We start from the raw sequence: 144,179 nt of genomic DNA, 5'->3' as shown, positions 1-144,179 counted from the left end.
TGTTTCATGTGTATTTGATTCCAGTCATAATGACACTCAATCTTATGTTGATTCTGACATTGAAACCTGTGGTGAAGAAGTATGTAACAACATCGATACAACTGAATTAGAAAGTGACTTGCTGGCAGAGAATGTGAATAGTGACCCAAATATTACCTTAGGTAGCCCTTATGTAGAAATGTTGTTGTTGTTGTTGTTGTTGTTGTGGTCTTCAGTCCTGAGACTGGTCTGATGCAGATCTCCATGTTACTCTATCCTGTGCAAGCTTCTTCATCTCCCAGTACCTACCGCAACCTACATCCTTCTGAATCTGCTTAGTGTATTCCTCTCTTGGTCTCCCTCTACGATTTTTACCATCCATGCTGCCATCCAATACTAAATTGGTGATCCCTTGATGCCTCAGAACATGTACTACCAACCGATCCCTTCTTCTAGTCAAGTTGTGCCTCAAACTTCTCTTCTCACCAATCCTATTCAATACTTCCTCATTAGTTATGTGATCTACCCATCTAATCTTCAGCATTCTTCTGTAGCACCACATTTCAAAAGCTTCTATTCTCTTCTTGTCCAAACTATTTATCGTGCATGTTTCACTTCCATACATGGCTACACTCCGTACAAACACTTTCAAAAATGACTTCCTGACACTCAAATCTATACTCGATGTTAACAAATTTCTCTTCATCAGAAACGCTTTCGTTGCCATAGCCAGTCTACATTTTATATCCTCTCTACTTCGACCATTATCAGTTATTTTGCTCCCCAAATAGCAAAACTCCTTTACTACTTTAAGTGTCTCATTTCCTAATCTAATTCCCTCAGCATCACCTGACTTAATTCGACTACATTCCATTATCCTCGTTTTGTTTTTGTTGATGTTCACCTTATACCCTCCTTTCAAGACACTATTCATTCCGTTCAACTGCTCTTCCGAGTCCTTTGCTGTTTCTGACAGAATTACAATGTCATTGGCGAACCTCATAGTTTTTATTTCTTCTCCATGGTTTTTAATACCTACTCCGAATTTTTCTTTTGTTTCCTTCAGTGCTTGCTCAATATACAGATTGAATAACAACGGGGAGAGACTACAACCCTGTCTCACTCCCTTCCCAACCACTGCTTCCATTTCATGTACCTCGACTCTTATAACTGCCATCTGGTTTCTGTACAAATTGTAAATAGCCTTTCGCTCCCTGTATTTTACCCCTGCCACCTTTAAAATTTGAAAGAGAGTATTCCAGTCAACATTGTCAAAAGTTTTCTCTAAGTCTACAAATCCTAGAAACGTAGGTTTGCCCTTCGTAATCTTTCTTCTAAGATAAGTCGTAGGGTCAGCACTGCCTCAGGTGTTCCAACATTTCTACGGAATCCACACTGATCTTCCCCGAGGTCGGCTTCTACTAGTTTTTCCATTCGTCTGTAAAGAATTCGCGTTAGTATTTTGCAGCTGTGACTTATTAAACTGATAGTTCGGTAATTTTCACATCTGTCAACAGCTGCTTTCTTTGGGATTGGAATTATTATATTCTTCTTGAAGCCTGAGGGTATTTCGCCTGTTTCATACATTTTGCTCACCAGATGGTAGAGTTTTGTCAGGGCTGGCTCTCCCAAGGCCAGCAGTAGTTCTAATGGAATGTTGTCTACTCCGGGGGCCTTGTTTCGACTCAGGTCTTCCAGTGCTCTGTCAAACTCTTCACACAGTATCGTATCTCCCATTTCATCTTCATCTACATCCTCTTACATTTCCATAATATTGTCCTCAAGTACATCGCCCTTGTATAGACCCTCTATATACTCCTTCCACCTTTCTGCTTTCCCTTCTTTGCTTAGAACTGGGTTTCTATCTGAGCTCTTGATGTTCATGCAAGTGGTTCTCTTATCTCCAAAGGTCTCTTTAATTTTCCAGTAGGCAGTATCTATCTTACCCCTAGTGATACCCGCTTCTACATCCTTACATTTGTCCTCTAGCCATCCCTGCTTAGCAATTTTGCACTTCCTGTCGATCTCATTTTTGAGATGTTTGTATTCCTTTTTGCCTGCTTCATTTACTGCATTTTTATATTTTCTCCGTTCATCAATTAAATTCAATATATCTTCTGTTACCCAAGGATTTCTACTAGCCCTCGTCTTTTTACCTACTTGATCCTCTGCTGCCTTCACTACTTCATCCCTCAGACCTACCCATTCTTCCTCTACTGTATTTCTTTCCCCCATTCCTGTCAATTGTTCCCTTATGCTCTCCCTGAAACTCTGTACAACCTCTGGTTCTTTCAGTTTATACAGGTCCCATCTCCTTAAATTCCCACCTTTTTGCATTTCCTTCTGTTGTAATCTACAGATCATAACCAATAGATTGTGGTCAGAGTCCACATCTGCTCCTGGAAATGTCTCACAATTTAAAACCTGGTTTCTAAATCTCTGTCTTACCATTATATAATCTATCTGATACCTTTTAGTATCTCCAGGATTCTTCCACGTATACAACTTTCTTTTATGATTCTTGAACCAAGTGTTAGCTATGATTAACTTATGCTCTGTGCAAAATTCTACCAGGCAGCTTCCTCTTTCATTTCTTAGCCCCAATCCATATTCACCTACTACATCTCCTTCTCTCCCTTTTCCTACTACCGAATTCCATTCACCCATGACTATTAAATTTTCGTCACCCTTCACTATCTGAATAATTTCTTTTATTTCATCATACATTTCTTCAATTCCTTCGTCATCTGCAGGGCTAGTTGGCATATAAACTTGTACTACTGTAGTAGGCATGGGCTTCGTGTTTATCTTGGCCATAATAATGCATTCACTATGCTGTTTGTAGTAGCTTACCCGCATTCCTATTTTCCTATTCATTATTAAACCTACTCCTGCATTACCTCTATTTGATTTTGTGTTTATAACCCTGTAGTCACCTGACCGGAAGTCTTGTTCCTCCTGCCACCGAACTTCACTAATTCCCACTATATCTAACTTTAACCTATCCATTTCCCTTTTTAAATTTTCTAACCTACCTGCCCGATTAAGGGATCTGACATTCCATGCTCCAATCCGTAGAACACCACTTTTCTTTCTCCTGATAAAGACATCCTCTTGAGTAGTCCCCGCCCGGAGATCCGAATTTGGGACTATTTTACCTCTGTAATATTTTACCCAAGAGGACGCCATCATCATTTAACCATAGAGTAAAGCTGCATGCCCTTGGGAAAAATTATGGCCGAAGTTTCCCCTTGCTTTCAGCCGTTCGCAGTACCAGCACAGCAAGGCTGTTTTGGTTAGTGTTACAAGGCCAGATCAGTCAATCATCCAGACTGTTGCCCTTGCAACTACTGAAAAGGCTGCTGCTACTCTTCAGGAACCACACGTTTGTCCGGCCTCTCAACAGATAGCCCTTCGTTGTGGTTGCACCTACAGTACAGCTATCTGTATCGCTGAGGCACGCAAGCCTCCCCACCAACGGCAAGGTCCATGGTTCATGGGGGGGGGGGGGTATGTAGAAATAAGCATTAACAATTGGTCAGGATTTTGTTTGATTGACACTGGCAGTCCCATTAGTAGTATCTCAGACAAGTTGAGGAACAGGATAAAAGACACTGAAAGTTACATCGAATTTCTCATCACAGGTGTGCGGATTAAAGGTGCCACTGGCAAGTTTAGTAAGTTAATAAGTAAACAAGCTTTAATTACATTTTCTGTTGGCAACATTAATTTTGAACATGGTTGTTTAGTTATTCCAAACCTCAATGAGCAAATGATCTTAGGGATGGACTGGATAGTTAAAGCAAAGGTGAGTTTTGATTGACAAAATTCAGAATTACTGTTCATTGAACCAAAGACCAGTATTCAAGGAAAAGTAGTGATCCAGTTAAATTCAAGTACAAACAGTAGTAACCATATTAGGGAAATAATTTATCCAGAGTGTAGCCATTACCTGGAGGAAGAGGAAAATAGGGATCACAATAACCAGAATTTGGTTGATGATAGTTACTCCCTAACCATATCAGAAAAGGTAAAATAAGCAAATGACTTGACTGAGTCTGAAAAGCAGGAAGTAGAAAATTTTCTGTGGGAAAACTGTAACATTTTTTGTGATCAACCTGGTAGGGTAAAAGATTATGAATGTCATTTGAAGTTAAAGCCACACGAACCCTTTTTCATTAAGCCTTATGGGGTACCCATCTGTAAAAGGAAAGAAGTGGAGAGGGAACTCCAGAAAATGCAAAAATGGAGAATAATAGAGAGAGGTCACAGTCTATATAACAGCCCGATGGTCTGTATTTCAAAAAAGGATGGTGGTGTTAGGCTGGTATTGGATTCACGTCACCTGAATAAGTTTATAGAAAGAGAAACAGATCATCCTGAATCCATGGAGGAACTCCTGTACAAATTCAATGACACAAAATATTTTTCTAGCCTGGATTTGACCTCAGGTTTTCATCAAATCACATTAGCACAGGATTCAAGGCAGTACACAGCCTTTTTATATAATGGTAAATGTTTCCAGTATTGTGTTGTTCCGTTTGGGCTGAATGTGGTGTCTGTAGCTGAGTTTATTCGAGCTTTGGATCATGTGATTGGAAGTGAACTACTATCTAAACTAATTATTTACGTGGGTGATACATTAATAACCAGCAAAACTTGGGAGGAACACCTTGATACTTTGTACAAATTAGCCAATAAGTTCAGACAAGGCGGTATGACCCTTAAATTAAGTAAATGCAAATTTGGAGTATCAGACTTGAAGTTTTTAGGCCATATAATTAGCAGAGAAGGCATTCTACCTGACAGTGATAAAATTTCTGCAATTGTCCAGTTTCCATGTCCAAAGAACAAGAAACAGCTGAGGTCATTTTATGATCTATGTAATTTTTATCGTAAGTATGTCAGCACCCAAGCTTTAAATGCACCGTGTTTGAGAGAGCTATTAGAAAAGAACACCATATGGGAATGGACAGATCAGTGTCAAGCAGCATTTGATGAGATCAAACAACAACTAAGTAACAGTCAATTACTCCACAGACCTGACCTTTCACTACCATTTTGCCTAATGACAGATAGTTCATATTACAGATTGGGTGTACATTTGTTTCAACAGAAGGAAATTGATAAAAAAGTAGAACATCTTTGAATCAGTTTTGCCAGCCGAGGTCTGCAGAAACATGAACATAATTACACAGTGACTGAGAAGGAACTACTTGCCATTGTATGGGGTTTCACTAAATACAGGAACTATCTAGCAGGCCATAAAGTCATAGTTTTCACGGATCACAAAACTCTATGTTATATTCAAGACTGTAAACATTCCAATAGTAGATTAACCAGGTGGGCCATATTTTTACAACAATTTGATTATAGCATTCAGTATATAAAAGAGGATCAGAATATAATTGCTGATACGTTGTCTAGATTACCTGTGGGGGGTGGTCAGGAAGAAGAACTATTGGATAACAAAGTGTTTAAAATAATGTACATGAAAGGGATTAAGGGTGAAAAGGAAATTACTAACATTTGCAGTCAGCTTAGGAGATACCAGAACCAGGATGACGATTTGAAACTTGTGAAAAGCCTTATTGGTAAAAAGGGTTATGAAAAGGTTGGCATGTATTATCAAAACTTTAAAGGTATTTTATTCAGGAGACATAACACTGACTCTGACATCTGGAAGGTTTGTTGGCCTATACAATGTGTTGATGTTTTAATTAAGTACACACATGAGAGCTATGGACACTGTGGAATTGTGAAATGCACTGACAAACTTAAGGAAAATGTCTATTTTCATAATATGTTTAGAAGAGTAAGACAGGTTATACAAAAATGTGATCGGTGTCAAAGAGTAAAAGTCACAAAATCAGAAATTTCAAGGTTATTTACAAAGTATTGTGCCAAAAGGCAAATTGGAACTGATAGGAATTGATTTGTTTGGTTAATTGCAGAGAACTAAAGAGGGTTATACATATTTGTTTGTAGTTGTTGACTTGTTCACTAAACTAGTAAAATTGTATCCACTAAAGAAGGTAACAAGCAGGAAAATTTTAAACTGTTTCTGTAACGGATTTGAAAACCAAAAGCCATACTTTCAGACAATGGGAGCCAATTTACATCTAACGTTTGGATAGATTTCATGAAAGATGAAGACATTAAGCACATTCTTATTTCCGTATATTCTCCGTCTTGCAACCCAACTGAGCGCTGTATGCGTGAAATAGGCAGGCTTTGTAGAACTTACTGCTCTAAAGATCATACAAATTGGTCAAGTTACATATGTGATTTTGAAGATGTTTTGAACACCTTACAACGTACATCAACTGGCTTTACGCCTTATGAAGTCCATTTTAACAAACACCCACCAAACATCTTGTATGAATTGATCAATTTCCCTGTCTGTAATGAGTTAACACCGGACGAGAGAATGGAAATAGTAAAGAAAAATATTGAAACACACTGTACCAAGAGAAAGCTTAAATATGATTCAAAAGGAAAGTTTACACAGTACAATGTAGGTGATCTAGTCTTAACCAAAAGCTATGAGAAATCCAAGGCAATCAATAGAGAGATCAATAAATTTTTCAATATTTACATTGGTCCATTTGAAGTTTATGAAAAACCACATCCAAACGCTTACCGACTTATCTATCCCAAATCAAAAAAGCTATTTGGTTTAAGAAATATCACTCAGTTGAAACCTTACGTGCAATAATTGCAATCCCTCAGGGGGGTACACGATCTTTGAGTACTATGTGTGTGGCTTATGCAAGGTGCCCCAGCTAATGTGACATTTTCTTCTCAAAAACACTGATGCCACCTTCTACGATACCTTTCTGACACACAAACTTCCGACAATACATATGTTAATTTTTTGTACCTATGTTTGCTTATATTTGTTATGTAAGATATTTTCATGTGATTTAATTTGTAGTATTAGATACATTTTGTTTTGATTGAGTAATCTGCATCATCAGATGTATTGATAATTTGACATTTACATCCTACCGATTGTGACTATTACTGATATGTGAGGACTATGATTTGCCAGGAAAAACCAATATGTATTTTCTAGTGAGGAAGAGTTACACATCTTTACAGACAACAGACCATATTGTATTTATATCAGCTTATGCAGAAATGAAAGGTGGATTGTGTGAAGATACACTAAGCTTATTGATATATACTTATAGATTTCATGGTACATTTGTGCAGATAAAAAGAACTATATACATCTTTCCACTGTTTTTATCTTATATATATTATTCACATGGAAGGAATTACTATGTTCTGCTTCTCATATCATTATACGATTGACAACTGAATTAATGTGTTACTATATATAAGACCACATGAATGTTGAAAGACATTATGATTTATGAAAGGTTTGAAGTGATTTATGCTGTTAAGAAGCGACCATCGCCATGATATACTATATACATGTTTCACACAGTTATGTACACATGAGAGAGATGTTGAAATTGATATGAATTGTTGAGGATTGTCTTGAAATAAGGTAAGAGATGTTGCGATTTGCATTTGTATTAAGGATTTGAGGTTGCAGACTCAGTTCAGTTTCTGATTCACATGAATTAATGTTTACGGTTTATTGATGGAAGATGATTGTGTTTTGGCTTGCATTTTCGCAGGGGTATTTGGATGGTGATGATGATGATGATAGGTTTAGGTTACATGATATGCAATGCTGCTGAGATAGTTGGTGGTATTCAACCCTCATTTATTAATGGTTTTGATGATTCGTTTAATTGAGAGGATTATGATGATGATGGTACTGTGCAGTCACACATAACGGAACTTATGAATGATTTGAATCACATGAAGTAGAACTCTTATACATTTTGATTGAAGGAAATGTTGATGTGAAATTAAACTTGAGAGTTATTTTGAACAACTATGACAACACATAGCACACATATCACATTGAAAAACTATTATTTTACATTAGTCACATCTCACAAGACACAATCCGGATACTAGTTTGGTATTGAGGGGTAGGAAATGACAACTTTAATAGACGGACTGAAGACTTTGATGAAATGAAATATAGGATGCAATGTGACAAGGTTCTGGATTTTTTTTCTTTTACAAAATCTCCTTACTGCAAGGTTGCTGACTGTAGAACAATTACATTTTCACTTGCTTAAGTGTATCTTGCTACTTTCAGGAATTTTATTGACCTAATACTTATTTTGTCACAATTTATAAAATCTTGAAGCTGTTTCGCAGTGTTAATTTGATCTGACTTTCTGGATGTCTGGTAAACATTTTGAAACGTTATTGCATTTGATGTACAAAGCCAAGAAATATTGACTATATGTAGTATATCCAGGTTCTCGTGAGGTGGAAGAACAAGCGGCCAAAGACACTGCTAGCTAGGGCATAGCCACCTATGGTAAACTAACATACGCAAACAGCGACAAACGTCGACAAGACCCTGCATAACAGCAACACTGACTGGCAACTACCAGCCGCTATTAGAGCCGACCAACAGGCCACAGCAGGGACACTGACGAGCTCGACAACAGACGCACAAATAATCTGCCAACATTCCCTCACACTGTGCCTCCGGTATATGACCTATCGGACACAAGATCGACAACAAACCTAACTGTTCCAGGTAGCTGACACTGAACGAGGACTCTGTACCAGCACCCAGCGCCAGCCGCCGAGCAGCACAAACACACAACGTCAAGGTATCGACATGCATGATACCCACTACTAACAAACCCTACCCTTGCACAACCTATCGCAGGCAGCTCTTACCGCCCGACCTAACTTTTGCAGAGGTTTTTTTCCCTTGGCTCTTGCCTTGGCACTTTTTTTCCTCTGCCCTTCAAACCGCTACCCTTCGTCAGATTTCGACCAATCTATCTCCAGATGAGCGTGTATTAATGGTTAATCCTAACCAGACGTACGCAAACATCGCAGTACCCACAGCCTGCAACACCTCACTTTAGTGAATACTAAACCTTATGAAGAGATGGCAGTAGACCTTTTGTGTTGGTCATCATGCCGGTGTGGGCGTGGAGGGGCTCCACCTCTTATATAAAATCGTGACAACAACCTGGATTGGATATAAATGAACAGTTTCTATACTGTCACAATATAAATATAAAAATATAATTTTGAATATTCATTTTTGATAAGATTTGTAAAATATTTTATGGTATTGCAAACTGTTAGGATAAATTTTATTCTTCTGTCTTTTATATGATAATATTATTCTAGAACATGTCATATGGAAACTTTAAAAGTGCAACATAATCAATCCAATCGAATTTGTGATTTGTTAGCTTAGTTGTGTTTATTGAGTATTTGAAGGAGGGAAAATTAATGGACGCTCTAGAAGTGACAAAAACAAGGACGCTTTAGAAGTGATAGTTTCAGAAAAAAATTCATTCAGAAAATTTGATGTAAATATTGATTTTGTAAAAGTTTGGAAATTTCTTTGTAATCTCATATTTCCAATTCTTGTTTACTTGATGTACATGTTTGTAGCTATTTGGGAAAATTTATCTGTATGTAAAGTTTCATGATTCAATTTTGTACCTTTTAAGATATATGCAGTTTGTGTTTTTTGTCCAACTAGTACTGTATTACATCAATCACACTAATATTTCTGTGAGAAGAGTTTCGTCTATCAGGCTAGACAAAACTCTTCGGGAGGTATTGAAATATTACTGTATGTCATTGCTACCGATTAGAACCCCTCAAAGAACATTAAAGATAAACACCAGTCCTAATTGCCTGATTGTAAAGTGACCTGTTTCCAAATTACATACAAAAATAACCACTATTTCAATATACATATAATTCGAAAATGATGCTTTGCTGATTAACATTGTTCTTATGTGAAAAACACAATATAAGTGTGAAATTAATACTGTAACTAATCGAAAGAAATGTAGCACATGGTCAGGGTGTACCAGTAAACCTATCATTATAAAATTACTACAGCAAATTAAATATAACATATAAATAAAGCATGTTAATTGAATCTCCGATATATGTTAGCACTAAAATTCAGGTTCTAGTTGATTTGTTATGAACAAATTTAGAAATGTAATTGTTACCTGTAACATAATTAGTCAGAAAATGTTATATTAACTCGTAACTAAGTTGAAAATAGCTTCACCTTGTTCAGCACTGAGATTGTAAATTTTTAGCAATGTGTATCTCATCTTTGGTTTAACTTTAAATTGTGATTTTACATAAAATTGTAATTTTCATTGTAGGTAATTGTTAACAAGAGTATGAATAGACGTCACGCAGGTGCCTTGGGGCACTCGTTTTTTGGCTAGGGTTGCGAGCAAATGTATTGTAGGCTCACTCGTTTCTTGATTGTTGTGAACTCTGTCGATTGATGTCAACTTTGGGTACATGTGATGTAACCGGTACAGTTCACCAGGCTTGGACACCAGAATCCTGGAAATATATTGGTGTTAAAACTGCATTGTAATTTGGAATTTATTTGGGAGTCTTCCACAATCCTTTTCATAGGCTGCACAGCGACGAGACGAATCCAGGAATTTTACAACACCCAGAGAACTAAACAACTCTCACTGTTGATAGAATTGACGTGAAAACAACAGCACATCGACTGGGCATTTCACTCAAAAGTCAAAACATTTGCAATGCGGAGGTGGGAAAATATAAACATCTCATGAGCTATGCAGATTGTGCAGTGTGTATAGAATAACGGCATGCCATGGCCAAACTGACGGTCTTGTCGAATGTTGGCACCACAGTCCTAAGACAGCACACACATGCCATTCTGCTTAGTGGGCAGAAGCATTTCCATGGTTGGTGGTTGGTTTACTTACAGCTGACAAGGAAGTTTTGCAGTGATCCTTGAAGATTATTTTGTATGGTGATTGTCTCGTATTTCCTGCAGATTTTTTGTCTCCAGATCAACTTCTGGCCAATATCGAATTCCATTATTGGTGAAAAAGGTAAAACAACACATTTCCCACGTCTGTACACCACTTCCTCAAACGCACAGAGTAAAGAAAGTCTTCATCCACAGTGTGTTGATGGATTGTGAGCAAGTCAAGCTTTGCTATGACACTATCTGTGTACGTCTGCAACCATCTCACTCCAGCACACGTAGGGTCCTACAGCACAGCGAATGGAGATTCAGGTTATTACTGAATGGGAAGGCCTACAAAATTTCGATCCAAATTTTAAACCTGGCATGAGTGCTACATGATCCACAGCAAGATGAGGGACTTCTATCTCTCAAGAAGTCTTCCTGCCAACAACAGAAACGCTATCTGATGGATTTCAGCACCGTTCTTCTGCAAAGATAGTTGACTACGCCATCTGATGAACTGAAGCACCATTCTTCTCCTGCAGAGATCATCAACTACGGCATCCCTGTGCCAACCAACTCCCAGCTCTCACCATGACAATACTTCAGGCACTTCCCTGTCTAAATGGGCACCTATGGGATTAAGAGCACTTTCGCCAATAGACAATGCAGAAACAGTTCAACTTTGCCACACTTGGCTTACTACATCTGCACGGCTGGTCATGATATAATGAATGGTCGGCGAGTATCACTGCCTCCATATTAACTACCACTGGTGCTCCACACTGGAAAGGGGGGGTAGGGGAGACTCTGTGGGGACAACACTTTCTAAAATGTCGACTGTGCACCTACAATATTAGTAAAAGAACCGTGAGTGTGTGTTTTTATTGTTGCTGCAGAGCTGTTGTCTCAGTCTCTTCCTTGTAGCTGGCTTATGCGAACATGTTTATTTTGATGTTGAGTATTGAGGTTAATAAAGTACTGTTATCTCATTCAGTTACTCTGCATACCCATTCACAATAATTATCCCACAAACCTTTTACTAAGTGTACTTTAGAGGAACATACTGGCTGATCAGTCTCATACCGGCCATCTTGAAAGAATTAAGAGAGAATACATGCCAAGCTAGTGAGCTGACAGATCACAGATCTGGGAAGCAGTTTGCTTTCAGGAGTTACATGCTACTCAACCACACAAACTTTATGTGCAGGGGGTATCAGTGTCACAATTATTCATTCTGCAACTATATCTCCCTAACAGATCTTTCGATGTCCGCGATGAAGGGGTGTGTCAAGAGATTCAAGCCAATCGGCCCTTTGTTGTGGTTCCTGTACATCTCTGACACACTGGGGAATCCCTGCACTGTTTGCAGTGGAGGAGAACATAAACATAGTTTCTGCATCTCCATCCGTATTCTGCAAATCACTGTGAATCACTTGGCCGTTGGCGCTGCACACTGTATCACATATTGGAGTTTCTTTGCATTCCATTAGGTTATAGGCCACAAAAGGAATTACTGTTCAATATCTATATTTGCATTGTAATTATTCTGACGTTGCCTTTTCAGTCCCTACAAGAGCGATGCATAAGGGGCTGCACTATATTCTTAGATCCCTCTCTTAGTACTGGACTACTGACTGGTTCTTGAAACTTTGTAACTAGGTTTTCGTGGTTTACTGTTTTTCTCTAAGCATGTACCCAATAAGAACTTTCAGCATTTTGTATTACTCTCTCCCGTAAGCCAAACAAATCTATGATCATTCATGCTGCCTTTCTTAGCATATGTTCAATGTCCATCTTTGTCTTATTTGATATGGATCCACAGGTCCTACTTCAGCAATATTGTAGGATGGGTTGCGCAAGTGTTTTGTAAGCGGTCTCGTTTGAGACTGACTGCATTTTTCCCGTGCCCCTTTTTAATATTCCTTTGAGTGCCCCTGCAACAGGACAGATAATACTTGGAAGTCGGCACAGGATCTTCGCTTTGCACGTGCTAAGATGCTCCTCTGACACCTTTGGACTGCTTGTCCATAGCTTTGTGCATGGGCTGCTAAGACAAGGATGAAACTTTCAACGCCTCAAAGAGCCAGATTTTGGGGTTTATCCGCAGAGAATAACAGACAGTTTGTATCATAGGAGGCCCAGAACTGAAAAATGTCGTTCGAGGTGAGACTGAATACATCACGGAAACCGCTTCTTTCTTACGTCATAATCATAGAGAATCCCTTGTCTTTCCTCATACGTGACATATTGCAAACAAGGTGAGCGGGAAGATCCTGCGCCAAATCATAGACTATTACCCAGGATAATATTGTACGAAATGCCATCGCAGTATGTGATTTGCTGGAGTAACATTTAACAGAACCCACTACGTTATAGTAGACAGAGAATGTTCCACAGAAACGAAAATGATGTCGGGTGTGCATCAAGGATGGCACATCTAATATTTTTAAGAGTAAAGACACTTCACCAGTCAGAATTTTATGAGTAAATTGTCGAAGAATTCGTAACAAAGTTTCCGCATTTACTGCCCTTCAGGGAAGTTCTCCTGGTCATGTTATTCTTGGGCCAAGAGCTGGCTGAAACCCAAAGTGGAAAGCTCTAAGGTATTTAGTATCTCGTGGAACGTATATAGGAAACACAAAGTAATGGGCATAGGAGCGGGAGAGTTCATTACAGTTGAGAAAATATTGTCTCTATAGAGATCGAATATGAGCACGGCAGTGATGTTATTGGGTCACATAAAACAAGTGTAGGTGAAACAAAGTTACATGTTGGATGTTTTTACCGGCCACCTAATTCCGCTCTGGCAGTTCTAGAGTAATTCAAAGAAAGTCTACGGTCAGTAACAGATAAATACCCAGGTCATGCAATACTACTTGGAGGTAACTTACCAAGTATAGACTGGGATATCTTTGGATTCATTGAGGGGGGGGGGGGTGGAGGGTGTACAAACAGACCGTTGTATGAAATACTTTTGATCATGTTTTCCAAAAACTGACTTGAGCAGCTAGTTCGGCACACACACACAATGGAAATATCTTAGACCTGGTAGCGTCAGTATAAATACGAAGATTAGTGATCATGATGTCATTATAGTGACTATGGTTACGAAAAGATTATAAATCAGTCAAGAAGGCTAGTAGAGTGTTTCCGCTAGAAAGAGAAGATAAGCAGTTATTAGCGTTTCACTTAGACAGTGAAATGACATCACTTAGTTCCAGTAAGATGGATGTAGAGGAATTATGGGTACGGTTTAAGCAGATTATAAATATTTGTCTAGATAGTTATGTGCCTAGTATGTGAATTAAAGATGGAAAGACCCACCATGGTTTAACAACGAAATTCGAAAAATGCGAGGAAGCAGAGGCTGTTGCTCTCACATTCAAAAGGGAATGCACAAATGACGACAAGCAAAAGTTAGTAGAGATTCGTATGTCTGTGAAAAGATCAGTGCACGAAGCATACAATAACTACCACCGTCATAACTTAACAAAAGATCTGGCAGAAAACCCGAGAAAATTCTCGTCTCATGCAAAATCGCTAGGCGCATCTAAGGCTTCCATACAGTCCCTTGTTGACCATTCTCGTGTGGCAGTTGAAGATAGCAAAACGAAAGCCGGAGTTTTTAAATTTCGCATTCAAGAAACCGTTCACGCAGGAGTATAGTACAAACACATCGTCATTCGACCACTGGATAGACTCCGGTTCGGACAATATAGTAATACGCATCCATAGTGTCTAGAAACAACTGAAAGATTTGAAAACAAATAAGTCACCAGGTCCAGATGAAATCCCGATTCGGTTTTACAAAGAGTACTCTACAACATGGACCCCTTACCTAGCTTGCAATTATCGCGAATTTTTCGCTCAGCATAGAGGTCCAAGCGACTGGAAAAAAGCACAGATGACTCCTTTATATAAGAAGTGTAAAAGGACAGACTCCCAATACTACAGACCAATATCCCCAACTTTGGTTTGCTGTAGAATCTTTGAACATATTCTGAGTTCGAATATAATAGATTTTTTTGAGACTGACAAGTTTATGTCCACGAATCAACATGGTTTTAGGAAGCATCCCTTGTGCCAAACTTAATTGCCGTTTTCTCACGAGGTATGCTGCTAACTATGGGTGAACGGCAACAGGTAGATTCCATCTTGCTAGATTTCCAGAATGAATTTGACATGATGTCCCATTGCAGGTTGTTAACGGAGGCATGAACATATATATTAGGTTGACAGATATATGAGTGACTCGAAGGCTTTTGAAGTTATAGAACCCAATACCTTGTCCTCGAAGACGAGTGTTCGTCAGACACTCTAGTATCGTCAGGAGTGCCCCAGAGAGGTGTGATAGGACCGTTGTTGTTCTCTGTATACATAAATGATTTGTTGCAAAGGCTGGGCAGCCATCTGCTCTTGTTTGTTGGTAATGCTGTGGTGGACAGTAAGATGTTAAAGATGAGTGGACTTTAGGAGGATACAAGATTACCTAAACAACATTTACAGTTGGTGTGATGAATGGCAGCTAGCTCTAAATGTAGAAAATGTAAGTTAATGTAGATGAGTAGAAAAAACAAACCTATAATGTTTGGATGCAGCATTAGTAGTGTCCTGCTTGACACAGTCACATTGTTGAAATGTCTGTGCATGAAGCTATAAAATTATATGGAATGGGCATGTGAGGATTGTGGTAGGGAAGGCGAATGGTCGACTTCGGTTTATTGAGAGAATTCTAGGAAAGTTTGGTTCATTTGTAAAGGAGACCGCACATAGGACGTTAGTGTGACCTATGCTTGAGTACTGCTTGAGCGTTTGGGATCCATAATAAGTGAGATTAAAGGAAGACATGGAAGCAATTCAGAGGTGGGCTGCTAGATTTGTTGTCAGTAAGTGTTACAAAGATGCATTGGGAACTCAAATGGGAATCCCTGGAAGGAAGACAACGTTCTTTTTGAGAAATGCTGTTGAGAGAATTTAGAAAACCGGCTTTTGAAGCTGACTGCTGAATCATTCTGCTGACACCAACATACATTGCGTATAAAGACCATGAAGATAAGACACTAGAAATTAGGGCTCATGAGGAGGAATACAGACAGTTGTTTTACCCTCACTCTGTCTGCCAGTGGAGCAAGAAAGGAAAAGACTGGTAGTTGTACAGGTACCCTCTGCCACACACCGTATTGTGGCTTGAGGATTATCTATGTAAATGCAGATATCTTATAAACGAAACTTCCTGGCAGATTAAAACTGCGTGCTGGACCGAGACTCAAGCTCGGGACATTTGCCTTTCACAGGCAAGTGCTCTACCATCTGAGCTACCAAAGCACAACTCACAACCCGTCCTCACAGCTTTAATTCCGCCAGTACCTGGTCTATTACCTTCCAGACTTCACAGAAGCTCTCCAGCATTTCATTCTGGAAACATCCCCTAAGCGTACACTTTGGTGCAGAGTGAAAATTTCATTCTAAACCGTATAAACCATGTATTATGTTGGTGCATGAGCTCGTCGCACTTTTATTTTGCATTTTGGTATTCCGGGAGCTATGGGTTTATTTATCGATTGTCATTTTGTATTTGTACTTCACTGTTGCTATTTGAGTTTTCATATTGTCATTTTGTTATTTCAAAATAATGAGTGGAGCTCTGGACACTAGAAAATGAAGTGCCATGTAGACAAATCGGAACATTACCGACATATCCATCTGTTTGAGTTCAATAGAGGGATGACAGCAGCATCGGCAGTCATAAACATTTGAGCCATGTATGGGGATAATGCCACTGTACAGAGCACAGCAATAAAACGGTTTTCTTGCTTTAAGGAGGATCGTTTTGACATTAGTGACTCTGTGCTTCCAGGAAGACCTTTGGGCTTGATGAAGATCGTTTAAATGTGTGGCGTGTCTGGTGCAGTGTGCCCCATCGTTGACTCTTATTTCTTTGGACTGCTTTGTGCTAGCTCTTACTTGGCACATAACTTGTTCTTCTGCCATGTTTGTTCGTTATGTCTTAGTGATTAATATATGCATGTTCGATACTTAGTGTGTGTTATTACCGACCAACCATACGTGATAACCACAGTGGTGACCCCAAAACCGTCATCGTCCAATCGCGAGTTATTTTGTGCTTATTTTCGCCATTTACGAACTTCTTGTGCCAGCCCATACTATTTCAACCACAATGGAACTACCAGTGTCTTTCGGTGAAAGTGTCACAGCTGCAAAATACTAACACGAATTCTTTACATACGAATTGAAAAACTGATAGAAGCCGACCTTGGGGAAGATCAGTTTGTATTCCATAGAAATGTTGGAACATGTGAGTCAATACTGACCCTACGACTTATCTTAGAAGACAGATTAAGGAAAGGCAAACCTACGTTTCTAGCTTTCGTAGACTTAGAGAAATCTTTTGACAATGTTGACTGGATTACTCTCTTTCAAATTCTGAAAGTGGCAGGGGTAAAATACAGGGAGCGAAAGGCTATTTTTCGATTTGTACAGAAACCAGGTGGCAGTTATAAGAGTCAAGGGACATGAATGGGAAGCAGTGGTTGGGAAGGGAGTGAGACAGGGCTGTAGCCTATCCCCGACGTAACTTTTTTTTTTTTTTTTATGGGACTCAACTGCTGTGGTCATAAGTCCCCTAGAACTTCTTAAACCTAACCAACCTAAGGACATCACACACATCCATGCCCGAGGCAGGATTCGAACCTGCGACTGTAGCGGTCGTGCGGTTCCAGACTGTAGCGCCTTTAACCGCTCGGCCACTTCGGCCGGCCCTGACGTTACTCAGTCTGTATATTGAGCAAGCAGTATAGGAAATAAAAGCAAAATTTGGAGTAGGAATTAAAATCCATGGGGAAGAAATAAAATCTTTGAGGTTTGTCGATGACATTGTAGTTCCGTCAGAGACAAGACTTGGAAGAGCAGTTGAATGGAATGGACAATGTCTTGAAAGGAGGATCTAAGATGAACATCAACAAGAGTAAAATGAGGGTAATAGAGTTCAGTCGAATTAACTCAGGTGATGCTGAGGGAATTGGATTAGAAAATGAGACCTTACGGTAGTAGATGAGTTTTGCTATTTGGAGCACAATAACGTATGATAGTCGAAGTAAAGAGGATATAAAATGTAGACTGGCAATGGCAAAGATAGCGTTTCTGAAGAAGAGAAATTTGTTAACATCGAGTGTGTAAAACTTTTAAGTAGAAATGGAAATTAATTTTGTGAAGCCAGATAGAAGAAACTTTCTAAAATTTCATGCATTTGCGGCTTACACCCGCATCATTCGTCAAAAAAGTCAACTTGCGTCGCTCTCGACTGGAAATATGTGGGGTAAAGTGCGTAGTGCATACGAGTTGTAGTAGCAAAGTGCATAAAGTAATGAACTGCAGGGTCAAAGGTCGTAGGATCACATACTGCTGGGTACGAAAATATTCTTTTTCCTCTTCATGTTTGTAACACATTCTGAGACTTCATTAATCATCAAAGTTAAGCATTTTTCTGAAATATTCGTTGTTATTTGCACGTAAGAGGAGCGCGCTTTCTCAATAATGAGTATCTTCGATTTCATGACTTCCATTCGTTTAAGAAATGAAAGATGAAATTGCTGTGTGTGGAACAACTGACAGTGACATTTATATTTTTTCTTGTCACAAATAATTCACCATTTTTTTTAATACTTAGTGATTTCCGAGTGTGTGACCAGACAGGAGTCAAAGAGCACAACTTAAATTACTGCTTATGAAACCAGTAGCAATCGTCTTTATATTCTTGTTTATCAGAAGTATTTATCTGCTATCGAATCCTTAACAATAGTAGACAGAGATGAAAGATACCCAGCATAATGTTTTTAGACTGTACCACCAAATATGAAACTTTTTTATTCATCAGATGCACGTTAAAACTACAAAAAACTTCAATAGCTGCACTTGCCACACGCTCTCGAAAAGGCGTTTTTTTAAATTTTGTTTTTAAGAACCAAATCGTTGATGTATCATGTAGAGAAGCAGGCTACTTCATCATTTCGATCTCTAGGAGCTAGTTACAACCACCTTCTATGTATCTTATTATTCTTCGACACTCTCTTAAACCATTTTTCGCTTTAATGGTGGTATGTTTCGTCTATGCAACAAAATTGAAGGCAGTTTTTTTATTGCCATACGCGATTCGCTTCTTTCATTTGTGAAGCATGTTTTATTTGTGAAGCATCTTCTCAAGTAAAAGAAGCGAAACGCGTATGGCAATAAACAAACTGTCTCCAATGAGTTCCATAGACAGAATGTACCTCCATGAATTCTGAAGCAACTATGGAACGACGGAAAAAAATAACGAAATTTTCGGGTGTTTCTATGCCGGCCTCTGGTGGCCGAGCGGTTCTAGGCGCTTCAGTCTGGAACCGCGCGACCGCTACGGTCGCAGGTTCGAATCCTGCCTCGGGCATGGATGTATGTGATGTCCTTAGGTTAGTTAGGTTTAAATAGTTCTATGTTCTAGGGGACTGATGACCTGAGATGTTAAGTCCCATAGTGCTCAGAGCCATTTTTGGTGTTTCTATAGACGTATTTGTACAATGTGGTACTACACTCCATTCCTAACATATTGAAAGGGTACAGTACCGCCCGACATTGAAAATAGGTACAACATTCTTCGTTATTCTTGTCAGTACAACATATTTTTTGTAAAAATAACTCAATTTCAATTAATACAGCTAAGCCGGATACCAGTGTGAGAAAGAATGACAATTTATTTATTTAATTGATCACATGTGTACTCCCACAAAATAAATCCCTACATCCAGTTTGGTGAGATCTGTGAAATGAATGAATGTATGGTCGTCTGCTAACCGCAGATAGTGAATGTGAATATATGATCATCTTTGAGACGATCCTTTGGCCACCTTTGGTGGAGCCAAAGAGATGATACTTACCGGAGCTTTGAGCGCCTGAAATGTGGCTGACCAATACGGTAGCATGGTCTTCCCCCACCTCGACAGAGGTGCGAGATGACCTGAAGAACGGCCATGTTTCGGCACTCTGCCGCTGGATCTAGTGTTGGTAAGACCTGTCTTAGGTGTGCTCCGTAAAGACAAAAGAGTGGAGACATGGTATGCATGTGAAATACTTAAGAGTAGTTTAGAATAATAATTTCTCTATTTCAGGAACTTTTGTGGGGAGAATTAAATGTCAGGCAGGTAATATTAATGGGATCATAGTAATCTTCGGAAGTGACCAATGGTCACAATGAAACCACGTGTAGCAATAAGTTGAAATACTTCCGAGTGCTTAAGTTAAGCTGAATTACTGGCGTGTGTACTATAAGTTGGAAATATTTAAGAAATGGCGTGTGCAGGACTTGAAATTAGGGACGAGTACTTCCACGTGGTGAGTACTGTGTGTGTCTCAATCTGTGTATGAGACAAAGGATAAAGAGAAGTACTCGTCATGGTATCAGTTGAGGGCTCGCGTGTGTGATGAATATGTTCTTAATATTACTTTGCGTGTTGTGCTTCCGTGTGACGCTTGATTCAAACTATAATACTCAGAGAGAAGCAGCCGTCTATCCAGCAACGCCACTTGGCTTGCATTGCACAGGAAGACGTGCATATAACGTCCAGAGTTCGTAGTAGGAAAGAAAAGTTACGAAGTGGGGCAGTGTCGTGTGGAACTGGGATGAATACTAATTGAAGTGGGTTCAAATGGCTCTGAGCACTATGGGACTTAACATCTATGGTCATCAGTCCCCTAGAACTTATAACTACTTAAACCTAACTAACCTAAGGACATCACACACATCCATGCCCGAGGCAGGATTCGAACCTGCGACCGTAGCAGTCGCGCGGCTCCGGACTGAGCGCCTAGAACCGCTAGACCACCGTGGCCAATTGAAGTGGGAAAGCTGAAAGTGATGTGATTATAATGTTGAGGCTATTCTTTGTGTTGTATTCCTTGTTGCAGTGTGGTGTATGTCATGTAATTTAAGCATGTGTGGTTTGCATGGGAGAGTAGCAAGGTAGCTTCAGAGGTAGTGGGTTATGCATGTTCCTTTTGTACCACTCGGTCTGGAGGAAAGTTTCGTGATGATGGTTGTGAGAGTCGAAGTGTGAGATACAGAAAAAGATCCACCATCCTATCCAGAAAGTGCACTGTAGCGTTAAATAATTACGAGACCATAAGGTAGAGAATCACCAATGTAAAGCCATGCCCACTGGGCGAAATTTCTCATGTGTTATTGTTGCAGGTTATAGAATCCGTGTGTTTAGGTTATAGAATTTATCGGAATAAATAAGATAGTGAAAAGAAAAAGATTGGTGGCCTTTTCCTTCGAATTGTATGAGTCAGATGTGCGTTTCCGTTGCGTAATATTCATACAGGAGGATAATTTGTAACTTAATTGTGAGTACGAGAGTTCATGTTACTCGATATATAAGAATGAATCCACTCGCTTGGCAGACCACTCATCTCGCAGGCCTGACTGCTTGATGCCACAGTATGAGCAAGGCATGTGTGTGCCTCTCAATATATTCCGAAACGTAAAATCCAAAACAAGATATCGATATGAACGAGAATAAAATGGCATAATGCGACATTTATGACAGTTTCCAGAACACAGTCAATATCCTATAGTTATCATGCATTCATGGAAGCACGTGGTCAGCGAAATTTGAATTGTATTACGTACTGTAACCACACTTTTCTGTACTGTGAAGAATAGTGTGCATGTGTCAACTGCTAGCCGCTTCGCGTTCGTGCGACTGTGGCGCTGCAGTACGCATGCGACATAACGTTAGCGACAGCCCCGGACGGTGAACAAGTCCCACCCAATCACCCCCCTCCACACCAATCCATATCCTAAGCTCCGCCCATGGTCTGCCACATGTTCCAACATCAAAGTTGTTTGTATCAGAGATATGCCAGTCATAACAAGGGAGAAAATCAGTAGTTAGTACGAAATACAGTTTTTCTGGTACCATTGTGAAAAGAATTAGAAATATATTCATTGAATATGCGAGTTGAAAAATCATCAATAAGAAAGAAAAATAAAAATGGTATCCACACTGTCTTTTTTATTTCATGAGCTTTCATGTGCACTATATAAAAAAATCTAATATTTGTTAACTGCAGTGAGCGCAAATTTCCGTCACCTTGCATAGTGTAAGAAATTCTGTTGGGAAATATTAATTGGTAGTATCGCCAAGGATGCTGTCCATTATCTCGATTGTCTAAAGTCAATGTTGTGCATAAACAAGGCAAAGTCGATGTCTTGGTTTGTTTCTGATTACCTCATTAAGACTCAAGAATATAATAGTGGGATAATGTAGAAATGCGTAATGCAAGCAGTCAGATATTTATACAGTGAGATTCTTCATTAATATTTGTCTGTGTAATGGGTGAAGTTTTACTTGTGAACTCTTATGACAGCTTGCTTATAGCAGACACAAGATTCCTTTGAGTTCTTCTTCAGTGTTTGAGAGCTTTAGAGCTGCCTATTGTTAAACATATGTACATGGTTGGTCTTTCTGAAGACATTGCTGAGTATTGCAATCAGCTTCTTCTCTTTTGTGTACTAAAGACGTTCGTCTATATAAAGTGATAGTTAACTTCATCAAGAGTAGTGGTCACAATCTGTAGGTTTCAATGGTGTACGTAAATTATAAATATGTCTTGCTGATTAAGATATTTCAGAATTGGTGTGAATTGTAAGCCAGGGCTCTTTCAATTATTTTCCAGTTCATTTCAATTCAATTTTTAAAACATTATGTACAAACCTGTAACAGTTAAGCTTTTTATTCTTGTAAATATGCATTTCTGTATTTGTTTATTCAATTATGTGTACATTGTCACTATGTGTTGCCGATGGCCAAATTGAGTACACATTCAAAGGCCAAAAAAATAAATAAATAAATTTCTTCAGTGTCATTCCAACACGTCTTATCGTACTTTAATGTCTGTTAGATATCAGTTTTGACAGCAGTTGGCCACAACAGTCAAGGTTAGGTACCTTGTGTATGATAACTTTATTGAGAGTGCATACCTATGTTTCATTTTGACACTATTACACAAACTGCTAACACTGCTAGTATGAACAACCGCGGTAAAACAAAAAACGACGAACCAAAACACGACAGTGACGAGGACTACCAAAGATCATATTGATGCGCTCTTCGTTGGTGTGACGGGGGGGGGGGGGGGTAGGTGTGGAGGGGGGTAAATGGGCGGGGCTTGTGCAAATGTCTGGGGCTGTCGCTAACGTTTCCTCGCATGCGCCGATCTGAGGCAGATTGCTTTTGATTGGTTGGTTTGAGGAGAACTGAAAACAGAATCTCGATTAGCTGGAACCGATCTACATCTACATCTACATTTATACTCCGCAAGCCACCCAACGGTGTGTGGCGGAGGGCACTTTACGTGCCACTGTCATTATCTCCCTTTCCTGTTCCAGTCGCGTATGGTTCGCGGGAAGAACGACTGTCTGAAAGCCTCTGTGCGCGCTCTAATCTCTCAAATTTTACATTCGTGATCTCCTCGGGAGGTATAAGTAGGGGGAAGCAATATATTCGATACCTCATCCAGAAACGCACCCTCTCGAAACCTGGCGAGCAAGCTACACCGCGATGCAGAGCGCCTCTCTTGCAGAGTCTGCCACTTGAGTTTGTTAAACATCTCCATAACGCTATCACGGTTACCAAATAACCCTGTGACGAAACGCGCCGCTCTTCTTTGGATCTTCTCTATCTCCTCCGTCAACCCGATCTGGTACGGATCCCACACTGATGAGCAATACTCAAGTATAGGTCGAACGAGTGTTTTGTAAGCCACCTCCTTTGTTGATGGACTACATTTTCTAAGGACTCTCCCAATGAATCTCAACCTGGTACCCGCCTTACCAACAATTAATTTTATATGATCATTCCACTTCAAATCGTTCCGCACGCATACTCCCAGATATTTTACAGAAGTAACTGCTACCAGTGTTTGTTCCGCTATCATATAATCATAAAATAAAGGATCCTTCTTTCTATGTATTCGCAATACATTACATTTGTCTATATTAAGGGTCAGTTGCCACTCCCTGCACCAAGTGCCTATCCGCTGCAGATCTTCCTGCATTACGCTACAATTTTCTAATGCTGCAACTTCTCTGTATACTACAGCATCATCCGCGAAAAGCTGCATGGAACTTCCGACACTATCTACTAGGTCATTTATATATATTGTGAAAAGCAATGGTCCCATAACACTCCCCTGTGGCACGCCAGAGGTTACTTTAATGTCTGTAGACGTCTCTCCGTTGATAACAACATGCTGTGTTCTGTTTGCTAAAAACTCTTCAATCCAGCCACACAGCTGGACTGATATTCCGTAGGCTCTTACTTTGTTTATCAGGCGACAGTGCGGAACTGTATCGAACGCCTTCCGGAAGTCAAGAAAAATAGCATCTACCTGGGAGCCCGTATCTAATATTTTCTGGGTCTCATGAACAAATAAAGCGAGTTGGGTTTCACACGATCGCTGTTTCCGGAATCCATGTTTATTCCTACATACTAGATTCTGAGTTTCCAAAAACGACATGATACTCGAGCAGAAAACATGGTCTAAAATTCTACAACAGATCGACGTCAGAGATATAGGTCTATAGTTTTGCGCATCTGCTCGACGACCCTTTTTGAAGACTGGGACTACCTGTGCTCTTTTCCAATCATTTGGAACCTTCTGTTCCTCTAGAGACTTGCGGTACACAGCTGTTAGAAGGGGGGCAAGTTCTTTCGCGTACTCTGTGTAGAATCGAATTGGTATCCCGTCAGGTCCAGTGGACTTTCCTCTGTTGAGTGATTCCAGTTGCTTTTCTATTCCTTGGACACTTATTTCGATGTCAGCCATTTTTGCGTTGGTGCGAGGATTTAGAGAAGGAACTGCAGTGCGGTCTTCCTCTGTGAAACAGCTTTGGAAAAAGGTGTTTAGTATTTCAGCTTTACGCTTGTCATCCTCTGTTTCAATGCCATCATCATCCCGGAGTGTCTGGACATGATGTTTCGAGCCACTTACTGATTTAACGTAAGACCAGAACTTCCTAGGATTTTCTGTCAAGTCGGTACCTAGTATTTTACTTTCGAATTCACTGAACGCTTCACGCATAGCCCTCCTTACGCTAACTTTGACATCGTTTAGCTTCTGTTTGTCTGAGAGGTTTTGGCTGCGTTTAAACTTGGAGTGAAGCTCTCTTTGCTTTCGCAGTAGTTTCCTAACTTTGTTGTTGTACCACGGTGGGTTTTTCCCGTCCCTCACAGTTTTACTCGGCACGTACCTGTCTGAAACGCATTTTACGATTGCCTTGAACTTTTTCCATAAACACTCAACATTGTCAGTGTCGGAACAGAAATTTTCGTTTTGATCTGTTAGGTAGTCTGAAATATGCCTTCTATTACTCTTGCTAAACAGATAAACCTTCCTCCCTTTTTTATATTCCTATTAACTTCCATATTCAGGGATGCTGCAACGGCCTTATGATCACTGATTCCCTGCTCTGCACTTACAGAATCGAAAAGTTCGGGTCTGTTTGTTATCAGTAGGTCCAAGATGTTATCTCCACGAGTCGGTTCTCTGTTGAATTGCTCGAGGTAATTTTCGGATAGTGCACTCAGTATAATGTCACTCGATGCTCTGTCCCTACCACCCATCCTAAACATCTGAGTGTCCCAGTCTATATCTGATAAATTGAAATCTCCACCTAAGACCATAACATGCTGAGAAAACTTATGTGAAATGTATTCCAAATTTTCTCTCAGTTGTTCTGCCACTAATGCTGCTGAGTCGGGGGGTCGGTAAAAGGAGCCAATTATTAACCTAGCTCGGTTGTTGAGTGTAACCTCCACCCATAATAATTCACAGGAACTATCCACTTCTACTTCACTACAGGATAAACTACTACTAACAGTGACGAACACTCCACCACCGGTTGCATGTAATCTATCCTTTCTAAACACCGTCTGTGCCTTTGTAAAAATTTCGGCAGAATTTATCTCTGGCTTCAGCCAGCTTTCTGTACCTATAACGATTTCAGCTTGGGTGCTTTCTATCAGCGCTTGAAGTTCCGGTACTTTACCAACGCAGCTTCGACAGTTTACAATTACAATACTGATTGCTGCTTGGTCCCCGCATGTCCTGACTTTGCCCCGCACCCGTTGAGGCTGTTGCCCTTTCTGCAGTTGCCCGAGGCCATCTAACCTAAAAAACCGCCCAGCCCACGCCACACAACCCCTGCTACCCGTGTAGCCGCTTGTTGCGTGTAGTGGACTCCTGACCTATCCAGCGGAACCCGAAACCCCACCACCCTATGGCGCAAGTCGAGGAATCTGCAGCCCACACGGTCGCAGAACCGTCTCAGCCTCTGATTCAGACCCTCCACTCGGCTCTGTACCAAAGGTCCGCAGTCAGTCCTGTCGACGATGCTGCAGATGGTGAGCTCTGCTTTCATCCCGCTAGGGAGACTGGCAGTCTTCACCAAATCAGATAGCCGCCGGAAGCCAGAGAGGATTTCCTCGGATCCATAGCGACACACATCATTGGTGCCGACATGAGCGACCACCTGTAGATGGGTGCACCCTGTACCCTTCATGGCATCCGGAAGGACCCTTTCCACATCTGGAATGACTCCCCCCGGTATGCACACGGAGTGCACTTTGGTTTTCTTCCCCTCCCTTGCTGCCATATCCCTAAGGGGCCCCATTACGCGCCTGACGTTGGAGCTCCCAACTACCAGTAAGCCCACCCTCTGCGACTGCCCGGATCTTGCAGACTGAGGGGCAACCTCTGGAACAGGACAAGCAGCGATGTCAGGCCGAAGATCAGTATCAGCCTGAGACAGAGCCTGAAACCGGTTCGTCAGACAAACTGGAGAGGCCTTCCGTTCAGCCCTCCGGAATGTCTTTCGCCCCCTGCCACACCTTGAGACGACCTCCCACTCTACCACAGGTGAGGGATCAGCCTCAATGCGGGCAGTATCCCGGGCAACCACAGTCGTAGCCCGATCGGGGGATGCGTGGGACGAGCTGGCCGTCCCCGACAAACCCCCATCCGGACCCCCACAGTGATGCCCATTGGCAACAGCCTCAAGCTGTGTGACCGAAGCCAACACTGCCCGAAGCTGGGAGCGAAGGGATGCCAACTCAGCCTGCATCCGAACACAGCAGTTGCAGTCCCTATCCATGCTAAAAACTGTTGTGCAAAGAACGTCTGAACTAATCTACAGAGAGCGCAAACAAAACGACCCAAAATTGAAACGGTTATTAAAATACAAGATTGCCTAGTAAATGCAGTAATGCTGCCACTTGTGCACTGCTGACACACTGCTCGGCGGCGGAAGGAGACTACGCGATTTAACACTATTCGAGTACTAAAATGCGATGCCACAACTCTCAAATACTATAATACGCCCGAAATTTATGAATTAAACTATGCAAGTACCAAAAACACGCAAAGAAATTAAGAATTAAACTATGTAACAAATGAGTGAGCTAGGAGTATACGACTTGCTGCTGCAGCTGCTTATCCAACGGCGGCAGGGAGCACACTGACTGTGACCAACCGACACTGGCCGTTCAAAACAAAAACAGATGACAGACGACTACGCGAATTTACACTATTCAGGTACTAAAACGCGATGCTACAACTCTCAAATACTATAATACGCCCGAAATTTATGAATTAAACGATGCAAGTACCAAAAACACGCAAAGAAATTAAGAATTAAACTATGTAACAAATGAGTGAGCTAGGAGTATACGACTTGCTGCTGCAGCTGCTTATCCAACGGCGGCAGGGAGCACACTGCCATCGAAATGCTTAAGGTGCGATTCCGAACACGGCGACAGCGACCGACCGCGGCTGCAGAAGACAGATGGCAACGCTGCCGCCTGCAGTCGGTGCGTTGCGGAACGCAGCGACAGACAAGCTATACGGTTGCCTATGTTCCTTGGTTGCCGGGAACATCTGCGCGAGGCGAGATGTCTGTTAACACCACCGCTGTTATTGCGCTGTTGTTGGAAGAGGAAGCCGATGATATTTTATTGTTGCATTCCAGGAAAAGATGAAAGCTGGTAATGCCTTTATATAAAAGTAGAACTGCAGAAGGCAGTTACACAGCACTGATAAAAAGACATTTGTTAGTTGATGAAAATATATTCAGGAGCTACTGTCATTTAAATAACAAAGACAGTTTAATTTCGTAATCAGTTTTATTAAAGATGACATAATGCCACAGTGCCTAAGAAACTCAGTAAGTGTAGAAGAAAAATAATATTTGACGCTGAGGTAAGTCCACAAAATGTTTTACATTATTAGATTGTACTGCAGTTCCAAGACTCTGTGAGAGAGTTGTGGAAGTTGAAGAGCTGCCGCTACCACTTGGCTGACGTGTTTTGCACTGTGCAGACATTATTTCATAATCAGAAACGATCATACTAATTTTTCTTTTGGCTTCTGCCGTATAAACTGGAGGTAAACTCCTTACAACTGTGCTGACGTGACGGAAAAATAAGTCAACATCATCATCTTTGTGTTCCATAAACGTTTTTCGTAAATTTTTCCTAATGTCGTCCCTTTCTTTCCACATTTGTAATATTGTATCATCATTACTACGAACTTTACTACGTTTTCTTTTCCGTGCTGGGACATAACGTTCATCGTTTGTTACCACTGATGTTTCACCACTATTTCCTATTGTATGTGTTTCTGCCGTATCTTCTTCCTGTGATGCCGAAAGGTCCAGTTGATGAGTTCGATCTCCACTGTCTTCTTGGCTTTCTTGTATTGTTGTCTGTGATGATGTCAATGTAATATTTGTTCCTCCAGATCTGTGTTGCGCAACACTGTCAAGGAACGATAGCTGTTTGTGACTTTTTGTTTTTGAATTTTTTGGGGCAGCAGAGCCCGTTCCTAATTTGCTTTTCTTCTTGAACATCTGGTAACTGTCCCTTAAAAATTTCCACTTCTTCTTACAGTCATAAACTGTAAATGGAAATTATATTAGCTGTATGTTTCCGTTTGTTTCAGATTCTTGGCCACAGGCGAAAGTTACCGGTCTTTATCATTTGCCTATCGTATATCACCATCTTACATATCAAGAGTTGTTGAAAATGTTTTGAAGATATTAAGAATAAGGCTGCTGCCCATGTTGATGCCACCTTCTACTGAATCAGATTTCAGACGTATTGAAGAAGAATTTTGGCTTAAATGCAGTATACCTAATTGTGTAGGCGCTATAGATGGAAAACATGTTCGCATAAGGGCACCAGAGAAAAGTGGATCTCTGTTTTTTAGTTACAAAGATTTTTTTCAATTGTTCTGCTGGCTATTGTGGACGCAAATTGTAAATTAATTAGCGTTGATGTCGGCGCTTACGGAAAACAGTCTGATAACGGTATATTTCAGAAATCGGCTACGGGCAAGAAAATAGACGCAAAAGAGTTTAATATACCTCCACCAAAATGTTTGTCAGGCACAAATGTGGGTATATTCGGCCAGTAAAAGCAGTCCCCGGTCGCTATGCGGTTCGGCGGCAGCGGCACTACTGGTCCCTGAGCGGAAGTGCGGTGGGTCTGCCGCCGAAGCAGGTATACGGCGGCAGACGACGCTGCCGCCGCGTTCAGCACGCCTCACATTGCAAACAATGGCAACCAGTGGTGCCGCCTGCAGCCGGTCGGTGCAGTCTGCGGTCGTGTTCGGAATCCTAAAGGTGGGGCACTCCTTCGAAAACAAGACTGTTCGGTGTGCTTGCGTACCGAACCGATCTGCAGAATGTCGGAAAGATACAGAATAGGGCTCGTGAAGATCGTCAGTAACTGGCCAAAACCGGGAAACACGAAAAGAAAGGTTTCTTGGGTTCTATACTGTTTATATTCATTTTAATACAAGGTTAACGTAATTATCCAGAATTTATAATTTATTTTTAAATTAGCAATTTGATAACGGTTATAGGAAAACCAAGTGTGTAACTTTTGAAAACAATAAGTGATGCTGTCATGATAACATTGGCAACAAATTCCAGATTCTAACTAATTGACAAATTAATCGCTAAAATTAGGTTAGTTCACATAAAACAAAATTAAGAGTTCTAAGTGTTTCATGACACGAGATGTAATTAAATTCATGTTGGATCTTAGGGAAACATATCGTTAAAGGTGCCAGACCCAGAATGCCTGTAATTAATTTTGTAATTAAACCTTCTAGAAATTACCTATATATACAATTGACCTTTCTGAGATTCTGACAAAACAAAGTTTTTGAATAAAATATGATGCTTGGAATCTTACTTTGCAGTCTGTAAAGCTCTCCAGTTTATATTAGCACAGGTTCCATCATTAACAAAAAAATTATAACTTTTTATTGAGTATTGTTAACCGCATTTCATCACTTTATTTTCATCTCAAAACCTATAAACCGATACATGAAACTATATCCATTATAAACGAATATTTGTTTACTTCAGGTATGTATTGACAGAATATTATTTAATGAAACTTTCTAATTGTAATTCGATAAATCTATTTTGTGAACGATTAGACCAAACGAGCTTCTATTGTCAAGAAAGTATATAAGCTGTGCTGCATGTTAAACAAAAGAAAAGAAGCAGCTCAGGTTGTACTGTTGTTATGTGATGGAAGGTCTGTGTAAATACACGATTGCAAAATGATGATTTTCTGATGCCCACTTTTATTTAAAATACCAGATCCTCTAATGTGAAGTTCTCAGGACTGTCTGCAAGTGGATTAAACACCCCAATGTACAGTTTCTGCAGAGTGGTGGAGATTTCCTTTATAAAACCTAAAATATATTTAAATTGACAGCAACTTATTATTCAGTTAGTAATTTTCTCAAGTGTAGTGAAGTTTAATTAATTCGTCAGAAGGGGGCTATTTTAGGCTAGAAAGGAAAGGCTGAAAGTGATAGTGTCTCATGTCCCTGTTATCACGCCAGAAAGTTAATTAGTTAGTCATTATAAGAACAGAACTTGGAAGGAAGCACAAATAGGAAGCAATTCTTAGAAGAATTAAAAGTCAGGTTCAAAACATGTCCACAAAAGAAGCTGACACTAAATTACGTGCTAGAGATAAATCCAAAAGTCAGAGCACAACTGCTTAGGCAGAAAAGAATGTCCATTGGATTTCGATCAAGCATTGTGAAGGACTACTTTGCAGTCATCAATTGCTATAACTGTCGCGAGTATGGACACATCGCAAAGTACTGCAAGAAAAAAAAGTTAAATGTTCCCGCTGTGGAGAATGTAGCCGTCTAAAAAGGGCTGTAAAAGTAGCAAGCAAGCTCCAGTGTGAATTTCCTGTGTGAAAAGCGAGAAATTGTGTAGCCTGTGAGGTAAATATTGTGCGTTATACCGAATCTTCTTGAAACGGGAAATAAAAGAACGGTATATGGATTTTGAATCATTGTGCAATTTGTTGACGAGCATCACAGGAAACCACAGAGTACATTCAAGTGCAAAAAATATCAGCTCGACAGTCGAATAATATGAAACACGGTTTCACCTGAGCCCATTGATCAAACGAATTACATAATTACTTATCTTCATAAGAAACAGAAAACTCCATCGAAAAGAAAGCGAGATACAGAAAGAACTTAAATATTCTGGTCCAGTGCGTAGGGTAGAACGAGAAGAGAGCTACACAAATAGAAAACGTGACTGAAAAAATAGACAAGGGCGATAACGAGATGGATAACAAAAACGCTAATAATAGGAATAATAGAGAGAAGGAGAGGAGTTTCTGGAAGCAGCTAAGAAGAAAGGAAAATAAGGAATTGATAGCAAACCTATGTCTAGACAAGGAGGACTTAAAGAAGAGCCGGCCATTGTGGCCAAGCGGTTCTAGGCGCTTCAGTCCGGAACCGCGCGACCGCTACGGTCGCAGTTTCGAATCCTGCCTCAGGCATGGATGTGTGATGTCCTTAGGTTAGTTAGGTTTAAGTAGTTCTAAGTTCTAGGGGACTGAAGACCTCAGATGCTAAGTCCCATAGTGCTCAGAGCCATTTGAACTTAAAGAAGAACATACTTTTAAGTTAAAAAAGAGTTGAAAGTGCAGTGAATGCAAAATGTGACAGCACACAGTACATTGTAGTAGGGGACTGTGATAGCATGCAACATCTAATTGAGGAAAATTATGAAAATACACAGATCATGGGCGAACGTACAGATATCAACAGAAATTACTACAAGCATACAAACAGTGATGGGTACGACATGAGAAACGGAAGAAGTTTATCGCCAGATCCGCGGCCTGCTTACAAGACGTGTAAAAACGCAATGAGACTATCTAAACTGGAGGATATGCACATGTTAACAATAGCGATAAGACAACTGGTTAGACACATTCATCCAAACGTGTGTACCATAAATTTTCCTGTCATGGCAGAAGTTGATCGTATTCAACTCAGTCAACAACTTGTCTAAAAATACAGAAGAATTGCAGACTCAACCTGACGTAGTCTTTCAGAGGAGGCAGAAGACACTTTCAGGCCCGTCCACACGCAACGATCTGTCCGTGCAAATGTCTGCGCACATAACATCTGCGCAGACAGATCGTTGCTTGTGGACAGAAGATTTGCACCAACCTGAGGTGTGTGCAAACCTGGAAGTTGGAGTTGGAGGTTTGAGCGAAACCTCTCAAATCTGTGGGTTCAAACAACATCTGCGCAGACAAGTTGGAGCGTATGGACAGGAGATCGCCGCAAACCTGGCGCGAAACAGCTGTTTGCTCAGTCTAGTGTTTGTATTTGTGCGCATAGGGCATTAAAATGGCTGATACTCGTCAGTGTTCTCGAGAGTTTGTAAGTGAATTCATTGAAATATACAGAAACCACCCATGTTTGTGGAAGATTAAAAGTAAAGAATATAGTGACCGAGACAAAAAGACAGCAGCATACAACGCTCTAATTGAAAAATTGCGGGCAGTTGACGCCTCGGCAAACAGAGAAACGGTAATAAAAAAATTATTTCGTTGCGAACTGGCGAAATAATTTGCGGATGGATGTCGAAAATTACAATTATCTCTTAAAGCTTGTAACCCCTCATATTATGAGAAAAATACTTGTATGAGAAGGGCAATTTCTTGTAGTTCGTTCTCTAGATTGTCGCACAGATGACAAAATGGTAGATATCGAAATAGACGACAGAGGGATAGAGAAACAATTAAAATCGCTCAAAAGAGGAAAGGCCTCTGGACCTGATGGGATACCAGTTCAATTTTACACAGAGTACGCGAAGGAACTTGCCCCCCTTCTTGCAGCGGTGTACCGTAGGTCTCTAGAAGAGCGTAGCGTTCCAAAGGATTGGAAAAGGGCACAGGTCATCCTCGTTTTCAAGAAGGGAGGTCGAACAGATGTGCAGAACTATAGACCTATATCTCTAACGTCGATCAGCTGTAGAATTTTGGAACACGTATTGTGTTCGAGTATAATGACTTTTCTGGAGACTAGAAATCTACTCTGTAGGAATCAGCATGGGTTTCGAAAAAGACGGTCATGTGAAACCCAGCTCGCGCTATTCGTCCACGAGACTCAGAGGGCCATAGACACGGGTTCATAGGTAGATGCCGTGTTTCTTGACTTCCGCAAGGTGTTCGATACAGTTCCCCACAGTCGTTTAATGAACAAAGTAAGAGCATATGGACTATCAGACCAATTGTGTGATTGGATTTAGGAGTTCCTAGATAACAGGATGCAGCGTGTTATTCTCAATGGAGAGAAGTCTTCCGAAGTAAGAGTGATTTCAGGTGTGCCGCAGGGGAGTGTCATAGGACCGTTGCTATTCACAATATACATAAATGACCTGGTGGATGACATCGGAAGTTCACTGAGGCTTTTTGCAGATGATGCTGTGGTGTATCGAGAGGTTGTAACAACGGAAAATTGTACTGAAATGCACGAGGATCTGCAGCGAATTGACGCATGGTGCAGGGAATGGCAACTGAATCTCAATGTAGACAAGTGTAATGTGCTGCGAATACACAGAAAGATAGATCCTTTATAATTTAGCTACAAAATAGCAGGTCTGCAACTGGAAGCATTTAATACCATAAATTATCTGGGAGTACGCATTAGGAGTGATTTAAAATGGAATGATCATATAATGTTGATTGTCGGTAAAGCAGATGCCAGACTGAGATTCATTGGAAGAATCCTAAGGAAATGCAATCCGAAAACAAAGGAAGTAGGTTACAGTATGCTTGTTCGCCCACTGCTTGAATACTGCTCAGCAGTGTGGGATCCGTACCAGATAGGGTTGATACAAGACATAGAGAAGATCCAACGGAGAGCAGCGCGCTTCGTTACAGGATCATTTAGTAATCGCGAAAGCGTTACGGAGATGATAAACTCCAGTGGAAGACTCTGCAGGAGAGACGCTCAGTAGCTCGGTACGGGCTTTTGTTGAAGTTTTGAGAACATACCTTCACCGAAGAGTCAAGCAGTATATTACTCCCTCCTACGTATATCTCGCGAAGAGACCATGAGGATAAAATCAGAGAGATTAGAGCCCACACAGAGGCTTACCGACAATCATTCTTTCCACGAACAATACGAGACTGGAATAGAAGGGAGAACCGATAAAGGTACTGAAGGTACCCTCCGCCACACACCGTCAGGTGGCATGCGGAGTATGGATGTAGATGTAGATGTAGGCAATTTCTCCTCATGAACGGCTGGCGGTAACATTAAAATTCTAGCAACAGGAAGGAGCTACAAGGATTTGGAATTTTCATCTGCAATATTGAAACAAGCATTGAGTGAAATAATACCCAATACATGTGAAGCTATTTACGCTTTCCTGAAGGATGAGTTCATGAAGCAAGTCAAGTAAGTTAAGTCTGTCAGTGATCTGTTTACCGAAAAGAGTTATCCAAAGTTCAGAAATCTAGAAGATCTGGTGTAGGAGTAGATCAAGTATACCAGCCAACGTTATGGTACTTTGATCTGCTTGGCTTTCTTAGTGATCAAAAAACGCCAAGACCAAACAGCAATACAATTGAAGGCGAAATTGGAGTATCAATGTGCGAGGAAATGAAACACGAGGTAATGTAAAACAAAACAGGTTCGCCCTGCAACTCTCGCAGTAAATTTACGTGAGAAAACTGCTTTCGCTTTAGCAGCCACCGTCTACACCATTTTGACCGCTTTCTCTGTTTCCTGCGGTTGGTCTGAATGTTTTTTGCAACACAAGTTGCGAACACAGACCACAACAGAACTTACTCCATTTCTGTATTTCAAAATAACTGAATTAAATTTTGACGGTTACTGTATATGACATCATGAATTTAACTGTCAGCCAATCAGCATCACGACCAGCGAGGCGCGAGACGCAGGTGGGTTTGTGTCGTGTGAACACACCACATTTGAAGTGATCTTTTGCATGTACAGACATCTGCGCCGATGTCTGCGCAGACAGATCGTTGCGTGTGGACCGGGCTTAAACACGCGTCACGTGGAGGTTAACCCCCTCCCCACTACAACTCGGACAACTCTGTGCAAGTGTGAATCTGGCAGCTAGGGAGCGTGAGAAAAATTTTTCTCTTTTGCATCTGGCTGCTTGCTACTGCTACAGACACAGCTAACAGCCAAACTTCAAGTAGAAGGAGAAGGTACTGCTTATACGCGAGTCAAATGCGCATGCGCAACAGACCGCTGGCAATTGGTCAAACAAACCTAATGTGAACAGTTGTGACGTCATGCTCATAGCAAGCAGTTTATTGTCACGAAGAATTACAGTCTGCGCCCTACGGCCTTTGACATATTTTTGCTATTTGCAAACGCTTGTGCGTGCACGGTTTTTTATTGTAAATTGCACATTTCCTTTGTCACTAAAGTTTTATTTTTTCCCCTCTCGTTTATATTTTATTGCTGCAGTATCATTCTCCAGTAGCAGGATACAATTACATTCTTTGCTAGAGAATCAATTCTGCAGCCAAAATTTAAAAAATTTAACTGAAAGCTAAAACAATGAAAAATTCCCGGGTTCTTCCCAGTTTTCTCCCGGATGAAAAAATTCCCGGGTTTTTCCCGGTTGTCCCGGGTCGTATACACCCTGTTGACAGAGTCAAAGATGTTGGAAAGAATTAAGAATATACCTGGCTGTTGATATACTTTCCGGGATGTGAGGTCGTGGTCCAAGAACTTTTCTGCTCCTTACGTTTCGTCCAGAACTGCGCTGGACTTCCTCAGAGTCGGCAAGACTCAGCGGAGCAGCGCCTCTGAGGAAGTCCAGCGCAGTTCTGGACGAAACGTAAGGAGCAGAAAAGTTCTTGGACCACGACCTCACATCCCGGAAAGTATATCAATAGCCATGTCACCCGGTCGTGAAAGCCTTCATTCTACAATAAGAATATACCTGTTGTCCTTATTCATTCATCTAGAAGGTTGCACATTTTATGCAAATTCAGTAACTGCAGTTGTGCAGCTATCTTTCCTAAAGCCATGCTGTGTCTCTGTTAAACTATTTGTTTTTTTTGTAAATTAACCAGAGAGCAGTGGAATGATAACCACTTCAAAAACTTTTCTAAAGGTAGGAATCAACGATATTTGGCAGAAATCTGAAGCCTCTTTTGTACTCCTTTCTTATGCACTAGATTTTAACAACACTTATTTTTCGACTACTAGGGCGTTTTATTTAATACTACAGCATTGATTTGGTTTGACTACTACTTTGGTACTTTTTTTTTAAACATAGCATTCGATACCATCCCATAAAGCTGAGTATTTGTTTTTTAATGTAAGGATTATCTTGCTCATTTCATATACATTAACCTCCTGATTCAAAATCCACTGTTTGAGTGAACTAATTCATTATCACTATTTCACATCACTCAAACAATAGATTATGAATCTGAGGAGGTTAAAGTAAATGAAATAAGCAAAATAATCCTCACATTAAAGAACAAACACAGCTGGATGGGATGGTATATCAAGTGCTATAGTTAAAAAATGTATAAAAGAAATAGTTAAATCACTAACTTACCTCAAACTGCAGCATTAAAGAAAACACCCTGGTAATCTAAAAATAAGACAATATCAATAATCTGTGATTGATTTTCTGCTGATATGAAATATTTATTAAAAAGGTTGCATACTGCATTTGGGTCTTTTATAATATTGTCATAATTTTTATAATATTATCATAATGCACAAGAGTCTGCTAACCCTAGCTGTGTAGGTTTTTAATACTTACTGATTAGTTTATTGGAGGCCTTGCTTACATTAGTGGACGGTGATATTTCATTACCATGGATCTGTTTTCTAAGGTTTGAAAGTTCTGCTTTAGTTTTTTTCTGTTCGGAAATATGCAGTTTTGTTCATCTGTACACGACATGTAGGTCATGAATATTCTAAGTTCATCAAAGATGGCTGGAAATCTTGGTTTTGTTATTTCTTTCACTTTGGGTGCATATGGGCCCTGCCTGCATTTCTAAATGGAGCAGCAGGAATCAAAGTGTCTCAGTAAAATAGTGTTATCTGACACTTCCACATGCTAGACTGGGTACATCTCTCCCCAGATTTTTTAATTTTAAGGGAGCTGAAGTTACTGTTATGTGGTTACTTCCCCAAGCATTTACTTAAGGTTAGTTTATTTGTACATGCAGATGAAAAACTTAATGACAATCAGTATAAAGGACACACTCCAAGGCACAGTCAATGAAAACACCGACAAATACACAGAAAACTGTACGCATGAACCTCCAATATGTGAGTATATTAGCCCTTGCTATGCACATATACATGTTGGCAGAAACAGCATTTTAAATCTACAGCATAACATATTTCCTGGCTTTCACTCACATAAAATTTTTATATTACTGGAACAAGCTATGAGAATAATAGCATCTAAGAAAGTTGAGCACCATAAACCACTATTCCAATCGTTAAAAATCCTGCCATCACCAAGCATTTATATACTACATTTAACAGAAAAGTGCTAGTAACCCTTTCACAAAAATGAAGACACTAGTAAAAAAATGTAATTATAAAACAAAACTACATGTCAATTGTGTCAAATGTATAGTAAAAAATACAACCACCTCTATGCAGATAAAAGAACACCCAATGGCCATTCAAAATAAGATATACACTGAAACAGTTGCTATAAAGTTATTGTTTCTATATTTCTAGAAACAAAACTGTACATATGTTATCTTTCTAGTCATACAACTATGGTATTTAATATGGTATACTTCTTAGTAAAGCTGATGTGTTGTAACTCACCATATAGTGGAGATGCTGAGTTGCAGATAAGGCACAACAAAGAGACCCTATAGCTTTCGGCCATTAACACACACACACACACACACACACACACACACACACACACACACACACACACACACAGTCTCAGGCAACTGAAACCACACTACGAACAGCAGCACCAGTGCATGACGGGAGTGATGACTGAGTGGGGGTAAGGAGAAGGCTGGGGTGGGGAGGGGGCGGTTAGTATGGTAGGGGTGGTGGACAGTGAAGTGCTGCAGGTTAGACGGAGGGCAGGGGAGAGGTGGGGAGGGGGATGGAGAAATAACGGAAAAGGAGAGAAATAATAATAAAAAAAAAAACTGGGTGTGTTAGTGAAATGATGGCTGTGTAGTGCTGGAATGGGAACAGGGAAGTGGCTGGATGGACGAGGACAGTGACTAACAGGGGTTGAGGCCAGGAGGGTTACTGGAACGTAGGATGTATTGCAGGGAAAGTTCCCACCTGCACAGTTCAGCAAAGCTGGTTTTGGTGGGCAGGATCCATATGGCACAGGCTACAAAGCTGTCATTGAAATGAAAGATATCATGTTTGGCAACTTGTTTAGCAACAGGGTAGTCCACTTGTTTCTTGGCCACAGTTTGTCAGTGGCCATTCGTGTGGACAGATAGCTTGTTGGTTGTCATGCCTACATAGAGTGCAGCACAGTGGTTGCAGCTTAGCTTGTAGACCACATTACTGGTTCCACAGGTAGCCCTGCCTTTGATAGGATAGGTGATGTTAGTGACCAGACTGGAGTAGGTGGTGGTGGGAGAATGTATGGGACAGGTATTATATCTCGGTATATTACAGGGGTATGAGCCATTGGGTTAGGGATTGGGAGCAGGGGTTGTGTAAGGACAGACAAGTATATTGTGTAGGTTCGGTGGATAGCAGAATACAACTGTGGGAGGGGTGGGGAAGATAGTGGGCAGGACATTTCTCACTTCAAGGCACGATGAGAGGTAATCGAAAGTTCGTTGCCGGGAATTCAGACATGTCCTGGGGTCCACACAAACACCATGGAATGGTGAGACTGTTCCAGTGCATAGGTGGACTCCTGAATTGACGTTACCGGAGGGTGGCGTGGGTAGCACTGGTCGATAGCTTGTAAGCTGCTCAATGAGTCAGTACACAGTAGAAATGACTTACCAGGCCATGAGCGGATGTACTCAAGAGCATGAGATATGGCCGCCAGCTCTGCAGTGAGAACACTGCAGCCAACTGGCAAGGAGTGCTGCTCAATACGTCCTCCATGAACATATGCGAAGCCTATGTGACCATCAGCCACTGAGCTGTCGGTGTAAGCCACTTCAGAGCCCCGGAACACGTCAAGAATTGAGGGGAAGTGACAGTGAAGAATGGCAGGGTTAACGGAGCCCTTAGGGCCATGAAAAAGGTCCAGACAAAGCTGCGGCTGAGGCATACACAATGTAGGCGTACGTGAATGGACCACAAGTAGAGGTGGTAAAGGGAAGGACTCCAGTTCGGAGAGAAGGGAGCGCACGTGAACCGCAATTGTTAGGCCAGATCTGGGCCGCTGATGCAGGAGATGGACTGCTGCAGGCGGGAAAAGTAGACGGTAATTCGGATGCTCAGAGGAACCATTAATGTCTGCTGCGTAACTGGCGAGCAGTTGTGCACATCCGATCTGGAATGGAGGGACACCAGCCTCCACCAGTACACTGGTCACCGGAACTCGTCCTAAAAGCTCCTGTTGCTAATCGAACTGTGCACAGGTGCACATGGTCGAGGAAGTGCAATGCTGAAGGCACTGTCGAACCATAAACCACACTCCCATAGTCAGTTCGGGTTGGGCAAGGGCTCTGTAGAGCTGCAGCAGTGTACAGTGATCTGCATCCCAATTGTTGTTGCTCAGGCAACGGAGGGCATTGAGGTGCTGCTAGCACTTCTGCTTAAGCTGATGAAGATGAGGGGGCCAAGTCAATTGAGCATCGAAAACAAGTCCTAGGAATTTATATGTCTCCACTATGGTGAGTGGATCATCATTCAGTAAAGTGTGAGTTCCGGATGAATGGTACGACGCCAACAGAAGTGCAGGAAACACGACTTTGTGGCTGAAAACTGGAATCTGTGGGCTAGAGCCCATGACTGTGCCTTGTGGATGGCTCCCTGGAGGCGCCACTCAGCAACAATAGTACTGGAGCAGCAGTACGAAATGCAGAAGTCATCTGCATACAGAGAATGTGAGACGGAGGGGCCGCTACACCATTAATGACCACTAAAAATAGAGAGACACTCAATACAGAGCCCTGCGGGACTCCATTCTCCTGGATATGGATGGAATTATGGGAGTCACCAACTTGGACACGGGAAGTACGGAGCAACAGGAAGTTTTGGATAAAAATCGAGAGTGGTCGCCAGAGATCCCACTCATACAATGTGGCAAGGATATGATGGTGCCAAGTCATGTTGTATGCTTTACCTAAGTCAAAAAAGACGGCAGTCAGGTGTTGGCATCTGGAAAAGGCTGTTCGGATGGCAGACTCGATGGACACAAGGTTATCAGTGGTAGAGCGACCCTGGTGGAAGCTGCCCTGACATGGAGCCAGCAAGCCACATGACTCCAGGACCCAACCCAACCGCTGACATACCATACGTTCCAACAGCTTACAAACAACATTGGTCAGGCTGAATGGCCGATAGCTATCCACATCAAGCGGGTTTTTACCGGGTTTGAGCACCAGAATGATGGTGCTCTCCCGCCATTGCGATGGAAAGACACCATCGCACCAGATACAGTTGAACATGACGAGAAGATGTCACTTGCAGTCAGATGAGAGATGGTTAATCATCTGGCTGTGGATGTGATCAAGGCCCAGGAGATCTGATGGGGCAATGTGCAATGGCACTGAGGAGCTCCCACTCTGTAAATAGGGCGTTATAGGATTCACTGCAGTGTGCAGTGAATGAGAGGACATTCCCTTCCAGCTGCCGTTTGAGTGTGCGAAAGGCTGGGGAGTAATTCTCCAATACAGAGGCGCGAGTATAGTGCTCAGCAAAGTGCTCGGCAATGGCATTTGCGTCGGTACAAAACTCGACATTTATGGTAACACTGGGGACGGCTGTTGGGGCCTGATACCCGAAAAGACGTTTGATATTTGCCCAGACTTGGGAAGGTGATGTGTGGCACCCAATGGTGGAGACGTATCTCTCCCAACACGCTTCCTTCCGTTGTTTGATAAGGTAGCGAACACAGGCATGGAGCTGTTTAAAGGCTATGAGGTGCTCCAGGGAAGGGTGCAGCTTATGCCACTGTAGAGCTCGCCGATGCTCCTTAATTGTTTCAGTGACTTACGGCGACCACCAAAGGACTGCCTTATGCCTCGGGCACCCTAAAGATCGAGGGATCGCATTTTCTGCCACAGAAACAATTGTGCTAGTCACCTACTCAACCATCACATCGACGTTACCGTGTGGGGGAGATTCAGCGGTGACAGCAGATGTGAAAGTTCCCCAGTCCGCCTTGTTAAAAGCTCATCTGGGCAGGCATTGTCGTGCCTGACGCTGGGGCAGTGACAGGAAGATGGGGAAGTGGTCACTATCATACAGGTCATCATGTGCTCTCCAGTGGATAGATGCGAGTAATTACCATGAGCCACACTGAAATGTGTGGCAGCCCTAGTAATTGAGAGGCAGAGGTCGAACTGCGACAGTAAAGTTTCGACATCTCTGCCTCGGACAATAAGCATGGAACCATCCCACAAGGGGTTATGGGTATTAAAATCTCCTAGAAGTAGGAAAGGTTTAGGGAGTTGATCAATCAGTGCAACTAATACATTCAGGGGTACTGCACTATCTCGAGGAAGATATACATTGCAGACAGTTATTTCCTGCGTCATACTTCTCTGACAGCCACAGCTTCAAGAGGGGTTTGAAGGGGCATATGTTCACTACAGAGCGAGTTAAGGACATAAACGCAAACTCCACCTGACACTCCACTATAGTCTTTACGGTTCCTGTAATATCCCTTATAGCCGCGGAGGGCAGGGGGTCAGCATTGCTGGGAGCCATGTTTCCTGAAGGGCATTGCAGATAGCAGGTGTAAAGCTTAACAGTTGCTGTAGCTCAACCAGGTGGTAGGAAAAACTGCCGCAATTCCACTGCATGATGACATCGTGAGACTGGGAAGGCATGGAACATTTAAGGAGGCAGTTTACGCCTCAGAGTCACCTGCTGCCACCGATTTATTGCCTGAGCAGCCTATATCCATTGTGTCTGTGGGTCTGGCGAGATCTAGGTCCTCAATGGATGCCAAAATCTCCACCCCATCCTCAGCCGCAGTGATTGTAGGTAGCTGTGGTGTGGGTGCCACCACAATTTCCTTGGTCTTAAGGGTTTTCTTTTTAGATTTCTCTCGTTGCTCTTTGGGTTTCCCTGGCTGGGAGGACTTCACTGGCTAAGTCTCCGGGACTGAGGATGAGCATGAAGCCCTACGACCAGCTGCTTTTGGGCTCTTCAGCCACTGGTGGGTGTCGTCTTTCCCACTATAAGAAACCTTAGAAGGGAGTGACCCACGGGACCCCTTCATAGCGAGAAAAACCTAAGAAGACTTAAGTTTCTCTGGCTTAGAAGTGGGGATGAATGTCCCCAATGGTTTGCAGGGGGGGGGGGGGGGCATTGCTCCCTAAGTAGGTTGTGCAGGAGAAACAGGGAGGGAAATGGCCCCCCACCGTAAAGGGGGCAGGTGTAGTCCTCTGGCTCTGAGAAGTGGCCTGGGTTGGAGGAGCTGATGGTGCCAGAACTGTTGTGGCGGTGGCATAATCTGAAGCTTCATCACCATGAAAGATTCCCCATCAGCTCTCGAACATACAAGGTACTGGGACAAATAAGATCCGCTGTTATCCTTAGCCTGATGTTCCTCCCTTTGTGTGACCAGGGAAGTGAATGATTTGGGGTTGTGCTTCTGTGTGTTGAATTGAGCTCGTGATCACTTAGAGACTGCTAGTGTTTCACCACCAGCAAGAGACGGTTGTCTACACTTCATCGCTTGTCATTCACCCTGATGCTACCCACTCTGACCAGGCGCCCTTCCCACAGGCGCTATCCATCCGCAGCAAAGGCCACCTGGCAGGATGGCCATTGCCGGGAGTCCCAATGCCCCAGGGGTTGGGCATCTACCCCTTGGCATACATGGGGAGTTAATGGCGCAGGTATCAGCAGAGTGATCTCTGTGTGGTCAGGGGGAAACAACCAACAGGGTACATGGTGGCCCCACCACAACTGACTGGCTACTGTGCTGGATATCAGGTGCATTGTCAACGCAGAAATCGACACCCAGGAAGGTGTCCTCGCCCAAGAGATGGAGAATGAACGGGACTGCAATGCGATGACAAGGAAGTGGGCTACAGATCTCAATGCACGATGGACACAATGCACCTTGTAAGGCGCCCTTCCCCAATTGGTTCGCTCTTTGGGAAAATTTTGAAGAATGGAGGTCAAACCCTACAGAGGACCATCACATAAAGGCCGAAACGTGTGAAACTCCTTTTAGTTGCCTTGTATGACAGGCAGGAATACATCAGGCCTATTCTAAGCCCCGGACCCGCAAGGGGGTGTACACCTGACTCTACTGATTTAATTCATGAGAAAAATTAAAATAAAATATATGGTAATCTTCCATGAGAAATAAAATCAAGAAATTGAATCTTTATCGGTAGAACACAGTTCCTGTTCTATTAAAGAATGTCTGGCAGTGTACTTCTAATTTTTGTATTCCTTAACAGTTTGCTGTTAAATTATTTCAGGAATATTTTATTGTACTGCTGTACTTTCATAGTATGTAAAAAAGTTGCTATAATGTAATGCACTTTGCAACCATACATTCCAGTAAAACTGCTTAAATCTTGGTTAATCAAATTACTGTATTAATAAGTCTATTTCAGCGAGGAAAATGCAGTTCACATATGTACTTATTGAAGTCTTTCACAAACCACCCACAATTACTTACTATAATGCCATATCACAAATCATATGTACACGCATCATGCATGCAAACACTTTTAATATAGTTTGTAAACTTAATATTACTTCATTAATATTCCCGATTTCTTTGAGCTTCACATCTGTGAATCATTAGACTTCAAGAGTGAATTTAGATAGGTTGGTTTGTGGGGGTTAAAGGGACCAGATGGCGATGGTCATCGGTCCTTTTTTCCAAAAAAACTAAAATCACCCACAGAGAATAAAAAAAAAACGAACAACAGATAAGACATCAGACGACACAGGACAAAAAAAGACTCAGACAGAGATAAGACAAAACAAATTAAAATCACACAGTGTGTGTGACGGTGGTTGGCCGACTATAGAGAAAAAAAGGAAAAGCCAACCTCCGACAACACATTAAAAACTCAGTTTAAAATCAGAGGCCAAATGCCAGAATCAACACTAAAAACATAAACACTCAGATTAAATGATAAAAAGCCCCCGCCCCAATAAAACGCAAAACTAAGTCCACCATGGCAGAGTCATCTATTAAAAGGGCAGGGAGCACGTCAGGCAGCGCAAACCTCTGCCTGAGCACACTTAAAAGTGGACAGTCCAACAAAATGTGGACCACTGTCAAAGCCGAGCCGCAGCGACATAGACGTGGGTCCTCACGGCGCAATAAGTGACTGAGGGTCATTCGTGTGTGCCCAATGCGCAGTCGGCAGGGGACGACAGACTCCTTGCGAGAGACTTGCAAGGAGGAGTGCCACACAGTCATCGTCTCCTTGACGGCACGGAGTTTGTTAGGGGTGGCCAGACCGCGCCATTCAGCGTCCCAAAGCGAGATAACTTTGCGGCATAAGACTGCCCTCAAATCAGTCTCCGGGAGGCCAATGTCCAGAGATGGTGTACTGGTGGCCTCTTTCGCCAGGCAGTCAACATTTTCATTGCCGGGTATCCCAACATGGCCTGGGGTCCACACAAAGACCACAGAGCGGCCGCAACAGGCAAGAGTATGCAGGGACTCCTGGATAGCCATCACCAGACGAGAACGAGGGAAACACTGGTCGAGAGCTCGTAAACCGCTCAGGGAATCGCTACAGATAACAAAGGACTCACCTGAGCAGGAGCGGATATACTCTAGGGCTCGAAAGATGGTGACCAGCTCAGCAGTGTAAACGCTGCAGCCAGCCGGCAAGGAACGTTGTTCGGAATGGTCCCCTAGAGTTAGCACATAACCGACACGACCAGCAACCATCGAGCCGTCAGGGTAAACAATGCCAGAGCCCTGATACGTTGCGAGGATGGAAAGAAAGCGGCGGCGGAAGGCCTCCGGAGGGACTGAGTCCTTCGGGCCCTGTGCCAATTCCAGCTGAAGGCGAGGGCGAGGCACACTCCACGGGGGTGTACGCAGAGGTGCCCGGAAAGGAGGCAGAAGAGGTAAGGCCCCAAGCATGGAGAGAAGCTCTCGGACACGGACTGCGATCGTACATCCAGCCCTGGGCTGACGTTCTGGAAGATGGACATGCGACTGTGGGAATAGTAGCCAATAGTTAGGATGCCCGGACAAGCTGAAAACATGGGCAGCATAAGCGGCCAGCAAATGTTGGCACCGTAACCACAGTGGAGGGACACCTGCCTCCACTAGTATGCTGTCCACAGGGCTGGTACGGAAAGCACCAGAGGCGAGGCATATCCCGCTGTGGAGGATTGGGTCCAGCACCCGCAACACAGATGGGGATGCTGAGCCATAAGCCAGGCTCCCATAATCCAGACGGGACTGGATTAACGCCTGGTAGAGCCGTAACAGGGTAGATCGGTCGGCGCCCCAGCGGGTGTGGCTCAAGCATCGCAGAGCATTTAGATGCCGCCAACACATCTGTTTAAGCTGCCGAATATGAGGCAGCCAAGTCAACCGAGCATCAAAGACCACCCCCAAATACCTATGTGACTCCACCACTGCAAGGAGTTCGCCGTCAAGATAAAGCCGCGGCTCCGGGTGGACAGTGCGTCGCCGGCAGAAATGCATAACGCAGGTCTTGGCTGCCGAAAACTGGAACCCACGAGCTACAGCCCAAGACTGCGCCTTACAGATAGTGCCCTGTAGCTGACGTTCAGCAGCTGCAATGCCAATAGAGCTGTAGTAAAGGCAGAAGTCGTCAGCATACAAGGACGCTGAGACAGGCGTTCCCACCGCCGCAGTGAGCCCGTTAATGGCTATTAAAAACAGGCAGACACTTGAAACAGAACCCTGTGGCACACCATTCTCCTGGACTTGGGAGGAACTATATGAGGCCGCGACTTGCACGCGGAAGATTCGATGCGACAGAAAATTTCGGATAAAAATAGGCAGTGGACCCCGAAGACCCCATCCATGAAGCATAGAAAGGATGTGATGACGCCATGTCGTATCGTACGCCTTCCGCATGTCGAAAAAGACAGCGACCAGGTGCTGACGGCGGGCAAAGGCAGTACGTACGGCTGACTCCAGGCTCACCAGATTGTCGGTGGCGGAGCGGCCTTTACGGAACCCACCCTGAGACGGAGCCAGAAGGCCCCGAGACTCCAGTACCCAATTCAACCGCCGGCTCACCATCCATTCAAGCAACTTGCAAAGAACGTTGGTGAGGCTAATGGGATGGTAGCTGTCCACCTCCAAAGGGTTCTTTCCAGGTTTCAAAATGGGGATAACAATACTTTCCCGCCATTGCGACGGAAACTCCCCCTCAACTCAAATACGGTTGTAAAGGTCAAGGAAGCATCGCTGGCAGTCCACTGAAAGGTGTTTCAGCACCTGACAGTAGATGCTATCTGGCCCAGGAGCGGTATCAGGACAAGCGACGAGGGGACTGTGAAATTCCCACTCACTGAAGGGAACATTGTAGGATTCAGGATGGTGGGTGCGAAAAGAAAGGCTCCGACATTCCATCTGCTCTTTAATGGAGAAATGGCTTCACTGATTCAGTCTCCGGGACTGAGGAGGATCGCGAAGCCCTACGACCAGCTGATTGTGGGCACTTACGCCACTGTCGGTCGTCAGCCTTCCCGCTGGTGGAAACATGGGAAGGGAGGGACCCAAGGGACCCCTTGCGAGCGTGAGAAGCCGAAGAAGTTGGACACTTCTCCGGCTGAGAAGCGGGGACGGATGACCCCGATGTGTGAGGGGGTGTTGCTCCCGAGGTAGGTGGCGTGGGAGCAACAGGGGGGATAGTGCCCCCCACGGGCAAGGGGGCATGTGGAGTTGTACGGCTCTGTGATGTGACTGGAGTATGCTGAACTGATGAGGCTAACATGGTTGTCGTTGCAGCAGCATAGGAGGAAGTCATCCATACCGGATGTACTCATTCATATTTCCGTTTGGCCTCAGTATAGGTAAGCCGGTCCAGGGTCTTATATTCCATGATTTTGCGTTCTTTCTGTAAGGTCCAGCAGTCTGGCGAGCAAGTTGAATGGTGCTCTCCGCAGTTGACACAGATGGGAGGCGGGGCACATGGAGTATCGGGATGTGATGGGCGTCCGCAATCTCGACATGTGAGGCTGGAAGCAACAGAGGGGATAGTGCCCCCCACGGGCAAGGGGGCATGTGGAGTTGTACGGCTCTGTGATGTGACTGGAGTATGCTGAACTGATGAGGCTAACATGGTTGTCGTTGCAGCAGCATAGGAGGAAGTCATCCATACCGGATGTACTCATTCATATTTCCGTTTGGCCTCAGTATAGGTAAGCCGGTCCAGGGTCTTATATTCCATGATTTTGCGTTCTTTCTGTAAGGTCCAGCAGTCTGGCGAGCAAGTTGAATGGTGCTCTCCGCAGTTGACACAGATGGGAGGCGGGGCACATGGAGTATCGGGATGTGATGGGTGTCTGCAATCTCGACATGTGAGGCTGGAAGCGCAGCGGGAAGACATGTGGCTGAACTTCCAGCACTTAAAGCACTGCATAGGTGGAGGGATATAAGGTAATGTATCACCTTCGAAGGCCAAGATGAAGGCACCGGTAGCTACCTGATTGTCCCTCGGACCCCGATGAACACGCCGGACGAAATGTACACCTCGGCGCTCTAAATTGGCGTGCAGCTCGTCATCAGACTGCAAATAAGGTCCCTATGGAAAATAATACCCTGGACCATATTTAAACTGTTATGTGGGGTGATGGTAACGTTAACATCCCCCAACTTGTCACAAGCAAGTAACCTGCGTGACTGGGCAGAGGATGCTGTTTTTATCAAGACTGACCCAGAGTGCATTTTGGACAAGCCCTCCACCTCCCCAAACTTGTCCTCTAAATGCTTGACGAAGAACTGAGGCTTTGTGGATAGAAAAGACTCCCCATCAGCTCTCGTAAAAACTAAGACTCGCGGCGAATTACTGTGACTGCCATCCTGAGACTTACGCTCCTCCCACGGTGTGGCCAGGGAGGGGAACGTTTTTGGATCGTACTTCTGAGCATTAAATTGAGCCCGAGAACGCTTAGAGACTGCTGGCGGCTGGCCACCAGCGAGAGATGATGTACCACGCTTCATTGCAGGTCATCCGTCCTGATGCCACCTACTCCGACCAAGGGCCCTCCCCACGGGCGCCACCCAGCCTCAGCAAGGGCCACCTGGCAGGATGGCCATTGCCGGGAGTCCCGATGCCCCAGGGAGATGGGCATCTACTCCTTGGCATACGTGGGGAGTTAACGGCGCAGGCATCAGTAGAGCGATCCCTGTGTTGTCAGGGGGCTACAACTAACAGGGTACATGGCAGCCCCACCACAATGGACTGGCTACTGTGTTGGATTTTAGGTGCCACGTAGTCCATGGTCGTCGTCTCCGCAAAAAGCAACACTACACAGTGCATAGTGAAAATTGCATCCATCAACACATCCTCGCCCAAGAGATGGAGAACGAGCGGGACGGCAATGCGACGACGAGAAAGCAAGCTAGAGGTCTTAATGCACAATGGACAAAATGCACCATGTAAGGCGCCCTTCCCCAATCGGCTCGCTCTTCGGAAGAATTTTGTGATATGGAGGTCAAACCTGACAGGGGACCATCACGTAAGGCGGAAACTTTTCAGACTCCCTTTAGTCGACAGGCAGGAATACCGCGGGCCTATTCTAACCCCCGAACCCGCAGGGGGAAGTGAATTTAGAGTCCAAAATATTTCATGAATGTACTAACAGAAGAAGATATTTCCAATGGCATATGTATGATGTCAGTGATTGTACAGTGTGCTCAGTGAAAATAGATGCAGATGGCATTTAACTATATTTTGATTGCTCTCTATAGACCACAATTAAATACTCTCGTCTTGGTTATTTTGTACTTATAATGCTGAATGTCACGCTAGTGTGGTGGTTTCTTTGTTAGTGTGGTGGTGAGTTTGACAGTGTCATTGACATGTGAATTGTATTCTGCAGGCTCTGTCTACATCTTGCATAGTACACCTGCAGGGTGTTTCACAATTCACGTTACACACTTCTAGAAGCTGTAGAGGGGACTTGTTAGATGAAGTTTTACACTGGAGCCTATGTCTGGAAACTTCATCCGACGATGATATAGAGTGTCAAAGTTTTAAGCGTTGGCACCTGAATTTGTATGTATATATATGGTGTGATTCTATGATGATGTTCCAGTCTTTCAAGGATGATGGAGAAGGATAAATGCATGAATCTGAGGAGAGGGTCCTTGTACAGGAAACAAATGGATCGAAAGTTATTAGTGAAAACTGTTCTGATACCTCCGACAGTGGAATACATGTACTAGTACCTTTTTTGCTGAGATAGTAGAACACGCAACTTTCAAAGATGGTAGTATGACCCAAAAAAAGGAAACAATATCCAGTAAATATGGGCCCTAACATGCAGACCTGAGGAGAGATGAACACTTTTACATCTTTGCTCCTGTGAAATACATCTCCTCTCCTAAACAAGTGCTCATAGCTCGTAAGGTATGTATTTTAGAGTACATATTTACTGCACATTTTTTCTTGCTTTGGTCCATGTTACCTCCTCTGAATGTTGCCTGCCCTACTATCTTAGCAGTAATAACACCAGTATATGTATTCCACCGTCAGATGTATCAGGACAGTTTTCACTTAAACTTTACACTCATTTGTTTCTGGTACAGGAACCCTTAACCTCAAATTAATACAATTATCCTTCTCCATCATCCTGGAAAGTTTGTAAAATAATCACAGAATCATGCTGTATATACACATTCAAATACAGGAGCTGGTGCCTATAGCTTAGATGCTCTGTAGCATCATCAGATGACATCTCGACATTGGTTCCTGTGTGAAACTTGATCTATTAAGTCCCCTCTACAACCTTTAGATGTGGGTAATATGATTTGTTAAACACCCTGTATGTATTATTGGCTGTTTAGCATATGTGCATGTTGTTGAGCACAACAATTTGACACAAATTTTATGTAATTTGTGGAAGTCTTAACAAATATACCGAAGTTAGTCTTAATTTCATTATTCCTTTGGCTTTAGTTGTAAGTGTATGGTGGTGAGAATACTACATGTAAGTCTATTTTGGTAAATTTTCTCGATAAATTATGTATTAGTATCTTCATGATATGGATGATAAATAAAGCTAAATTACTAGTGCTCCCCTTCTCCGGAAATAGCCCCCCCCCAAACACACACACACACACACACACACACACACACACACACACACACACACACACACACACACACAAAACACGGAAGATTACTTGCTGTTTGTGATTTAATCACCGTGTGCCTTGCCCACATGAATTTTTAATGGCTGATGGAACATTTGCTGAAGTTGTCCTTGCAGGAAGGAAGATCAGGGTTTCATATACCAGTGAAGATAAGGTAATTAGCAACGGAGCTTAAGCTCGCTTGGATCAGAGAACCAGTGTTCTTTTCACAGAACCATGTCTGTATCTACGTTGTTTAAGGTAACTATGTGAAAACTTCGCTCTGAATGCCTAGATGGAAATTTGAACTGCTGTTCCCTCATATGTTGGTCCATTGTGTTAATTTGTTCACAAACTTGCTTCATAAATTACCCTCGGACATGGCTCTGAAGACACACTGCACATCATGGCATCAGAACTTGTAAAATTCAATGTAGTGTGAGATGACAGCAGAAGCCACTGAAACAGGCCCTTTAACAAATTCTGTAAAAATAATCTTCATAATTTGTTAGCAGTTGTTCACATTACACTTCCTTCCATTCTTGCAGTTTCCTCTTTGAGACTACTACTACATAAACCTACTGCCTCCGCAAGTACTGAGTCATATTTAGCAGGTATTTTATAATGAGTGAGTGTCTCATCTCTTGTGGAAACTGGTAGATTTAGTCATGGACAAGTCTCCAAGTACAACTTATTTCAATTTCTTTCAGTGTCACATTATTAATGACCAGTTACTATGGAAACACTCCAGCCATGGCACAGAAATTCTAAAAATGTAAAGGATCATGCCACTGTTAGAATAATGTGCAAATGTGGTCCCAAGGGAGACTGTCAACTCTCTTTTATTAACATGAATATAGTAAGAACAATTCTAGAACGATGTTCTGATCAATCTACAGCCTTCAGCAACTTCAAAGTTACTGTTTATGACTGTTTACTGAAAGGGGGGGGGGGAGAGGGGAGTAAGAGTTCTATCAACTGAGTGAATTCCTTGATATGAGCAACACTGGTATTAGTGTTGAAGAATACTTGCATAAAAGTAATCCTACTTTTTATAAGAATTACGGAGTGAAACAAGAAACAAAAGCAATAGCTACTTTAATGATGAAGACTATTTCACTGTTTGTAGTCAACAGTAAATGAAGCATTGAGATGAATTAAACTCAAATCAGGCTATTTGTTATGACACCATTGTGATATGACTTTCAACATTTTATGCCACAATGTTATTGTCATGACTTGCCTCACCACTATTAACCTCTTCCAAATTTTTTGCATTCCACAATAGTTATAGTTTTATTAAATAAATTGGAAAATGTGCAAGTATTAGGCATAATGTAATTTAAAATTTTTGAATAAGATATTACTTTCCATCTGCCAGATATAGTGTAAGAATATCATTTTGGTCTGACAGCTCAATCTGTTTTCAGCTTATAAACTGCCTTTATTTTAACACACAAAGAAGATATTTATTCATTCACACATCCTTTCCCACAATCACCATCAAGGAGAGCCTTCAGGGATATTGAACAAGCAACGTTAAACATTTCCATGGAGAAGCAACCAGCAAGTTCTATAACGTATACTAACAGCCAATTAAAACTACAGTGAAATCCCTATTTTACATTTTCGTGCCGTCCAGACCTAAAAAACGCAAAACTGAGGAAAATGTTAACCCCCCCCCCCCGAATATGAATAAAAATACACGTAACTGGAATATATGATTAAAAATTACAATCCTCTCCCATACTTTGTATAAAATCTGTCTAAGTGAAGGAAATTAAAAGTACAATACAATTTTTAGAAAATTATTTGCAGTAATGAATTTCATCAGTTCTTAAAAAATTGCAGATGTATAACAGCAAGTAAAAACTCTTCAAAAAATTGATATTAGCGTCTGGGTAAAAGGTCATCGAGCTGTTTTCAGACACGCTATTACTACAAATTACACGTTCAAAACATGCATTTTTGAGAGATCATCCTTTGTGCTCACCCAGAGAAAAGGAAAAATTGATGAACATGTTGAATTAAACCAAAAACATCACAGCAGATAAATGGTTAAACCTCAAGCATAATTGTTGACACCTTCTTAAAGACATACTTCATCACCATTGCTGTTATAGTTAAATGCTCGCATTATGAGCTGCACTTTATACACTCACCAATGTTAAAGTGTTACAGTTTGTGGTGCATAGTACATACATGACTAGTGCACTTAGTTGGTGCAACTGCATCATGTCTGATGTGAACATGAAAGTCTTTAAAATGTGCTATCGCAATACCCTCCTCCTATTTCCTTCCGATATCTTTGTCACGGCACATCACCTGCACGCAAAGTATATTTTCAGCACTTCACAAAATGCTTTCATCCCTACCTGCAGTCCTGTTGCTGAAGGGCCACCCCCCTCTGCACACATCCAGTACGTGTTAGTGTGGTGGCTGCACTGGCTACTGAGCGACTTAACAAGTCGTCAGCAAATAAGAGTTCACTAACCGAAAATGAGTGAAGTTTCCTTGATTATGACTGAGCGTATTCTTTGAGACTCAGTGTTTGAATTTAAAAAGGTTGACGATTTGACATTGTTGCTGAATACAGTACATCAGAAACACATGCAAAAAGATGAGACTGAGTTATAAGTGGCACAAGAAAAGATGGTGGCTGGACCCATTCGTCACGTATTGGCTCAGTCCAGAACACTTCACATTTACTGTCATGTCTTTCCATTACCACTGCAACCTAGCAGTACTTATTTCATAATTATCTGGTGAAGCTAAATGTTTCAAGTTGTGCTGACAACACAGATTGCAGATTATGTCAGCATTTCCTCTCTCACATCTCCCCTCTCCACAATGGCCTAAAATATTCCCTTAATTTCACCACCACCCGTGGTGCAAACCATCTGTGTTTTGAGGTGCATATAACTTGTTCAGTCACATCAAATATCAACAGGAAGAAAACAGTGTGAAGTCAAGCGAGATGTCAAGTAAGAACTTAGAATCGAGGTAAATCTTACCGGGAAGAAATGTAAAACTGGGGAATTTTTAGCATTGATCTTATGGGTTTTGACAGGGGCTACAAATTAATTATGTAAAATCATGAAAAACGTAAAATCAGAGAATGTAAAATCAAAGTTCCACTGTAGTTCTAACCCAATCATATTGTCCGCCCCTGGTAGCCGAGTTGTCAGCGCGACGGAATGTCACACCTAAGGGCCCGGGTTCGATTCCCAGCTGGGTTGGAGATTTTCTCCGCTCAAGGACTGGGTGTTGTGTTGTCCTTATCATCATTTCATCCCCATTGACATGCAAATCGCCAAAGTGGTGTCAACTTGAAAGACTTGCACCAGGCGAACGGTCTACGTGACAGGAGGCCCTATCCACAGGGCATTTCCGTTTATCTAATCATATTGATATTTGCAGTAATCACTTGCATTCCTTCTGTCCAGACTCTGCAGCAAAAATCCTTAAATATGCAAGCCCCTCATTAGACTAATACCTCTTTCGACAGACCTCTTATCACCCCCTGATCCATACACCACCGCCTTCTACCTGCTTGCTAAAATTAACAAAAACAATCATCCTGGCTGTCGTACAGTAGCTGGCTTTCGAAGTCCTCAGAGAATGCACCTTGGCCCTGATTGAACAGCAACTCGAAGCTTTCATCCAGAGCCTCGCATCTTATATAAAAGACACCACCATCTTCTTGAATGTCTGCCAAATCCATTCCACACAGTAGTGTTTTTATTTAGAACAGGATGTAGCAGAAAGATCTGACAGTTCTCAAATAATAATACCCAATTTGTCACGCCTTTTAATATGTTTACTGATACAACATTTTGAGAGTATTTCACAGGGGGGGGGATCTATAAAATGAAGTCTTAGAACTTGAAACTGATGCCACCTCAGTGGTGTCCATTTTTTTGCTATGCACTCTTTGAGTCTCCTTTCGCCCCAACATTTGGTACAGCTTGATAGAGACTTTCTAGCGAATGGCCTCTTTTGGCTTTTACTATGTATTTAACCCTTGAATAATCAATCACAATGGTGACAAGTATAAGGTAGAAAACTATTGGCCAATATCACTCCTTCCAGCATTTACCAAAATATTAGAAAAATTGATGAAGCACAGAATCAACAAATAGCTAAATGACACTTTATTGCTAAACAGTACTCAGCACGCATTTCAGGCAGGTAAAAATATAGAAACAGCAGAAATGTACTTCATCGAAGGAATAATCAAAAATATAGAAAAAGACAATAGCGTAGTAGGAGTAAATTTACATCTCTCCAAGGCATTTGATATTGTCAGTCATGGCATTCTTTTAGAAAAATTGGATAGATTAGGTATTCAAGAGTCAGGGAAAAGTGTTTTGAGTCATAACTGTAAAAGAGAACACAGATTGTAGGATGATAGCTTGCTTCAACCACAAAATAAATTTTATATCATACAAAAAAAGTGGAAATAGAAGTACCACAAGACAGTATCCTAGGTCCCACATTGTTTCCTGTCTAACAAATGACATCCACACATCAGATGGTGTGTCACACAGCATTCTATTCACAGATGGTACTAGTGGGATAAGTGCACCAAAGCAACTGCTTAAAACAACTACTGATCAAGTCGTAAAGAACGTCCACACCTGGTTCAGTGCAAACAGGTTGCACTAAACACAAATAAAACAAATTACATCCAGTTCGAAAATATAAGCCAAAACATATATCTTCATCTGCTGTTGGGTAACAAAACCACAGACAGAGTGACGTCTACAAAATTTCTGGGGATTCTTGTTTATGAAAATTTAAATTTTAATGATCATGTACTGAAGCTTCCACAGAAACTAAATTCAGCCTGTTTTGCTCTTATAATTATTGTAAATGATAGTATCACAGAGGTTTTGAGGTTTCAGAACTTGCCACATAAAACACACACACACATATATATATATATATAGTTATAATAGAAGGAAACATTCCACGAAGGAAAAATATATCTAAAAACAAAGATGATGTGACTTACCAAATGAAAGTGCTGGCAGGTCGACAGACACACAAACGAACACAAACATACACACAAAATTCAAGCTTTCGCAACAAACTGTTGCCTCATCAGGAAAGAGGGAAGGAGAGGGAAAGACGAAAGGATGTGGGTTTTAAGGGAGAGGGTAAGGAGTCATTCCAGTCCCGGGAGCGGAAAGACTTACCTTAGGGGGAAAAAAGGACGGGTACACACTCGCACACACACACATATCCATCCACACATATACAGACACCCTAAGGTAAGTCTTTCCGCTCCCGGGACTGGAATGACTCCTTACCCTCTCCCTTAAAACCCACATCCTTTCGTCTTTCCCTCTCCTTCCCTCTTTCCTGATGAGGCAACAGTTTGTTGCGAAAGCTTGAATTTTGTGTGTATGTTTGTGTTCGTTTGTGTGTCTGTCGACCTGCCAGCACTTTCATATATATATATATATATATATATATGGTTATAATAGAAGGAAACAATCCATGAAGGAAAAATATACCTAAAAACAAAGATGATGTGACTTACCAAATGAAAGTGCTGGCAGGTTGATAGACACACAAACATACACACAAAATTCTAGCTTTCACAACCAACGGTTGCCTCGTCAGGAAAGAGGGAAGGAGAGGGAAAGACAAAAGGATTTGGGTTTTAAGGGAGAGGGTAAGGAGTCATTCCAATCCCGGGAGCGGAAAGACTTACCTTAGGGGGAAAAAAGGACGGGTATACACACACACACACACACACACACACACACACACACACACACACACACACACACATATCCATCCGCATATACACAGACACAAGCAGACATTTGTAAAGGCAAAGAGTTTGGGCAGAGATGTCAGTCGAGGCGGAAGTACAGAGGCAAAGATGATGTTGAAAGACAGGTGAGGTATGAGCGGCGGCAAATTGAAATTAGCGGAGATTGAGGCCTGGCGGATAGCGAGAAGAGAGGATATGCTGAAGGGCAAGTTCCCATCTCCGGAGTTCTGACAGGTTGGTGTTAGTGGGAAGTATCCAGATAACCCGGACGGTGTAACACTGTGCCAAGATGTGCTGGCCGTGCACCAAGGCATGTTTAGCCACAGGGTGATCCTCATTACCAACAAACACTGTCTGCCTGTGTCCATTCATGCGAATGGACAGTTTGTTGCTGGTCATTCCCACACCTCCCACCACCACCTATTCCAGTCCTGTAACCCGGAAGGTGTACACGATCAAAGGCAGAGCTACGTGTGAAAGCACCCACGTGATTTACAAACTGACCTGCCTACACTGTGAAGCTTTCTAGTGTTACACCGTCCGGGTTATCTGGATACTTCCCACTAACACCAACCTGTCAGAACTCCGGAGATGGGAACTTGCCCTTCAGCATATCCTCTCTTCTCGCTATCCGCCAGGCCTCAATCTCTGCTAATTTCTAATTTCAATTTGCCGCCGCTCATACCTCACCTGTCTTTCAACATCATCTTTGCCTCTGTACTTCCGCCTCGACTGACATCTCTGCCCAAACTCTTTGCCTTTACAAATGTCTGCTTGTGTCTGTGTATATGCGGATGGATGTGTGTGTGTGCGCGCTCGCGTGTATACCTGTCCTTTTTTCCCCCCCTAAGGTAAGTCTTTCCGCTCCCGGGATTGGAATGACTCCTTACCCTCTCCCTTAAAACCCAAATCCTTTCGTCTTTCCCTCTCCTTCCTTCTTTCCTGATGAGGCAACCGTTGGTTGCGAAAGCTTGAATTTTGTGTGTAGGTTTGTGTGTCTATCGACCTGCCAGCGCTTTTGTTTGATAAGTCTCATCATCTTTCTTTTTAGATATATTTTTCCCACGTGGGATGTTTTCCTCTATTTTTATATATATATATATATATATATATATATATATATATATATATATATATATATACATTTTTTTTCTCACAAAGTTTCAAATATATATATATATATATATATATATACATTTTTTTTCTCACAAAGTTTCAAATGCTAAAAATATTCATTACAGACATACAAATGTGTTGTATATGTCAGGACCCACCTTGTAGATTTTCAAACAAATGCCAACTTCCATAACAGCAATAACTGAAATAGCACAGAAGTCTATACTTTGCGAACTAAAAGAAGAAACACTCAAAGGCATGTGAGCCACGCTGGTCCAAACCTTTACAACAGACTGCCAGTCCACATTAGAAAGTTAGACATGAAAACAAATTTAACGCAGAATTTAAAAAAATTCTACCCTAACAATGTTTCTCCTTAGTAAATGACTATGTATACCAACAAACATTTTCTGAAATTATTTATATTAGGGCAAAACTGAAAATTCCATCTTTCACCCCTAAACCTCTTAAGTTATTAGGATATGTAACAGAAAGCTGTTGTGTGGAGTACCACAAGCATAAAGTTGTTGTACAATGTATTCTATGATTTTGCATTATTCTGTGTTATATTTTATGACCTTATTTGTTTGTGTCTGTACTTTTTTTATTTACCTATGTGTATGTTCTATTTGATTGAAATGGTTTCCCATAAATTACATGTACACTTGGCCAACATCCATAAAATATTTATTGTCTATGAATGGATACATACAATAAAAATAAATAAACAGTGTCAGCTGTGTGAGCAGCTACCCCATCTGGTTGGAACCACATTAATTTAAGATTTCAAAGCTGTCTTCTTAATTCAGCTACCGAAATGTTCAAGTAATGCTCTTCAGTTACCATAACTGTCTGCATATCTAAGGCTCACATGATGCAGTTCAAAACCAAACAGTCAAAATGTGAGCAGATTAAGATTGTGCACAACAATCAAGGTATAAAAGAAACTGACTCAGTCAAATTCTTAGGTTTAAATGTAGATAAAAATTTGAGCTGACAGGCACACATTGAACACCTGGCAAACAAACTGAGCAGCTTTGCATTTGCAGTGCAAATATTATCAACTGCAACTGACATGGACACACGAAAAGTAGCATATACGAGCTACTTCGAATCCATAATTAGGTACGGTATTGTTTTTTGGGATAACTTGCCAAACATGGTGTGGATACTAAAAATGCAGAGAAAAATAATACGAAATATGTGCACTGCAAACCACAAAGAACCATGTCGACCATTATTTAGAAAACTAAAAATATTAACTTTGCTGTCCTTATACATAAATGAGATTATTATATTTTTGTACACCAGACATTAAGCTCCCCACCTACCACCTCACACTGTATGCCCAGGGACCTCAATACATGAGAATGAAAATTTGAAGTAAATTAAAAGAGGAACAGTTGATGCAGATGAATTTAGGTTCACTTAAAAGAAACCTACATGAGGTACTAACACTGAAGTGTTATTACTCAGTGGATGAATTCATGCAGGACAAACTGGAAATTTGAGTTGGATACAATGTATTACATATTCCAAGAAATATCCTTGTTGTGTTATTATTTATTATAGTGCTATTATTTATTAATGTAAAAATCATGGTAACTGTTTTATAAATTATTGACACGTCTCCTGTACACAAACAAAATGGATTGCAAATGTACATCATGAGATGAATAAAACACAATTCACAATTCTGCCATCCTCCTCTAAGAACTATTGCCGAATGACATACAACTACTTACAAGTCACCATGTCACTGTTGAAGACATGTTATTGCAAGTCACCATGTCACTGTTGAAGACATGTTATTGCAAGTCTTTAGGGATTTTATTTAACAAACAGCATAAGTTAAATAGTGAACATAATCAGATAAATGGAAACGAGCTTTGTCATTCATCATGAGATCAATATCCCCAGCGAAGCATTTGTTCTTCAACTATTACATAGTCTGAGTGACCTTGGAATTCCATTGCTGAACCATGGCTATTTGTAATGATGAAAGTGTAAATTCTGATGAAGTATTCATATTACACTGTGGTCTGAGGCATGCATAGCAGAAGCATGCTTTCCAAACCGTATCATATAACTAATATTCACAACCTGTCTAACTTATTGGAGTTTTCTGGTGTTTGGGTTGATAAGGGACCTGCTAATTGTCATTTTAGAGCTGAAGCTGTTTTTTCTTTCATCCTCAATAAAATTGTTTTATGGAATAGAACCTGTCCTTTTTGATCATCCTGAAAGTCCTGGCGGAACTGATCCCCCGAGTTACAATGCAAGAATTGCTAATTCAAAACAATGTTTTCACAACAAATGCATAGTGCATATACATCCACATCTTCAGGGTTACTGAAATGAAATGACATAAGCAACAATGTGTTGGTGTGCAACAATGTTAGCTCCATTCACATAAAACAGGTCGTACCGTACACTTCGGTTTAACGGTAGAATGCTAGGGAAGTGCAACCAGTCTACAAAGGAGACTGCTTGCAAATCACTTGTTCCACTGGTTCTAGAGCATTGGTCAAGTGTGGGAGACCATACCAAATAGGACTAACAGCGGAAATTGAACATATACAGAGACAGGCAGCATGTTTGTTTAATCCATGGAAGAGTTTCACAGAGATAATGAAGGAACTTAACTGGAAGGCTCTTGAAGATAGCTGTAAACCATCCCAAAAAAAGGATATTAACAAAGTTTCAACAACCGGCTTTAAATGGTGGCTCTAGGAATATATTACAATTCCCAACATATTGCTCACATAGGGATTATGAGAATCAGATCAGAATAATTACTGCATGCACAAACGCATTCAGACCATCATCCTTCCCACACTCCATACCTGAATGGAACAGGAAGAAACCCTAAAAACTGGTACAGTGGGATGTACCCTCCCCCATGCACCTCACAGTGGTTTGCAAAGTATAGATGCAGAGGTAAATGAAAATGTTGTGATATATGTGAGTTACCTTGTCCTTCATAAAAAGAATTTAAAAAACTTTACTGTTCAGACAGCACTGTAGCTGATTATATACTGGAAGAGTTAAAAACCAGAGCAGTATGAATTTTAGAACTGCAAATCTTTTACGACTAGCAATGATCTTAGCTGGGGTTGGTGTAGGAGCTGCATAAATGGAAGGAAGTCAAGAAAATAAGAATTGACAAAGGAAAGAAAAAGGTGGGTGTACAGATGGCATGGTGGCAGTAATGAGGAAATGGTTGGGCAAAGGGGATGGACCAAGGACAACGATTAGCATATAGTATATCAATGTGTTTGCTAAACACATAATATGTTATAGAAGAATTCCATGCCTCTTACGCTATAGTTGGGGGGTGGCGGAAAGCTTGACAGCATGGTTTCAAGCATATCTGTTACAATCTGCAACATTAAACTGAGCAACATGTTCCACAATTTGATAGTTTGCAGTCATAAGCAAACTGCAAAGTTGATAGAGAATTCAACTGCATTACCTGGAGCAAATGGGAACTTACCCTGCTACCCACATAGTCTCAATAATCCCTATCCTTCATCTGTCCTATCTCTCATCCCCTTTCTTTCTCTAGTTCCTAAGACAGTCTCCCATTCCCCCTTGTCATTTTTTCATTCCACACTTGGGCTTCACTTATTATCGTTTTCTTATCTAATTCTCTTGACGTCTTCCTTTTTCTGTACTATTTTCCAAGTATTTCTTCTAACAGTTTCTACTCTGCCCATTAACAGTTAAATACTGTACAAAATTATTACTGTTTCACCACTCTATTGAAAATCGTAAACAATGTGAAGCTATACCAATAAATTGTCGACGTCAACAACCTGACAAGTCACAGGAGCCTCAATTAATAGTCAAGGATAACGTCGTAATACGAAAATATTACTACAAAACAACTGACAAATTAACAGGATCTGTATGGGAATTTGAAGTTTGGGCCAGGGTAAGAACACAGTCTGCGGGATGTAGGCATGTGTCCGTTGTTCAGTCTACAAGGAAATACTCTAGAAACGAAGAACACTCTTCTAGCGATACGCTTACACCTGCTATACGCACAATACACCATTAACATTATTTCACTTAATATGAGAACCATATGTCCTGATTAATAGCGTGTTTAAAATTGTTCAACGAAGTTGCCGATTCCACCTGGAAGCACATAATTTTCCAATCACGCCGAGAAAACCGGTGACTCACAAACTTTCTGATCTTTAATTGCGTCTCGTTTACTTACGTTTCATTAACTTTTAGCTAGTCGCAGGCGATTCTGGATTTAAATTAGTAATTTTGTTAATTTACATCATCAACCCACCTGCCACTCGCATTTAATAGCAACTTCATACCTTAAGTTTTTTAGTACGATGAACACGCAAAATATTTTTTTTTCACAAAAAGATGACAGCGTCCCACTTCGTATCTTGGTCTCTATCATGTGCTGTGTGATATCCGACTATCTGGTAACACTTCTGCCAAAACGAATATTAAATCGTATTTTCAACTACGCAAAGTATTACAAACAAAACTACATTAGTATATTTTCAGGCATTACATGTCTCGTCTATTAGGAGGTAAACCAAGCAAAATTGGGCTTTGTTACGATGATACTACGAACGGACAAGATGTAGTGGTACCCAAGCGTTCCCGCGCTTACTTCGTATTCCTCGACAGAAATGTTACTTCCTCTCTCACCCATAATACAAATTTAAGTTGCTCTTTCTATTTCTGCTTTTCATATTGGTATCACTGTCATCGTTACAGAGCTTAAAGATCACAGTACTGCTTATGGACTTCCTGAGCCGTAGGGGCGGAACACATGCACACAACTAAGTTCTTAGAAAAATGTGCAATGTAAGAAAGGCTTCTATGCAAATCCAAAATTGATATTCTTACTTTAAGAATCTATAATAGTATTTATAAGGAACAACTTACCAATATTGCCTTCATTTAACACTTAAAATGCTATTCATTCACATGTTTATTTCTCAGTAACAGGTCTAAGTCACTTTATGTTGTTTGAAAACATTATTAATCTTAAAAAAAATGTATATGAAGAATGTTTTAACTAACAATTAGGACTTTTGCTCTGAAAAATTTCTTTGCTATTTCATTTATCGAGAGCAAGGAAGTTCGGTGCAAAGAGCCACCAATGGAATGCACCCTACGTAATCCCGCCGACCAAGCGCTCGGAACAATAGAACGCCATCGTATCGCCATTTTGTAATCTGTCGAGAGGTTGGAGGCATTGAGCGTTTAGTTGTGTTGTGTAATATTTGATCATTTTTACCAACTTTTCTGCAAATTGCGGCAGTATGGCAGAACTTCAGGGGCCAGCAGTGTCGCAAGATGCGTTATCCGTAGCACAGTTGGAGTTAGGAGGTAATCCAAACGCATTTGCATTAAGGAGGCCTTTTGATCCTGTTGCACATGAGTTAGACGCTACTTTCCGTCTGACGCGTTTTGCTGATCTGAAAGGATGAGGGTGTAAAGCTCCTCAGGAGGTTCTGTGGAAACTCCTCGAGGGGCTCCAGCAAGACGATAACAATGCACAGGATGAACATGCACACTTCATGCATATGCATATTCCTCGTATTGGAATTGGTATGGATTCCTCCGTGACTCCACTGAGGCATGGAGGGCTGTGTCTTGTGCAAACAACAGATTTCTTTTATCCATTAGTTGATGATCCCTACATGATGGGTAAGATTGCTTGTGCCAATGTGTTGAGTGATCTTTACGCCATGGGTGTTACGGAATGCGACAACATGCTGATGTTACTTGGTGTGTCAACAAAAATGACTGAAAAGGAAAGGGATGTTGTTATTCCACTGATCATGAGAGGATTTAAGGATTCGGCGTGGGAGGCAGGCACCACCGTGACAGGAGGTCAAACTGTTGTGAATCCCTGGTGTACAATTGGAGGTGTAGCGACATCTGTGTGCCAACCAAATGAATATATTGTTCCTGATAATGCAGTTGTTGGAGATGTATTGGTTTTGACTAAGCCTTTAGGCACACAAGTAGCGGTTAATGCACATCAGTGGTTAGAGCAGCCAGAGAGATGGAACCGCATTAAACTTGTTGTGTCAGAGGATGATGTTAGAAAGGCCTATCAGAGATCGATGGATTCCATGGCAAGACTTAATCGTATAGCAGCTCGTTTGATGCACAAGTACAACGCACATGGTGCGACGGATGTTACAGGCTTTGGATTACTTGGTCACGCTCAAAATCTTGCTAGACATCAAAAGAATGAGGTGTCTTTTGTGATTCATAACTTACCAGTTATAGCAAAAATGGCAGCTGTTGCAAAAGCATGTGGTAATATGTTTCAACTTCTCCAAGGACATTCCCCTGAGACATCAGGGGGGTTGCTAATTTGCCTACCAAGAGAACAAGCAGCAGCATACTGTAAAGATATTGAGAAACAGGAAGGTTACCAGGCATGGATAATTGGCATAGTAGAGAAAGGGAACCGCTCTGCAAGAATAATTGATAAACCTCGTATCATTGAAGTTCCAGCAAAAGAAAAGGATGGAGAGTTGTGGTAATACAAGTAAGTTGTAATAATTTACTTTTCTGTATCTCATATTGAAGATGTTTAAGTTTCTGTATTGGCAGACTAAAATAGTGTTACTCATTCAGATATCTATTGTGTGAATTGGAGAACTTATTTTATTTGCTGTAATGAAATCCTGCTTTATTTGCGTAATGGTGACCTACTGGACGTAATAATGTTTTACTAAAACATGTATTTAAATGCACATTGTGGAATTACAGGATGTTTTTGACGTCAGCAGTAAGAGTTGTTTACTCCAAGATTTTGTAGTTGGTAAATGTTGCTTGACAGCTTGTTTACCACAAGTTCTTTATTTTGCCTTTTCTGTATCTAGGGAAACTCATTTAGCTTATTGCTGTTGTTGCCAGTGTTACTTGAGTGTTTAATAATTAACATCTGTTAGCATATGTCAAAATATTCAGCATTTTAAAATCAGTTTTCTTTTCTGTAAAGGAAACTTGAGATTTCATCTTCAAATTTGTTCCATTTTTACATTAAATCTCGCTTCAAAATATGGAGAAAACGTTGACTATTTGCAAATCAGTTCAGCATCAAAGCTGCAATTTTCTGGGGGGGGGGGGGAAGACTAGATTTCCTGGGCTAGGATCTGTGGTGTAGCCTGGACTGAAACTGATGATTGTACCAGATTGAACTGTCTTTTTATGATCACACTGTTTATTGCACTTTTGCTTTTAGAAACTAAAACTGCAAGGTAAATTCATATAACCTGTATTACATAGGTGACAAGTCTTGTATGGATATGTTGGCACATGTTATGTACTTTGTATTGTCTGTCTGTATACTGTGAAAAGTGAGAGGAATGGTCATGTATGTATATACTTGTTCCTATATGGGAGATATGAAGTTAAGGATGTTAGCTCAGTAACTTATCAGTAAAAATGTTCAATTTAAACTCAATCTTATATTTGTACAGGTGACTTGCTTTCAGTGTATTGAAAGTGATTCCAATATGAGTCAAAATATTTCTGTTCACTCACCAAGAGTTTCCCTGCAAAGCTAACAGTGCATCTAATTAACTCTCCCAACTCCTCATTCAGTATTTTCACGATTCTTGTGATGTCTGTATGTTGTAGTGTAGTAATGCTTAGAGCAGAATTAGATTAAGCTGTATAATATAATGGGGTCTAGTGTAGCAGGAGATACAACCCGTTGGCTTTGAACAATGACGTCACAAGGCGCCAGAGAGCATGTATTACAAAAATGAAAGAGCTGAAGAGAACGTTGAGAAACAAAGGAATGCGAGAGAGATAAACTTTATTTCACATATGTAAGGGCCAGTAGTATTTTCACGTTAACGATATCGCGTGTTTGTATCTTAGTATTTCTCTGCAAAATACAATGGAAAGAAATGAATGAAATTACTAGCAAAGAATACATCACGTTACATGTATGTCAGTTGTATCTCGAAAGTCTTTCGAACTGTATTGCTTAAGTGCAGTACGGGATACAAGTTCAGCGTAGTCGATTTCTTAGTTTCAACTAGCATTACTGTCCTGTTCTTCACCTGAACGATGTATCCTCCGCTTCAGTAAACCCTAAGTGGAACACGGGATACAAATTGTAGATGTGCTGTTTATTTCGTCTACGCCATTACTAACATAAAGTAGTATCAGTTTATTCTATCTTGTGAGTTTTTTTTTTTTTTAAGAAAAAAGCCAAAAAATACTTATCAGCTACTGAAGCATCTGTATCTTCTAATGGGTGCGGGAGTTCCGACTCCTGGGGAGGTGGGTGGGTGAGAGTCGGAACTCCCGCACCCATTAGAAGATACAGATGCTTCAGTAGCTGATAAGTGTTTTTTACTTAAAAAAAAAAAAAATCTCACGAGATAGAATAAACTGATCCTAAGATACAGATGCTTCAGTAGCTGATAAGCGTTTTTTGGCTTTTAAAAAAAAATCTCACGAGATAGAATAAACTGATTCTACTTACGAATAGGTGGAAATACACGTACGTTACATTTGCAACCTGTTTCATTTTATATGTTTTGATTGTTTATTTAACCTTTGTGTTTCACTTGTCTTTTGCTGTTATGTTTTAGTTTAGTTTTTTATTGATTGCGTAATAAAGTAGGATCAGTTTATTCTACCTCGTGAGATTTTTTTTTAAAAAAAGCCAAAAAACACTTATCAGCTACTGAAGCATCTGTATCTAATATCAAGCGATCACTTTTAGATTCACATTCAATTATTTTAATGATAGCACTTATTAGAACACAGAACTGCTTTATTATCTATGCCTCGAAGTGAAGACATTACTATCTATGACTAAGGAATGACGTCATTGTTCAAAGCCGACGGGTTGTATCCCCTGCTTCACTAGACCCTATAATGTGCAGCATGAAATGAAAAGTGATTCCTGACATTTAGTGTGGTAAAGGGGGGAGTGAGCATCATTGCAATATGTGTTGAGCAAACCAGGCGGAAGCCACTGATGCCCCAAACAGAGTACTGTTTCCAGACAAAAGTTCCAACAGTATGGTCTACCAGTGGAATTTCTGGTGACTCGGGGTTGGCCATAGTTATTCATCAGAACAACTATGCTATTACCCTCTTCTGAGTTACATATAAAGTCACTGGCTATTTGAACAATGTGACCTCCTACTTCGTAGCTAATTGACCTCTTTTTGAAATGCAGTACAGCAGTGTCTCTTTGTAACATGGATTCAACTACTTGACAGGTTTCTAATGGTAAGTGACACTGGATGTCGGTACACAGGTCATGCAATTTCAGTAAATTATGGGCATGTGGTTTGTGGGTGTGGAGCTGGCGGGTGATACTGTACCAAGTGGATTTCATTGTGTTCTGATCAGGTGAATTTGATGGCAAAACACGACTTCACTATTATGCCCCTTAAACCACTGTAGCTTGGTCCTGATTTAGATGTGGACAGTTATCCTGCTGGAAGATGCCATCACTGTTGAAGAAATAAGCATGAGGGAAAGCAGGCAGTCCACAAGGTAGACATGATCCACAGTGGCCATTGTGCATTAGATTCCTATCATTGGCCCTGTGGAAGCCCTGGTGAATGTGCACCATAGCATAATAGCGACCCCACTGAGCAACCATCTGTGGTACAGTAGGTATTTCAAGCTGCTGGTCACGTGGCGGACTGCAAATCCAGACATGACCATTAACCTGGTGTCATAAGAAACTTGTTTCATGCGACCAGGTGACCCATTTCCTTTGATCCATGGGTGAATTTCTATGCTCCTTTATTCACTACGATCACGAATGACAATGTCATCGGGTCAGGCTGGCAATATGTAAGGTTAGTCAGGCGTGGAGCCCCATGTTCAACATTGTGCATTCAATTGTCTTCACTGAAACGCTTCTGCCATCACAAACATTGTACTGTACAGATTGCTGTCTATCTTGCATTATGGTGTTGGCATACCTCTGAACTCCATGTTCTGTGATGTATGGAAGTGCAACACTTTGTCACCTACTCCTTGTTTCACTGTCCTAGAACCTCCTTCCATAAATGCTCATGACAGTATCGTGGAAACAGCCAACATCCAGCACCATTTCCAAGATGTCCTTTTGCTGGTGTGGGGCCACAACAGTCTGCCCATAATAAGTCACTTACATCAGTGGATTTCCCCATTTGCAGCCTGTATCATTGCTAAACTTATTCCTCATTCGTTGCTACTCCAGTTGTTACTTTCATCTCACCAATTGCTTTCAATGCCACCAAACTGCATGCAATCGTATTGTGGGTTGATGCTCATAATAGTTTGGTTCATCAGTATGTGTGATCACAATTTAAGGTCCAGTATGCGTAAACGACCTTCTTGAAACTAGTGGATGTGATCCAAATTCGAAGAGCTGTAACACTTTGAAATAAGTTAACCTTACAGTATAGAAAAGGAATAGTGTGTTAAATTGTACACAAGTTGGAACATATTTTCACTACAGTTTAATTTTAAACTTGTTATGCACAGTTTAGCATTTTTTTCTCATCAGTTATTGGAACTGAATTGTTGGGTGCAGCTATGCTTTAATGACTGAGGGCGAAACTGTGGGATTGAATTGGAATGTTTGAATTCTGCCCTTTCCAAACTAATTTTAAGGATTACTTGCTAAATAAGTAATTTGAAGTGTCGTTCACATGCATAAAAATATGTATGTAGTACCAGTAGGGTGGCATCTACAGGACATTTGATAGATTTTCTGCTAATGTGTATTTTGCAACAGCTATCAGTTGTTTAAATCACATTTATCTAGTGTTACAGTTTTGTTTATGCTGTGCTTGTAGATTAATAGAGCTACTGCTACTTAGTGGCAGCTCTGATTTCTTGCTGTTAAATTATTGCCTGTTCGATCATTTTTCTGTTAATATTGTTGTTCCACTCATAGCAGTGCCATAGTAGGGTGCTGGCGAGTTGAAAAACATTGCAGATGGATTTTCAGTTGGAATGATTCACTACAACCAGTATGTCTTAAAATATAATGGCAGTACCATAAATATAATGGCAGTACTGTATTTTAATCCAGGTATCCTCTACAGTTTGCTGATTACAGCACTGCTGTGGCTTTTACGCGGGTGCCGTAGTAGATGTCATCTGTTTTAATAATTTGATTTTACTGCTTACATTAATATTCCAGGCAATAATGAAGACTGCTCTAACTTGTATTTTGCTAATGACATAGTTGTCTGTGGTTTCAATTGGTATAGTGTAATTATTTGTCCATGAATCACTTTAAAAACCGTGTTGGACATACATTCTGAAAATATGTAATTTCATTGAAAATATAAATTTGCTGTAATGACATCAGATGATTTCTATATTTCATTCTATTTGCCATGAATGTGTGTAATGAGTGTCGTCTTGTATGCTGGTGCCTCCGCTCCTATCAGTTCATCCGTATCCAAGAAAATCTTGCTTGTGATGAAAAGCTGATCATTGGCATAGCGCAAGGTTTAGGTAGGAAGGTGACAGATTGTTTTGAAAGTCAGTGAAAGAATAGGGCTGCAAAATATTTGTTGTGCTGACAGTCAGATCTGTTGTGTAGCCGGAGGTCCAAGACATCAGTGACAGTAATCTTTCCATATTACATTCACATCAACTGGACATGTGAATCCTGCCTTGTGATTGATGCAGACATTTTTAATTTCACGCGGAATAACTGTTGCCAATGTTCGCTTTCTTTTATGGATATTGAAAATTGCCTAGTAAATTTACACGCATTGTGTTACTAAATGGGTAAATATCCAATGATTATTTTAGCCTGTATTATGTAAAATTGGTAAAAGCCAATTGCTTAAAGAAACTCTCATATAAAAAAAACTCTTTACAAATGAGTCCGTCACATATTTGTCGTTAAGTGTATAAGTGAGAAAAAGTTTAGAACAGGTTTTGAAATTATGCTTAAAGTTCGTTGGAAGTTAGTTGGTTTTGTGTTCCACAGATCATTTGCACAGTAAATCTTAGTGGTGTAGAATCAGACATTTGGTATTCACATCACAAATTGTAAAGGTTGAAATTACGTGTAAATTCTGTTAGAAGTTGCTAACACACTCATTCTGCACGGTCAGTTACCATGCCTCAAGACAAACACGCAGTTTCTAACGGTAATGCTTATTATATTAATCAGTATAACATAATACTATGTCTTAATTCAGTGAATAATTGTAAAATATCGAAAAAACATTTTATTTGCCCCTGGAAGTTGTTAGCTAAGCATCCTACAACTAGGTTTGGATTCCAGGATAGTCACCAAGTAATGTAGATGTCCTATATTATCTGTGTAAAATTTCAAAAGGCGGCGGGGGAGGTGTGTGTGTGTGTGTGTGTGTGTGTGTGTGTGTGTGTGTGTGTGTGTAGTGTAAATTTTATTGTCTTTCTGCTTGTATTCCTGTTGATGTAAAAATCATAACTGGTGATTGCCATGTCTGCTGCTATACCAACACTTCATGCTCCACCAAACATATGTTGCACATTTTTAAAAGCAGCATCACTGTTCTTGAACTTTGCTTGTCATTCATACTGTTGTTGATTTGTTCTGTTTTTCTGCGCCATTATACATTGTTTAACAATAAATTATGTAGATCACATGGAGATGGTGTTCTGCAAATTAATTCTGCCATTGAATAAAATCTTCTCGGTTTTCAAGCCACATGAATGCCAATAAAATTCGATGGCTAGCTCTGACGTCGTCGTCTGGAGTAAAACTACTCTGTCAGAACTGGCAATATTTCCTCCTTCTATACGTACCGTAACGACCGCTGGCACCAATCGGAGAGGGCCGAAATAATGTGTGAACAGGAAGCGAGTTGGGCAGTTAATAGCAGCTCCAGTCCACTGTGGGGCCGAGTGATGTCAGGTGGCGCAAGGGGCCGGCGCCACGTTTGAAACTGCCGTTCCCACCTCCCTACAAGCGTTAAGCAGCCACCGTTGCTTCCTTTCGACATCCAAAGTCCACCCCCCAGCTCCTGCTTAATGTGTACCCCTGGTCTCTGTTGAAATTGTTGCTGTTCATTCTAATATCGGCCACCTCTTTTATAACTGAGTCCCAGCACGTTGATGCATGGGCCAAGACTCTTGTTCTCACACCTTATTTTGTGATCGTTTTTGACGCAGTGCTCAGCTATGGTTAACTTGTTGAGCTCCCGTTGCTTAATATGTCTCTTGTGCTTCGTACAATGCTCTGCAAGTGGGTGAATTGTCTGGTCCATGTACACAAAACATATTAAGCAAAGGGAGCTCAACCCAAGTCGGCCATAGCTGAGCATTGCCTCGAAAATGGTCACAAAATACAGTTTGAAGACACAAGATTCTTGGCTCAACCGTCAACATACTGGGACTCAGTTATAAAAGAGGCAGTTGAGATTTGAATGAACAGCAACAATTTCAACAAAGACCAGGACTACACACTTAAGTGGGGGGTGGGCTTTGGATTTCGAAAGGAAGCAACAGCAGATGCTTAATGCTTGTAGGGATGCAGGAGCGGCAGTTTCAAATGTAGTGCTGGTCCATTGCGCCACCTGACGTCACTCGGTCCCACGTTGGGTTGGAGCTGCCACGAGCTGCCCTGCTCATCCTCCATGCACGTGTCATTTCAGCCCACTCTTCATTGGTGCCAGTGGCCATAATCATAGGTATATAAGTGAGGAATAGTGCCAATCCTGGCAGTCAGTAGTTTTACTCCTGATGACGATGGCAGAGCTAGCCATCGAAAGCTCGAGAATTTTATTGGAATTGATGCAGTTTACAAATTGAAGATTTTATCAAGTCATGCCCCCGCGAAAGACTTGGAAGACATTCTGCCATTGGTGAAGCAAAGCTGCTGTGCTGCCAACCTACACACTATAGAGGTAGTGACCTTGTTTTCACTGCTCCTGTCTTAACTTTGGGCCACAAGTGTCAAGAGAGAATTCAATTTTAAAACAGTGTACAGTAGTCCTTCAAGACAAAACTTGTATTTCTGCTGTGTAGTGTATGCAATAAAATTTGTTTTGTGAGATTTAGAGTGTACAGGGTGGAGAAAAATTGTCACGAAATTTTAACCTGGATAGCTGATGCACAACACGCTCCAGTTGACTGTGGGATTGCCCTGTTGCTGGATGCTCTGGACACTGCATGACCGCGAATGCTTTGCCTGCCGGAGATCATGATGTATCAAAGGCGAGGGACGTTTGTATGTGTGAACCGACACCATAGTGCTGCCCACCAACCAACGAATGGCAACAGAGCAATCCCACAGTCAACTAGGCTGTGTGGTGTCAAGTTTCTGTAGTTTAAATATGGTGCGTTGTCGACCTACACAACATTACTATTTTTGGTTCCTACTGGCTTCAGCTACCCAGGTTTAATGTTTTGTGACACAATTTTTCTCCACCCTGTATAATAGACTGAAATTAAGTAGACACTTTGTTGTAGAGATGGATTTGAATAAGTTCACTAAGGAATTAAATACAGTATTATGATGTAGAACTCCTGTTATCTGAAGAGTCAAAATATTTTTTCCTTCCCAAGAAGAATTTCCCTGTAGCGCATTAATAATTTTTTACTCCCTGTTTTGTAGTAAAAATGAGCATAGCATGTCTTTGGAGTCTCCTTTTCTTTAATATAAAATTTGTAACCCTTTTTCACTTGAATTGAGATGTTGTGTCGAGTTTGCAATCATCATTTGATCTTCTGATTAAATCGGGTGTAAAGATAAAGTTGTTCAATGTTTTGATCTAGCTCACACATTTCTATAAGCTCATCAAATGTCAGTTCCTGAGTGTGTGAATCCAGCAGTTCTTGAATGTTGTCACCAATCACTTCCAAATTTCTGGTAATATCGACCACTTCCTAATCACATTATCAATTTAATCAGGATGTAGGTTTCAGTCGTGGCAAAAAAATACAGAGATTTCTTCCAGGCACCATTTAAAGTACTGTGTTTGTGTGTTTGTGTTTGTGTGTGTGTGTGTGTTTGTGTTTTAAGTTTCATTCCAAAATTGCTCAGTAACTCTCATGGTATGTGAAACATTAAATTGCTTCCAAAAGTCTTCAACAGAGAGCTCATTTTGTCTCATAGTTCACAGAGATATGCAAATAACTGTCCTGTGTAGTAAACCTTAAAAATGTTTTAATGACACCTTGGTCCATCGATTGAAGCCAGCTGGTCGTATTCAGTGGCAAAAATGCTGCTTTTCACAAGCACGTCAAATTAATTGGAGTAAAAGGAGGATGACTTGGTGCATTGTCAGTTAGCATCGCTTTAAATGAGATTTGTTTTAATTGGCAATAATGTTAATCAGGTATGGAGTGATGACCAAACAAGTCAAAAATGGAATCTGTCACGGAAGCTCAAAATTTCTGTCAATCCAGCTTTAGATGTATTTTTAAAGCATTTAAATTTTCTGATCACAAACTGAGTGATTTTAATTTACAGTCACAAGCCGCATTTGCAACTCTCAGTTGATCTTGGGCAGCTTGAAAACCTGGAAAGATATTCTCTTCATGCACGATAAGTTCTTTTAGGCACCTTCTTGTGGAACAGACCCGTTTCATTTACATTGAATATTGTTTGGCTTGAATAACCACCTTCTTCTATCATTACCTTGAGTTCCTCTGGAGAGAGCCACAGTCTCTTAATCAACACTGGCCACATGTATTTTAAGTCTAAAGAAGTTTATTTTATAGGCTTAGAGTTTTGTGTGATTTTCAAAGTCTGTCTTTAGCTTTATCATTATTTGACATTAATGATATGAGATGCCAAGACCTTTTATACGTGTACTGTAATTTTTTCTACTGATATCTCTAGGTACATGCTGATTTATTTATTTTTAAAATCCTCATAGAATTACTGAGTGAGGTGGAGCAATGGCCTCGCATTTGGGAGGATAACAAGTTCACATCCACATTAGAATTGCCTAAAACTCTCTTTGTATTCAAAATGTGTAGGAAGTTAAATCATTTCATTATTATGTTAATGTTCACATCTCAACAAAAAATAATTTTTTGGAGCTGAGACTCCACCGCATTTTTTTTTATAGTAAGTGTCTATATCGTCATTAGGAGTGCATTACAAAAAATTGAGCTTTCTATAGATGTTCAGCTCGTCAGTTCAGTGGCTGACATTTCATTATCTACACAAGTTACAGTCGGAACTTTCCCATCTTTAATCCTTTTGTTGCTACTGACGTGCTATCTGCATTGAGGATTTTTTATATACCGGGTGATGCAGCTAAGTCATAACACCTCTTGTTTCTCCCCAACTGTAATAGATACAAAGATGCTGTTTGGACAGTGAATTGCAGGGACAGGGCTACTTGAATGCATCACATTTCATGTTTGTGCTGTTTTTTGTTACAGAGATATGAGGCCAACTTTGGTTTTTTAAATGGGATCCTATGTTAAATTTTAGCGTAACATGATGGGCTTAAAAATGGTTTCAAATATCTGTATATCATAATATTTAGGCAAATAGTTTTTGCGACCTTTCATGTTGTGTAGAGTATGAGAGTCATTCCTTACACACACACACACTTACCCGACAATAGTAATACATACTGTGATATTTTGTGCAAAAATTAACTGATGATGTCGCACAAATAATATTCAGTTGTTTGAAAACTGTGACACCAAAATAGTAGACAACGTACAGTATTAAAATACTACAAGATGTTAATATGTTTTAAGTAACAGAAATACAAATATAAATGAGGAGCAGCTTAATGGTCACAATTACTTCATACATATTTATTTTTTATTTGAAAATATTTACTATTGATCACAATACGAAGCAAATACACACAAAGATGCAAAATACATACTGTACATGATACAAAACTTTACTGAAGCATGTGCTCAAAATGTTTCCCCTCTGCTGCAATGCACATTTGTAGTTGCCGTTCGAACGATTTGTGAATGGCTGTGAGGGTGTCACTTGAGATATCAGCACACGCTTCGATGATACGTTGCTTCATGTCGTCAGGTGTAGTTGGTATTTGAGCATACAATTTGTTTGATTGCTCCCCACAGAAAAAAATCAAGACGGGTCAAATCAGGAGACTGGGCTGGCCACTGCACTTCAGCACGCCATCCTATCCAACAATCCAGGAACTTTTCATTTAACAGCTCTGTTGCCACACGAGAAGAATGAGCAGAACAGCTCTCATGTTGGAACCACATGCGCTGACATGTAGTGGTACCTCTTCCAGCAAAATGGGCAGATCCTCTCTCTGGAACTGTGCATAGCTATTTCTATTTAGTATACCCGGAATGACATACGGCCGCACGATGACTTTTCTGATGATGCTGCACCACACGTTAACACTCCATGGTTGCTGATGCTGTACCTGTCGAAGCCAATGAGGGTTCTCTATTGACCAGTAATGCATATTATGCAAATTCACATTACAGTGGCTGGTGAAAGTCTCTTCATCAATAAAAAAAAACCTCCCATTGAAAAAAATCTTTAAATCATCTTGTAGCAGAGGAAAGGCAAAATTCCTGGCGCCATTCTAAATCCACACTGGAGAGTGATTGATGTAATGAGAGGTGAAACCTATGCTGGTGCAATATGCGTAGAACACTTCTCTGACTTACACCACATTCCGAGGCGATACTTCGTGATGAAACAATAGTGTTGTTATGCGCCAATGCTAGAACGCTTTCTTCATGTACCTCGCCAGTTGTAGTTTTCTGCTTTGCCCTCTGTATGGCGTTCCATGATCCCAATTAAAATAGTTTCTTGCAAACATGTGCAAGAAGCTGGTGCGTAGAATGCTCACGATCAGGATACAGCTCTCCATATTGCTTTATTGCTCTAACAGCATTCCTTCTGCTTGTACCATACAGTAGAAGCATATCTAACTTTTCTTTGTTGGTGTACATGTCTGCCCCAAGAAACTGTGATGGAAATGCACTGTCTCATTACCACAGCAGCACATTTATACCCTTCTCTCCGGCTAACTTCTGTGTCACCTTGTGGAATTATCGAGAAGCAGGAAAACAACGCCTTCCCTGCTAAGTTCCGCAGTGGTCAACAGGAAAGGTCGCATTGGACAACGCTGCTTCGAAGGACGAGTACGATACAGGAACATATCTGTGTCTCAAAAACTATTTGCCAAAATATTGTGATATATACATATTTGAAACCGTCTTTTTAAGCCCATCATGTTACGCTAAAATTTAACATAGGGTTCCATTTAAAAAACCAAATAACACAAACATAAACTGTGATGTATTCAAGTAGCCCCTGTCCCTGCAATTCACTGTCCAAGCTGCATCTTTGTATCTATTACAATTCTGGAGATACAAGGAGTGTTATGACTTAGCTGTCTCACCCTGTATAATACTGCTTGCCAAATGCTGGTGCTTGTGTTGAGAAATGGCTTTATGAAATAATTACCTTCATATTTTTTGAAAATTAATAGGTGAAAAAATTTGAATTTTGTTCATCTTACGGTCTTATATCTTCGCTTGATAAGACTGAATTTCTTTCCATTATATGTAATAGTTACTATGCAGGATTAAATAAAGTAAAACATTGCGCGAAATTTTAAGATCTTGCAGAGGTAAAAATGCATTCCTTAGACTTTTCCTGTGGTTGATTTTAATTTGTACATTGCAGTGAATTAAATGTAGGTAAAAGATGGAATTTTTTTTTTTTTTAATTGAGAGCAGAATTGAAATCTTATTTTGTTCTTGATTTAAGGGTTTTTATATTTGAAGTGTGGTCGCGAACAATGCACCTATTCACTTAATTGCGCATAACAAATCGTGTCGTAACAATCGTCATATCTCATACATGATTAGGGGATTGATGACCATAGCTGTTAAGTCCCATAGTGCTCAGAGCCATTTCATACATGATTCAGGATATCAAAATTAGATATTTTTGCAAATGATAGCACACAATGAGGCACGTACATTGTATGAAAAATACTTGAAACTTTGTCGCTCTGTGGCAGCACTGAGTTTGTGGTTCAGGAAGCATGCAGACAGCTGTAGCACTGTAAGGAAAACCAAGTGGCACTCGTATATTTGTCCATAGCATCTGGGGGAATGATGTAGCAGGGCGTGTGACCATGTCTACAGAAGCCAAAGTGTTGAAAAGCCTCTTGGAGGCCTCAAGATTCTTTTGTGAGGCATATGTTTCGAGCAAGGGCTCCCAAGCTCTTGTGGAAACTATTTCCTTTCTTTGTGCTGCAGTCAACAGTCTTGAGTATACTTACTTCACTTCCATTCTTGTTTTGGCTGCCTTTGATGTTCACCATATTATCTCACTAGTTTCTGCTGTATTTCATCATCGTCGTCATTCATTTCCCCAATCGCTTTGTGGCTGAAACAGTTTTGGTCCTCCTCCTGGGTTTGACATCCATTTTAAAAAAAAATTTATGTAGTGTTGACCAACTGGAGAAGAATGCTTAAGACGTTTGAAAGCCAATGTGGCAGCCACTCCATTGTGGTGGGGTTGTTATGTATCGTTTTGGTAGAACCTCCTGATAACACAGGAGTCATACTCCTGATGACTGAGCTGCTAATGTCATACTTGGGTTAAAGAGTTAATGTCCATTTTATTGGGGAATCAGGACTCCCAGCAACAGCTCTCTTGCTGTATTATCTTTGCTGTGGCTAGGTGGTGAGCCTTTGCTGTGGCTAGGTGGTGAGCCTTTGCTGTGGCTAGGTGGTAACTGGGGAGAACCTTCGATCAGAGTAAGTGGCATCAGGACAGGCGTTTTGGGCTAAAACATATTGAATTGAACGAATGCAATTCTACTATCTCAACAAACATATCTAAGAAAGAAAAGAAAAGAAACACACAGTCCGAGGTATGTTGTGTGGGAAGGCACACACATCTGGAAACGCACGGCTCGGGCACTGGAGAGTGTCGAAGCCTGAGGCTGAACTGTAGTGACTGTGTGTTATGATTTGTTTGGGTTTCTGAATACAGAAGATATGCAACCCTTTTGCCATCTGTATATTGCAGATGGATGACCTGAGCCTGACAACATTCCTATGCATGTGCTACATTCCTCGACACAGTTCTTGTATGGTCTGCTGGAACAGTAATGTTGATGATAGCAGTGCAACATGTACCAGTTCACTGCAGAAATGTGTATGGCAAAGCAGATGGCAATGAGAGAGCTGTGGCAAGGTCATATGCAGAGTATTTTCCAGGCAGATGTAACCATCATTCCATGTCTGTGGCCATTCATAGATGCTTCAGAGGAGTGGGGAAGTTGCATGTAGGTGTTTTCTGCCTGAAGTTTGTCCATTGTACAGTATAGTAGTAGCACTTCATGCTTGGTACTTGCAAATACTATCCCCAGGCTACTGTTTGCCCTCTGTTAACTGCCAAAATGTCTTCCATGCTTACTACAGCTGGAGCAGGACGAGGAGAGGACCCAGCCACCAGCACTTGGGTGGTGACACAGGCACTGCATAAGGATAAAAGTTTCATGTGGTGTGTTGTCCATGAACACTGTATCCATCCATACCATCTGCAGAAAGTCCAGGCATTATGGTAGGACTACTACACCTGACGGGTGGAGTTTGCACTGAGGTACAATGCATACTCCAGCCACAGTTCCCGAGCTTGGTGGTATTTACAGATGAATGCACGTTTGCTAGAGATGACATATTAAGATGATTACCTGACGTTGCCAGCTGCATTGGAAATGCTCTCAGAATCTAAATACAGTTTCTACTACACAGTGTGTATTTTTGTGTGATCTGGGCAAATAAAGTTCTGTAATAAGGACAGCTGTGTTTATGGCATTTTAAACTTGGACAACGTGTTTGGGCAGACGCAAATTCTCATGTTCAGATGATTCAAAATTACCAACACAGGATTGGTATTAACGTTGGGGAAGGCATAATTGGTGACCATATCATTGGGCCATATCTACTGCTAGACGGACTAACCTCACATTTAGTAGAGATTTTTGCCTACACTAATGGATTTAGTGCCACTAGATGTTCTGAGAGACGTGAGGCTGCAACACGATGGATCTCCAGCGCACTTTGATGTCGATATCTGAAATCACCTCTATGTTGCATATCCCAGTCGGTGGTTTGGTAGAGGCGGACCACTTTCATGGCCAGCACGCTCGTCTGCTCTGACACCTCTCTCCTACTTTCTGTGGAATAGCATGAAGAGTGTTGCATATGGCACACTTGTAATGTCAGCAGAGGACCTTATTGTTTGTCTACAGAGTGATTGAAATGTTTCAGAGACAACTGCACATATTTGGTCATGTGTGTGAGGCTAAGACCACTGATATAGGCTTTGCATTGACGTAGGAGGCATGCTGTTTGAAGCCTGTTTGTAATGGAGACAGAGCGATAGGCTGATCATGTTGGTTTATCGACGTAATGTGGAATTCACATGCATCTCAGACTGCCACACTCTCCAGTGCCCTAGTTCTTTGTCTCTGGATATGGGTTCCTTCTTGAAAACTGGGCAGTGTGTGTTCCTGCACAGCATACTTAAGCATTGTCTGTATCGCCACATATAAAACTCACTTCGCTGATACCATTCCCCAACACTTTGTGGGTACCGTGCATTCTGTCGCAATCTTACTGGCCACAAGAGGATCATTGCTGGGGCTTGTATGTTGTTCCGTAAAGATGTCAGTGAGTGGATTCCCCTCCATACCATGTTGGAAGCAGTAGCAGTTAAAGTGCAAATTGCCACAGTGATCATCATTTGTGACATTTATTTATCTCCCTTGAAGTGACCAACTGCTCTCCCCCATTTCTCTCCTACTTGGGGATTTCAGAATGCACAATCCCTGTGGGGAAGTAATAGTTAATCTGGTAGGGGTCTTCTGATTGACCAGTTTCTTTCTGATATCTATCTGTGTCTCCTCAACGACTGTACTCGTACCCACTTTAGTGCCACTCATATGACCTTTTCAGTTATCGGCCTTTCAGTCTGTTCTCCCAGTCTCATGACTTAGCAACATTGGTTACTCCAGATGGTATTTGTGACAGAGGCCACTTTTCTGCCCACCAGGGGGCTCTGGTGGGTTTGTGCCTGGCTACCACGGGCCCCCAGCCTTTGCAGCATTTTTTCCCTTCCATGCTACATGTCAGTCCTCTTGCTATTCTTTTTCCCCTCTCTTAGGGAACATGTCTGGGATGTTATTGGGAATGTTCTGCATTGTGTGTTGCTGATGTAAGAACAGTCTCGCTTTGTTTTGTGCTCCCTTTTCCTTCCTTTGTTTCACGTTTCCTCTCGTTCCTCCGCTTCGGCTTTTGAGGTTCCTCTTTTTCTTCTTCCTCCCTGTGCGCTCCTGAAGGCCGGCCCATAGTGACTGGGTAATGCATAATTCCCAGCCCCGGGTTGACAGGTAGGGTTTGCATGTACCTCCTGGCACAGGCCAGGCTCAGGGAGAGGTGATTGCCTGAGCTGCAATCTCCCCAAATTGCTGATTGGTCCGTCAGTCAGGTGTTTGGGAGTTGTGACCTGAGGTGTGAACAGTCACCTAAGACGGGTGTGCCCCCTTGTGAAGGGAGCCTCCAGTTGGAAGGAGCACACTGTCGAAGATGCTGGCAATCATGTGAGATTTTCTCGCAATGAGTCAATCATCTTCCCAATCAACGTCCACGAAACGTAAACGTACTGAGGATAGTGATTCAAAGACACTTCCTGCTGCACTATGGTTCCTCATGGTCTCACGTACTGAAGACAGTCCTTCCCCACGGCCAATCCATTCATTATTCAAGAACATGTTGATGCAATTGTCGGCCCTATGAAATCCTGCTCTCATTTACAGAGTGGCACTTTGCTTTTGGATACTACTTCTGATTCTCAAGCACAACAACTGCTTGCTGCCTTACTTCTCCACAGCTACCATGTTTGTGTCGAGGCCTATAGAACTTTGAATTCTTCCTGTGGTGTAATTTACACCAGGCTGCTCGATGGTCTGAGGCCAAAATCCAATCTTACCTCTCTGATCAGGGTGTCATTGCTGTCCATCGTGTAATGAAAAATGTAGATTCCTCCTTAGTGCCCACTCACACTTTTTTCCGCAGCCAAATGTGTAACCTGTGGTAGGGATGCAAACGAGAGTGATTGTCTGCCTCCTTCTCCCCTCTGTATCAACTGCAATGTTGACCATGCCACCTCCTCTCAGGATTGTCCCGTGTATCTTGATGAGCAGGCTGTCCAAGAGTTCCGGGTGAAGGAAAAAGTGCTATACCCAGTCGCTCGCAAGTTACTGGCTAGTTGCAAACCCTGTGTTCTCCCGTCTGGCACCTATAGTTCTGTTCTTGTTACCCCTCGCTCCATGAAGGACATGGCCACACAGAGATGCAAACACAATTTCAGCTCTGAGGTTGTGAAATCGCCCAGTCAAGGTACCATCGTAGTCCGCCTTCCAGCTGTGCAACACACTGTCAAACTCTCACCTCTAGGGGCGAAGCCACCAGCTACACAACCAGTAGGCCGGAAAGGACAGGAGTAGTACTCTCGTGTAGACTTCCTGTGTCCCTCCAGCCAAACAACACCCGAGTCTTCCTCTGCTAACCGGAAAGGCTCGAAGAAGTCCACCAAAGGCAAACAATCTCTTTCGCCAACTCAATGATCCTCTTCTACGGTGTTGCCACGTGGTACCTTAGCCTGGCCGGCCTCCATATCGCCGGTGTGCACGACCAACCGATTTTCAGTGTTGGACTCCATAGACCGACCGCACATGCTATCTGATGCTTCTGTTCACCCTATGGAGCAGGATCCTGCTTCTGTGCCCTGTAGTAGCAACTCTACACTGGCTGTCACTCGGCAGCTGCCGAGTTGACACCCCTACATTTTTTCCTCATCATGACAGTCCTCCAATGGAACGTTCATGGCCTTCAGTCCCACAAAGATAATTTATGGCTGCTTTTAGCATCACAGCATCCCCTTCAAGAAATGAAATTGCACCCTCACGATTGCTTTGAGCTTTTACATTTTTTACTGATTCGCTTTGACATTCCCCCTAAGGTCGGCATTCCATCTCAAGGGGGCATCATGCCCCTCATACGGGATGACATACATAGTCAGCGAATCTCTCTGACTACCCATCTTTAAGCTGTTGCAGTTTGCCATTTCCTTCCCCCACCTGATTTTTCCCACTGTACCATTTATATCCCTCCATCATTTGATGCCACCAGGGCAAACTTCCTTCAGTTTATTGGGCAGCTACCTCCCCCATTTTTGCTACTCAGTGACTTCAATGCACATCATCCCCTTTGGGGTTCTCCCAGGACCTGTCAGAGAGGTGCCCTCTTGGCTGACCTTTTTAACCAAATAACCTCTTCTGCCTTAATACTGGAAAACCCACTTTCCTTTCTGACTCTTCGCACACCTATTCCCATTTGGACCTATCCTTTTGCACAGCCCAGCATGCCCATCGTCTCGAGTGGTACGTTCATTCTGACACCTACTAGAGTGTCCATTTCCCGTGTGCCAGCAGTAGCTGACTCCTACCCCATCCGCGTCCATGCCCAGATGGTATCTTACTAAGGCTGACTGGCAGATTTACTCCTCCCTGCCGACCTTCGAAGAACAAGATTTCCCCAGTTGAGGTGACCAGGTGGAATATCTCACAAACGTTATCCTTACTGCTGTAGAACGTTCCATTCCTTTCACTTCCCCTTTACCACGTCATGACCTAGTCACTTGGTGGACTGAGGCATGCTGCAATGCCATTCGCACAGGGAGATGTGCTATCCGTGTTTTCAACCATCATCTTACAATGGCGTACTCCATTCATTATTAACAGATGGCGTGCAAATTGTCGCTGTGTCCTTCGGGATAGCAAAAGAACTAGCTGCATTTCATTCACTAGTACTTTTAACAGTTCCATCCCTTCCTGTGTCATTTGGGCCAACCACTTACTGCTCTCTGGGTCCAAGATCCATTCCCCAATCAATTTCCAGTCTGACAGTAGCAGACGATGTTATCAAGGATGTTACTGCTATCTCAAACATCTTGGGCCACCATTTTGTGGAAGTTTCAAGGTCTTCTGACTATCGCCCTGCCGTCCTCCATCGGAAACGAGCGGAGGAGGCTCGGGCAAAACCCTTGTTCTCTGAATAGTGAGTACTACAATGCCGCCTTTACTATGAGGGAGCTAGATCATGCTCTCAGTCCATCCTGATCTTCTGGCCCAGTGCCAGACACCATCCATATTCAGATGTTCCAGCATCTTTCTCCTGTGGGCAAGCACTTTATGCGTAAAACGTGCAACCGCATCTGGGCAGAGGCCATATTTCCTGGCCACTGGCTTGAAGCCACTGTCATACCCGTACATAAGCCCGATAAGGTCAAAAACCTTCCTTCTAGCTACTGCCCCATCTTTCTTACCAGCTGTGTTTGCAAGGTCTTGGAATGTATGATTCATGCCCAGCTGGTCTGGTGGCTCGAGTTTTGCATTTTACTGATGAATGCACCGTGTGGATTTCGAGCGCAGCATTCTGTAGTTGACCATCTCATTACTTTGTCCACCCACGTCATGAATGGTTTTCTGCAGAAATCCCAGACTGTGGTTGTGTTTTTCGCTTTGGAGAGGTTGTGTTTTTCGATTTGGAGAAGGCCTCAGACACCAGCTGGAGAACTGGTATCCTCCGTACTCTTTACACATGAGGCGTCTATGGCCGCCTGTCTTTCAAATTTTAAATGTAAGAGTTTTCAAGATGAGTGTGGGTTCTGTCTTGTCAGACACCTTTATCCAGGAAAACGTTGTGCCTCAGGGTTCCGTCCTGAGTGATGTCCTCTTTGCTATCGCCATTAGCCTTTCAATGACCTGTCTCCTGCCGGGCATCTCTGGCTCCCTTTTTGTTGATGATTTTGCCATCTTTTGCAGTTCTCCAAAGACCTGTCTCACTGAGTGGTATCTTCAGCGATGTCTTGAGCTTCATTACTCCTTGAGCATAGACAGTGGCTTTCGCTTTTCCATTGATAAAACCGTCTGTATGAATTTCTGGCAACGCAGTTGGTTTATACCACCATCTCTCCATCTTGGGCCTGTTGCCCTTCCGTTCGTTGACACTATGAAATTCCTGGGGCTTATGCTCGATAGGAAACACTCTTGGTCCTTCCATATGTGCCTTACATGGCAGCCCACTGTACGCGGTTTCTCAGTGTCCTGTGTGTCCTCTGTTGTACTTCTTGGTTTGCCTCTGCCCCTCACCCTGCATGACTGGGGGTTAGAATAGGCTCGAGGTATTGCTGCCTGTCGTAAGAGGCAACTAAAAGGAGTCTCACATGTTTCGGCTTTTGTGATGGTCCCGTGTAGATTTTGAACTCCATTTTTCAAAATTTTTCTGAACAGCAAGCCAATTGAGGAAGGGCACCTTACATGGTGCAAAAAACTTCTCATAACTGGGATTCACAGTCGTGAAATTTCTTGAAAGACATCATGTTTACACCAGTGGCTGTTAAACTTTTTATTTCCACTATTGCAATTTCAGCCTTTACCATTATCAGTGGTAGATGTTTTGGCTTTAAGCCATGCCTACTGTATACAAGCTGATACATTTATATGTCGTCATTTGTTGTTATATACGTTCGTAACGTCGCTAAGTAGTGCGAGCATACATGTCCATGTATCATAAAACAGCACAGTCTGTATATACATGTGTTCTTTCCACCATCATTAGTAACTTTTGCACTAAACTTTTGAGTTTGCTGCTGTGGTTTAGTGCAAAAGTTGCTTAGCAGCGTTACAAATGTAAACAGCAAATGACAATGACATATAAATGTGTCAGCTTGTATGCAGTAGACATGGCTTAAAGCCAAAACATCTGCACTTGATAATGGTCTAAGGTTTAAATGGCAATAGTGGAAATAAAAAGTTCAACAGTCACTGGCGTAAAATTGATGTCTTTCAAGATGGTGTGAAGTGTTCATCATGCCCTGAGACCTCTTGCATCCTTCGAGCTGGATCAGCATTTAAGTTCATTCTCCAGCTGTTGGGCGAGGTCGCCCTCCTAGGTGCATTTTCCTCCATCCTCTGTGCAGTATTGCTTTCTGCGCTATCACTGATAATGGACTCTTAGCTCGTTTGCACATGATATGCAGCACGGTGGCCAGTCCATTGTGGTGTGGCTGCCATGTACCCTGTTGGTTGTAGCCCCCTGCCCACACAGGGATCGCTCTGCTGATGCCTGCACCATCAACTCCCCACCTATGCCAAGGAGTAGATGCCCATCACCCTGGGGCATCGGGACTCCCGGCAATGGCCATCCTACCAGGTGGCCTTTGGTGCGGCTGGGTGGTGCATGTGGGGAGGGCCCTTGGTCAGAGTGGGTGGTATCAGGGCAGATGACACGCTATGAAATGTAGTATGTCATCTCTTGCTGGTGGTAAAACACCAGCAGTCTCCATGTGGTCAAGGTCTAACTTCAATGCCAAGAAATACGACCCCAAATCGTTCCCACCCCTGGTCACACTATGGGAGGAACGCCAGGCTAAGGATGTCAGCGAAGCTTATTCACCTGAATACTTTGTATGTACAAAAGCTGATGGGGAATCTGTCTTGTCAGTGAAACCTCAGTTTTTTTGTGGAGCATTTAGAGGACACGTTTGGGGAGGGGGTGGGTCTGTCCAAAATGCTGTCAGGGTTGGTCTTGATCAAAACAGCATCCCCTGCCCAGCCATGGGCACTACTCACCTGTGACAAGCTGGGAGATGTTTCTGTTACCATCATGCCCCATAAGAGCTTAAATATGGTCTAGGGTGTCATATTTCACAGGGACCTTCTTTTGCAGTTTGACGATGAGCTGCACGCCAATTTAGAATGGCGACGTGTACATTTTGTCCAGTGTGTCCACCTGTCTTAGAGGGATAATCAGGTTGCCACTGGTGCCTTCATTTTGGCCTTCAAGGGTGATAAGTTGTCCGAGAAGGTCAAGGTGATGGTCTACCGCTGTGATGTTAATCTCTATATCCCTCACCCTGATGAGCAGCTTTTAAGTGCTGGAAGTTCGCCCGTATGTCGTCCCGCTGTACTTCCAGTGTCACGTGTCTAGTTTGTGGCGTTCTTCACATCCCAATACCAATACTCCCTGTGCCCCGCCTCCCATCTGTGTCAACTGCGGAGAGCACTATTCGCCTTGCTGGCCAGACTGCAGAATTCTCCCAATAGCCAAAAGAAACCAAAATAATGGAATACAAGACCCTGGCCCAACTGACGTGCACTGAGGCTAAGAAAAAATGAGAGGCTACATCCTGTGCATATGACGTCATTCTGCGCCACCGCTACAACAATGGTTCTACCATCTCCCGTTCCGCCGTGTACAGTTGGCTCTCAGAACCGTTAGACTCCACCTGTGCCTTTGGTGGGGCACTTCCTTCCCTGTTGCTCCTGCACAACCTTCTTCAGGAGCAGCAGCCCCCCCCCCCCCCCCTCCCCAATGATCGGGGACTTAAGTCCACACTTCTCAGCCGGAGAAGTGTAACGTCTTTTTTGCTCCACGAGCGTAGCAACACCAGTGTATGCGTGCTACGGCTTCTGACCAATCATCGTGTTTGTGTTTGTTTATTCTTATGATGAACGGATTAAAAGTGTGGTCTGAAGTGCAGTGCTGCTGCAAAAATCATGGCCTGGAGAATCGTCCGAAAAAGAGTGCCAGTAGTTCTTCAGCCATTGGGAGCATGGGAGGCCCCATCCCGTAGTCTTGCATTGCGAAGTATCTTTGGGTAACCCTAGATATGCACCTCACCTGGGAACACATTAGAGATGAGAGGCAGTCGTTTTATCCCATTCTGAATCCAGAGTCCACTCTGTCCTAACACTGCAGTACTACACTATATCTAACAGTGATGCAGCCAGGGTTATTCCATACCAAACGGTTCAGGAAAGAAATAATTGGGTGCTCGACCATCTCAGAAAATATTGATATTTGCTGGGTGAATTTTCTAATGTTTAGTGGGCTGAAAAACACTGTTAAAATTTTTTATTGTATATCATTTAGAAACAGTGGCAATTTCAGTTTCTGGGCTCAAATGGTCATTTTGCATGTAGAAGCACCTGTGGTTTTTTGAATTATCCACTAATGGGATGCCCCACACCTTTCAAATAAGAAGCGTTTAGTTCAGGGCATGCTCCTAGTCCACCACCAGCAATTGAGAGTGAAGCGTTGACAGTGTCACTACTCGTGCAGGCGACATGTCAGAAAAATTAAAGAAATTTCAGCCGAAGACCCGAGACAAGCCAACTGGCAGTTTGTCAAGACTGTGTGTTGTCTTCCCCTTTCCACCAACAACTGTTCACTTGTATTCAGTTAACAGTGAGCCCCTGAAGTGTGCTGTTTAACAGTAATTTAAGATTACAGTGAAGAAGAAAGTTTTGATTTACTTAAGAGTTGGCTCAGAGGTGAGCTGAACTTGCAAGTACCATGAAATTAAATACTTAAAGAAATTTCATTGAAGTTTTGTCCAGTCTTGCTTGGACCCTTTTAAGAAGCATAAAAAAAACCTATAACAAAAGGTCTGAGAGAAATGTTTGATCATTATTTTAAAAATAAAAGCCCTTGTATCAATATAATAACAGGAAAGTCATTGTGTCCAATGTGGTGTTCTAAAATATTTGTTATTAACAAAGAAAGAGTGAGTGATAGTTCAGATAAAGAATTTAGTGACTCATTTGAAACTATAAAGAAGTGGATTTAGCTTGTGAACTCCTCGATGTATCATCTGCTAGTAAAATTAGAAAATTAAGTGAAGAAAAAAGACCTTTTGCATTGAATGCAAAACTTGAGAAAGTAGCAACCACTGTCCAAAATAATTTGGAAGTTTCATTTCAAAAGAAAAGATGCAGTAACCTGGATGGAAGTTCTCAAAATTCCCTGACCAAATAAGATGATTTGATAGAAAAGCTAAAAACTAGATGTCATATTTCAAACAAAGAGGATAACGTTAAGTTTCCAAATTCTGGAAGTCTAGCAAAAGTTAGCCAACATTCTGACAAATTCATTGCTAACTAAAAAGGCGGTTCATAAAAGAGCAAGGAATTTTACCTCTAGTAGAAAGGAAAAATACAATATCATAGAAGCAAACATGTTCGAAAAGGTTATAAAATTTTATGAAGATTATGATAACAGCCATTTCATGCCTGGCAGAAAGGATCGTTTTTCTGTGAAAGAAAATGGTACTAAGAAGGTTAATACAATGTAATTTAAATGAAAGCTTCACTGACTTCAAAAAAGGAAATATTGACATTAAAATGATATGGTCAAAATTTTACGTATTGAGACCGAAATGCCGCATTGTTGAAGGGGCACCCGGCATCCATAATGTTTGTATCACCAGAATGTAAAGTGGATGATAGATGGGGTCAGTCATAGAGTTGATTACAAAGATCTTTTGGCTGTTCTGGTTTACAGTATTGACAATTAAAGTTGTGTGATCATAAGAAAATTTCAGTACTGTCCAGGCAAACAAGCTTACCTGACATCTTTGAAGAATCAGAAGACGATAATTTGATGCCTGACAGAACACAAACAATGGATGACACAATATAGAATGGTAATGGCAACAATTACAAAACTAAGTTTTTTGAAGTGTTGGTAGCTAATCTTGAAAACACATCATTTTATTGCCAAAGCTTGGTAAATTTCTGAAAGAAAAAGCAAACCTTGGCAGTTGACGAATGCTTCGTTCTTACTGACTTGTGTAAACTATTCTTTTGTTGTTCAAAGATGAAGTACAAGGACACCACTGGGCAAACAAACAGGCCACAGTTCATCCATTTGTGTTGCATTATATTGTAAGTGACTACTGTGAACACAGTGCTACTGTACATTTTTCAACTGCAGTTAACTACATAAAACTCTATTGCTCTTCCATAAACAAACTGATCAACTTCTCTGGTGGTGCTGCAAGCCAATGTAAAAACAAGACAAAAAAGTTATTAAGATCTCCTCTCACAAAGAAGACTGGGGACTTGACAGCCCTGGATCTAAGATGTTTGCGAACTAGGGTAAAAACTTGATAGTGGCACCCCCCTTCAACATTTGAGATAAAACATGTATGTTCGGGAAAATGTAAGACATGTTATTTGGTCTTGAGTGTGCCAAAGTGCTGTGCCACACCTCTTCATACAGCATTCTTATGTAGCATGTCATTGTATTTCGCTCTGTGGAACTTGTATATTTTGTAATGGCAGCCTTAGGAAATTAAAATGTCCTGTGGTGCCTCTCCTTCTCCCAGTCAGCTGGTTTGACACCCAACCTACATAAAAAAAATAAGAACTCTTCAGAAAATTTGCATGCTTTATTGCCTATTAGCTTATAACTTTCTCTTTTATACGACATAAAATTAAATATAGGAAACATAAACCAGTAAAAACCAGAGACAAGTAGGACAGTACACAGTTCTTCAGTTCTTAGGTCCCAGCATTTTTTTCTCTGTGATCTTGCTACAGCTTGACACAGTGTGCTTTCCTTTCTGCGGTATTCCTCCGGATCATGTTGTGCAAATTCCACAATATTTCCATGGAGCAACTATCTGACATCTTCAGGTGGTTTAACCTTGCTGGTGGCTGAGTATGACTGACACGGTATCTGCACATCGACGCACCTTTCCTAGAACATGTGCACGAAGAATGCGCAGGTGTGGAAATCACGCATGCGCAATGATCTGTAGATAGATGGTACCATACTCAAACGCCCTCTGCTGAAAATCACAGAGCGGCTCTCTGAGCGGGCACTGTATGCTGTGTTTACTAACAGTGCGGCCAGACATTACTCACTAAAGACCGTACTAGACCAATGTTCTGACAGGTCTGTTATCGAAAAATCTTGATTTTTGTTTCATGATTTAATAGAGCCAATGCAGGGTTTCAGCCTGTGCTCAGTTGAAATGCCACATCCCTGTTGATGAGATTAGTGGCTGTACAGATATGTATTGCTTCCTTAATGATACACTCCCAGGAAGATGATGCCGGGGATAAAATGTCTGTATTTCCATAAATCATGCAATGTTCTGTATTCAGAAAGTGTTGTGCAATTGCTGCCTTTTCCGGTTGACGAAGGCGTGTATGATGCCGATGTTCATCGCAGCATTGTTGTACTGTGCGACATGTCTGGCCTATATATACTGCCCCACATTGAAAAGGAATCTTGTACACACTGCATTTCCTCAGGCCAAGGTCATCCTTAACCGAACCCAACAGGTTCCTCAGTTTTGCAGACGGTTGAAACACACACTTAAAAATGCCATACATATCTTCCAAGGACTCTTCTCATTCTTAATGACATTGCAGCAAATAGGCCAAAGTGGTGGTGTCTCTGTATCTTCATTCTTCTCCATAGATCGAACATTCACTAGTTCGGGATTATATGACTCAGCTGTTACAGCCCCGTCTCCTTTTCTCTGCGGGAAAGTTTTTGTTTCTAGATGCAATGGGGATTCCCCTAGCAGAGATGACATGTAAACTATACTTGCATTTGAAAATCAACTTAATCATTCATTCAGAAATTGACTTAGAATGTGTTCAGAAATGTTCAAAAACTGCAAGGGATGCGTTTCAAAATCATATAAATAATTGATAGAGCAGCGTGCTTTGTGGAACAAGGTTTTTTTTCTTCAAGAATATGAATTTGGTGCCCCCTGAAATTTCTGCTCATTGCAGATACCTTGGTTTGCCCCCCCCCCCCCCCCCCCTCTAGATGTGGACCTGAGAGTGATCCAGAGTGGCACTTTTTCCATCGTGCCACGAGAAGAATGCATGTGATGGTGTCAGGGATACAAAAATGTGAGCTGTCGCAAAAGCCAGTCTGCAGTGGGCGAATGAGAACCACATCTTGACACCACAAGAGATCTTTAAATTCTGTAAAGAATAGGTAAAAGGGATTACCTATGGTTCTGTAAAATGTGAAAAATACAAAAACTCTGCGCCAGATTCAACACCTAATTAGATTAAAGGCACATGATCTCTTCATTGTCTTATGCTTAAGCCTCACATCTTGCTCCAGCGTAAGTTCCCACAAATATCCCCTGATAGTGAACTTAATCACTGTGGAAAATGTGTACCACTGACACTTCAAACTATGTGCATTGTGGCTTTTGTTTATGACTGACTATGGTAGATTGCTGAAGTTAATAATATTGATTATCAAGGCCAAGATTTGTGTGCTACATTTTACCACCCACCAGGACCAAGGACCTTGTTTTAAAAAGTTTAAAAGGATCAAGTCTTGATTCCTGTTAAAAATTTACTGAAGAAGCTGTCTCCTCAGGAATTCAGGATGTGACTAGGAAAACTTTTAACCTAATGCCCAAACTGAGTGAAGAAATTTCTCTGTTGTTCAGTGAATAATGTAACAAAAACAAATAAGGTGAAACAAGTTAATGTAATTAGATGGTTCATTAAAAAAAGGAAAAGATTATAGATATGTTTAAATTATGTAACTCGTACACTTTATCTGTTAGTCCTGATATTGCAGATATTAAAGAAATGTATGTATGACTCATATTGGTATTATTATTTATTTATTTTTGCAAATTCCCGTTAAATCTCAGAGTTTGAAATTTATACTGAAGTTTGAATTTGCGAGCAGTACCTTTGAGCCATTAAAAATATATTAAGGATTACATTCAGCAGCTAGATGATCATGGATTTAATTTATCGTTCAATGTGTGCTGAACTAAATGCTTCGTATTTGAAAGGGCTGGGACAACCCATTACTGAATAATTTAGTAAACCGCAGATACTTGCAACAAAAAAAAAAAAAAAAAACAGCTTGCAGCCTGAAACAAAAATGGCCACTGTTTCTAAGTGGTAACCAATGAAATTTTTTTAAAAATATTTTTGAGTCCACCAAACATGAGTAATTTACCAAGAGAATATCAATTTTTTTCCATCATGGTCAAGCAACCAGCACTGGACCACTTAAAATGGTTTGATCCACCAGTGCTAGAATTAGGGTTGAGAAGAACCCATGTATTTTTTAAAAAAATGCAAACCAGTAGGTTAAATTGTTTTTTTGTGAATTTTTCTTGTACTGACAAATAGTTCAGTTTAAGTAGTTGTGATTAAATTATTCAAAACTCTAACCAATTCTTACTACTACTACTACTACTACTACTACTACTTTATTCTAAATATGTTGAAATCGTAACAGAGCACTCTGGAGTAGTCCACGCTAACATTAGAAAAATCTTGGATAAAGTTGAAATTTATGAAGATGCCATTCAGCTACTCTGACAACTGTCAGAGTTTGCAGAGTCTTGGACCTTTAAGCAGACAGCACAAAGCTTGCACAGGTTGTCAAACTATGGATCGATCTTTCAGAAAGTGCTTACGTGGAACCATGGTTCGTTGAGGTTCTTCAGCCTGAAGACAGATCCAATGCAGCTCTCCATGCTACTCTATCTTGAGCAAACCTCTTCATCTCCAAATAATTACTGCAACCTACATCCTTCTGAGTGCTTACTGTATTTATCTCTTTGTCCTGCCCTGCAGTTTTTGCTCTAAACACACACACACACACACACACACACACACACACACACACACACACACACACACACACATTTATTAAATTGGTGATCCTTTGTTGTCTCAAAATAACCCTTCTTTTAGTCAAGTTGTGCCACAAATTTCCTTCCTTCCCAATTCTATCAGTACCTCCTTACTAGTTATGTTGATCTATCTATCTAATCTTCAGCATTCTTCTATAGCAACATATTTCAGAAGCTTCTATTCTCTTCTTGTCTGAACTGTTTGTTGTGCACATTTCACATTTGTACAGGGCTACACTCCACACGATACTTTCAGAAAAGAGGTCTTAGCACTTCAGAGTGTATATTCAATGTTAACTAATTTTTCTTCTTCAGGAGTGCTTTCGTGCCATTGCCAATTTGTGCTTTATATCTCTACTTCGGCCATCAGTTATTTTACTGCTCATCGGATTAATTCGGTTACGTTCCATTATCCTTGTCTTGCTTATGTTGATGTTCATTTTATATCCCCCTTTCAAGACACTGTCCATTCCATTCCAATGCTCTTCAAAGTCTTTCGCTGTATCTGACAGAATTACATGTCCTTGGCAAGCCTTAAAAAAAAAAAAAAAAACACTTATTTCTTTTCCCTGAACTTTAATTCCTACTCCAAATTTTTCTTTAGTTTCCCTTACTGCTTGTTCAGTGTATCGATTGAATATCGGGGATAGGCTACAACCTTGTCTCACTTCCTTCTACACCACTGCTTCACTTTCAGGCCCCTCAAGTCTCTTAACTGTTATCTGGTTTATGTACAAAACGTAAATAACCTACTGCTCCCCATACTTTACTCCTGCTACCTTCAGAATTCCAAAGATTATAGTCCAGTCGACTAGATCGAAAGCTTTCTACAAACACAGTTTTTCTGTTCTTCTTCTGTAAAGAATTAATGTCCCCTCCTGCGGGTCCGGGGGTAAGAATAGGCCTGAGGTATTCCTACCTGTCGTAAGAGGCAACTAAAAGGAGTTCACAGGTTACGGTCTTTACGTGATGGTCCTCTGTAGGGTTTGACCTCCATTCTTCAAAATTTTCCCGAAGAGTGAGCCAGTCGGGGAAGGGTGCCTCACATGCTCAGGGTGTATATGACCCGGGACAACCAGGAGATCTGGGAAAAACCTGGGAATTTTGTAATTTTGACTGGTAAGAACAGATACTCTAACAAAGGATATTATTGTATCCCGCTACTGCAGAATAATTCTTCAACAATAAAACATAAACGAGAGAAAAAAAGTGAGAATAACTTAAATTGCAAAGGAAATGCATCATATACGATGACACACAGTGCTCATGCAAGCGTCTGCCAACAGCAAAATGTGTCAAAGGCTTTAGGAAGACTATGCAATGCTTCATAACAACAAACTGCCTCCGATGAGTGTGAAGTCACAACTGTTTACATTAGATTTGTTTTAGCAGTTATGAGCGGGCTCATGCACATGCACAGTTGAGTCATTTGACTAGTAGATTCTCCCGCTTCTGGCTGCAGGAATGTGGCTGTTGGCTGTGCAAGTAGTTGCTGCAAGTGGCTAAATGCTACCAGGAAAAGGGGCGCCAAATTCATATTCTTGAGGGGGGGGGAAAAACTTCTTTCAAAAAGCGCCTAGCATCCAGCGCACATTTGCCTATCGATTATTCATATGGTTTTGAAACACTTCCCTGTTGGTTTTTGAACACATTTTAACTTGATTTCTGAATTAATCAGAAGTTGATTTTTGAATGCGTGCATAGTGTATGTGATGTTCCTGTCAGGAGAATCCTCGTCGCATCTAGAAATAAACTTTCCGCAGACAAAAAGGGATAGGGCTATACGAGCTGAGCGGAGTAAAGCCGAATGGATGAAGGCCAATCTCTGTCTGATTATGTGGTTGATTGGGTTTGCGAATGATCAGCATTGTTACAATTACTAGCGACATACATAGATTCAGACTATCAGAATGGAAATAAAGGACTGACAGGAATAACAGGTGAGAAAAATTACGTATTATCTTCTTGATGTATCGAAGAAAATGAAATCTTGACAGACAATTTTTGGCCAGATCGCTACACTAATAAGGACCAGTTGTACAGTCCCCGGCTAGCAGCCGCTTAAGTACGAATACATAATAACGCCTAACAGGAAAATAATCGTGGGATAATTAAACCCGTGATTCTGGCAGGGTTAGTGAAGTTAATCGGCCAACAAATTTTCACAATGGCAGGAATAGCTACAGAATTGGTGATGACAAGATTGTTTGTTAGAATGAGGAAGGAGAAGAAATGGGACTATCACACAAATTATGGAAGAATAAAACGATTCCAAATTTATATAAAAATTTCGTAATACTACTGTTCGATCTCGTGCTTGAGAAACTGGTGCGTATGAATGAAATGTGAAACTATTTCCTAACATAAAGCTTTTTGTTTGTAGTAGGCCTAATAGGCATTTGATATTGGTGAAGTATATTTGGTTGTTTTATAGAAATGACTATTTGTGTCAAAACAGTCTCGTTTATTTGGTGTGTGTTACAAAATTGCTGCAATATTAGAAAGGCCTATTTTGTTGTATCTAGCAGTAACAAAATTGACGTAAACAGATCGAGAAACCACACCAGTCTTGGGTATTTTATTTGTATTAACAGCTTTTTCAGAATTAGATAACGACATTTTGATTTTTCATGTAGCAAAACGTTTGACGAACTTTGATGAGGTAATAGATTCTTTCGCAGAAAGGAAAGCACACCATGTAAAGCTGTAGCAAAATTGGAGAGAAAAGAATGCTAGGAGCTAAGGATTGAAGGAAATGTGTACCTTCTTGCTTGTCTCTTGCCTTTATTTGTGTCCTATATTTAATTTTTTGTCACACAAAACAGCACGTCATTGGCTAATAGGCAATAAAGAGTGCAAAGTTCTTGTTCTTCCGATTACAGATAATCCCATCCGCTATTAACTGCGAGATTTTTTTTATTTTATTTTATTTTAAAAAAAAGGGGTGGCAGGCTGTCCAACCGGCCGACTGAGCAGGATAGGCACCACACGACATTTCAGTTTCCATTGTCCTGAATATAGTTTGATGGCATCCATTACAAAATATACACGTTTCAATTCCACAGATTGAAATACAGTGACATGCGATAGAAGAATGCTGTATGAAGAGGCGTGGCACTGCACGTTGGCACACTTAAGACCAAATAACATGTCTTATGTTTCCTCGAACACATGTTTTATGTTTCAGACTTTTCAGAAAGATGTGCGCTACAAGATGAACATATATTTGAAAATTCAGTTTTTTTAGTATTGACCCGGTTAGCAAATATCGTAGATCTGGGGCTGATCCGCAGAGCAGTCTGAGTTATAGGGGGTAGTCTCCGCGTGACCCGTGTTTACATTTAGTGATTTTGCTCTTTACCCTCATGTCAAATGAAAACCAAATGGATACCTGTGGCCGGGAGGTATCAAGTGAGTTAATACATGCACATAATTACTGAAGTTTCAGATTTTGTTTTATTTCCACCTTTCTGACAGTCAAGCATTAATCGCCTTCCAGAACAATGAAGTTATTTTTGTCTGTTTGCTGAAGAAATGTGACTCATATAAACCCTTTCCACAGAGGCAGTCAATGTATTTCAAACGAAATGTTTAATTCCACACTACTGGCTAGTTTCAACTGTTCGCTGCATTTCAAGTGCACAAAATCTTCTGGCACATATGGCGTTATGCCATAATAAAGAACCAAATATGATATAATATAGTACTGATGCACCAAGAAAATTTACATCCCGAAAACCACACTGAAAAGCTTAATATCAGGTTGAGGTCTACTTCATTAGGAATTTGGACATACAAATGTGCCCTTTAAATGTGCATGTTTTAGTATGGTTCATGAAATTCCAATGCTCTTGGAGTCTCCTCTGATGTCTTGTTTCTTTTATGACATAATGTATGATCTTTCAATGTTTCACTCGTACGTACATACGGGATTCTTACGTCAGGGTAGCTGCACAAGTGCGGTGTCGCCTGTTACCTGCGCTCTCCGGCAACTGCTGAAAAGAACCTATTCGTAAAGGTCGCGGGAAAATATTGCGAATGGTGGTTTGAAAAGTTTCAAAGTAAATATCCTTTTACGTAAGTTGAACTAAGTGCGAGAACATACCATGAATTTCTTAAATCACAGAGCGTTTGAATCTCATTTAAAAATCAACTTTTTGATGACGAGCCATTTAGAATTTCGAACCCTGGACACCAGACATTTATGTCATTATTAAAAATTTTACTGGCACATTGTGTGATATATCTTAAAGTGTAACACGCGCAAAAATGATCAACATTATATGCGAAAGCTTAGCTTCTCTTGCAGCTTATTAACCTGAGAGACCAATATTGTAAATAAAAGCTTTTCTTTTCTTGTAGCAATACTATGTATATTAATTTAACCCTAGGATGCATATACAGGGCCTCCTAGGCCCTTGTATGTCTTAATTTTTTTTTTAAATCTGTAATTTTTTTGTTTGATTTCAAACTGTTTTCCAGTACTCTTTCACTAACACTGTGACATTCCTCCTATCAAGTCTGAATGAGATACCTTTTTAAGTTTTTAGTATAATTCAATACGTTTACCCATATACTGTGAATGCATAAGCAGGGCTTCAGAAGCCCTCACACATTTATAAATGTTCTTTAGCCTATATTGTCTTCAACATTTGTTTGGAAAACAGCTATTAGTTCAACAATAACTGTAGTGGTATTTCCAGCAACAGCAGTGCCAACAGCAGCAGTAGCTGTAGTAGTAATAGTATAACTAAAAAATAATGCACACTACTTTCATATATTGGCAATGTCGGTGTATTATTGATCTTTTTGCTATCAAATGTTTTATTATTGCATAGTATTGTTATCCTGTGCTGCTCTTGTCAGCTTCATTGTTACTGTAGTTTGTTTGTTGCTGCAAGGCCCATATTGTTAAGAGTATGACTCGTTTAGTGCTGCACAAGCTGCTGTTCGAGAAAGACACCTTTTGCTATGGCTTCGACACGCAAAGCAAGAGTGTCAGTACATGCAAATGCAGCTAATTTTGAAAGAGTTGTGGCTCAGTGGTTTGAAGAATATGATTCTTGCGAGGAAGGAAATATTTTTGAAGATGTAAGTACTGAAGAATCAGCCAGTGAACCTACAGATGTGAATATTGACGCAGATGACAGTCCTTCCGATAATATTACTTCATCAGAGTCTGAAAATGAAGAACCATCACAAAAAAGTATAAAAGACCACACATACATTAGCTGGAATGGAACGATTTGGAAATTAGATCCTCCTCTAACTTTTCGTATGCCTGTCCATAATATCGTAAACCTAACGATGCCTGGGACTATTTAATCTCCAAGGAAATACTAGAGGAAATCATCAACTGCACAAATATTGAAGGCAGAAGAGTGGCTGCTTTACGTGGAAAAACGTTTCGCTTGCTGAAATGTAATGGAGGGTTTTCTTGGTCTTTTACTGCTTTCTGGTGTTGAAGAGTTGGGATGTCCCTATTAGAGAATTATTCTTGGATAAAAAGGCAAATCCTACATATAAGGCCACCATGTCAGTAAATAGACTCGAAGATATAAGGAGAATGATAGATTTGATGACAGGTGTACCCGTGAAGCTCGATCTGCAGATGACAAACTTGCAGCTGTTAGCTGTGTATGGGAACTATTGCTTGACAAGTGTAGAAATAGAATGATTCCCAATGATTTGATCACAGTTGACGAACAGCTAGTCCCATTCCGTGGAACATGTAGCTTCACCCAGTATATGCCCTCTAAACAAGCCAAGTATGGCATAAAAATATTTTGGTTATGTGATGTATATCTGCATATGCTGTAGACGGAATTGTTTGCACGGGAAGGAAGCCCCATGAACCTAATCAGAAAAATCTTGGATTGAATATGGTGAAATATCTTGCTAAAAGCATTGAAGGATCATCAAAAAATATTACTGTTGACAACTACTTTAGTAGTGTGCAGATGGCAGAAGAGATGCTTCAGAAGCAAATTACAGTGGTGGGAACAATCAAACAAAATAAACCAGAAATTCCAAATGAGATGAAACCATCTGCCTCAAGAGCGATTCATTCCTCTTTGTTTGCATTTAGAGGTGACATGGTGAGTTATGTTCCCAAAAAGAAAAAGGCTGTAGTTCTCATTAGCACAATGCATCACAACAGAAACATTGGTGAAACTCATGCAAAAAAGAAACCAGACATAATAAATTTCTATAACTCTACGAAGGGTGGAGTAGAGCAAATGGACCAGAAAATTCGTTATTACACTTGCAAGAGACAAAAAAGATGATGGCCATTTGCATTATGGATGAATATCATGGACGTTGCAGCAATGAACAGTGAAATTTTATTTTCCGTCCAACATCTAACATACCATAGTGGAAGAATTGATAAAAGGCGTTTGTTCCTAAGAGATTTAACAGAGGAAATTGTAAGACCACTAATGGAACTTTGTATTCAGATCCCTAATCTTCCAAAGAAAATCGTTGATGCCATGCAAAGATGTGGTGTTGAAAAAGATGTCATATTGCCGAACCAACTACCTGTTTCAGGAAAAAGAACAAGATGCAATTATTGTCCATATAATAAATACAGGAAAAGTGCTATGACATGCATTAAGTGTAAAACCAACATTTGTAAGGAACATAGTGGCGTTCTTTGTGCTGCTTCTTGTTTGTCACATGTTGAAAACTTAAGGAAAATGCAATTTTGTGTGAACAATGAATAATAACTTGTTGTCAAAATATTGCCTATATACGTAATATTGTGAATAATGAGTATGTTTTAATTGAAGAAATTGGTTGAAATAAATGTTATAAAATGTAAACTGCAACTTATAAGTCAATTAATAAAATTATTTGTATATGTTGTATGTAAATGGATGTAAGTAATCAAAATTCACTCTTACAGTTCTTTAAAAAAATTCCAATGTATACTTTCGTGATGTGAAAATATGCAGTGTACATGTTGCTGCACATCAAAGATATTTCCAAAACGTGTCGTTTTCCCTGAGTTTCGTTTTCTAAATTGCCAGTAGTTTGTGCCCGTGTATAAAACCGTACCCATTCAAAGGATTGATAAGTTTTGCAGTCCCGAGGGGAAAATACGCTGTGACTTAACACAGAAAAAGCGTGTTTTTACCCGGGACAAAGTGTATTTTTAACCGGGAAAAACCCGGGAATTTTTTTTCTTTGTCCGCGTATACACCCTGTTGTCTCTTGTCTTTACTGGTTTTGTGTGTCCTACATTTAATTTTACGTCACACAAAACAGCAAGTTATTAGCTAATAGGCAATAAAGAGTGCAAATTTTCTGAAGAGTCCTTGTTCTCCTGGTTACAAATAATCCCCTCCAGTATTAATTGCATGTTTTTTTTTAAAGTGGGGCAGCTGAAACCTCCTGGCAGAATAAAACTGTGTGTCAGACTGAGACTCGAACTTGGGACCTTTGCCTTTCGCTGGCAAGTGCTCTACCAACTGAGCTACCCAAGCACGACTCACGCCCCATCCTTACAGCTTTACTTCTGCCAGTATCTCGTCTCCTACCTTCCAAACTTTACAGAAGCTCTCCTGCGAACCTTGCAGAACTAGCACTCCTGAAAGAAAGGATACTGCGGAGACATGGCTTACCCACAGCGTGGGGGCTGTTTCCAGAATGAGAGTTTCACTCTGCAGCGGAGTGTGCGCTGATATGAAACTTCCTGGCAGATTAAAACTGCCCGCGAAAGGCAAAGGTCCCGAGTTCGAGTCTCAGTCCAGCACACAGTTTTAATCTGCCAGGAAGTTTCATATCAGCTCACACTCCGCTGCAGAGTGAAAATCTCATTTTGGAAACATCATCCGCCTGGCTGTGGCTAAGTCAATATCCTTCTTTCAGGAGTGCTAGTTCTGCAAGGTTCACAGGAGAGCTTCTGTAAAGTTTGGAAGGTAGGAGACGAGATACTGGCAGAAGTAAAGCTGTGAGGATGGGGCGTGAGTTATGCTTGGGTAGCTCAGTTGGTAGAGCACTTGCCCGCGGAAGACAAAGGTCTCGAGTTCGAGTCTCGGTCTGGCACACAGTTTTAATCTGCCAGGAAGTTTCATATCAGCGCACACACTGCTGCAGAGTGAAAATCTCATTCAGGGACAGGCTGGCAAACCGGCCAACTGGGAGTAGGAGATTCACCACAGGACATTTCAATTTCCACTGTCCTGAATATAGTTTGATGGCATCCATTACAAAATACACACGTTTCAATTCCACGGAGCAAAATACAGTGACGTGCAGTAAAAGAATACTTCATGAAGGGGTGTGGCACTGCACTTTGGCACAGTTTTGACCAGATAATATGTCTTACATTTTCTCAAACACACGTTTTATGTTTCAGACGTTTCAGAAAGATGTGTGCTACAAGATGAACATATTTTTGAAAATTGGTTTTTTTTGCTAATATCATAGATCCGAGACTGATGCGCAGAGCAGTCTGAGTTATAGTGACCCATGTTTACATTTAGTGATTTTGCTGTTTCCCCTTAATTTACTCTCACGTCAAATGAAAACAAAATGGATATCTGTGGCGAGGAGCTATCAAGTGAATTAAAATACATTCACATAATTATGGAAGGCTAAAATATGTCATTAGTTTCAGATTTTATTTTATTTCCAACTTTCCTACAGTCAAGCATTTATCGCCTTGTTACAATGAAGTTATTTTTGTCTGCTTGCTAAAGAAATTTGACTTTTATTAACCCTTTCCGCAGAAGCAGTCAATGTGTTTGAAACGAAATGTTTAATTCCACAATACTGGCTAGTTTCAACTGTTCGCTGAATTTCAGGTGCCCGTTTTCATCTTCCAGCATGTATGGCATTATGCCATATTAAAGAACCAAACATGACACAATACAGTAATGGTGCTCCGTGAAAATTTACATCCCAAAAACCACACTGAAAAGCTTAATACCAGGTCGAGGTCTACTTCATTGGGAATCTGGACATACAAATGCACACTTTAAGTTTGCACTTTTAATGTGCACATTTTAGTATGGTTCACAAAATTCCGATGCTCTTGGAGTATCCTCTGATGTCTTGTTTCTTTTATGACATAATGTGTGATCTTTCAATGTTTTACACGTACATACATACGGGGCTTCCTACATCATGATAGCAGCGCAAGTGCGGTGTCGCCTGTTATCTGACCAAGATAACCCTCCATTTCATTTCAGCAAGCGAAACGTTTTTTCCACGTAAAGCAGCCACTCTTCTGCCTTCAATATTTGTGCAGTTGATGATTTCCTCTAGTATTTCCTTGGAGATTAAATAGTCCCAGGCCTGTTATGTTATCTGTTCTATCTGGCAACTGCTGAAATGAACCTGTTTCTAACAGGTCGCGAGAAAATATTGCGAATGGTGGTTTGAAAAGCGTTACTTCCCAAGGAAATATCCTTTTACTAAAGTTGAACTGTGTGCAAGAATGTAAAGGAAATATCCTTTTACTTACGTTGAACTGTGTGCAAGAATGTACCATGAATTTATTAAATCAGAACATTTAACTCTTGTGTAAAAATCAACTCTCTGATGATGAGCCATTTAGAAGAATTTTGAACCCTGGAGATCGAATATTTATGTTGTTGTTGTTGTTGTTGTTGTTGTGGTCTTCTGTCCTGAGACTGGTTTGATGCAGCTCTCCATGCTACTCTATCCTGTGCAAGCTTCTTCATCTCCCAGTACCTGCTGCAACCTACATCCTTCTGAATCTGCTTAGTGTATTCATCTCTTGGTCTCCCCCTAGGATTTGTACCCTCCACGCTGCCCTCCAATACTAAATTGGTGATCCCTTGATGCCTCAGAACATGTCCTACCAACAGATCCCTTCTTCTGGTCAAGTTGTGCCACAAACTTCTCTTCTCCCTAATCCTATTCAATACTTCCTCATTAGTTATGTGGTCTACCCATCTAATCTTCAGCATTCTTCTGTAGCACCACATTTTGAAAGCTATTCTCTTCTTGTCCAAACTATTTACCGTCCATGTTTCACTTCCATACATGGCTACGCTCCATACAAATACTTTCAGAAATGACTTCCTGACACTTAAATATATACTCGATGTTAACAAATTTCTCTTCTTCAGAAACGCTTTCCTTGCCATTGCTAGTCTACATTTTATATCCTCTCTACTTTGACCATCATCAGTTATTTTGCTCCCCAAATAGCAAAACTCCTTTACTACTTTAAGTGTCTCATTTCCTAATCTAATTCCCTCAGCATCACCCGACTTAATTCGACTACATTCCATTATCCTCGTTTTGCTTTTGTTGATGTTCATCTTATATCCTCCCTTCAAGACACCATCCATTCCGTTCAACTGCTCTTCCAAGTCCTTTGCTGTCTCTGACAGAATTACGATGTCATCGGCGAACCTCAACGTTTTTATTTCTTCTCCCTGGATTTTAATACCTACTCCGAATTTTTCTTTTGTTTCCCTTACTGCTTGTTCAATATACAGATTGAATAACATCGGGGAGAGGCTACAACTCTGTCTTACTCCCTTCCCAACCACTGCTTCCCTTTCATGTCCCTCGACTCTTATAACTGCCATCTGGTTTCTGTACAAATTGTAAATAGCCTTTCGCTCCCTGTATTTTACCCCTGCCACCTTTAGAATTTGAAAGAGAGTATTCCAGTCAACATTGTCAAAAGCTTTCTCTAAGTCTACAAATGCTAGAAATGTAGGTTTGCCTTTCCTTAATCTTTCCTCTAAGATAAGTCGTAAGTTCAGTATTGCTTCACGTGTTCCAGTATTTCTACGAAATCCAAACTGATCTTCCCCGAGATCAGTTTCTACTAGTTTTTCCATTCGTCTGTAAAGAATTCCTGTTAGTATTTTGCAGCTGTGGCTTATTAAACTGATTGTTCGATAATTTTCACATCTGTCAACACCTGCTTTCTTTGGGATTGGAATTATTATATTCTTCTTGAAGTCTGAGGGTATTTCGCCTGTCTCATACATCTTGCTCACCAGATGGTAGAGTTTTGTCAGGACTGGCTCTCCCAAGGCCGTCAATAGTTCCAATGGAATGTTGTCTACTCCGGGGGCCTTGTTTCGACTCAGGTCTTTCAGTGCTCTGTCAAACTCTTCACGCAGTATCGTATCTCCCATTTCATCTTCACCTACATCCTCTTCCATTTCCATAATATTGTCCTCAAGTGTATCGCCCTTGTATAGACCCTCTATATACTCCTTCCACCTTTCTGCTTTCCCTTCTTTGCTTAGAACTGGGTTTCCATCTGAGCTCTTGATATTCATACAAGTGGTTCTCCTTTCTCCAAAGGTGTCTTTAATTTTCCTGTATCTATATTACCCCTAGTGAGATATGCCTCTACATCCCTACATTTGTCCTCTAGCCATGCCTGCTTAGCCATTTTGCACTTCCTGTCGATCTCATTTTTGAGACGTTTGTATTCCTTTTTGCCTGCTTCATTTACTGCATTTTTATATTTTCTCCTTTCATCAATTAAATTCAATATTTCTTCTGTTACCCAAGGATTTCTACTAGCCCTCGTCTTTTTACCTACTTGGTCCTCTGCTGCCTTCACTACTTCATCCCTCAAAGCTACCCATTCTTCTTCTACTGTATTTCTTTCCCCCATTCCTGTCAATTGTTCCCTTATGCTCTCCCTGAAACTCTGTACAATTTCTGGTTCTTTCTGTTTATCCAGGTCCCATCTCCTTAAATTCCCACCTTTTTCCAGTTTTTTCAGTTTTAATCTACAGGTCATAACCAATAGATTGTGGTCAGTCTACATCTGCCCCTGGAAATGTCTTACAATTTAAAACCTGGTTCCTAAATCTCTGTCTTACCATTATATAATCTATCTGATACCTTTTAGTATCTCCAGGGTTCTTCCATGTATACAACCTTCTATCATGATTCTTAAACCAAGTGTTAGCTATGATTAAGTTGTGCTCTGTGCAAAATTCTACCAGGCGGCTTCCTCTTTCATTTCTTAGCCCCAATCCATATTCACCTACTACGTTTCCTTCTCTCCCTTTTCCTACACTCGAATTCCAGTCACCCATGACTATTAAATTTTCGTCTCCCTTCACTATCTGAATAATTTCTTTTATTTCATCATACATTTCTTCAATTTCTTCGTCATCTGCAGAGCTAGTTGGCATATAAACTTGTACTACTGTAGTAGGCGTGGGCTTCATATCTATCTTGGCCACAATAATGCGTTCACTATGCTGTTTGTAGTAGCTTACCCGCATTCCTATTTTCCTATTCATTATTAAACCTACTCCTGCATTACCCCTATTTGACTTTGTGTTTATAACCCTGTAGTCACCTGACCAGAAGTCTTGTTCCTCCTGCCACCGAACTTCACTAATTCCCACTATATCTAACTTTAACCTATCCATTTCCCTTTTTAAATTTTCTAACCTACCTGCCCGATTAAGGGATCTGACATTCCACGCTCCGATCCGTAGAACGCCAGTTTTCTTTCTCCTGATAACGACATCCTCTTGAGTAGTCCCCGCCCGGAGATCCCAATGGGGGACTATTTTACCTCCGGAATATTTTACCCAAGAGGACGCCATCATCATTTAATCATACAGTAAAGCTGCATGCCCTCGGGAAAAATTACGGCCGTAGTTTCCCCTTGCTTTCAGCCGTTCGCAGTACCAGCACAGCAAGGCCGTTTTGGTTATTGTTACAAGGCCAGATCAGTCAATCATCCAGACTGTTGCCCTTGCAACTGCTGAAAAGGCTGCTGCCCCTCTTCAGGAACCACACATTTGTCTGGCCTCTCAACAGATACCCCTCCGTTGTGGTTGTACCTACGGTATGGCTATCTGTATCGCTGAGGCACGCAAGCCTCCCCACCAACGGCAAGGTCCATGGTTCATGGGGGGGGAATATTTATGTAATCATTAGAAATTTTACTGGCACATTTGTGTGATATATATTAAAGTGTAAAATGTGCAAAAAAGATCAACATTATATGTGGAAGCTTAGCTTTTCTTGCAGCTTACTAACCTTAGAGACCAATATTATATGTGAAAGCTTTTCTTTTCTTGTAGCAACACTATGTATATTAATTTAAACTATTAACTTTCCCTGTTTGTGTGTTCATGCTACTTAACAGTGATATTGCTGTTGGCTGACTACACCACGTGTCCTATGCTGTGAATATCCGTTGTCATCGGCTGGTGAGATCACATGACATGAGCTGTGACGCTTACAAAAGCACATTGCAATCTCAGTTTCAATGATTCGGAAGGTAATATGCGGTGTTTGGTGGAATTCCAATGTATATTTTTGTAATATGAAAATACGCAGCGTACATGTTGGTGCATATCAAATTTATTTCCAAAATGTATCTTTTTCCCCGAGTTTCGTTTTCTAAAGTGATGGGAAATTCTACGCCCGTGTATAATACCATAACCATTCAAAGAATTGATGAGGTAAAATATACTGTCACTTCACAAGGAAAAAGCGTTTTTTCATCTGGGAGAAAGTGTATTTTTAACCAGGAAATTCGGGAATTTTTTTCTATGGCCGCGTATACACCCTGATGGTGCGTTGTGTCCGTCGTGCATTGAGATCTTTAGCCCACTTTCTCGTTGTTGCATTTCAGTCCTGCTCATTCTTCTTGTCTTGAACGAGGACACCTTCCTGGATGCATTTCCACCATGCACTACACAGTATTGCTTTCTGCGTCGACGATGGCCATGAACTTCTTTACACTTGATATCCAGCATGGTAGCCAGTCCATTGTGGTGTGGCCGCCATGTACCCTGTTGGTTGTAGTCCCCTGACCACACAGGGATCACTCTGCCGATGCCTGCGCCATTAACTCTCCACGTGTGCCAAGTGTTAGATGCCCATCCCCCTGGGGAATCGGGACTCCCGGCAATGGCCATCCTGCCAGGTGGCCTTTACTGTGGCTTGGTGGCACCCGTGAGAAGGGCCCCTGGTCGAAGTGGGTGGCATCAGGGCGGATGACGCGCCATGAAGTGTAATCCTCCATCTCTTGCTGGTGGTGAAACACCAGCAGTCTCTAAGCGATCAAGAGGTCAGTTCAATGCACATAAGTACAAACCCAAATCGTTTCTCTCCCTGGCCACACCATGGGAGGAACGTCAGGCAAAGGATGGCAGCAGATCTCATTCGCCCCGGTACCTTGTATGTTAGAGAGCTGATGGGGAATCTTTCGTGACAATGAAGCCTCGTTGAGCATTTAGAGGACAAGTTTGGGGAAGTTCAGAGATTGTCCAAAGTGAGACCTGGGTCAGTCTTGATCAAAGCAGCAACCTCTGCCCAGTCACGGGCATACTTGTAACAAGATCGGCATGTTTCTGTGACAATCACGTCACATAAGAGTTGAAATATGGTCCAGGGTATCATATTTCACAGGGACCTTCTTTTGCAGTCCAACGATTCTGTGTGTGTGCCAATTTAGAGTGGTGAGGTGTACATTTGTCCAGTGTGTCCACTGGGGTCAGAAGGATAATCAGGTTGCCACCGGTGCCTTCATCTTGGCCTTTGAGGGTGATACATTGCCCGAGAAGGTCAAGGTGATGGTCTACCGGTGTGATGTGAAGTCCTATATCCCTCCCCCGATGTGGTGCTTTAAGTGCTGGAAGTTCGGCCATATGTCTTCCCACTGTACTTCCAGCATCACATACTGAGATTGCGGACGCCCATCACATCCCAATACTCCCACCTGTGTCAACTGTGGAGAGCACCATTCACCTTGCTCGCCTAACTGCAGGATTCTCCAGAAAAAAAAGGAAAATCATGGAGTACAAGACCCTGGACCGACTGACCTACACTGAGGTTAAGAGAAAATTCGAACATCTACATCTACATTCATACTCCGCAAGCCACCCAACGGTGTGTGGCAGAGGGCACTTTACGTGCCACTGTCATTACCTCCCTTTCCTGTTCCAGTCGCATATGGTTCGCGGGAAGAAAGACTGTCTGAAAGCCTCCGTGCGCGCTCTAATCTCTCTAATTTTACATTCGTGATCTCCTTGGGAGGTATAAGTAGGGGGAAGCAATATATTCGATACCTCATCCAGAAACGCACCCTCTCTAAACCTGACGAGCAAGCTACACCGTGATGCAGAGCGCCTCTCTTGCAGAGTCTGCCACTTGAGTTTGTTAAACATCTCCGTAACGCTATTACGGTTACCAAATAACCCTGTGACGAAACGCGCTGCTCTTCTTTGGATCTTCTCTATCTCCTCCGTCAACCCGATCTGGTACGGATCCCACACTGATGAGCAATACTCCAGTATAGGTCGAACGAGTGTTTTGTAAGCCACCTCCTTTGTTGATGGACTACATTTTCTAAGGACTCTCCCAATGAATCTCAACCTAGTACCCGCCTTACCAACAATTAATTTTATATGATCATTCCACTTCAAATCGTTCCGCACGCATACTCCCAGATATTTTACAGAAGTAACTGCTACCAGTGTTTGTTCCGCTGTCATATAATCATACAATAAAGGATCCTTCTTTCTATGTATTCGCAATACATTACATTTGTCTATGTTGAGGGTCAGTTGCTACTCCCTGCACCAAGTGCCTATCCGCTGCAGATCTTCCTGCATTTCGCTACAGTTTTCTAATGCTGCAACTTCTCTGTATACTACAGCATCATCCGCGAAAAGCCGCATGGAACTTCAGACACTATCTACTAGGTCATTTATATATATTGTGAAAAGCAATGGTCCCATAACACTCCCCTGTGGCACGCCAGAGGTTACCGTAACGTTTTTAGACGTCTCTCCATTGATAACAACATGCTGTGTTCTGTTTGCTAAAAACTCTTCAATCCAGCCACACAGCTGGTCTGATATTCCGTAGGCTCTTACTTTGTTTATCAGGCGACAGTGCGGAACTGTATCGAACGCCTTCCGGAAGTCAAGAAAAATAGCATCTACCTGGGAGCCTGTATCTAATATTTTCTGGGTCTCATGAACAAATAAAGCGAGTTGGGTACCACACAATCACTGTTTCCGGAATCCATGTTGATTCCTACATAGTAGATTCTGGGTTTCCAAAAACGACATGATACTCGAGCAGAAAACATGGTCTAAAATTCTACAACAGATCGACGTCAGAGATATAGGTCTATAGTTTTGCGCATCTGCTCGACGACCCTTCTTGAAGACTGGGACTACCTGTGCTCTTTTCCAATCATTTGGAATCTTCTGTTCCTCTAGAGACTTGCGGTAGACGGCTGTGAGAAGGGGGGCAAGTTCTTTCGCGTACTCTGTGTAGAATCGATTTTGTATCCTGTCAGGTCCAGTGGACTTTCCTCTGTTGAGTGATTCCAGTTGCTTTTCTATTCCTTGGACACTTATTTCGATGTCAGCCATTTTTTCGTTTGTGCGAGGATTTAGAGAAGGAACTGCAGTGCAGTCTTCCTCTGTGAAACAGCTTTGGAAAAAGGTGTTTAGTATTTCAGCTTTACGTGTGTCATCCTCTGTTTCAATGCGTTCATCATCCCGGAGTGTCTTGATATGCTGTTTCGAGCCACTTACTGATTTAACATAAGACCAGAACTTCCTAGGATTGTCTGTCAAGTCGGTACATAGAATTTTACTTTCAAATTCACTGAACGCTTCACGCATAGCCCTCCTTACGCTGACTTTGACATCGTTTAGCTTCTGTTTGTCTGAGAGGTTTTGGCTGTGTTTAAACTTGGAGTGAAGCTCTCTTTGCTTTCGCAGTAGTTTCCTAACTTTGTTGTTGAACCATGGTGGGTTTTTGCCGTCCCTCACAGTTTTACTCGGCACGTACCTGTCTAAAACGCATTTCACGATTGCCTTGAACTTTTTCCATAAACACTCAAACATTGTCAGTGTCGGAACAAAAATTTTCGTTTTGCTCTATTAGGTAGTCTGAAATCTGCCTTCTATTACTCTTGCTAAACAGATAAACCTTCCTCCCTTCTCTTATATTCCTATTAACTTCCATATTCAGGGATGCTGCAACGGCGTTATGATCACTGATTCCCTGTTCTACACTTACAGAGTCGAAAAGTTCGGGTCTGTTTGTTATCAGTAGGTCCAAGATGTTATCTCCACGAGTCGGTTCTCTGTTTAATTGATCGAGGTAATTTTCGGATAGTGCACTCAGTATAATGTCACTCGATGCTCTGTCCCTACCACCCGTCCTAAACATCTGAGTGTTCCAGTCTATATCTGGTAAATTGAAATCTCCACCTAAGACTATAACATGCTGAGAAAATTTATGTGAAATGTATTCCAAATTTTGTCTCAGTTGTTCTGCCACTAATGCTGCTGAGTCGGGAGGTCGGTAAAAGGAGCCAATTATTAACCTAGCTCGGTTGTTGAGTGTAACCTCCCGCATGCATCCTGTGCGTATGACATCGTCTTCTGCCGCCGCTACGACAGTTCTGGCACGTTCAGCTTCACCAACCCCAGTCATCTCTCAGAGCTTGAAGACTACACCTGCCCCCTTGAGGGTGGGGTCCATTTCCCTACCTGTTCCTCCTGCACCACCCACTTCGGGAGCAACACCCCCCCCCCCCCCCCCCCAACCATCGGGGACGGATGTCCCCACTTCTAACCTGGTGAAACGTAAATCTTCTTCGGCTTCTCTCACTAGGAAGGGGTCCCTTGGGTTACTGCCTTCCCATGTTTCTGCTAGTGGGAAAGATGACCCCTGCCAATGGCTGAAGAGCTCAAAAGCAGCTGGTTGTAGGACTTCACGCTCATCTTCAGTCCTGGAGACTGAGCCAATGAAGTCCTCCCAGCCAGGGAAACCCAAGGAGCAGCAAGAGAAATCCAAAAAGAAGATCCCTAAGACCAAAGAAATTGCAATGGCACCCACACCACAGCTACCTACAAGCTTTGCGTCTGAGGATGGGGTGGAGATCCTGGCCTCCACCGAGGACCTAGATCTTGCCAGACTTTCATACACAATGGATATAGACTGCTCAGGCAGTAAGTCGGTGGCAGCAGGTGACCCTGAGGTGTAAACGGCCTTTGAATGTTCGTGCCTTCCCAGTCTCACAATGACATCATCCTCCAGTGGAATTGCAGCGATTTTTTCGCTACCTGGCTGAGCTACGGCAACTGTTAAGCTTTACATCTGCTTTCTGTGTTGCTCTCCAGGAAACCTGTTTCCCGGCAATGCGGACCCCTGCCCTCTGTGGCTATAAGGGATATTACAGGAACCGTAGCAACATATAATAAAATGTCAGGTGTCTTATGTCCTGAATGTAGTATACAGTGAACCTGTGTCCCTTCAAATCCCTCTTGAAGCTGTGGCTGTCAGGATAAGAACAATGCAGGAAGTAATGGTCTGCAGTACCCCTGAACGCATTGGCTGCACTGATTGATCAACTCCCTAAATCTTTCCTACTTTTGGGAGATTTTAACACTCATAACCCATTGCAGGGTGACACAGTTCTTACTGGTCAAGGCAGATATGTCGAAAATTTACTGTCGCAACTCGACCTCTGCCTCTTAAATACTGGGGCTGCGTCACATTTCAGTGTGCCACATGGCACATATTCGGCCCTTGATCTCTCAATTTGCAGTCCTGGTCTTTTCCCATCTATCCAATCAAACGACAGAAGCAGGAGCTTTGGGAGAGGTATGTGTTGACCATTGGGTGCCATACGTCCCCTTCCCATGTCTGGGCCAAGATGAAACGAGTTTTTGGGTACCAGACCCCAACAGGTGTTCCTGGTGTTAACATAAATGGCGTGTTGTCTACTGACACAGACGCGATTGCCGGGCACTTTGCTGAGCACTATGCTCTCACCTCTGCATTGGAGAATTACCCACAACCTTTCACACTCTCAAACGGCGGATGGAAGGGAAAGTGATTTCGTTCACTACATGCCTCAGTGAACTCTATAATGCCCCATTTACGGAGTGGGGGCTCCTCAGCGCCCTTGCATGTTGCCCAACACAGCTCCTGGGCCAGACAGGATCCACAGTCAGATGATTAAGCATCTCTCGCCTTTCTACAAGTGGCATCTCCTCATCTTCAACCAGATATGTTGCGATGGCATCTTTCCACCGTAATGGCGTCAGAGCACCGTCATTCCAGTGCTCAAACCCGGTAAGAACCTGCTTGACATGGATAGCTATCAGCCTCACCAGCATTGTTTGTAAGCTGCTGGAATGTATGGTGTGTCGGCGGTTGAGTTAGGTCCTGGAGTCATGTAGCCTCCTGGCCCCATGTCAGAAAGGCTTCTGCCAGGGTCACTCTACCACTTATGATCTTGTTCCCCTCGAGTCTGCCATCCGAACAGCCTTTTCCAGATGCCAATACCTGGTTGCCGTCGTTTTTGACTTGTGTAAAGCATACAACACGACCTGGTGACATCATATCCTTGCCACATCGTATGAGTGGGATCTCTGGGGCCTGCTCCCAATTTTCATCCAAAACTTCGTGTTGCTTCATACTTTCCATGTCCAAGTTGATGCCTCCCATCGTTACCCCCATATCCAGGAGAATGGCACCTCGCAGGGCTCTGTATTGATTGTCTGTTTCTTTTTAGTGGCCATGAACAGTCTAGCAGCAGCTATAGGGCCTTCATTCTTACCATCCCTGTATGCAGACCTTTTCTGTATTTCGTACTGCTCGACCAGTACTGGTGTTGCTGAGCCGCGCCTACAGGGAGCCATCCACAAGGCGCAGTCATGGGCTCTAGCCCATGGCTTACAGTTTTCAGCCGCAAAGCTGTGTGTCGTACACTTTTGTCGGCGTCGTACCATTCTTCCGGACCCAGATCATGATGTTCCACTCACTGTAGTGGAGACATTTCGATTCTTAAGACTGATATTCGACTTTGGATTAACTTGGCTTCCTCACCTTTGTCAGCTTGAGTGGAAGTGCTGGCAGCACCTTAGTGCCCTCAGTTGCCAGAGCAATACCAATTGGGGTGCAGATCGCTGTACGCTGCAGCAGCTCTACAGAGTCCTTGTCCAGTCCTGAATTGACTATGGGGTTGTGGTTTATGATTCGGCAGTGCCCTCAGCAATGCATTTAATTGACCCTGTGCACTACTGCAGGGTTCGACTAGCGACAGGAGCTTTAAGGACGAGTCTTGTGACCAGAGCACTGGTGGAGGTTGGGTCCCTCCATTGCAGATCAGACGTGCACAACTGCTTGTCAGTTACACTGCACATATTCATAGTTCTCCTGAGCATCTGAATTACCATCTCCTTTTCCCAACCGCAGCAGTCCATCTCCCGCATTGGCAGCCCAGGTTGGGGTTAACGATTGCGGTTCGTGTGTGGTCCCTTCTCTCTGAACTGGAGTCCATCGCTTTATCACCTCTACTACTTGTAGTCCATTCACATAAGCCTCGGCTGCAGCTTCGTCTGGACCTTTTGCATTTCCCTAAGGACTCCATTAACGTGCTGCTCTCCACTGTCACTTCCTCTCTATTCTTGACGTGTCCTGGGGCTCTGACATGGTTTACACCAACGGCTCAATGGCTGATGGTCACATAGGCTTTGCATATGTTCATGGAGGACGTATTGAACAGCACTCCTTACCAGATGGCTGCAGTGTTTTCACTGTAGAGCTGGCAGTCATATGTCGTGCTCTTGAGCTTAGTGTCCATCCAGGAGTCCATCTATTCCGTGGAACGCTCCCATCGTTCAGTGGTGTGTGTGTGTGTGTGTGTGTGTGTGTGTGTGTGTGTGTGTGTGCGCGCGCGCGTGGACTGCAGGACACATCGGAATCCCAAGCAACGAACTTGCCGACAGGCTGGCCAAACAGGCAATGCGGGAACTGCTTCTGGAGATGGGCATCTCCGAAGCTGACCTGCGTTCTGTCTTATGCTGCAGGGTTTTCCGGCTTTGGGAGATGGAATGGCATAACAATATGCACAACAAACTACGTGTCATTAAGGAGACTATATATGTGTGTGGAAGTCTTACATGCAGGACCCTCGCAAGGAAGCAGTTGTCACCTGCTGGCTCCGCATTGGCCATACATGGCTAACGCATGGTTACCTACTCCATCGCGAGGACCCACCTCTGTTTCGCTGTGGCTTCCAAATGACAGTTGTCCACCTCTTGCTGGAGTGCCCACTCTTAGCCTCCCTTCTGTGGACTTTTAACTTTCCCAGCTCCCTACCTTCGGTGTTGGGCAATGATGCCTCAACAGCAGCTTTAGTTTTATGTTTTACCTCGAGAGTGGGTTTTGTACTTTCATGTAGGTTTTAGTGCATGTCCTTTGTCCCTCTGTGTCCTCCACCCTAGTGCTTTTAGGGTGGAAGTTTTAATGTGTTGCAGAGTGGCTGGCTTTTCCTTGTTATTCTCGTGGTCGGCCAGCTACTGTAATATACTTTCTTGTTTTACTCACTTCTGTTTCTAGCATCTCTTGTTGTTTTTCTTGTCCTCTTTAGTTCCTTTTAGTGTTCGTTGCCTTTCCTTTGTTCTTGTGGTTTTTCCTTTCTTTCCGTTTTGTGTTTTATATTTCTCATTCGTTTTATTCTCACACTTGTGGCATGTTTTTATTAGGAACAAGGGACCGATGACCTCGTAGTTTGGTCCCTTCCCCCCTCTTTTAAACCAACCAACCAACCAAGAATTCATATCATTATTTTGCAACTATAACTTATTAAACTGATAGTTCATTAATATTCACACCTGTTAGCACATGCTTTCTTCGGCATTGGAATTAATATTGTTCTTGAATTCTGAGGGTATTATACCTGTCTTGTACATATTACACACCAGGTGGAATATTTTTTTCACGGTTGGCTCTTACAAGGATTTCAGTAGTTCTGGTGGAATGTAATTTACTCCAGGGTGCTATAAGAAGTTAATAAAACAGTGAAAGGAACAAGAACTAGGATCCTTTCGCTGCCTTGCTAGTGTGTTAGATCCAAGATTTAGAGGGAGCAGGTTAACTGATGAACAAGCAGAAAGTGCAGAAAACTGGCTGCTCATAGAGATGCATCCAGAGTGGATTTGACTGTTACGTCTTTTAGGGTTGCTGATTCTGATTATTTTCCTGCCACTGTGTGTGGTGCATTTGTAACACAATTACATCCAAACAAATGGTGGAAGATGATGGAGCTGAAACCAGTAAAAAAAAAAAAGGAACTTACCAACTTTGTTTATTAATTTTGTATGTTGGTTTGTTAATTTTGTGAAAAGCCTCATTTCTTGCCCAGCCAGCACTGCATCCATTTAGAGTATCTTTTCCACCTACTGGCTTGTTTAGCCAAAATTAAGAAATAATTAAGGAGAGAAAAGAGCTGAGAAATCAGCGAAGATCTATAAATTTTTTGCATGCTTCTGAAAAGGAGTAATTGTACTTCATCAGTCATTACGATCCCACATTAATGCTAATAAAATATTTTCAGGCTTCTAGCTGTGTGAAGTGGTTAAAATATCATGAACTTTCAACCGAGCTCTCCTCAGACATTCTCAAAGGTAAATGACTGCTGTATCGCCGTGGCCTCACTGTTTCATATCTGCGCTGGTGGGTGTGACATCGTTGGTGCCCTGTTCCTTACTGCTGAGTTGCGAACTGCCATCCTTGTTCATGGTGTTTTCTGATATTTTTATTTCTGCTGCTTTTGTTATGGTGCTATCACAAAATCCCTTCATCCTTATGATGACAAATCTTTTGTTGGAAAGAATTCGGTATCAACTTCTTTTTTAGCATGTTCTGCCACAGCTGATTTTTCAGTCTAGCATTGGCGTAAGCACATCGTTGCTCCACAGTGTGTGATGTTTGACGTAGCAGCAACCAAACTGACATTTTATTTTGTTCATTCCAGTTCTAAATCATAGATCATCCTTCAAAGGCCTCAGGAGTTGATGCTTTTTCCTGGGGACTGAACACTGATGGTGTGTTGTTTTCACGAGCCAGCTAATCTTTTCCTGAGACTGTGCCACAGAAAGACAAAAACAAGAGTTTTTTGTTCTCTTCTTTGGTTGTTTTATTCCTACTTTTCTGACCAGAAATAGCCCGTGATTAGAGGTGATGAACCGATCCATGTGTGTAGGCTTGCTGTATGCTCTGCGGCTGAGTTGTCACAGTGGGTTGAAGAGAAGCAGCTATTTTGTGGACTTCGGTAGCCCATAGAGCATAGGTGGTCTTTATGCCTGAGGGAGGAGATTCTTAATAAAGGCCTCTTCCAATTATAAATGATTCAGGGGCTCTGATGTCGGTTGTCACATCCCGTGGCAGTTTCTGGAAGGTGTCGTCCTTGAGAATCAACTGAAATTTAGCGTTGCTGTCAGCTTTATTCAGATTGACACATGTGCTGCCCTTGTCTACTGTCAGAACTATGATGAGGCGATTGTTGTGGATAGTGTGAAGTCCATAGCATTCAGCCGTAGTCAAGTTAGATGATGGTGGTTTTGATTTTGAAATAATTGGACACGTTTCACGACGATTGTTGTGTGCACTCTTGCTAGATATCTTTACCTTGAGGCCCCAGCCTTTACAGCATCTTTTCTGTTCCATGTTGCACGTTTTGCTGGTCTTTTTTCCCTCCCTTGGGGACCATGTCCGGGCTGTTTTTGACAATGTATTCTGCATTTTCGATTGTCAATATCAGAATACACTCTACTGTTTTTCGTTCCTTTTTTGCTTTTCTCGCTCCTCTTCTCGTATCCTTCCTCCTTATTAGCGATTGAGATTCCTCTTTTTCTTCTTCCTTCCCGTGCGCTCCTGAAGGCTGACCCATGTATCTAATGCGCAACAGGTGACTGTTGTCCCTTCCCTTCCCCAGGTCGATAGGTATTGTTCACATGGAATCACTGGTACTGGCCAGGCCCAGAGAGAGGTGACTGCCTGAGCTCCTACCTTTCCTAATTGCTGATTGGTCCCTCTGTCAGGTGTTCGGGTGGTGTGACCTGAGGTGTGAACGATTACCTAAGGTGGTTACACCCTCTTCTGAGAGTGGCCCCCAGTTGGAAGGAGTGCCATCAGGGATGCTGGCAAGCATGGGGGATTTTCTCACCATGAGCCAATCATCTTCACAGTCAGTGGTGATGAAACAGAATGAGGCTAACAATTCAAAAACCCTTAGAGCTGCACCAAGGTTTCTTGTGGTTTCACATACTGAAGATGGACAGTCCTTTGCTACTGCAATTGCTGACCCTGTGAAATCCTGCTCTCATTTATGCAATGGCACTTTGCTTTTGGATACAACTTCTGATTCTCAAGCACAACAACTGCTTGCAGATTCGCTTCTCCATGGCTATCCTGCTCGTGTCAAGGCTCATCGAATACTGAATTCTTCCCGTGGTATTATTTACACTAGGTTGCTCGATGGCCTGACAAAGGCAGAATTCCAAATGTACCTCTCTGATGAAGGTGTCATTGCAGTCCATTAGGTTACAAGAAAAGTAGATGCGCGTGCGCGCACACTTTCGATATAGTGATTCTTGCATCAAAGATCAAAGCAGGTTATGAAGTTGTCACTGTCAGACCATATATCCCGAACATGATGCACTGCTAAAAGTGTCATTGTTACAACCGCACTCAAGAATCTTGTCAACACCCAGCCATATGTGTAACCTGTGGTAGGGAAGGGCAAATGCCCATCTCCTCGTCCCTGTTGCATCAACTGCAATGGCGACCAAGCCACTTCCTCCCATGATTCTCCCATGTATTTAATGAGCAGGCTGTCCAGGAGATGTCAGTGAAGGAAAAAGTGCCTTACCTAGTCGTTTGCAAGTTGTTGGCTAGTTGGAAAACCCTCCCAGGGGGTCCACAACTCTTTTGTGGATACGTGTGTGGCGAGCACGGGGCCCCGAGCCATTGCAGCCTTCTTTCTCTCCAGGGCTGCATTTCCTTTCCCTTCCCCTCCTTTCCCCTTTCCCCTCGGCCTCTCCTCTCCCTCTCTTGGTGTCCTTGCTTATGTTGGCCGTGCTATCCTCCTGGTTCTGTCGGTTTTCTAATTCGGCTTTGTTGCATAATCATCTCCTCCTTTTGGCATTCCTTGGTCCCCCTCTGGGGTTTGACCTCCATTACAAAATTTCTCCTCTGTAGTGTGAGCCATTTGGGGAAGAGCGCCTTACCTAGTGTCTCCGACGTGCGCCCTCCTAGTACATTCCATCTTTTCTTTCACGTCGTCTGATGCTAGGGTGCATAGCCAGCACGGTAGCCAGCCCGTGTGGTGGGGTCGCTATGTACCCTTTTGGTTGAGCCCCCTGAACACACAGGGATCACACTTCTGATACCTGAGCTGTGACCTCCTCATGCATGCCTTGGAGTGGTTGCTCGTCCTCCTGGAGCATCGGAACTCCCGGCAATGGCCGCCGTGCCAGACGGCCCTTGCTGTGGCTGGGTGGCGCCCGTGAGGAGAGCCCCTGATCGGAGTGGGTGGTATCAGGGCGGATGCTATGCAAATGAAACGCATACGGGTCCAGAACTCTGGCCGTTCTTCTGCGGCCGTCTCTCTGCGTGGAACTGATTCCTCAAGTGCTGCTTCTCTTGCCCCTTCGGCCTTCCCTTCCATGGCTACCCCCTGGGAAAAGAGGGTCAGGCCCGTCGGCTAGGGGCAAAACCTTTCCCCCGTTACCTAGTTTGCACCAGGACTGATGGAGATACTTTCACCAATACCAAACCTTTATTCTTTGTGGAACACATTGAAGACAAGTTTGGTGAAATGGACTCCCTGAGCAAGATGCGGTCGGGTTCGTTGCTGATAAAAACTGCTTCAGCTGCCCAATCTGCGGCCCTTCGTGCCTGTACCCATCTTGGCACAATACCTGTGTCCTTTACCCCCCACCAGTCTCTAAATATGGTACAAGGTGTGATTTTTCACAGGGACCTCATCCTTCAAACTGATGAGGAACTTCGGGACAATCTCGGACGGCGGGGTGTTCACTTTGTTCGGCGTGTTCAGAAGGGTCCTAAAGACAATCGTATTGATACTGGCGCCTTTATCCTGGCCTTTGAAGGGGATACCCTTCCTGAGAAAGTTAAGATTATGGTCTATCGTTGTGATGTGAAGCCGTACATCCCACCTCCTATGAGGTGTTTTAAGTGCTTGCGTTTTGGACACATGTCTTCCCGCTGTTCACAGGCCCCTTTCTGTGGTGACCGTGGACGTCCACTCCATGAGGGGAGTCCCTGTGTTCCCCCTCCTGTCTGTGTAAATTGTCGTGGTAGTCATTCTCCACGTTCACCAGATTGCCCAGTATATAAGAAGGAAAAAAAGATACAGGAGTATAAGTCCCTCGATCGTTTAAGCTACACAGAGGCACGTAAGAAATATGCAAGACTCCACCCTGTGTCCATGACATCTAGTTACGCCTTGGTTACATCTTCACCCCTTCCTCCCCCTTCCTTACCCCCATCCCGGACCCCTCTCCTTCCCCCCACCCCTGCGGCTCCCACACCTTCTCCTATGGGCGCTGCTCCCCCTCCCCAGCTGGAGAAGTGTCCCCCTCCTTCGGCGTCTGCCGGTCAAGGGCACCTCTCCCGGGATGCCCCTTCCCGGCACCTTCCAGGCCAAAGGTCTGCTGCCGCGTGACAACTGCGAGAGCCGCGGTCCATCGGCCCCCAGGTCGCCCAGTCTCTTTCTGTTCCTGATCTTGCTGCAGCTGGCTCCTTCATGCCACACAGTCCTCCTCGATCGCAGCCTGAACGGAAGAACAAACATAAGTCCTGGGACAAAGAGCCTCTGGTGTCACCGGAGGTCCCTTCCCCGACTTCACAACCGGATTCTGACCTGTCGTTCATGGATGTTGCCCCCTCCTTGTCGGTGACGGGTGGGGACCCAGCGGTATGACTGGATTTAAAGTGTTCAGACCCCATTTAAACCATCGTTCTGTGGTTCTCCAATGGAATTGTAATGGATACTATCGTCACCTTCCGGAATTGAAATCCCTTCTTTCGTCCTACTCTGCAGCTTGTGTGGTTCTCCAGGAATCTCATTTTACTGATGCTCACTCACTGACCCTCCGTGATTTCCGTGTTTTCTGTCGAAATCGGGTCGGACCCCTGCGGGGTTCTGGTATCGTTTGTACATTGGTCCGTACAGACATTGCTAGCACGTGGATTCCTCTTCAAACTACATTGGAAGCGGTTGCTGTTAGGGTCCACTTTGACTCTGCAATCACAGTTTGCAATCTTTATCTCCCTCCTGACAGGACTCTTACACCTGCTACCTTAACTGCCCTTCTTCAGCAACTCCCTCCTTCCTTCCTCCTCCTCGGGGATTTTAATGCTCATCATCCTTTGTGGGGCAGTGCCTTTCCATCTAGACGAGGTCTTCTTATAGACCAATTTATTGCAGACCACGACCTGTGCCTTCTTAATGATGGCTCCCCTACTCATTTCAGTGCCGGTCATGGTACCTTTTCTGCCATTGATCTTTCTCTTTCTTCTCCCTCTCTCCTCCCTTCATTACACTGGTCGCCACATGACGACCTTTGTGATAGTGACCATTTCCCGTTGATTATCATGCTCCCTTCCCGCTCCCCGATGGACAGGTTGCCTCGTTGGTCTTTCCAACGCGCCGATTGGCCTCTATACACTGCACAGGTTGCGTTTTCTCCCTCTTTGTCGGGTTGTATTGATGACGTCCTATGTGACGTGTCTGACGTGATTGTTCGCGCTGCTAGCCTTGCTATCTCGCGCTCATGTGGACTATTTCATCGCCGGCAAGTCCCGTGGTGGAGTACGGCTATTGCCATTGCCATCCGTGATCGCCGTCGAGCTTTGCAACACTTTTAAGAGGCACCCATCCATAGCCAGCCTTACTACCTTTAAACGCCTTCGCGCTAAAGCCCGTTATTTAATCAAACAGAGCAAGCGGATATGTTGGGAACGATTAGTTTCTTCCCTTGGTTCTACTGTCCCTCTGTTACGGGTATGGGCTACACTTCGCTCTCTCCAAGGTTGCCATCGGCAGTCCACCCTCGCAGACCTTCACCTCCTGGATGACATTTGTACGGACCCATTAGTTCTTGCAGAACATCTAGCGACCCATTTTGCAGTGGCATCAACGTCGGCCTCCTATCCAGCTGCTTTCCTTCATCAAAAACAGCGGGCTGAAGCTTCCACCTTATGTTTCACCCCTTGTGAGTCAGAATCTTACAACAAACCTTTTACTGAATGGGAATTTCTTTCTGCTCTATCTTCTTCTCATGATACGGCCCCTGGCCCAGATTCCATTCATAACCAACTGCTTCAACATCTCAGTGCTCCACAACGGCAACATCTTCTTCGAGTGTTTAACCATATCTGGCTCCAGGGTGACTTCCCTTCTCAGTGGAGGGATAGCATTGTGGTTCCTGTCCTTAAGCCTGGTAAGAACCCCCTATCTGTTGACAGCTATCGGCCAATTAGTTTGACCAATGCTGTTTGTAAGTTACTTGAACGGATGGTAGCCCGTCGGCTCAATTGGGTCCTCGAATCTCGGTATCTATTGTCCCCTTACCAGTGTGGCTTTCGAGATGGACGGTCTCCAATCGATCATTTACTCCGCTTGGAATCCGCAGTCCGGCAGGCTTTTTCCCAGCGCCGCCATTTGGTTGCAGTGTTTTTTGACCTTTGCAAGGCCTATGACACGGCCTGGCGCCATCACATCTTAACTTACCCTTCATCAGTGGGGTCTTCGGGGCCCACTCCCGATTTTTATCCGCCAGTTCCTGATCCATCAGTCATTCAGAGTCCGAGTTGGTACTGCTTTTAGTTCTCCACGGACCCAGGAGACGGGCATCCCACAGGGTTCTGTCTTGAGTGTCCTTCTTTTCCTCATTGCTATCGATGGACTTGTGGCCTCTGTCGGTCCCTTGGTCGCCCCTGCCCTGTATGTGGATGATTTTCGCCCCTGCCCTGTATGTGGATGATTTCTGCATTTGGGTTAGTTCCTCCTCGATGGCATCTGCAGAACGGCAGCTCCAGGTAGCTATACGGCGTGCCTCTGCATGGACCCTCTCACACGGGCTTCAATTCTCTCCTTTAAAATCGCGAGTGGTCCACTTCTGTCGCCGTACTACGATCCACCCTGATCCAGAGCTCTATCTCGCTGCACAAAGATTGCCTGTGGTCCCACAGTTTCGTTTCTTAGGTCTTCTTTTCGACAACAAGCTCACTTGGCTGCCCCATATCAGACTCCTGAAGGTAGGATGTTTCCGTAAACGCAATGTCCTTCGCTTCCTTGCCCACTCCTCTGGAGGTGCGGACCGTTCCCTCCTCCTCCGTCTTTATCGTGCTCTAGTTCTGTCTCGCTTGGACTATGGTTGTCAAGTTTATGGTTCAGCTGCTCCATCCACACTGCATGTGCTGGATCCAGTCCACCATCGTGGTATCCGTTTGGCCACCGGTGCCTTCCCTACTAGCCCTGTTGATAGTCTCCTGATTGAAGCTGGGATCCCCCCCCCCCCTTTCTGTTCGGCGGTCCCAGCTTCTGGTGTCGTATGCACTCAGTATCCTGTTCCTCTCCCACTCATCCTTCCTATTCTATCCTGTTCCCAGACCATGGACATCGCCCACCCGACTCCCGCCCTCGGGGGGGGTTTACCAGTTGGGCTGCGCCTTGCGTCTCTTTGCCATGATTTTCAGCTTCCTTCTTTGTCCTGTCTTCCTCGCTCCCTCCCCTCTACCCCTCCTTGGTTAGTTCCTCGGCCTCGAATTCGGATTGATCTCCGGCTGAGGTCCGAAAGATTCCATCCCTCCGGTGGTGTTCTGTTCCTTTTTCCGCCAAATTTTATGGGAGTTTCGGGATGCTGTTGTTTTCTACACTGATGGCTCTAAATCTGCTGATCATGTGGGGTATGCCTTCACGTCCTCTGTCGGAATGGAAAATCATCTGCTGCCACCTACATGTGGGGTGTTTACTGCGGAATTGATGGCAATTTCCCAGGCCCTTACCTTTATTAAACAGTCCCAACACAACCGTGTTTTGTTATGTACGTACTCGATGAGTGGCCTTCTTGCTATTGACCGGTGTTTTTCGCGCCATCCCTTGGTCTCTGCCATCCATGACCATCTCGCTGATATTTACCGTGCTGCTTGTTCCATTGACTTCCTTTGGGTTTCTGGCCATGTGGGTATCCCGGGTGATGAGTTCGCTGATCGTTTGGCTGGGGGAGCAGTCACTTACCCCCCGTTTTCTGTAACCCCTCCTGCAGCGGATTTACGGCTTCACATCAAATCCCACTTCGCACAGTCATGGGCCACTTCTTGGAGGCTACTCCCCTGTCTAATAAACTTCGTGCAATTAAGGTGACACCAGGCCCGTGGCGTTCTTCCTTTCACCTCTCCCGAAAGGACTTGACCACACTGTGTCGTCTTCGCATTGGCCATACCAGGCTGACCCATGGTTTTCTTTTGCGTGATGAGCCACCCCCACTATGTGGTTGTGGAGCCTTCCAGTCAGTAGCCCACATTTTGGTTGAATACCCCCTTCTTTTGGCTCTGCGTGCTAAGTATAGGCTCCCCAACACTTTACCTTTGATGTTGGCTGACGATTCCCGGATGGTCTCTCTGGTTCTTGGTTTCCTCCGGGAAAGTGGTTTTTATTCTCAGTTTTAAGGTTTTTAATCTCTCTCTGGTGTTGGGGCAGGGCGGTGAGTTTTTAGGTGTCTCCCACTGTAAGCAGTGTTCGGAGATTCCCGGTTCCCCTCCGTGACCGAAATCCTCTTTTCTTCCTCTTTTACTCTGTTTTTACCCCTTTTTTTAAAGGCTTGGTTAGTTTTTCTATTCCCATACGTACTTTCTACATTCTAGCAGTTGTACCTTTTACGTCACAGCTGGTCTTGCCTATGCTGCTTCAGCATAGTGTTGGGTTCGTTCTCTTGCCGACTTCCCTCATTTTGTTTTTTACCAATGACAACATGACTGCCTTTTTACGTTTTTACCTTTTTCTGTTTTATTTTTCTGACTTTACTGCGAAGTCCCATTAGCGGAATGGAGCCTATTTGAAACAAGGGACTGATGACCTTGCTGTTTGGTCCCTTAAACCTCAAACAACCAACCTAGTTGGAAAACCTGTGTTCTACCATCTGGTACCTACAGTACTGTTCTCCACAAAGGACATGGCCATGCAGACATGCGACCTCAAATTTTGCACCATGGTTGTGAAATCGCCCAGTGGCATAGTAGCATCTCTGTCCTCTCCTCCAGCTGCACAAAATGCCACCAAACCTCTGCCTTGCGGGGTGAAGTTACCAGCTACACAACCGACAGGTCGGAAAGGACAAAGGAACACTCCCATGAAGACTTCATACATCCTTCGTCTACCAACATGAGTCTTTCTATCAAGAATTCAAAGGCAAACAGTCTTCTCCTTCACCGACTCGAAGATCCTCTTCAACAGTGTCGCCGTGTGATACCCTTGCCTGGCTGACCTCTGTGTCACCGGTGCCCACCAACCATTTTTCTGCCTTGGACTCGCAGGCCGACAGAGGAGAAAGCCGATGCTTCTGTAGACCTCGTGGAGCAGGTTGCTGCTGCCTCTGTGCTGTATGGCAGCAAGTCTTCGAAGGCTGGTACTTGGCAGCCTCCTCGTGCTCTCCTCCAATGGAATGGTCACGATCTTTGATCCAACAAAGATTATTTACAGCTGCTCTTAGAATCACAGCATCCACTTGTTCTCTGCCTTGAGGAAGCAAAACTGCGTCCTCACAACCACTTTGAGCTCTCACATTTATTCCCGGTCCATTTTGACCTTCCCCCTGCAGGTGGCATTCTCATGGGACAGTCGTGCTGTTCACACAGGATGACGTCCATAGTCAACCCATCTCCCTGACTACCCATCTTCAAGCTGTTGATGTTTGCGTTTTCATTCCTCACTTGACCGTTTCCCTTTGCACTGTTTACATCACTCTGCCAATTGTTGTCACCACGGCAGACTTCCTCCAGCTTATTTGGCAGCTAATTTACCCCTTTCTACTGCTCAGCGTCTTTAATGTGCACCATCCCCTTTGGAGTTCTCCCAGAACCTGTCAGAGAGTGCCCTCTTGGCTGATCTTCTCAATCAGCTTAATCTCCTCTGCTTAACATAGGAGCACCCGTGTTCCCTTCGGACTCCACACACACCTAGTCCCATTTGGACCTGTCTCCCTGCACTGCCCAGCTTGCCCATTGTCTTGAGTGGTCCATCCTCTCTGACACCTATTTGAGTGACCATTTCTTGTATATTATCTGTTTGCTGACTTGTGCCCCACCTACGAGCACACCCGAATGGCAGCTTACTAAAGCCAACTGGAGGCTTTATTCCTCCCTGGTGACCTTTGACGAACATTATTTCTCCAGTTGTGAGACCAGATAGAATATCTTACAAACGTTATCCTTACCACTTCAGAACGTTCCATTCCTGATACTTCCTCTTTAGCACACTGTGTCCCCCTTGGTGGACTGAGATGTACTGCGACGCAATTTGCGCCTGGAGATGTGCTCCCTGCATTTTTAATTGTCATCCTATGAAGGCAAAGTGCATTTGTTACAAACAGTTACATGCACAGTGTCGGCATGTTCTTTGGGATAGCGAAAATGCTAACTGGATTTCATTCACTAGTTCTTTCAACAATTCCAGTCCCTTCAGTCTGTCGTGTGGGCCAACCTCCGATGGGTCTCTGGGACCAGTATCCATTTCCCAATTTCCAGCCTAACAGTAGCATACAATGACATTGTGGACCCTACTGCCATATCCAACACTTTGGGCCACTATTTTGTGAAGATTTCTAGCTCCTCCCACTATCACCCTGCCTTCCTCCATCAGAAACGAGCGGAGGAAGCTCGGGCGATACACTTCTCTTCTCAGAATCATGAGTGCTACTCTGCGCTTTTACCATGAGGGCTTTAGATGGTCCTCTCAGTTCATCATGATACTCCGCCCCAGGGCCAGACGATGTTAACATTCTGATCTTGCAGCATCTTTCTATTGCGGGCAAGCACTCTTTTTCTTCATATGCACAAGCGCACCTGGGCAGATGACACGTTTCCAGACATTGGCATGAAGCCACTGTCATACCCATACCTAACTCCGGTAAGGACAAATGCCTTCCTTCTAGCTACCACCCCATTTCTCTCACCAGCTGTTTTTGCAAGGTCTTGGAATGTATGGTTCATGCCTGGCTGGTATGACGGCTTGAGTCTCACAGTTTACAAACTACTGCACAGTGTGGATTTAGAGTGCGGCGGCATTTTGCAGTTGACCATCTCGTCACTTTGTCCACACATGTCATGAGTTGTTTTCTGCGGAAATCCTAGACTGTGGCCGTATTTATTGATTTGGAGAAAGCCCACGACACCTGCTGGAGGATTGTTATCCTCTGTACTCTCTAAAAGTGTGGTTTCCATAATGATTTTGCCATCTATTGCACTTCTCCTCAACCTGTCTCATTGAGCATGGTATTCAGGAGTGGCTCAATTGTCTTTACTCACCTGGCAGCCCACTGTACGCAGTCCCTCAGTGGCCTACATGTCCTCAGTGGGGAGCAGATTGAGCCACTCTCCTCTGTTCATACTGGTTACCTTGTCCGTTTGAAACTAGACTTCGTGTTTTGTTTTACATATGCACGTCCATCCGTCTTACGCCGTCTCAATACTATCCACCATCGTGGCATTCTGTTTGGCCACTGGCACATTTTACACTAGCCTGTTTGAGAGTCTGTGTGCAGAAGCTGCTGAACCACCACTGTCCTCCTGCCGTGACTTTCTCGTCGGCAGATATGCATGCCATTTGTTTGCCATGCCTGGCAACCCATCCTATGCCGCCTCCTTCAATGACTCCTTTGATCGCCAGTATGGGACTCGTCCCTTTTCTCTCTTACCTGCTGGAGTTCACGTTTGGCTCTTGCTCAGGCAGCTTAACTTCACACTGCCTACAGCTTACTCAGTAGGTGTAAACCCATCACCACCTTGGCTTTGTGCAGTGGCCTGTGTTCGCCTTGGCCTTCATTTGCTTCCTAAGGACACTACTCCAGGCCTCGCATTATCACCTCCAGTTTCACAACCTTTGCACGGAACTTCGCGATAGTACCTTTGTGTACACTGATGGCTCCCGAACTGACCTTGGTGTTCGTGTGCCTCCGTACTGGCACAGATGTTTTTCAGTATCGCCTTCCGGAATACCGCTCACCATTTACAGCAGAGCTGTTTGCCCCGTATCAAGCCACACTGTACATCTGACAATGCAGGCTTTTCAATTGCCTCGTCTGCTCCCACACTCTGTGCCGTTCAAAGCCCCTGTGTGTTGTACACTATCCATCCCCTAGTGAAATGGGTCCAGGAAAGATGTCACTTGTTCATGATGGAGCCACTGTGATGTTTGTGGGTTCACGGTCATGTCGATCTGACAGGAAATGAGGCCGCTGACGCTGTTGCATAGGCTGTAGTCTTCAGACCTCAGCCCATTAGTTCTTACTTTCCCTCCGATGATATCTGTGTTGTCGTCTGCAGCAGGTGGTGTCACTTTGACGTTACTACCAGTCCTCCCTTCACAGAAAAAAGCTCCGGGTCATTAAGCTTCTCCCAGCCACTTGAATGACCTCTTCTCGGTCCTCTCGCCATGAGGAAATAATTTAACGTAAGTTACATATTGGTTGTCTTCATGTTCTACAGTTCTAATTGGACGCATTATGACTCTAGTTATTTTTGTGCCGTAAAACAAAACAGACAAACCAGGCATCTTGTCGATTGCTTCTCAACCTCACAACCTGTATCACTTGGGGTACTCAGAGGTGCTGGTGCAAAGTTAAGACTGTTCTCAAGTGCTGAAATGGCACCCCTGTCAATATGTCTCCGCGTATTGATGCAGTTCATTCAGTAGATTTTCATTCTGCACCGTGTTGCTGTTGAGAGAACCTGATGAATTTCTCATTCTGTTTCTTTGATGACACCTGTTGTGCTATGGTGGCCACATTGATCCACTCCTAATCTAGTTCCGAGGGTACCTCTGTCAATTGCAGGTGGACAGCCAGTAGCTTGTGACCATTTGAATTAGCTCACAACCATTTTAATCCAGCTGCCTCCTAGTGAAATGTAAGCTTCCCCACAGCAGGGCAGAGTTGGCACAATGATAGATTCTTCTGGCTGCTGAAGTGTTCATGTGATGACGCAGCATGACAAATCTTAGAATATTTTTCTCATCTTGGCAGCTTAGCAGGAAGGTTAGAGAGCTTAACAGGTACCCTTCTTAGCACACAGTTTCTCCAGGCATTTAATGCTGCACCATGTTTCCTCTATGTAGAGGTATGTAATGTATGAATGTGGGGTCTTGCAGTGATGTTCCAGCTGAGTCAGGTGGTTAACTTCCCACGAGCTTTCAACAGAGTTCTCCTCAGTCATTGTCAAGTGGTAAATGACCGCCGTGTCGCTGTTACCTCATTGTTATATAGCAGAACTGCTGGTTGTGACGTCACTGATGCTGTCTTCCTTGCCAACTGTGGTAATGTTTATGCCCTTGTCTGTCGTGCCCGCTTCACGCTCTCAGTTGCCGGGTCCTGAGCTGTGGTGAGCTACAAACTGCCATCCTCATTGATGATGTTTTCAAATATTTTTATTTGTAGCACTTCTTTTATGATGCCTCCCAAAATCCCTTCATCCTCCTAATGACAGATGAGGTTGAAGCATTCCTGATAGCTGGCAAGGAAGAGGGCACCAGTGATGTCACAGCCAGCAACATGGCTATATAACACGGAGGGTACAGCACTCGTTTACCACTTGACAGTTTCCGAGGAGAACTCGCTCGAAAGCTTGTGAGATATTAACCAACCGATGCGGATAGAAGCCCAAGAAGATCATATTAATTTATATTGCCGTGATACCATGCATCCACATTAATCCCCCCCCCCCCCCTTCACTCCCTCCCTCTAAGTTAAATGTTATATAACTATGTTTAAAATATTGCAAGAAAAGTTAAAACCCAATATTAGTTCTACTCAAAAGAATGTCACCTTCCCTCCGTGGATTCCCATTTTAGTTCTGGGAGCAACTCCGTAATACTTGTGTGTTGTTCAAATTTACTGGTAGCAAATCAAAAAGCGTGCTCCTAAATTGCTTTGTCGTCATCCTTTAATTCAGCCTGATTTGTATGCCAAACACTCAAACACTAATCAGCAATACATCACACTATATTTCCATTCTTTTATCTTGGCGGCTCGCGCATGCCTGCCCAGACGCGGGAGATTGCTGTGTTGCCAGTTGCACGCACCAAGAGAAGCAGCGCCATAGTATAGTATAGTTCGCAAACTTGCGTTTAGGGGGGAGCGTGCAGTTCATGAAGTAAAGCCACCAAGGCCGCATTAACGCTTTCACTACTTCAGAGACGTGCTCCCCGCATTCCGCGCTGTGCGGTTTTGTCCTCACTGCACTGCTCACCTGTGCAGACACATGGTGTTCCGACTGCTTTGACACACTTATCATTTGATTTCACAAAAACTATTTGGCCCAAAAATTTGATTTTTACACATCTTCTTGACTGATACCTTCCCCCCATAAATGACGTAATTTTGTTTCAATGTTCAACGCAGTTATTATGCAGCATTAAATGTAGCAAACCATTCCACGAAATTTTGAAGAGTTTGCAGTAGTAAAAGTCCACAGCGCTTACTTTCCGTGTGGTCTATTTTAGTTGCCACTAGAAATTTCAAAAAATTACATTCAAACGAATAAAATTCATGAAATAAGACTTCGATATTGTTTTCAAGTAAAAAAAATATGAGGCACCGAACAAGATTTGAACTCAGAACCTTTAGCTTAGTAGCCCAGCACCTTAACCATTACGCTAATGCAGCTCATCGTTCAACCGGATTCCTAGAGGATTTTAATGAGTCACGCAAAATACCGACAAACACTGTTGGTATGACTATGAATTACTCACGTTTCGTTGAAGTACAATAGAAAATAAATAATTACCGCTGTTCTTTATTGCGAAAAAGCGGTTAGTGAGAATGAATTTCCTTGCTATCGCCTGAATTAGGAGACTTATTGCTATTATTGTTAATAGAATATGAAGAAACAGTTGGTATAAAGAATGCTTTTTCCAAACTTTCTTTTATAAAAAGTGCTATCAAGACATTGCTTTTGTTCAATTACTTTATTTATGACTGAACGTTTCTAAAACAGAAGACACTCGTCCATGCTCTGTACTGCAATCGAGCTCTGGCAATGTCGTTCTCTGTTCGTTGGCTGACGGTGTTTTGTGCCATCAGATGCGCAGAACGAACCTAAACTCGGCTGCCGTCGTAAATGATGCGCACTTTAGTGTGCTAAATACGATCTCCTTTAGAGATGAACCACTTTCCTAAAATTCTCCTCTTTAACCAAAGTTGACTATTTGTTTGACATTTTCATTCCATTTCATACTGGTTTGCAACGTCACGCCCAGATATTTAATAAATGTTGTATCTTCCTACAGTCACTCAGCGATGACAACTTCTCTTACACCACAGCATTATCAGCAGGCTGATACTTATCCTGTCTGCCAGATCATTTATGTTTATAGACAATAACAGCGGTCCTGTTACAATACAGTTCCATCACTTTTTGTGTAAAACGGCTGTGCAACAGTCAGGACCATCGTAAAACATTAGGTCAGTGAAAAGTGCAAAGTTAGGAAATGTAGGAATAGTGCTAACCACTTAGCTTGCACAACAGAGAGACAGTTAGGCTTGTCCATTTAGGTTAGAGTGTCGTTGCCTCTGTCATAGAGCAGTAATGTTATTTTGAATTACTCTGTGAGGTTGAGTAATGACAGTATTCTGTCTTACTGATAAACTAATAATTTATTTCTTGGATGAAGCTTGTAATTATTTAAATTATTGTATTTAAATTAGTGAGACAGCTTGCTACTTTTCTCTTTTTTTTAAGGTCAAGTGTTTAAATTTTTAAACTTATTCAATTATTTTTTGATAACAATTTTTGGTCTTATTAGATTTTCATACTGAATGCCTTTCTCTGGGCTTCTCCGTAGATATTAGTAAATTAAATTTGTTGCTCACATGATTTGATTTAGATACTGTCTTATTTTCTAATCATCTACAAACATTATTCTTAAGTTACTGTTGCAAATTGTCAAGTTGCCTCATCTCTGTATGCAATCTTTTGTGACTTAGTCTTCTATGTGTTGAATAGTGCTGATGATAGCAGGTGCTTCTATCTGATTCTTGTTTTATGTTTGCTATAAGATTAACCATATAGTGTAAGTGTTATTACCTGATGTTACTCATTTCGATGTTTATCTCTGTCTTTTTGTTACATAAAGAGAGAAGGTTCTATGGAGCTCTTCTCATTTCGAAAAATAATAAATAAATTCCACAAACCTATTCAAAGGACATGTTCATTCTGTTTAATAAAACTTCAATTTCTCACCAAATAGCAAAGCAACTTTGAAAATTATGGATTTGATGGTAGTATCAACCTGTTTCAGTAATTGACACTTGTTTCTTATTCATTATTTATGATGATGATTATTATTATTATTATTATTATTATTATTATCCGAGGCTGCTATAGCCTTTCTTGTAAATTTGCAGTCTAATGTCTTCAGTCCATTTAGGTGCAAAACTGGTGACAAATATCTTTATGTAATGATAAATTTTGGTATTATTTTTTGCAGATTTCAGTTTTATTTAAGCCATTTTCTGTTATTTTCACAAAATTTCTGTTCATATTGTGGTAGTAAGCATCAAACAGTTGAGTATTTAAAAAATCCGTTTTAACAACAGAATCAGGTTGTGGTAGAGTAGTGATGAAATTCTCAGACAGCATAGTTTGTGTGGCTAAGAAAAATTCCAGATTGAGCACAAGACTCGCAGGACTGTCAGTGTCAATCTCAAAATATTTTTTCAGTGAATGTATTATCTACATTCCATTGACATGGAATTCCATTCTGTTGGCAGTGAGAATGAATAGTGCGTATTTTATTTATTCAATGTTCTTAGGAGTCTGGCCCAGAATGCAGTTGATTTCCAGTGTTGGTTGAATAATTTTAAATGTTTCTTGCAGAATGGCTGGTGCTTAGAAGTTACATTCCACTACTAATAATTTCTCTCTCTGAGCTAGTCAGTCCTACGCAAACCTCTGCATAACTGATGCAACTGAAGTTGATTTGAGCCCACTTACTGTATTCAAACGTTGAATACAGTACCCCCTACACTTTCTTTCTTTACCAAATCGACATCTTATTTATGAACCAGGATCATTTTATATTAAATGCTAAAAGATTTCTGTTTTTGAAATATTATTTTGTAGCTATTGTCAGTCTGCATTTATATCTTTTCTAGTATAGCTGTTTGCTTCCCAAATTGCAGAACTCGGTCAATTGCTTTCAGTGCCTCATTTTGTAACCTACAGTAATTCCATCAGCCTTGACTGATTTAACTAGACTACTTTACATTACTCTTTTATGTTTCTCAATGTTAGTTTTGTAATCTGTTTTCAAAAAATGCACTTCAGAGTCTTTTGCCATTTCCAATTACTGTAACACTGGCAGACCTCAAAGATTCTCTTTTTAAATATGTCCTTGGTTTCCTTAATTGCTTGCTCAATGTACAGACTGAATAACAGAGGTTATAGGTCATAGTCCTGTCTCACTACCTTTTCAGTTACTGCTTCCCTTTCGTGTCCATAGACTCTAACTGCAGTCTGGTATCTAGACAGGTTGTATATAACATTTCCCTCCCTGTATTACAAAAACTTCCTCTCACTCTGTAAACATAGATTTGTCTTACTTTAACCATCTTCTAAAGTAAGTCATAGGAGGGTCATTATTGCATTGTGTGCTCCTACCTTACTTTGTAACCCAAATGGATCCGTTAGTTCCGTCTGTCACACACAATACGCAGAAAGTTCAATGTGTTGTATTGAGCCAATTGTAGGTGATCCTGATGTCCCATAAAAAGTTAATTCAATACATTTTGTGATAAATCCCACAAAAAAATAATTCATATGCCACATTGGAAGGTTTGGTTTTGGACAACTGTGCCTTCAGTGATGTGAAATTTGCATTTGAAAGCAAGGCATGGCAGACATTCTTTTTATGGAAAGTTTTTGGTGGAATCTGGATAATGTAGAAGTAAAGTAGACCACCTCACTGAAAAGTAGAAGCATTAAGCTCTTGACAGGCACACGACAGAATCAAAACATGATGGCTTATGAAAAATCCTTTAATGAGCTAAAGCACGCATATGCAACTACTCCCCCCCCCCCCCCCTACACACACACACACACACACACACACACACACACACACACACACACACAGTGGTCTAAGATGAGTGTGTTGTCAGGTAGGCAGCAGGTATACAGGATAGGAATGTGACACGCAGATGCGTTGAGCAGGACATTAGAGATAAATCAGTACTTCACGACCTGTGCCATCTGGATCCTCCAGCTAACACATTGGATTGCATTCGGGAGGACGGTGGTTGAGGTCCTTGGCTGACCATCCTGATTTAGGTTTTCCGTAATTTCTGTAAATTGATCTAGGCAAATGCCGAGATGGTCCCAGTGAAAGGGAACGGCTGATTTTCTTCCCTATTGTTGCCACAATCCATCTAATGACCTTGATGTCGAAGGCATGTTAAACCCAACTTTCCCTCCTTCCTTCCAACTGATCCACCCAGCAAAAACTTTTTTAAGTATGCAGATGGAGTTATCCTTGTAATACCCCCTTCATTCCTGTAATAGTTCTGGCCTTGACCTCTGCTAACCCTCTGCACGCGTTCTCCAGCTTGTTAAAGGATTTATCCGAAAGAGAGCAAGTTTTCATTCTTTTGTGTGTGCCTGTCGATGGCTCAATGTCTGTACTATTTGGTGAGTGATCTCCTTTACTCCTAATTTTTTTTTTACAGTCCAGGGTGTACTGCCGGTTGATAGTGTAAATGGGCACTATATTTTGCCAATCAGACATGTCATCATTGTTCGGGGTGCTGACGAACTGAGTTCCCAAGGGTGCGCAGAGTTTATAACCACAGTCATGGTATATAAGATTGTCCCTGGTGTAAATTTTGATGGATTCTCTATAGCACTGCCCAAGTGTTTTGAAGTCTGCTAAAATCCTAGTACCTTCATATTCTAGTGCATGATTCTCTTGACATACAATGCTCTGAGACTGCTGACTTGTTGAAATACATTGGGCCAGTATGTCACTGGTGTTATCAGCATCAGTCTTCAATGGTGCATACAGTGGTATGGAATCTGATATACTGTGGCCTTTTGCAGACTGAGCTCATTTTTAATGCTCCCCAATTATGCTGGTGTTTTATTGAGCAGCCAAAAGACAATTCTTCCTTGGTGCTTTTTCAGTATGCACCTGACTTTTTCCGCTAGTGTGCTATGTTGGTATGCAGTATAATGGCTGTGGTTACCTCTTCCTCCATGACTTCTTCGATCTCCACAGGTTGTACTGTAGTGGTGGCATGAAGAGTGTTCTCAATAGGCCATTTTGCATAACTGTTTTTCTGTAGTATAGTTCTGAGATGTTCCAGTTCCTGGGGCAGACACACAGTCCTTTGTTAATGATTTCTTTTGACATCCTCATGTAACTTGTCAGTCCGGTCTCGTTCTCCACCTTCTTGGCAAGGTCAGCATTGATCTTCCTGTAGGAGTTGTCATCTAACAGGCTCTGCATCATGTTAGTACAGTCCTTGTTGGAGAGTGTAACAGTAGTAGTGCCTTTTTCTGCATTAAGATAACAATCTCAGGGCACACTCTGGTCCGGAATGGCTGCCCTTTCTCTGATGGTAATGTTTGACTTTGTAACCTTAGTTATCATCAGAGCACAAGTTTCTCGATGTACTTCAATTGCTTTAGGCCGTAATTGTACTGTAACCTGTTCAGCTTTGCTGATGATGTCTGTGACTAGTATGAACTAGGGGTGGGAGCAAAGTTAAGTCTTTTCTCCAGACCTGAAACCGCTCCACCACTCAGCTGCATGTTAGCCAGGTGAATAAGCCTTGCACAGGGCTTGTGGTTATGGTTTGTCAACAAATACTCAGGGACAAACTGAAGAATAACATGTATTTTTGTAATTAAGACTTGTGTATATTTAAGTAACGAAGAAAATTAGTGAATGGACTGTTCACAGAATTGGTTTCTATTGTGTTGCTATTTTTTTAGTTCAGTGCACGAAGAAATTGTGCTCTTGATAGTAAGTCCCACACAATTTTTTTTTTGCGGCCTTTACAAGGGATTAAACATCTGTAGCTTTTTTGAAATGAAAGAACCATTATAGCACCAACATTATATTAATATGCAAAATAACTCTTGTCTGTTTCATGACTTCTAGAGGGGGGGGGTCTTGATGTTCTGATATAGTGTCTGGTTCCAAATTTCTCGTGTAAGCTTTTGGGTTGTTGTTGATGATTTCTTACTCAGTTTCATGTTCTTTGTTGTATAGAATAGAATATTTTGCTCTCGTGGGGCATTTCATTTAATTGTTCACCATAACCTTTCAGTCTATTAATAATTCATTTCTGGGACTTAGCACTAGCCTATCTGTGTGCAATAATTATTTTACATTGTGCCACTCTTTGTCTTCTTAATCACTAACAGGTGTAAAATGCAATAAGATACTCATCTATGCTGGTAAGTATGTTGCTTTTATAATTCAACAGAGTGATCTGACTGGTTTGTGCTGGAATTCATTTGGCATGACAGCTTACTCTCTCATTCATGTAGTTTTATCAGTGTCACTGTTTATCTACAAAAATAATCAGTGTTTGGAAATATAATATGAATAAATACAAACGTCTGGGCATCAAGCGGCAGCAGGGGAAAACATGTATTAAAAAAAAAAATTAAAAACCAAGGAAATGTGCTAATTTTGGAACTGGCAGCAGAGGGATGAAGGGAAACGAAATCGGATGAAGGAGGAAAAGGACTGGTGAGGTTTAAGAAATGGAAATAGTTGTGGGAAATTCACCCCAATCTGTGGACATGGGGTTACTTATCAGGCGGGATTAGAGGAAAAGACAGATTGTTGGTATCGGCACTGGACAAGATTTGAAAACTGGATAACTTAAATATGGAAGAACAGGTAATAAGCAAGACAGAGATTACTGAAAAATATCCTGAGAAAGAGGCCAGGTGGGAGAGGTGGATGAGAAAAGTCAGAAAATATTCATAAAAAATAGAGGATAAAAGAAACAGATAATGAAAGGAAAAGCTGAGAACACAGAATTTAACATAAATTTAGGCCCCATTGATAGTGGAAACCAATACAATTCCTGCATGTTAAATATATGGTGAAACAGGCACCTACACATGCTATCTGGATTCTCCCCAACATAAGTTTCTTGAAACTTAGCACATGAGAACTGGCTTTGTGGTCTGTGCTTGGTTTTCGGCACCCGCCTAAATTTTATGGTAATTTCTGTGGTCTTGGCATTTCCATTCATTAACTATTCCTTTCCTTCACTTCCTTTTATCTTTTAGTGCTTAATGGCCTTTTCCCCTTGGCTTCACCTGCCAGGCTTCACCCGCACATGCATTATACACGTACATTGAACACACTACCTTCTCCCCTCTCTGTGTCCATCTCATCCTCCTGCCTTTCACTTCCTCATCTCCACTCTTCGCCTCTTCATCTCCTCCTCCCCCCTCGTTCTCCATTTCCTCCATCCCCTCTCTGACCGTATATTCCTCCCCCTCTCTCCTTCCACCTCTGCCCCCATCTTCTCCGTTTCCATGTCTGCCTCCCTCCCTCTCTTTCCATCCCCTGCTCTATCCATCTTAACATGTCCTCAGCCATGCTCATTGGCACGTGTAAGCCCTGCTGTACAATTCAATAAAATAGGCCGACACTACTACCACAATATGCCTGTGATGCAGGCTGCACATCAGGGGTTTGAAAATCATTTATTTGCCCCTGACATACAGGCTGCCATGCAAAGCAGATCCATAAATCTTGGTCAGTACCATTGCAACATAAAACACCAGTCATGCAGGGCAGTCTAACAGGGCCCAGAAAAATGTTTGTTGTGCCTGTCATGTAGGCTGCCATGCAAAGGAGGTTGATTTGGCAGGCCTATACTGTTCCTGCACAACATGCCTGCTGTGCAGGGCAGCCTATGTGTCAGGCACTGTAAAGAAACATTTTGCCCATATCTCCCCTCTATTGGAGCTGGGTTGTTATAACCACTACAGTGCTGCTACTTGAGAGTCCAGCTGTTTCTGTGCCAAATTTGAAATCATTCCAGGGGAGGATATCCTGAACATACACTGCTTTGTATGTATAAGAACTTTCTGAGCTAATTTTCCCTTTCCCCTCTCTAACATGTATTATGCACTTAGTTCTCTGCTCTTATGCAACTTTCGCAGTATTTTTACAGTGAACTCCCGTTTTGCTTATTACCATATCTTCTGCATTTAAGTTCTCTGGTTTTCAAATCTCATCTGGCGTGGGTACCAGCAGTAAGTCTTTCCCTCTCCTGTCCAGTAAGTTTACCCTGACTTGAGGTTTATTCGACTTCAACAGTAATTTTCTTTCATCCCTCTACATTTTCCTTCAGCTCTACTGTGAGGAGGAATCATTGGCTCCAAAATATCACACTTTTCCTCATTTTGTGTGTTTTTGTAGTATACCTCTTGTAATTACTTATAGAATTCTGTTGTAGCCGAACTTCATCTGGGCCATGTAGTAAAAGTGGTGATGAGCACCGTCTCCTAGTTTTTTTTAATAAAATGCAGAAGTGACAGGGTGTATACGACCCGGGACAACCGGGAATTCCGGGAAAAACCCGGGAATTTTTCGGAATTCCGGGAATTTTTCATTGTTTTAGCTTTGTTACATTTTTGTAATTTTGACTGCAGAATTGATTCTCTAGCAAAGAATGTTATTGTATCCTGCAACTGGAGAATGATACTGCAGCAATAAAATATAAACGAGAGGGAAAAAAATAAAACTGTAGTGGCAAAGGAAATGTGCATTTTACGACAACAAAACACCGTGCACGCACAAGCGTCTACAGATAGCAAAAATGTGTTAAAGGCCGTAGGGCGCAGACTGTAATTCTTCGTAACAATAAACTGTTTGCTATGAGCATGACGTCACAACTGCTCACATTAGGTTCGTTTGACCAGTTGCCAGCGGTCTGTTGCGCATGCGCATTTGACTCACGTATAAGCAGTACCTTCTCCCGCTTCCCGCTTCTTGAAGTTTGGCTGTTAGCTGCATCGGTAGTAGCAGCAAGCAGCCAGATGCAAACGAGAAAAATTTTTCTCGCGTGCCCTAGCTACCAGATTCGCGCTTGCACAGAGTTGTCTGAGTTGTAGTGGGGAGGGGGTTACTCTCCATGTGACCCGTGTTTACGTTAAGTGATTCCGCTGCTTTTCTTCGTGTACAGCTCCCACGTCAAATGAAAACAAAACGGATTTCTGTGGCCAGGAGCTATCAAGTGAATTGAAATACATTCACATAATTACAGAGGGCAAAAATATATTATTAATTTCAGTTTCTGATTTTATTTTCTTTCCAAGTTAGTAGCAGTCAAGCATTAATCGCCTTGCAGAAGAATGAAGTTATTTTTGCAAGTTTGCTAAAGAAATTCCGCTGAGGCAAACATTTTATTTGAAACGAAGTGTTTCATTTAACAATTTTGGGTACTTCCAACTGTTCGGTGAATTTCAAGTGCACGTTATCATCTTCTGCCTTGTATGGTATTATGCCATAATAAAGAACCAAACATGAGATCGTAGAGTACTGGTACACCAAGAAAATTTACATCCCAAAAAACCACACTGAAAAGCTTAATATCAGCAGGGGCCTACTTCATTGTGAATCTGGAAAAAGCAAATTTGCACTTCAAGCCGAATTATGCATTTTAGTATGGTTCACGAAATTTTGATGCTTTTTGGAGTATCCTCTGATGCCCTGATTTTTTATGGTGTAGTGTAAGCTCTCTTAGTGCTTTATACACACGAACATGCGGGCTTCCTACACCACTGCAGTTGCACACGCACAATAATTCGTTTTTGGCGCTCTCTGGCAACTGGTAAATCGAACGTATATCTAACAGTATTGCGAACGGTGGTTAGAAAAGCGTTACTTTCAAAGTAAATTTCTTTTTACGCAAGATGAATTACGTCACGTGTGTGAAAGTGCGATGGATATCTAAATCACAGAGCGTTCGAAACTGAACAGTTTGAGGACCAGCTGCTTCAAGAATTTTGAGCCGAGGCATTTATGTCACAATTTTAAATTTACTGGCAAATTTGTGTGATGTATCTTAAAGTATATCACACCAAAAAAAGACCAATATTACATGTGAAAGCTTAGCTTTTCTTGTAGATATACGGTACTGTGTACATTAATGTAAACCGTTAATTTTTCCTCTTGTGTGTTCATGCTATGTAACCAGTAATCTTGCTAGTGGCTGACTATAACACGTGTCCTACGCTCTGAATAGCTGCTGTCATCGGCTGGTGAGATCTCGTGGCTTGAGATATGACTCGCTTACAAAAGGTCATCGCAACCTCAGTTGCAACGCTCCAGAAACTAACAAGCTGTGTTTGGTGCAATTCGAATTTATACTTTCGTAATACGAAAATATGCAGCGTATATGTTGCTGCAAATCAAAGGTCTTTCCAAAACTTATCTGCTCCGTCTTTTCTTTTTTTCCGGGAAGTTCTACGCGATTATATAAAACGTTAACCATTCAAAGGATTGATAAGTTTTACAGTTCCGAGGGAACTTTTTCTGTGCTAAGTGACAGTAGGTCGCCCAGGAAAAAGCATAATTTTTAAACGGGATATCCAGGAGAAATCCGGGAATAATCCGGGAATTTTTTTCCTTGTCCCTGTATACACTCTGAGTGAGTTTTTTAAATTTTATATATGCAAACAGCTATTCTTGTTAACACTTTTCTCCCTCTTACCAATTTTTACCATGCAGAATCTGCATACAGTTATTTTGTTGTCCGTTTTTGCAGCAGTAGTCATAATAGAATTCTTACAGATTTTATTATTATTGTAGTGCTTGTTAGTAATTTGCATATCATGAGTGCAGTAAAAGACAGTTCTAAGGATGGGTAGCGGACACACTGTGCCTGGATGTCTGGCATTGTTTATTAGATTAGCTCATTGGAAAAGCCGTATATGTATAGTTCTCTCTATCTTAAGTTTTGACGCACGCTGTCTAGTTGCTTTGCTGAAAATATTTGCTACTGGTTCCTTCAGCTCTATGCTGTGTCAGCATTTGCCTTTGCTAGTGTGAACCATTAAAATCCTGCCACTTTGATTGGTGAATGTTCCTTCAGTATGGCAGGCAGAATCTGCTGGCTGTTGATCATAAATGAGTATGCATAAGTTAAATTGCAAAATGAGAAGAGAGTCGATTTATTAAATGAATACACAAATTAACTTGTGGGGAAAATTTAGTAATGAACTGAAGACTTGCGTAAGTTTAGGATATATTATATCATTATATATTATATAATTTATGAGCATTGAAATGACTAATATCAATTTTCCTAGAAGTATATGTGGAATGAGTTGCTAGTGTGAGTTTTTGCTCATTAGAATATTTTAGTGCATATTTAGATTTGTAAATATACTGTAACTATGATTGCCCACTGTTTCTTTCCAGGTTTTCAGGAGATAGTGAAACCCTACATGATTTACACTCACAGCAACCTCAGATATCAACCTGATTACTGGAAGAAATGTTTTAAGTTCATGGGAACTTAAAAACTGACAGCACAATGTTAACAGTGTCATCATGTTACTACATAAATTCTCGTTTCAAATGTTTTTGAATCGTGTAAATATTCATTTGTTTGCACATGCTGAATGAAATGAATTTAAACAAAATATTGTTTTTAGCTTTTGAACAGTGGTTTCTTTATTGAACTGTTGAATTAATTTCTGGTAACCTGAAGTTTATGAGGAATGTTATATTCTTCTGTAACCTTAACTGTCAGAAATTCAACAAGTAGAGCAAGAAATTTATAGCAGTGTGTTCATATTTTACTGACTGAATGCCACATTTAGAGATATGACTTTTAGGACTGTGGAAATTGATGTAGCCAATTGTGTATATAGTAGACCATTATTCTGTCCTGGCTGAAAATAGCACTCTCCTGTTGTGCTTCATTATATAGAGTATCAATAAATGCCATGAACATTTTTTGCATTATTTTAAGAGATAATTGAAATATTGAAATAGAAAAAATATGTAACAAATGTTGAAAGTGTAGATCTGAAAGAAGCTTTGCTTTTTCTGGTGCCATCAGAGGGAGCATATACATTGTTAGAGTGGTTTATATTTGCACATATTTTTTTAAAATCCTTGTCTTGTGCATTTCATATTCTTAGCTTAAGCAGTTACATTTTAGAAATAGCTTATTTTTCACATTAGTATTATATCAATCTATTATCTCATTTGTAACTGGAGGGAGTTGAAATATGTACTATGCCTTAATATCTTCAAGGTATTGCGTTTGAAGTAAACTATGTGACAGTTTGATAGTATGGCAAGAAGATTGACTGTGTGGAATTCTATCAAAGACAGAAATTTATTTTGAGAGAAGTGGAAGTTACTTAGAGTATCAGATTTTAATATTAGAGTCTTACATTTATGAAGTGATTCCTATTCTGAATTTAACCAACTTTGTTTGCAAATATATAGTTCATTTCAGCATGAATTTCTGTTAAATGTTCTGTTGGTTTAAATTGGATTGGATTTTATATAATTATAGGGATGTAATACCTAAAATCAGAACAAATATCCTACAATACATATAAGTTCTGCTTATATTGTTATTTATGTTGATAAAAGATTTATTTACATATTGACAACTTTGCTGTTTGATGTATTTTTTGTCCCCCTCATGCTTGGTTATGTAATGTTCTGATTTTGTTACATAGTTCTTAATAATACAATAAAGTTTGTCATATAACATTTACTACAACTACAGAAAGTTTTGTTTTAAAATGTAAGAATTTTAATGTAAGATTTTGGGCAAGCAAAGGCTAGAATTTTATGACAAAAATTATTCTGGGAGGAAAATAAAAGTAAACTGTGAAAAACAAGTTGTGTTTATTATCATATTAATAAAAGTATAATAATTATTAATATTGTTACTTGGAAGTGTCATTATCATTATGAAAATTTATGTAGGTGGAAGTAATTTATTACGTGATTCGCTTTGGAACAAACGCAAACTGAATTTTGTGTGTAAGGTTCTCTATCATGAGCATTCTTCCTTCTGCCTCCTATGGCATTTTGCTAGACATTTGTGACACTTGCATTGATTAAACAAACCCGTGATGAATTGTACCGTTCTTTAAACCTTTTGTAGCTCTTCTACTGGTCTGACTTGATTAGGGTCCAGGCTGGTGTACAAAACAAAAGGATTGGTTGAGTGAGGGTTTTGTAAAAATCTTTCTTGTAATCTGTGTAATCAGTGTTGCCTGTTTATCCGTGTTATTTACATTTGTTTACTCATAATTAGCAGCCAATCTTTGCTCAGTGTGCTGATCATCTGCAAGTTGATCCAGATTTTGTAGTGATTCCCTAACAGTTGTAACTACTTTGTCTGCAAACATCTTCATAAGAATACAGATATCCACGAAGTTTATATATACAATCATTAACAGCAGTGGCATGGTGAACCCACTTTGAGGAATGACAGAAGCATCTGGAATTTTATGACATTTATGTCTGATGATGCCTATCAATTAAGAAAGACATACTGAATACCGTTTGCTAGGAAGTCATCTGTCTTACCCTGTGTGTTCTTAGTATTTTGTTTACTGGGTGATGGCTTTCAGGAAGTAAAAAAAATACAGCATCTACCTGAGCTCTGCTATCTGCTGCTTTGTGCAGCTCCTGAATGAACAAAAAACGCTGGATTTCACATGGTCAGCACTTGGTGTAAACCACTTAATTCCTACATACTATCTGTAATATCTCCAGAAAACTTGTAGTATGCAAGTGCAACATATGTTCCATAAATCTATAAACAACAATGTTAGGAAAAGAATAGATTGCTACTCACCGTGAAGATACCTGTCGAGTTGCACACAGGCACAATGAAAGACACATATTATAGCTTCTGTCCACAACCTTCTTCAGTAAATAAAACACACACAGACAACCACACATGGCCAGTGCCACTGGCAGCTCTGACCAGAATGATACTGTCAATACGAATAGCAATCTAGAGTGGTGTGGGGAAGGAGAGGGGTAACGGTACAGGTGGGCAAGAGAGCTACTTGGCAAGGCGTTGCATGTGCAGCACTTGGAGGTGGGGTGTAGGGGAAAAAATGGTGAGCGGAGAAGGAAAGGAGCAGAGAAGGGGAAAAGACAGTCGGGTACATTGGCAGAAGGCAGCACACGAAGAGGGTGAGGGAATGTTGTTTTAAGGATAACACAATCTCTGCTCCTGAAATTATTTTGATCTCAATCTTTGGCAATATGCTGTTCCCACACCCTCCATCCAACAGTTTTTGCCCCCTTGTCCTGTCGCCTCCTCCCTTTTCGCATTCCCTCACCCTCTTAGTGTGCCGCCCTCAGCCAGGTACCTGCCCATTCTGTCCCCTTCCCCGCTCCTCTCCTTTTCCGCTCCTGATTTTCCCCTCCGCATTCCACTTCCCGATGCTGCAGTTTCTAGTGCCTGCGTGCCCCACCAGACAGTGCTCCCCCCCCCCCCCCCCAACTGTACCCTGCTATCATCCCCCCTTCTCTGCCCCACTCCAGAATGCTGTTCACAGGACAGCCACATTCCAATGGGAGCAGCTAGCAGTAGGGGGGGGGGGGGGTGCATGTGCACGCACACTTCATTGTTGAACAAGGTTTAAGCCGAAAGCTAGCAGTATTTTCATCATGCCTTTCTGCAACTCAGTGGGTACTCTTTACAGTAAGTAACAATCTATCTTTTTCCTAATATTATTGATAGTCCAACTTTGAGTGTCCATAATTCTATAAAAAAGTTTATAAAAGTGAGAATGTAACATACATATGCTAATCATGTGATAGAATACTGGAGACATGTCAAAATATGATTAATACAACTTCAGTTATATAAAGCTACCATTAATAAGATCAGAGTTCTATTTATGCATTAATGCAACTTTTTTTTGAAAAGATACATTTACATATTTACATAAGAAGACAAATTATAAACTGCATTCTGCTCAAATGTTCAGTTCATTGTTTATGAAATATTCAGCTGAGTAGTAGCATCAGGAGAAGATTCAGAAGGATGTAGGTTGCAGTAGATACTGGGAGATGAAGAAGCTTGCACAGGATAGAGTAGCATGGAGAGCTGCATCAAGCCAGTCTCAGGACTGAAGACCACAACAACAACAACAACAACAACAGTAGCATTGCTGAAGCAGAGTATCATGTAGCTTTTGTTTCAGTGAATCTAGGTTGATATGCAAAATGTTCTTGGGTTTTGATTGGTTATAAATTTTAATTCACTATTACTGGGGAGTTTTAGCATAGGAGTTTAAACACTGAGCAGGGAGCATAAAATTTTCTGTATTTATTATGAAAAGGATAGTTGCTATTCACTGTACAGAGGAGATGCTGAGTCACAGATAGTAATTACAAAAAGACTGTTGGAAAGCGAGCCCGCCTTATTGAAAACACGCATGCATGCATGCAACCACTGTGTCTGGTAGCTGGAGCCAGACTTCGCCAGAGACTGTGGCCGTGTGTTTGTGAGTTGTGTTTGCAGCCAGCCCCCCCCCCCCCCCCCCGTGTGTGGGGGGGGGGGGGGGGGAGCTGGTGTTGCTGGCTGAAAGCTCACTTTCCGACATAGGCTGAGCAGGAACTATCATTTTCATAATATTGTTACTTTCCATCATGGAATCTCCATGGTTTGTTTTTGTATTTCTTGTCTTATGAGGGTGATCAAAGCAGTTATTCTTGCATATTCTAAATTGGTACACACAAAAAAATCATATATATAGAGGGTACTGTTAATGATTCCAGATTTTTATACAATGGATGACATGATTTCCTTGAGTGTACAGCAGACATTTCTAATAATTCTTTTTTGTAATTTCAGAATGCGCATTAGGTCACTAGAGTTTCCTAAAAAAATATCACTGTACCTCACAATTGACGAAGTAGCTACGGTACACAATTTTCTTTGTGTCCATGTCAGTGGCATTTGCC

The 144,179-nt window shown here is 42.0% G+C and overlaps 1 protein-coding gene across 1 annotated transcript; it reads left to right on the top strand.

The window, feature by feature from the left end:
• Window positions 1-62,789: 62,789 nt before the first annotated feature.
• LOC126175122 (inactive selenide, water dikinase-like protein) lies at window positions 62,790-140,270 on the top strand. The gene is made up of 2 exons (XM_049921675.1): window positions 62,790-64,153; window positions 139,638-140,270. The coding sequence occupies exon 1, from the start codon at window positions 62,910-62,912 to the stop codon at window positions 64,146-64,148; it is 1,239 nt and encodes a 412-aa protein (XP_049777632.1). The 5' UTR covers window positions 62,790-62,909; the 3' UTR covers window positions 64,149-64,153; window positions 139,638-140,270.
• The last annotated feature ends 3,909 nt before the right edge of the window (window positions 140,271-144,179 follow it).

The sequence above is a fragment of the Schistocerca cancellata genome, chromosome 3 (assembly GCF_023864275.1).
Source record: "Schistocerca cancellata isolate TAMUIC-IGC-003103 chromosome 3, iqSchCanc2.1, whole genome shotgun sequence".
Classification (NCBI taxonomy): Eukaryota; Metazoa; Arthropoda; class Insecta; order Orthoptera; family Acrididae; genus Schistocerca; species Schistocerca cancellata.
This window is presented reverse-complemented; position numbering and strand designations above follow the sequence as displayed.